Genomic DNA, 144179 nt, shown 5'->3' on the forward strand with positions numbered 1-144179 from the left:
GGTGTGCAGCAGTCTGGGGAGTGAAGCAGGGTGCTGGCTGGCTTCTGGTGAAGCAACCAGCTTTGGTAGAGGATGGTGGAGCAGCCTCAGAAGGATGCAGCATTTCAGGACTCGGTTGCAAACATGACACCTAAATCCCCAAGAAGGGGAAAGACTCTGGGCTGCCTGGGCCACGCTGCTCCCCATGCTGCTCTGCTTACTGAGACCTGCTTGCATTGAAGCCAGGAAACAGGAATGCAGTGAGTCAAAGGCACTTTTCCTGTTTGTTTGTTTTTCCAGCTCTCTGTTCTGGTAAAGTGTAGCTCAGAAGTGGATTTGTAGTTCTGCTGCAGCAGCAGTGGTGGTTGCCAAGTTTATTGGCACGCTGTAGCCTCGCAGGAGCAAGTTACAGAGTTCTTTGGTACATGCAGCAAAATACAACGTATGCTTTTGGGTCTCTCTTGTATTGAGTGGGATGGGCTGCTACCAGGGTGGCCTGGCCTCTGAGAAATGAATTTTAATTCTCAGATTTGATGTAGGGGCCTGGGTATCTGCCAGAGCTGTCAGGGTCACATCCAGACTGCCCGCAGGGCATCTGTATCTCTGGAAAAAGAAAGCTAACAACAATACTAAACATACAAATCCCTTGGTCAAATATGCCCGAGGGACAGCCTGGTGCACTGATATTTTTGCTTCCTGCTATGTTAGCTCACGTTGGTTATTCCTTCTTGCCCTGCCAGTGTGATAATTGCTGCTTCCCAAAGCCCTGACACTCAGCAGCTCCCCAAGGAGGCAGTGCCTGAAGTCACACCACTGAGAATAAAGCTGATGTGCATTTCAGTGCAAGCTTCATGGCTCCCAGGCCAGTGCTGAGCTCCTGTAGCCAAGGCTTGGCCACTGAGGGAGTCACAACCTACTTAGGCATTGGCCATTTGTTACACGCACCCCAGTTCTATCACCAGCAATAGCAGCAGTTTGGAGACAAAGATGCTTGAAACATGTCTTAGTTCCACGTTACCTCTGCTGTGCCCCTCCTAATACTAATAGTATATGTAGGGTGGAATTAGCAGGATTGATTTATGACAGTCAACAAGAAAAAAGCCTACTCATAAAGGAAATGTAATGGAATTCAAAAGTATTTAAAAGAACAACTGAAGTGGCTCTGTTTGTGTGTGTGCTTGGGTGCAGCCGTTGCTCTGAAAGCAAAGCCCTGCGTGGTGTTACTCAGTGCCAGAGGTTCTTTACTAGCAAGGAGCTTTGTTTTTGTTTTGACATTCAGGTGGGCCCCAGCCAAGTTCCGTCACCCCTTGCACCAAGCTGCTGCTAAGGACTGCAGGGGGTGGGCTGCTGGAAGAGCCTGGCCTGTGCCACAGCCATGCCTTCAGCAACAGGGAGTCAGTAACATTTCAGGACAATACAGACGGAACGGATACCTTCATTAGGGAGAAGATGAACCATTGCATTTTGCAGTCGAGGTGGCAGTGGAGCGTGCAGAGCTGGTGGCAGCAAGGGCACCAAGGCATGGGCAGCAGTGGCTGGCAGGGGTCACAGTAGGTCTCAGCAAGGCACTTGACACCTGGTACAGAGGGTAGGAGCACATAAAACACCTTGTACATGTAAAGAACCACCCACAGGGACCAGTAGAAAGTCTGAGGCTGATCCCCTTTGGGCTGTAAATCCCTTACTGCAAGCAGCTGCTTAAAGTTTCCCTTCAGCCAAAAGCTCACCCCTGAAACCTCACTTGAAAATATGACTTGCAGGTACTTACAGATTCCTGAACCCATAGTCAAAGAACTTCAGGTATTTCAGCCTTATGTCCAGTGGCTATAGAGTCTAATAAGAGCTGGGCATGTCCATAGGCATTAGCCTGCAAGAGTTTTTGAAGTGTTAATTTTAAGCAACTGAACCTCACCAGTATTGCTGTGGAGGCTTAGGGCCACGTGGACAAGTCTGTCTCCAGCAGCTCCGCTGGATGATGACTACTTTCCATTGATTCCAAGTTGGGGCATAATAAGCTTATAAAATATGGTGTATTTGGACCTTTTGTATGTCCCCTTTATTTCCCAGGATCTAGACTGACAGCCCAAAAATGCAGCAGCTTTGGCCACATTCGGAGACCCAATGACAAGCACTGCAAGCAGCCAGCCTGGCTGAAGACCCTCCTGCTGCCACTCCATCCCACCATGCAGCTGTGTCCCTCTTGCTGCCTCCCCACGCAGCTGCTTGGTCTCTGTCCTGGTGATGGACAATTTGGGTGGCACCATCCCCATCAATGGCTGCACATAAGGTTGGCTGGTCCCTGTGAAAGGGTCTCCCACCCTGGAGGCACTGCAGTTGTGGGTGGAAGCAGAGCCTGGGCTGGTCTGTTGGTTTTGCACTACAGCTGCTGGCTGCCTGCGAGCTGCAGCAACTTGGTTAGGGGAAAAATGCGAGTGGAGGAAGAAGATGGAACTTGCATTGAACACTGCTTATCCCGCTCGGTTAAACCTAGGCAAAGCCAACCTAAGCACTCACAGGCAGCCAAACATCTTCCCATGAAAAACTGTCATTAAAAAAAAAGGTTGTTTCCTCCTGTCCACACCCTTGCCCAGCCTGGGGGAAAAAAGAACAAAACAGCTGGCAGTGAGATAAAAATGGGCTAGTCCTGCTTTGGGGAAGAACTATATTAAAAAAGGAAAGAAGCATGCGTGTCTTTTGTTTCTGCAACTGCTCCTACACCCACACCCCACCAGAAGACTCACCTTTTCCTGCGGGAAATGTTGCTGCTTGTCTGTACCTCAGGGTATGACCCTGGCCAGGTCCCATGACATTGTGCTCTTCCCCAGGTGTGGATGGGCACATGCATGTGTGCGCTTCTCCTCTCACCACTCCATTTCCACAGCTGGTACCCAGGACTAGGACCAACACAGCACTGGCACCCTAGAACCAACAGAGTGCAGCTGTACGTGAGGCCAGATCCTGCACTGTTGTTCACCCCAGGCACAGCCCTGCCTTCTCTTAGGGCCTGGGGGGCCCACATGGACAGGTGTAATAGATGCCACTGAGAACAAGTTCCCCCACCCCCCTCATCCTCCTGGAGCACAGTGTGGTGTGCATGGGTCACCCATCTGTCCCCAGAGCACACTGTCTAGTAGATGCCATAGCCAGCCCAGCATTACTTGTATCTTGTTTTAAACACATGATGAAAGCTGGCAGCAAGTTTGTTTCCTTCTCATTTAGCAAAACTTCGTTATGAAAAAAATAGTAATTGTAAATAATATGTCCCAATCCCGGCCACCATCCAACCCTGCCAGAAATAAGTCCAACACACTACAAGAACTTGAAAAAGCAAAACAAGCAACTTGAAAAGCTGCCTGGCCACCCTTACCTTGTTTCTGGGGCCAGATAGAGCACCGGTGAGCTTCAGGGGAGTGGGGTTCAGCTTTGGTCCAGCTGGGCAGCAGCGGGCAGCGTGTGAGGCTGCAGCAGAAGAGCGCGGGTGCAAGCAACCGCAGTGCGTGCCACGGCAGGAGCGGGCAATGGAAGGGCCCCGTAGGCAACTGGAGCCAGGCTGGCGAGTGGACACGCTTGGCAAAGGAGCAAGGCAGCTAATGATCATTTCCAGGGGTGGTTTGGATAACGAGAATGGCAGTTCTAGTAGGTATTTCCTGAGGTTGAGCAGGGCAGGGCAGGGGGAATTAATATGAGCTCAGTTTAGCTTCTACCCCTCCTTTATTTGTAATGAGATTAACAGCAGAGATGGTAGCGGCACCATCAGTCTGCTGCCGCGATGGGGAGAGCCGATAAGCAGCTCCCGTGCTGCCTCCCATGGGAGCCCAATGGCTCCGGCACACGGGGAAAAACACTGAAAAAAACACCCCTTTTATCATACATGGCTTTTCTGCAATGGCCTTAGGGTGGCTTTGCTCCCAAGGTCGGGGGAAACACGTTTCATTGGACTGGCCCAGGGGCTCCTGGCAGTGCCGGCAGTGCGGCTGACCCCCCAGCACAGCCCAGCATCACCATCCCCTGCTTGCAGTGCTGCTGCACCCGATGTCGGCTGAAAGCACCGGGCTAAAGGCTGGCCCCAGCTTTGTCAGTGAGAAATGAGGCCACTGCTTGCCACTAATGTCCTTTGGGCAGTTCCAGTGCAAGAAATGAAACAGACTGATTTGACTGCAATGAGGCAGAAGCTGGGAAGAAGTGTGAATGCCCTGCAAGGCACCTCTCAGCTGCTCATGGTACTTTAACCAGACCAGAGCAAAGGTGGAGAAGAAACTCTTTTATGATCCCTCTCATGGAGAGGAGAATGTGGACCCCCTGGCAAATTTTGCAAAGAACTCTGTCATACCTGTGCCACTTCCGAGTGTTCGTAGCTCTAGTAGGGGAGGTTTGGCTGGAAAACCACTGAAACAAAACCCCTGTATTTTAAAAGCCTCACGTTAGTCACAGCAACCAAACAGGCACTGGCCAAGTCTGCCCATCCAGGGCAGGGGCCCCAGCTGCTGCAGGGCACCGTGGCACCAGGTTCATGCCCGCAGGGCTCTCTGCAGCAGCTGGGCACAGCCAAGGTGATGCCCAAGCCTGACATCCCCTTCACCACGTTGTTAGTCACTGGCCACATCACCCCACACCACGATGCCCACGAAAACCATCTGTGGTGATGTGCATGAAGCCTGACTCATGGAGCCCCATCAACATGTGCCCATGGCCCAGGGGTAGCCAAGTGCCAGGAGCACTGAGGGGGGCTGCTCCCACCAACACAGGAAAAAACCAACCCACCAGCATCTTAAAACCAGTTTGCTGCCCCCAGGCGCCTGGGGGTTGTTTGTTCACTGCCTTTCATTTCAACACCTTGTGTGAGAGGCTGGGAGCTGGCATTCACTGCTCCTGCGGTGCCAGCTCCAAGATTGTTTTATTTGATTTGCCGACCAAATTGGGGTGGATGGGTGGAGGCTGAATTTTCCCCTTTATTTTTCTTTTCAAAAAACCCTTCTGGCCCTGGGTGAGGCAGAAGGAGCTAAGTAGTTTCATGTCTATCTTCTCTGTGACAGTTCCTGCCTACAGGGACTGGGCCACAGCCTGGCTCCTCCAAGCAGAGGAGCTGGGTGTGGGAGGACCGGCTTGCTGGCCGGGTGGGGAGAGCCCTCAGTCACCTCACACAGCAGTTTTTTATCCCCCCTCCACCTCCTCAAGCACACTAGAAAAAGCTCAACTGTAAGCCCATCCTTCCTTGCTCTGTCCAGCAGGTCAAAGGGAAAATGAAGCCTTTAAGGGCAGCCTGTGGCACCTTAAATCGATGGGGCAGGCTGTGAGCTCCTCAGCAGCAGTGGGGTGATTGCTGAAAATTCCCATCTTGTAGCCTGGCCTTATTTCGCACAGCTATGGGGAAGGGGTTTGTCACTGAAGGTCCTCAGGGAAAGCCCTGAGCCATGTGCGGTTGACACTGACATGCTCTGAGCAAACACTTCCAGAATAACCATCCCCACATCAAAGCGTGGCCCTGACAGCGACTCTTAGGGATGGGACAAAGTATCTATGGACTTTCTCCTGAGCCTGGCTGTGCCCTGTGCTTTCCCAGGTGACTCACCCGGCCCTCACAGCACCTCTGCAGCCCAGGAGGGTTTTTCCCCTCTTACTCACGCCTGTGAAGAGGGTGTTCACATGCACCTTTCAAAAGCTTAGCCATGAGCAACCGATTGCCATGCTTCCTGCAGCCAGCAAACTGCCAGGTGCTGCCACCAGGCTTTCCTGGCAACTTGGGCTTGCCCACCTCTCTGGAACCACCCGAGAGGTTGTGGGGAAAGTAAACATACCTGCACCAAACCCAGGCACCGCAGGTAGTGGAAAGCCTGACAGATGAGCATACACCCTGCCCCGTGCAGCTGGCACCACGCATCCTCCTCCCTGTTTGCTTGAGCATCTTCGTGGGAGCTGTGGCACTGACCCAGCAACTATGACTGGCACCTTGCCGGTGTCCTGAAAGCAGCCTGACCATGGGGTCTGCTTGGCCGAGAGCTGCCGGCACGCCTGCCCACCCCTTGGCTGCTGGGACCAGTCGTGCTGGCTGGATCCGGATTGCTAGCACTGCTGCTTTGAGGGAATCAGGCCAAATCTACAAATTGCATTTGCTCTGGGAGCATAACGAATCTTTAGCAGTTCCCCTTGAGGTGGAAGAGGCTACATCCTTTCTCCCCTTTCAGACTAATTACACTGAAACAAAAGGTGAGATACACCATACCAGGAATGTTACCAAGCCTGCGAGTCCTCCACCCATCAGGATTAAGTGGGAGCTCCGGATGGCAGGAATACAGATGCCGGCAGCTGCCCGCCCGCTCTTCTTGCTTAACTGCTGGCGCCACCAGACAAAAGATAACAAATATCGCTCCCGCTCTCATGATGGGCCTAGCAGCAAAAGAAAATTTCCAGGTCAGAAGCTCCTGCTGGGCAGCCCATGCTCCAGGCTGTGCAGAAGAGCTGCCACCCCTCAGCACCAATTTGCCCCAGCTGTGAACACTGTGTAGTACTGGCACACAGGGGACACCCAAGGACTGCACGCCTCAGGCACTGCCTTGGGTTAGCCCCTGCTGCCTTCAAACTGCACTTTCAGCACTTCCACTCTTCCCAAAGGATAAACAGCTGCTGATAATTCCTCCTAAATACCTCTGAGTTTTCAAGAAACCCAACAGGCCTCTGCTTTCCCCTCCCTCGGCAGCTCTGGAAGTCATTAGTTGCCATGCTGCCAGGCCATGGTAGTCAGAAGGCAACTCTGCCTTGCAGACACACTGAGCATAAACAGGGATAAATTTCACCGGAGGGATCCTCTTGTTCTAACTTAGGAGGTGTAAGAGGCCAGAGTGCTGCCTGGAAACACAGGACAGCTCTGGGAGCATCACCCAGACCTTCTCCCTCCCTGTTATGCCTGGCCACCGGTCAGCATTGCTCTTCTCTCACTTGCAATGGGGATGCTCACAACCAGCTAAAGCAGCACGAATGGGAAGAAAATCAGACTTAGGAAATTTGTCTGTATTCGTATAGATGTCCATCTTGGGCACCCTTTTCTGCAGCCTCACTGGGTTTGATTTGGCTGACTCATATATTCCAGATGCCCTGGCCTAACCAGGCATGCAAGGGTTAACCAGCATGCTCCTTGGGCTCAGCATCACTTCAAATAGAGCAGAAGGAAGGCTCTTCTCATTCCTCTTGAAGATGCGAAAAACAGTCACGTGCTGAATTTTGTGTTCCATGTCTTCCCAGCCAGACTGTCTTGCTGGGCTTCACCTTTCATGCAGCGATGCAGGAACTCCGTGCTGCTTCCTGGTGGTGGGAGCACCACTACAAAAACAACAGAAAAAAACCCCAAGAATCACATTTCAGTGAGTTGCCTCTGCTCCTGAGACCTCCAGGCAGCAGCCAGCCACAGCCTGCGTGAGACACAGAGTGCCTTCGCCTTCACCTCCTCACCTGCCCATCTTCATCTAGCTGCTGGCATCCCTGGCAGGGCTTCCAGTCACGTCCAATTTCCTCACCTCCAAGGCAAGGCTGAAATAATCCAAGACAGCTGCTGCCCATGGACTGACTGTAACGTACTTGCCTTAATGGTTACTTGCTAATATTTTACCCTTGGGTGAAATGATAAGGTTCAGGGCCAGGTGGAACACGTTCAGCCATCTCTTCTTGGAGCAAGCTGAGTCACTGCTGTTAGCGTTGTGCAAATCGACCTTGTGTGTGGTTTTGGTGCATGTATTTTTACCGTGAGCCCTTAACCTTCAATGCACAGAACAAACCCGCCTGCTGATACCTCCTAAACACTGACATCCTTCTGTTGAAGTCACTAATTAAGCAGCAATAAAGGCTAGAATATAAACTATAATAGAAGTAACTGTCTTGCTACCCATCACACTTCAAGCTGGAAGAAAACTTTTTTTATAGGGAGGGCAAACCGAGATCTGCATCCTCCAGCTATCACTTTCAGCGGCAGGCACGCACCGTCACAGGCTGCTCCTCTAGAAAACAGGAGCCCTGCTCAGGACTTTCAAAGGACTTTGCTGGTTTGAGGCTCAGTCCAGAGCCTAAATGCCAGAAGGGAAGGGACGAGCTCACACGGGCTGATGCTCAGGGCTGGGTATTTTGGGTATTTGCTCAGCGTGCAGGAGCTCTGCATTAGCCTTCAGAGGGCCAAATACTGGCCTGGGGGAAGGGTGCTGGACACGGCTCTGGGGCCCAGCTTTGTACACAGAGGCATTGCAGCCCCTTCTAGGCACATCGTGCTGGAGTGTGACCTGTTGCCTCCACCTCCGTGAAAATACTTGTGTTCACCTTCAGGTTGGTAACTCTCTCCAGGTTGAATGTGGGCTACTTGACCATGTCCTTGGAATAAGAAATTGATGCATTCATCTCACATTTCACCATGGCGCGTGGAGAATTTGATGCAATTGTGTAGCCACCCACACCTTTAATTAATCACAGTTTTTCACACAGCACTGTGCAATATTTTGTTTCCTAACACCCCTGCTACAGAGTATTAGGATCTGTTGTAATATTTCTTACCCAATTCCAGCACCAAGGGCTACACAGCCAAGAAAAAGATGGATTGCATGTGTAGAAATCTTGAGCATTGTCTCCAGAGGCGATTTCCAAGGAATCAGAAGCTGAATCAATCAGACACTCACAGAGGGATTTTGGAAAACAAAACTAAACTAAAAAAGAACCAGCCAACAAACAAAAACAATCTCAGGAAGAAAACAGCAAGAAGTCAGCATGTTCACCAGGGTGCCATTTACGAAGCTCAGGAAAAACCGGAGGAAAATCAGAGGCTCTTCTAGAAAACTAGGAAACCTCTTGCCAGAATTCACTGTTCTAGAACAGAGCTGAAATTCCCTTCCTAGGGACCAAGGGGTCATCCCCACATCTTTCCCTCCAAAACTGCTCTTGCCCAGCTTCATGTTGCAGCTACTGATGGGGGAAAGCAAAGTGCAAGCAAAGACCGTAGATGGCCAGGTAGGGGAGCGCTTGGAAACACTTCAGCTGAATGCTAAGTACCTGAAAAGAAATGCCTGACAAACGCTTGTCCACACCTGAGAGCCGAGCACCCAGTGAACACCTCTGTGTGCTAAGAGTGCTTTGGGCACTCTCCCCTCTGGGCTCCCTGGAGACCATGGTGACCACAGCCAGGAAAGCTGGGCTGGGACCTGGAGGCCAGGGCAGGGGTGAGCAACCAGGGCACCTCGCTGTCAAGCAGCCCGTGTGGGCAGAGCACAGCCCTGGAGCCCAAATCTCATGCGAGCACTGCCCATGGCTGCCAGCGTGGCTCACCCCTCCCCACCTGCCAGCCAAGGTGGGTGCCATCCTCTCCAGCTTCTGCTTGGGAGCCGCAAACTGCCTCCGTGGCACAGCCCTGAACTGCAGTGGGTACCTGCCTGGTGCTGGGGGCTGCTCTCATGTTTGGCCTCCCCTGGGGCAGAACCACATGTGGGCCAAACGAGCAGGGCGAGCTTTTAAAAGCATGCACCAGCAAACTGAGCTGGAGCCAGCTCATGGCATTGGAGCCAACAGCCCACGGGGAGCCCCAGGGGAGACCCCCCCCCGCCGAATGCAGCGCCCAGCAGAGCTGCGCAGGTGCACAGCAGGGTGCTGGGTGCTGCAGGCGGGTCGGTCCTGGCAGGGTGCCGGGCTCCCCACCCAGACTGGCTGAGCTGGCTGCCCTCACGGCGTGGGAGCCCGGAGCCGGCCGCCGGTGCTCCAGCCAGGTGCTGCTGTGGGAGTTCCTGGCTGCGGTGTGTGCTCCCTGCAAAATACCTGGTGGTATTTTCTCAGCTGGAAGAAGAGATGCGTATCGCTTTGGCAGCGAGGACTTTCACAGCCAAGGCTCTGTGTGTGTGTGGAGGGAAGGTGGAGCACCTCTCATGCCCTTGGGCAGGGCACGCACGGTGCTGGCAGCCCGCGGTGCTGCTGCACGCCGGCTGTGGCTGCAGGGTGTTGCTGCACAGGGTAACCGTGCAGGGCTCCTTGCCTCCAATGCACCTCCAACCAGCCTCCTGGGGCAGGGAGGTTCTGGCTCTGGGGACATCTCTGGGCAAAAGTTCACCAAGTGAAGGCACGGCTTCAGGCTTTTTGCACCCAAGAGCTGCTTGGGGTGAGAGCAGTTGTCTTTCCTGGTTTGGCAGGTGACGGGTTTTGTTCTTCTTCTGAATTCCTCATTTGCACTGGTGTTGGTTGTCATGCGCATGGCACAGGATTCCCTGGGTGCACAGAGAGCAGCAGCTTTCCCAAGAGGCAGCTACAGCACAAGTTGCTCTAAAACACCAATAGGTCACTTGCTTATTCACCTCATGCAAAACAAACAAGAGCCGCTTGCCGCAGCTCTTGCATGCGGGATGCGAGGGGAACGGCGTTGAAAAAGGCAGTTTTATAAAACTCACGCGCACGCTGCGGGCACGGGAGCCGTTTGCGGGGCTGAGGGGGACGCAGGCTCAGCAATCCAGGTGGCGCCCACCTGTGCAGGCGGAGGGCTGGCCGGCACCGTGAGCCTTCACCCGCAGCCCCCCGGTCTGCAGCGAGCCCGGACCCCCCGCGCCAGGCCCCGCTAGAGGGCAGCGGCTGCCCGGGCAGCGCCGCACGGCTCCGGCCGCGCCGCTCCGCTGCGCTGGGCCGGGGGCGCCGCTGCACCGCGGGGTTTGCTCTTCTTTCTGTTTTACCGCGACAGCAATACAAATCCCCTTGACAGAGGAACCATCGCGCGTGGAGAAGATAAACTCGGAAGCGCCTTGGCTTTAGTGCAGCCAGACCTCCCGTTGCCTCAACTTCTAATTCTATTTTTTTTTTTAATGCCAGCTTGCATTTGTACATTCTTTCTTCCTCCCTTTCTTCTTTTTATGCTGCTGCTAGACACTCATTTTGAGAGTAATGGCCATTAAAACAGAAAAGGAAAAGCACCAGCTCTTCCCCAGATCTGCCGAATTTTTGTTTCCATTTTCCCCTTTTTCTCTGCAGACCCTGCATGAGTTTCTTTGCTGCACGCAGAGCTCTGCAGCTGGATTCACATGGCTGTGCCATGAGACTGTCTTTTACAGTGTGGCCACAAGCCTTAGGAACTCATCAAAGCTGATCGCATGGACAGGGCTGTCCTGCTTAATAGTAACAAACAAGCTTAGTCTTCCCTTGGCCTTGATGAAGGCAATAATGAGACCACATCTTCCAGGGCATGATTCAGAGTGGGAAGCTAATATGCTTTGAATGGCTCCCCAGGGACTTTCTTGCCACTGATGATGCAGAGAGCCTAATCTCCTACCCTAGGCAGTTGGGAGAGACAATGTAAGCATCTCCCTTGCATGCTGTAATGGTTGGTATCAGCCCAGCTGCCTGTGAGTAATTGCTGAGCATGCCAGAAGGCACCCACCTCCTGTTGGAGCACGTATCCCCATCGTCTAGAGAAGTGGCACAGCCAAAAAAGCCACCGGCTGCCATGCTCACATTATCACTGCATGCAAAGGCAGTGCACTGCAATGGCTGTGAGAAAAGCAGCTGAATGGTGCATGGAGACCCTCACTAAACACCCAATCTCAAAGCTATCGAGCTGAAATCCAGTTGCCCACAGGCCTGTGTCTGATGTTGCTGGGGGAGCAGAGCAAGATGTGGTACTGCTATGACTGCAGCCACCAAGGCAGAAACATGCTGGGTATAAGCAACATCCTCAGGTGCAGTTGGGACCTTTCAGCCCTTGGCTTCAATGCTCAAGGCATAGTCACTGCATGCTGTCCCCAAAGATGCCCCTTGGTGCTTGCCCGTGCTCTGGGGCTGCAGCCTCCTTGTCCCACCCCAAATCCTGTGTCTCCTGCTCCCCCAATCCCACATAGCCTTGCCTTTACTCACCGGTGGTCCCAGGCATCTGGCTTGCTTCATGAAGGTAGGGCTGATGATTCCTAAGAACAAAACATATGACATTGTAGGAGTGTTTACAAGGAAGCCAAAGCATTTAACAAAACCATCTGATCCTCCCACCTCACCAAAAAAGGACTTTGACCAGTTTAAGCCAAGGGAGCACACGGTCACACTCACCCAGCAGCAGGGCATGGCTGCAATGAGTAGCCCTGCAACAGACAGGCAGATGGAGTGGGCTGCAGAGGGGCTCTGACTCCTCCCTGACTGAAAGGCACCTACCAATAGTAATACACATACAAAACTACAAACACCTGGTTCCACAGCACTGGTGTTAAGACCTTGTGCTGAAGGGTTGGTATATACAGCTGGGAGAGGCTGGGCATATATAGAAAAGGGATCAGTCTGTGGGGCCCAGATCAGGAGAGCAAAGCTGTAGCAAAGGGCAGCTGCCATATACCTCTGAGTAAAATTTTGGCTCCTTCATCTTAGGGAAGCAAGCTGGCAGAAAGTTGCAGCCAGTCCTTGCCAACAGAGCATAAAGATTAGCTTCCTCCAAGTTTATTTGACCTCCATGGCCAGTGTATCCAAGAATCAACAATAAGGCTCCAAAACTCCAGCCTCCACCCTTTGCTATACGCCCAGGAAGACAATTCACTGCTGTCATGGGTTGCAGAGAGCCAGAACATCTCGGGACCCAGAAACCACCAGGCTGAGCCTGGCAGCCAGGTGAGGCTGTTTGCCAGACCTACCTGGTGAAGCCCACGCTCCACGTGTGGGTAGTGGCTGTGCACTGGTGCCCCACAGAGCAGACCACGCAGGGAGCTCTGCATGGCCTGGCATAGCTCCTCGCTAACCTTCACACAGCGGCTGATGTAAGCTACACATTTTATAGCTCAGTACATTAGGGTCAAACAGCCCTAGGTCCACTTGGTGCTAGGGCTGGGCTGCCCGCATGGTTTTCCCACTGAGAAACAACTTGCAAAGAGGCAGACGGGGAGGCCGGGTCCTGCAGTCCTCCCACCACAGTGCAGGCAGCCACTTTGCCATCAGGGAAGAAGGGGTTTCTGCTAAGCCATAAAGGACAGGAAGAACGTGATGAGCAGAACACCCTTCACAGGCTCCACTCGGATGTTTGCCAAGTTTTGTTGTGTCCGCATAAGTTTCATTCCAGGGAACTGCTAGGTTCAGCACACTTAAAACCAACAGCATGGAAGGGCATGCACGTCTTCAGAGGTCCACCCAGGCTTGCAAAGCCTGGAAGCTTGTGATGGATCCCTGCCCTGAAAACTTCATGCCTGCATATGAAGCATCCCAATATCCAAAGACAAAATTCCAATGGGTACGGGCGGAGGGCAAAAGGGAGCGTGCCAGTTTGGGATTCCTCAGCACTGAAACCCTTGCTGTAACATAAGCAATGAAGAAGTTCCCTGTGCCTGCAGTGGATCACAGCAGATAGCAACTGCAACCATCAGCAAACTTATTTCAAGCCTACCTACTTAATGGAAACTGAAATTCTATTTTACATGATCCAATTTGCTCGTCTAGAGGCAAAGAGTCCATAAGCTGAAAACAGCAAATTCTTGCAGCCATTGTAGTAGCATGTCTCTCTTTGAGGGCAACATGCTAGTTTTTAACACCACATTCAAGCAATCCCTGACTGCCAGAGTGCAACCAGGGGACTGATGCCTCTGGATATTGATATCCAGAGACAACTGCTTCTCTAATCCTTCAGCAAAAGGGAAGAGAAACAGCGACCAGAATCAAAGAAATCAGGCAGGCATTCCCTGCCCTAATGGCAAATGTGAAAGTTCACTTCTACAGAAAGTCATGGCCTTTTCTTCTTACGAGATCTTTGTGGGGTTTTTTTGGACACTCGCTCTTCCTGAGCATCCTCCCCCAAGCATAACCCAGGAAACCTGTAGGAGACAGGGACCCCACATAGAAGCAACTGATGAAGTTGGGCTATTAATGTGGTGGTCCATGGATAGACTGAAGCCCCCAGCTGATGGAAGCCACTCCGTCACTTTCGGAACAGCTACCCCACTGGCTCTGAGCTGCTCTTCTTTCAAATCCTTGGAAGAACTGAGATGCAAAAGAAAAGAAAAAAGGTTTTGGTAGGAGAGAGGGTGTATGAGGTGATGCAGAAAAATTTTGGTGCGAGTTAAATAAGAAGGACAACCCCCCCAAGCTCTGAGGTGAATGGCGGAGGTGGCCATGCAAGGCTATTTCACAAGTGTGGAGGTAGGAGAGGGCAGCACTGACCATGCACTTTGAGCAGGCAGATTCCCTCCCTCCAGCTAGTGCATATAGCAGTCACAGCCCTGTTGTGTTTGAGCAGGACACTGAACACGGGGCATGTCCCAGTGTCCTGCTCAGAGACAGAATAAAGAAGCCCAATGAAAGGCCAAAAAAAGAGCCATGCAAATGATGCAAAACCCAGAAGATCTCGCAGTTCAGCAAGAGGCTTACAGGAGCTAACCCATTTGATCTGGCAGAAAGAAGGCAGATGGGTGCATGATGGCACCTTATAACACATGGATGGCGTGGGGATGAGAAAACTGCACATGTGGGCAAAGGCGACACTAAGCCCCATCTGCTCAGAGGAGGAAGCAGTAGAAAAGACTCCTGCTCATTTCCAAGAAGGCGCACAGGCAAGAAAATTTGTTTGGGAATTCAGTGTCATTTTCAGTTTGGCTTTTATTTTCATTGACTTCAACAACAAGGTGTTCCAAAACACACACAGGTCTTGGTGCAGGCAACACTGTCATTGCTACAAGCATTGGCAGATTCTCAGCTCAATTAACCCACATGCTTTGATGTATCAAAACAAGACAAAACAAAACAAAACAAAAAATCACAGCTCTACAGGGGAGGGTAAAAGCTACAGCAGTTCAAACTCACTTGAAGATTCCAGTTATACAGAAGTGGGCTCCACAGTGGTATACAGTAGAAAGAAGGTTTTCACAGCATATATTTTAAATCATTAGTGATACAGCAGAAAAGCTCCATCTCACTGCTGAACTGAAAAGCAGATACTGAAGCTCTTGCACCCAGACTCTGGGCACAGCATTAACTGCATTAACCTTTATAGTCAGAAGCTTTCTAGTTCCTAAAATGACGGTATTTTTTGCATCAATATTTGTACAATACTGAAGCAGCTCAGAAGGATTACACAATGGAGATGCAAAACCTTGGAGGTGAGAAGGGAACAGCCTAATTCACCTCCAGGAATTTGCAAAGTACCTGCACTAACACTTTCCCCGCACTAACGCTGCCCCGCTGAATTAATTCTTGCATCGAGTCAAGAGCAGGATGACTCGCTTCTTTTGTAGCATATAGGAAAAAAAAAAGAAGAAGAAAAAAAAAAAAAAAAGACATGTAAGTTTTCACACTGAGCATGTTAAATACTTTGAAATCTAGGACACTGCTCTTTGAAGTGTTACAAAATAAAATGATAAAACAGGCTTTCAGTACCAGCCCCCTCCCCCCTCAACTGCAAAGTAACACCAGGATCTCAGTATGAAAAATACAAATATATTTGTCCAGTGGTGACTCATTTGTTACAAGGTATACTGTAAGCATTCTGCATAAAAATAATAATTAAAAAAAACCAGAAAAACAAACAACATTTTATTGTGGTTCTGTCAGACCCGGTAGCCCAAGAAGAAATAAAAATTGGCATGTTATGCTGTAGGAAACAAAAATTACACATACAAAAAAATATGTATATACATACACTTTACAGGGTAACCATCTTGCAGTACCATTTAGAGCTATCCAGAAGAGGCTTGCACAGTTAACGGAAGGCAGTCTTTGAATGCAACATAGACCTGGCGCAACAGACAGATGGAGGAAGATGCTAACAATATAGGACCCTAAATGAAATACGTGGCACACAGCAGGGCCCAGAAAACAGCCACTGCATTGAAACAAGATTATTTGGTTGTAGCAAGGTAGAACGACAAGTCATTTAAGCTGCTTTTTTTCATTTTTCTCCAGCCAAGGAAAAAAAAAAAAAAAAAAAGTCAGGCTTACTGTTAAAATGAGCAAGCCAACTTGAAAGCAGCTGTGCTGAGCCGAGCTCCTCAGTTTAGGTTTGTTTTGTATACGTTGAAGTCTCACTACCCTGGCCAAGATAAATGTGAAAACACACACTCTGTTCAGTTACTTGTCCACAGGATCACTGGCAGTCAGAGGAAATGCCTCAGAGCACAGCTGCTGTAGAACCAATAAAGAAAAAACAGAGAAAAATCAATTTCTCATGTAAACATGACTTATTACCAGGAACTGGTCCTTGTTCCAAGGCAATTGGAAATTTCTTTCTTTTTTTTACTCCCCACTTCTAGTTGCTCATCACTTAGTCTGTAGTCACCAGCAAGAAACTCCTACAGGCTCCAGCCTATTACAGGTATATCTAAAGACAGTTCTAGAAACCAGTCTAGCATGGTCTAAATAAAAGATTGTCTGGGTTTAGGATAACTGAATCCCTACAAATCAGTGTGCATCTCTCAGTCGGTCCTCTGTTCAACTGGAGGCTAGGCAGGCAAATCCTTGTGCTAAACTAACCAGGCTGCATATGTGGCAAAGCCTAATTCTCTAGCTTAAATGTCAGTAGTAGAACAGAACGGCTAAAGGTTGGGTGGGGGGCAGAATTCAGGAGTGACCAGTGGCTGTATTTATGTTTATATAATGAAACAAGCAAACCAGGACATACACATGAATGTAAATTCAGAACAAGAAGAGACAGCAGGCTTGGTTTTTCCCAGAGAAGGTGAGGGAGAAGGAAAAAAGTGGGTTGCAGGTGACCCTAAGCGCTGGCCTGCCCAGCAAAGTGCATGTGCTGTCTCCGCTGGAGAGTATTACACATGAACAGAGCACTCAGCTCCGTGGGAAGAGGCTGTTTTAAGTGCAACGTTCAGCAGACCGATTCCCATTTATTTTTCAGATGAACTGCCAGTTCAGGGTTTGGTAGCTTTGGGGGTTTTGCATATGGTTTTGGAGTTAGGGGTTTTTTTGGCTGGTTTTTTTTTTTTTCTTTTTAAACATTTATTTTAACCTTCCTGCTTTTCAAAGCAGAATCGCTAGATGAGAGAAACAAATTTACAGGTCAGGACACCCACAAGGTGTGTGAGGATTCAAAAGTCAAGAAAAGAAGCCCTCTCCCCAAAGGAAAATACGAAACAAGAATGCCTTCTTGAGAAGGTCAACGGCTTTCAAGGAAATACCACCCGCTTTCCCCCTTTGCTCAGCTCTTCCCCTTGCAAGAGCTGGGGTGGAGGTCGTGTGGTCCAGGAGTATGACCTAGACAGCATCAAGGGCAAAACCTAGCATGGGTGAGCAAGAAGGTTCCCTCTGCCCTTCGTCCAGGGGTGCAGTACCAAGCAGAAGGCAGGCAAATGAGGGGCTGAGCAGTTTGTGGCCGAGGCGGGGTGGAGCAAGGTCCGCAGGGCTCACTCCCCTTCCTCCTTGATGCGTTGCTGTTTGTTGCGCCGGGCATCCATGTCGAAGTTGAAGTCGTTCCACTCGTCACGGGGAGGGAAGGAAATGGTCTGCCGGAGTGTGAAGCGGACCGCGTCGATGACCCGCTCCCCCCGGGTTTCACTGGAGCCCACGCTGACGGTGGAAGCGCCGCTGGGGGTGCGCAGGAGGTGGGGAGGGGAGGAGAAGTCATGGAGCTGCCGGTGGTCCAGGATGCCCTTCCAGATGGCATGGCGGAACTGCTCCGGGATCTTGAGGCTCACCAGATCCTGCAAGGCAAGGTAGAGGGCTTAACAGGCAAGCCTCTGGGCAAGCTGGGCTCTAGGAGTAGAAGCAGCTTCTGGGTCACCCTGCCAATGCCTATTAACCAACAAAGCTGCCAAAATCCAGGTGGCCATGACGCACTGTAGAAGACAAGCTACTAATGCTGAACAAGCATGTGTAGCCATGAGGCAGCAAGGACTAATGACACAAGGGGTGTTTTGAAGTTACATAAAACACACATCTGTGCGTAAGATATGGTGACCTAAAGCTAGATGTTTAACTGGACTGCAAGACCTCCAAGACAACCTCAGGGAGATCTGATTGTCTGTGGTGGGGGATGCTGGGTGGCAGAAGTTCAACAGCTTTGAAAATTCCTGTGTTTATTTCAAAGCCTGCAAAAGGATTTTAGTATCCAAGTCTGAGCTCCAGTATTCAAAGGTCTGGGTTTGACTCTGTAGGAACTGCCTTAATTACTTGAACACAACCAAAATTTAAGAACAGACACATAACCTTAGAAAACTTGGACTTTGAGGCCCCATCATCTCTGGAACAGAATCTGAGGGTAGCATTACCTAAATTCTGGGAAATGCAATATCAGCTTCTGAAAAAATCAGCAACCAGCTTTGGTTAATTTGGGTCAGCTTTTCTAATCAGAGCAGCAGCAGAAGGAAGGCAGCCCACGCTAGGAAGCAAAGGCACCACAGCCTTGCAAAGTCTCGGGGCAAAAAAAATGGGACAGCCAGCTCAGAGGAGAGCAATGGTGCAGGAGAGGAAGCAGCAACCCTGCAGCAAAAGCCATGCAAAAGAAAAAAAACCACCCCAAATAGGGCTGAGATACCAATGGCAAGGGAAGATCATTAAGGTAAGGCCAGAAAACAGAAGCAGGGGGGGCGGGGGGGGGGGCGGGAAATGCAGACCACTTCTGGACAGCCTACTTGCCTGCAGGCGAGTAAGGTGTTTCAGAGCAGTGTAAACTGAAACTAAGCCTGCGGAATTAGCAGGCGTGCCACTTTGGGGGTTAAAACACCGTGGTGGTGAGGGGAAGACACTCTTGCTCTGTACCAGGCAAGGCAGTTACGATGCTGGCCCTGCATCTAGCCTCTCTTCACCTCACAACGAGTCTTCTTTGTGTGCAACAGCCTTAAATCAAACTAATCATACAAAAATAAAAATATATTGAGTCTGGGATTTCTGACCCATTCCTAAAGCAGGGCCAGGAGTGCAAACAAAGGAAATGGTGAGGAGTTACTTACATCCATGGAGTAATGCTCAATCTGATAGATGGTGGTCAGCCCCTGGGTCGTGAAATAATCCACACAGGATGAGCAGCCCAACCTCGCTAAGAAGCTGCAGAGGAGGAAGGAAGGAAGGAGAGAGAAAAAAGGATCACCCTGGCTGCAACAGCCCAAACCACAGAAAAACCAAACACTCAGCCAACCTACAGCAACAGGAAACAAAGCTTTCACCCTTGGCTTGACCTTCTCCAAGACATTCCAGGCCAGCAAGCCACATCACTGCCACATCAAACAAGTGAGGGAGTCCTTTAGCTCAGCACCTAGCAGACAACCCTTGTGGCAGCACCTTGCTTTAGTCAAAAGCTGGTGCTACACAGCCTGGATCTTGGGGCAGAAAGGCTCACATGGACCCTCCTGCCAGGTCACTTCACCCAGAAGGTGGCTGAGCTCATGGCAGCCTGCTGCATGGACAGAGGGCGTCAGCAAGGCAGTGGGTCTGGGGCTCAGAAATATGCACACAAAATACTTCAAATCAGCACATTCCTCCCTAAACGTAAAGGATTCTTCTTTTATGGGCAGCATCTTTCAACCTATTTGACCTCACGGAGGGCAGAAGGACTTCTGACCCCAGCCATGGGTTGTTGAGTGACCAAAGGGGAAAAAACCACAACAAACCAAAGAAAAAAAAAAAACAACCAACCAGAAAAAAAGAGACAAGAAATGTTTGCAAGAGTGCCTGGCACCCTCAGCTCCACCAGTCCAACAGATGCTGCATCCCCTGGCTTTCTTGCAGTCCTAATGTCCCTATTTCTCTCAGCTGCTCAGAGGTGGGGGTTTGAGGCTCAGTGCCCAGAGGGTGCCAGCCCTAGGACTGCCAAGACCCACTGGGATCCAGTGCTCCAGGAGAACGGGGCAAGGGACCTGGCAGGACCCTTCAGGCTCCCAGCATGAGGTCTCCACTCCCTGTGGGTGGGAAACGTGCGCCAGGCAGCCTGCTCCAGCTCACCTGACGATGCTGCAGTCTGTGGGGTACGGAGGAGGGGGGGTGCAGTGGGACGTTGAAGGCATGGAGAGGGGAGGAGGCAGCGCCTGCGTGGGGCTGAGGCCATTCATGTCACCCGTCATGGCCATATGGGTGCCCATCATGGGAACTGGAGGAGAGAAGAAGGAGGAGTACATTGTTACCCAGGCATCCCCAGACCCCCGCTTCGCCCCCAGCATGGCACCGAAGGACAGCACCCGCAGCTGAAGCAGCCTTCAACCCCCTGCAAAGCCCTGCATGGAGCAAGCTCACGGGGAATTTCAGGCAGGGCTGCAATGACTGCACAAGGACCAGATGACAGACAGTCCTCCAGGCGCTCTCCCCTTACTGGAGCAACTGTCGGCAGCGCCACCGCGTCACCTTCCTTTACAGACAGGCTCGGTAGAAACCTAAGCAAGCCTCGTCTCTGCTTTCCCTGCCACGGGAGAGCAGGAGGACAGAGCCAGCAGAGTAACCCAATACAGAAGCCAAACAGCTTTGTTTTCAGAGACACCGAGAACACCCGAAGGGGATCAGCAACAGGTGTGGGCAAAAGTCCAGTGCTTTTGAAATAAAAAAAAAAAAAAAAAAAACCCAAAAAAAGAAAACCAACAAAACTCAGCCCCAGAACCATGTCTGTCATCCTGGATTTACAGGGCTGCTGGGCACTCTTCAGGAAGCAGGTTACAGAGCTGTGAGGCGCAGATATTTCCTTTGAAACTAAGAAGTGTCTTAATTGAACGGAGGGAAAAAAAACTTTGCCAACATTTGCATCTCCTCTGCTGGGAAAGGAAGAAGAAACAAATCTTGAAAGACAGATGACAGTGCAGCCAGCCAGACCAGCAGCAAGAAGTAGCTCTGTTCACCCCTCTGAGCTCAGAGCAGGATGCTGAAGCCTTGCCCCATGGCACAGCAGTGAGCAATATTCAGTTCTGCAGCCAGCAAATGACTCCGGGCTCCTCAGCCTAACACTAGCCACTTGGTGATGCCAAGTCTCCTTGCCTAGACTAGCGGGGAGCACACATGGAAGAGGAGAAGAAGGAGCAAGGGTTTCTTACTGTTAGTTCCCATGCCGTCAGGGATGGTGGTTGGGGTCAGGGCATTGCGCTGCTGAGGGTTAATTAGCTGGCTGACCGAGGGCAGCTTGTTCATGCTGTTCATTTTGCTGAGAGGTGGAGAGTTGGAGCCGTAGGATGACTGTGACTGCATGGAGGTCCTGCAAACCAAAGAGATGTTAGGACAGTAATCATAGCAATTGGTTATTAAGAGTTAAGCATCCAAGGAACTATGTTTTCTGCTTGTGGTAGTGGTGAGCTACTGCTAGTGAAATCACTGATGCCATGGGAGCATCACAGATAAAAGTTCACTGGAGAGAGAGTCAACAGGAAGTAAGACGTTTCCCAGATATTCTGGGCATTTAAAAAAACAAATGGTGAAATACCAGTAAGAGGAAGCTTCACTTTTGGTTCAAATGCTTTATTTACGGAAAAGTTTCTATGTACGTTTTTCAGTTGAAAAGAACATACACAAAGCCAGCAAACAGCTGCCAAAACTCAAAAGGAGTATTTTTAAGTTAAGCTCTCCTTGTGGTCAAAGACTTTTTTCATAAGAACAAGAACTGAGGAAGCTCTCTCAAACCATCTTAACTACTTCTAAAACCTGACTGCAGAAACAATTTCCAGATCAGGTCATACTTACGACCTTGGTTTCTCAAAAATTCCTGGTTACTCATATAATCAGGTTATCATCAGGTGTATATATAATAGCCAGAGGCTCTTTGCTCCAGACAGACTCCGTACACCTTAGGGACCAGTACTACTGAGATGGACAGAGCTGCCTGCGACGCCGACATGCAGCTCTCGCTGGTGTTAAGAAGAACCTGGTATCCAAACCCCGCAGGCCACTTGCAAAGAGTATCAGATTCCTACTACCACTTGACAACAACACTAGCCTCCCTCAAGTCCAGACAGCCCCAAACTCCATCCAACATATCCATGAACTGGGCCAGAGAAGCTTGCTGGTGAGCTCCCCCCTGCCCAGCCCCAAGGGTCCCAGCTGCAACCCTGCCTCGTAAGCGATCCAGTGTGCGAAGACCAGACCGCTTCTGAACAGCAGCCCAGTTCCCAGATCGAGTTACGGCTGTGGCATCCCATCTGGAGTGGGGTCTTATTTGGGATATGCAGAAAATGATCATTAAAGTGGGTCCAACAGCACAATTGGCAGAGCACCGCCATGCCACGAGACAGCAGGTTTTTCTCTCTCTGACACCAGGAGGATTTGCAAGACTGGGCAAAGGCGCTGGGGAAGCGGGCATGCTTCCCGGACACAACGTACCCTTGCAAGCCATGCTCGGCCAGCAGAGTGAGCAGAGGTTGCCTGGCTTGCCATGGAGCCTGGCACTCGTTTGGCCATATCATGGTGACCCCACAGTGAATGTGTAAGGGCACATTCCCACCTTATTTCCCATTGGGAAACTTGTTAGTCTGGGTATAACTGGTCACACCAATTCCCGGGAACTGGCTTTCCTTCTATGCAAAGAGAATAGTTATTACTTCAAATAAGCAAAGTGTAAAAGGAAAGAAAAGGCTTATTCCTAGATAATTTATTAAAACCTTCAGCACTCAAGGTCAAGTTTCATACAATTACATTGTCTCCAGCTTCCTGCACTTTTAAGACTTGCAGTGCTGGGTGGAGAAAACATCTATGCTAACAGGCTAGAGTATCTAAGGCCCCGAAGAAATGTTACCTAATTACACAATTACAGGAGGTACAGAAGGGTGTGAACTGTCCTTTGGCAGTGAAGGTGCAGGACAAGATCCAGCAAACTTCATAGACTCAAGGAAGTGGAAAGCACAAGAAGCTTCACAAATTAATATTAACGATGGCAGCAACTCCCAAGGGGAAGTGAAACCGAGCCATGAAGCTCAGACCCAACTTTGCAGGGTGAAGGGAATGATTCAGACCTGAGGTTTCAATTCACCAATTATGAAAGTTGAGGTCAGCCATGAAATTCAAGTCAGGTTGACACCACCCTTAACTTAAAGAGGCTTCTGGGTTTAGGACCAAAATTAATGTTTCTACTTTACAGGTTTGGGCACCTATCTTAACTAAGCCTCAGCTGAAATTAATACACGTTATTAAGACTGAGTAGTCTTTTAGGGCAAAATCTGCACAATTTGCAAGTGAGTAGGCCACCACATACACAATGAAATTCCAAATGAAATCAGCAAAGACTTCCCCAAGAAGATTTAGTTGCATTGTTTAAGCCCACGACAGATTTTGTTAAAAACTCATGACTTTCAACTTATTTTTAAAAGGATGACCGTTGCTATGAAACAAGGGTCTCCGAGGAGGTCAGTAGTGGGCCTAACTTTGCCCTCTCCACCACCAACAGTGATCTCAGCAAAGGTAGTTAGGAGAATACAAAATACTTCAGGGATTAAAGAAAAAAAAAGCAGCAAGCAAACACAAGCCAACCCAAAGCAACCTACATTATAGAAAACAAATGCAAACTTTAACATATAGCTTAAGGACTCCATTCTTATCTCATTCATACAAGAATCAAGACTAAGACAATCAAGCTCAAGTGAATAAAACAGGAAACAAAAGTATTTTTCTTCATACCCATAGCTCTTTCAACTAAACTATTCCATCACATGAGTGGATTTATAAAAGGTCTAGAGAAAGTCATCTAGCCAAAGAAAAGTCCCAAGATAAACGAAGATGCAAAATTTTATTGAAAATTAATGTCACACATCAACATAGCCACAGCCTCAGAAACACAAGAAAATGGTTTTGGTATTAAACACACAGACTACATGGTTTTTGAGGATTCATTTAAAATATATTGCTTTTTTTCTCATTTTTTTTAAAAAACAGGTATAAGAGTGTCATGCACAGTGGTTTTCATTAAAATTATATTTACTATGTCTCAAGAAAGATTAGAAGTAGGAGCATTAACATTTCTTTGATATCAATGCCAATGAAATGCATTTTAATATCAAGGTATAAGGACTTCAATTAAGAGACTATTATACTTCTTGGAACAGTCTGATATGAAAGGCACTGAGTCACATTCTGCAACTGATTTTTCTCTCTTCAAGAGACTATGTAATTATTTAGCCAATAACATCTGTAGTTATGCAAGCTCAGATGAGGGCAATCACCTCTCATGCTTCAAGGCATATACTGATCATCTGAGGAGGTCAGGAAGGAACTTCCTTCCTCTCCCACATATGAAGCACAGTTCAGGTCACAGGTTACCTTGTATAAATTCCGTGCTTTCCCAGCTCGCTGGGTATCAGCCCTTCACCAGAGGTAGGAAACTGCTTGGATAGACCAATTACCTGATTCAGTAGACAAGTCCCAGAGTCCTCATTCACATTAGATGAGCACACCGTCATGTAAGCAGCCTTAATGCAAATGACATCAAAGGTTCATTAAGTGCAAGAATAGGGCAGCTCAGGCTCAGAGAGTTTTAGATTGCACCCAAGCCCTTTGCACCGACATTTTGCTATCCCTGAATACTCCCTAGAGCTAGTCACAATGCAGAGACCCGGTGGAATCAAAGCCATCCAGTTCCGGGCTGCCTTTCCTTACTGTAGCCACAGCAAGTGCAGCAAGGATACATCCCAAGTTCACACATGGTCAGCGTGCCCATTGGCAATGTTTTTTCAGTTAAGGTTGCCCACTGGGCTGCATAACACTGAGATGTCACTGATGTAGTCTAGTAATGGCACACAAATGACATAGATGATGCTCAGTTGCACTCATCCACTTTGAAGGCCCATGAAGTGGGACACTAAATAGCAGAGAGATACCCTTGCTCTCCATATCTCAAAGAGCTGCTATTCTATAGCAAGCAATAGTGCATCTTCTCAACCACAGAAATGGTATGTAGGCTTGGTAACTAACTGGGAGCAGGGAAAGGGGAAGCTCTGACAGGCATGAGGCAGACAGCAACTACAGCACGGGGATAAGGATGGCAATAACAACTCCCCTTAGATTTCAGGTATGGGAATTTCCCAAGGCACGCAGTGGATGCAATCTGCTCTCCAGGGAATGGAGCTATAATATGGCAAGTGGATATACATGAACTAGTTGACATAGATTGATATGACCTGACTGATAAGGCTCAATTAGTCCACCCGGTATTCCTTGAAAGGAAAAGGCTTACTTTGAAGCCCCAGAGATGACAAAGAAGCAATCAAAAGACAGCTGGAAAAAGGTTTTCTTCTTTTATCTGCAGAGGATAGGCTATGAAGCAGCTCCAATTGCTTCCAGCTCTAAGTTATTTGATAAAAAAATAAGAATATGCACCTTATAGCTGAAGAGCAAACCAAGTGACCATTAAAGACCAGTTTCACAATCATCATCCTCTTACAGGTAAGGAGGACAAACAGGAAAGCCTTTCCAGAGGACAGTTGGATCCAAATAATTTATATTCTTGTTTGGTGGAAGTCCCAGGTGCTGCATTGCCCATCACAGTACAAGAGATTTCTTAGAGGTTGGACCAGTTGACCAACTGTAGCATGGGCTGGAATCTCCCAGTGCAGGCTGCCGATGTCTTGTATTATCTGGTGGGCTGCCTCCTCAAACTTGCTCGTGAATAGGCCCTGAAGCAGAGCTCTAGACACAGATTAGTGTGTCCCAGTATTGCCATCCACAAGGAGACAAGACCAAGATCCAGGAATAAACCTTCACTGGAAGGACAGACTGACAGCGCAAAGTATAATCCTGTGCCTGGGCTGCCTTTGCAGTTTCAGATGCCCACCTCTCAGAGGGAAAGAAATAGCATTGCCTTTCTTCTCCCAAATAAGGTGGCACAGAGCAATAGTTGTCTGCTTTGTGATCTCCAAGTGCTTCCTGAAATTTCCAGGCAAAGTAAAGAGGCACTTGATTTGGTTAGCTTTACACAAGGAATGATGGTAGAGCTGCAACTGTATGAAATAGTTACTGCTAGCATTTAATTAGCTATTATTTATACTTAATCACAGTTTTGGGGGCTCTTTTCCATCAGTCCTCCCCCATACTGCTATGGTAGAACAAGTCTTGCTAAGACAATGAAGGAGATATCCAGCGATGGGATACGGCTCTTAAAGGAGATGTTAGTACAAGTCATCACCTGCTCGGATCGCAGCTCTGCTGCCTGGAAGCGGATGGTGTGATGTTCAGAGATAAGAGTCTTCTCCCACTGCATCAGGCTTTTATCCTTGGTGGGTGGCCAGGAGGCCCGCTCTGCATTTGGGAGGCAGCGTCTCTTCAGGCTGTGCCTAACCACAAGTGTGTCAGAGCTGGGTATGTACCTGCCCCAGATAAATCCAGCATGGACTGCACTGCAGGCACACAGGTCCCCATCAGTACTGATCCAACCCCCTGTGTCTCTTGGGGGCTGCTGATCACTGGCATTTGCCATCGAGCTCTGCTCCCCAACCATGGCTGATATGGGCAGACACCAGCCCTCAGGGAGCAGCATTCCTGACGGACCTTCAGTAATTCCTTCACATTTCTGTTTCTTGCAGCCATCGACATCAGAGGGTTCCTCGGGAGAGATGACACTGCCTGAGGGCATAGGTTGCAAGACACTTCTCTACCAGTATTAGGGGCTGTTCTTCATGTAAGGATGTTTGGGCACCTCTCAGTGGGAAGAGCCACAGCAGGCATCATGCCCACCCTCAACTGGCTCCTCCCTCATTACCAGTATCCACACCCAGTGCCATGCTCAGCAATGCCAGGTTAATTCCGCAGCATGTTACTTGCCTGTTCCTCCTCTGTGCTGGTCTGGGCTTGACACTTAGAGATGAACTTTCCAAACGATTCAAATCCTCCTTGTCAAGCCCCATACAAATGGCTTTCAGAGGTAGCGTTTGATAGAAGTAGTGTAAGGATTTACAAGTCCTTGCTAAGAAAATCTTCTGTGCAGGAATTGCTAAGCCAGGATGCGCTTCATGGACACAATAAGCAAAAGCCACTGGTCGCAGGATTAATGGACAAGGTGGGCATGGCCTGAGGCCACTTGGCCAAGTCAACTGCAACATATGCTGGCACTGCTGTCCTTTGAACTATGAGGTTTGGAGTGATGGGCTAAAACGTAGTAGGGCTGATGAAAACTCTAAGGCAACATCTAATAACTGCTAAACATCTGCAAGGAAAGGAGCAAGCTCTGACCCCTTTCCACAGGCTGGGCAATGAGCAGTTTTGTACACTCTGGCCTTTACAAGCTCAGCTGCAAAGGGATAGGGATACTGAGCACACACGGATGTCATTATACAGAAAGACTTCAACCTCACATTCAACTTGTGCAGCTCAGCCCACCATTTAGATCAAGCCCACAGTCAGGAAGGACCTTCGTAAGTTCAGCAAAACTGGATTAATGCCAGCGGTGCTGGTGCAAAGTCAGAGTCACCCCGTCTTTCCTACAATTTTAGATGTATTTTTAGATCAGACCCTTTAAGATTAAAAATGAGGGGAAACAATTCATGAAGCCAAATTAGTGGGCACTTCTACAGAAAAAAATAAAATCGACTTCTTACCAGTGCCAATTGATATAATTATTACCTCCCTCTGTCCAGCAGTACAAATACTTCAGCTACTTGCACTATTGCTGCATGACCAGCATTCAACAGGCCAAATTTACTATCACATACTCTTTAAACACCCCCTTTCATCCCTCCCAGCCCATGAACACGTTTTAATTTAAACAAGACAAGAAGCATTTTAAAATTGAGACCTGCTCAGAGAAACCCTGCTGATTTTCACACATACAGAAGAGGAAAGAGTATCAACATGTTACAAAAACAGGAAGAAAATGTTACACCAAAACGGACGACATCATGGTTCCCAACCTCCCAATGCTACGGGCTATGGTTAAGAGGTCTGTTGAAGTGTCTGTTGTTTTTGCAAAGTTTGAGTCCCTTCGGAAGATTACTCTCACTATTTACTCTGTCGCTATCAGGCTGTATATTTGCCCCACTGTTCCTAGTCCCGCCAGCTGGACAAAGTGACCCCACCAGCTCTGTTTATGGATATACTGATGGGTTTGGGGGGCTGGAATGTTTTAGGATGGCATCGGTCTGTTTGGGAGGGTCTCTCCTTGAGTCCGTGAGTTCACTCCTGAAGCAGGCCGAAAGGAGACTGTAGAGAAGGAACCAGAGAAAAGAAAAAGATGAATGTACAGGACCCTGTGCCAACCACCGAGAGAGAAACAGTCACTTTCCACCTTCATGATCACAGTATGGGCTTTGAAAGAGGGGAAAAGCAGATGTCTTAGCACCTACAGTGAGGTTATGTGACAGGAGATTTAGAAAGCTGGAAAGCTTGAGGAACAAGCAAGTGCTTGGCAAGGAAGAGAAAACAACTAGGTGGGAATAAAATCTGATTTCTATGTTCCAGTCTCATACTGCAAATGGTGCCCCAATACTGTTTCCAGTGGCAAATACAAGAGGAAATAAAATAAAGCACCCAGTTAAAAGGGGAAAAGGAGAGAAGCAGCTTCCACTGACCCCGCTTCAAACTTCAGTTATTTAAAACCCAGAAGCTGGTGTTAGGGAGAAGGGATGGTGCCTACTGTGAAAGGGCCATAATAGTTACATCTCAACTACTCCCCTTTTCATAGCCGGGGGACCCTCTGCACTAAAGCAGAGGGGTCCCTGGGGCTGCCAGCTGATGCAGAAGGCACTGCACCCTTGCAGCCAGCGAAGCCAATGCAGCACATCTTCACATACCTAATCCCACTTGTTTTCTCACTTACTTTCACGTCGGCCATTCTCTGGTGAGAACTCTATCCAAGTGCCTGGAGCTCACAACACATGCAAGCAAGCGCTACAGAGCCAAACCAAGCCATGCAATAATCTAGCTTCCACACCAAAAATGAGAAAAACTAGGTGGATGTATGAAGAATACCTTCCCCCCCAGCCCCCTACCCACGACAGCAAGCATAGGGATCCTTGCAATTCCCATCTCAGCTGGAGCACTCCAGGCACTGCATAGTTTGGCTCTGTCATACATCACTTACGGGGTTAATTCCTTCTCATTTGGATAAAGAGCTGTGCTGCTCACTAGTTTGAGAAAGGCAGCCAGTGGGCTGGTAGGCTGCAGCCCTGCTGATGTGAGAGGAACATTTGTTGAGATAAGATACTGCTCGAACACAAAAGTCCTCTTCTTGCTAGCCATTGAAAGACTTTGTGAAAATCCTTCAGTCATGGGAGTTGGACTCTATGATTCTTATGGGTCCTTTCCAACCTGAGATATTCTGTGATTCTATGCTACGTCCAATTGAAAAAAGACTGTTCTGAAAACAGTGCTCAGCAGGGTGAAACCCACCACAGGAAATTTTGCTGAACTTGAAAACCTGTTTTCTAGTGAAACCCTTAAAGACCGTGCAGATACTCCCTGGGAATGTTGATGGTAAAAGTATTGCACAGCAGAGTATCAAAGAAACCTTCCCTCCTAAACAAAGCACAGGCTACCTCTGGTATCCCTGGCAGCAGGGGTCTTCTGGCAAATCCATGTTCTAAATGGTGACAGACCACAAAAAGGAAGTATTCTTAATAAATTTGTGTTCTGCTGGTCAAATATAGACCCCAGGATCTGGCAGTGAAAAGGAAGAATAGAAAATGCAGCACCCCCACCCCACCCCCCCCCACTTCCCACCTGTGATCATGAAGGTATTTGGCATAACAGTAAATAAGAGAAAACCATGCACAAAGGAGCAAACAGAGAGGAGATGAGACAGAGAAAGATTGTGGTCTGGCACAACGTGAAGCATTGCAGTATTTTAGTCATCTTGTGGGACACATAGCTTTCTGATTGTCACCAGATTTGTCCTTTTTATTCCAGAACAGTAAGGCAGTTACCTCTGCTGGCCTACCAAATGCAATGCTGGTCTGTATGTGCACAAAGAGTAACTATACAGTTTTTTTCCAAAATGACAGATTTATATTTTTAAAACCACCTTTCACCATGCTAATCTCATCCTTGCTTTTCCTACTCTTCAAAAAAAAGCTGAAGCTTTCCATGTTGGAGGAATGAAAGGAAAACTTCTTCCCACACACCTAGATAGCTTTTCTATGTTAGCCATTGCTCAGGCAAGTAAACTGTAAAATCAAGCAATTCCTCTACCAAGGCTTGACTGTGGAGCACATATGGATGATGCAGCTCTACTTTGAGAAGAGAGAGCCAAAGGCAACTCACCAACACTCCAGCTCCACAGAGCCCTGCTGGGACCCTACAGCTTCCTGCACATTCGAACTTGGTCACTGCATATGCACTTTCCTAGCTCCCGGTTTTAACATATACTTTGAACAAAAGCAGAGACAGAGTTTTGAAAGTACATCCCTACCTTACAAAGTTAAAGGCATTTTCTTTTAAAGCCAGAACAGACTCGCAAAGGAGTCACAGTGCTGCTGAGTTTGGACAGCCTGACAAGGGAGCAGTGGCAGGACATCCCCCAGCAACCTACCCACCTGGCAAGGCTGCTTTTACCCAAACCAGCTCCTACAAATTCTCACATTGAGACCTGAAGCTCAAGACCATTGAGCTCCTTTACAATTTTTTGGGGTGCAATTGCATCTATGGTCTTTTCAGCCTAAATGCCCCTTTGCCCTGAACACATTCCTTCAGGAATTAAGTCATACCCTGGATTACTGAGGAAAAAGCACCAGAACCCAACTGCACCTAAGAAACTATTGCCTGACCACACGTTTCAGCACAGAGGACCCTGTGGATGGCAGGCTGTCGGCAGAGACAACTGCAGCAGCTCTGGACAAACACTGTAAGTTATTTTTCTCCCTGCTCCTGGTATCCTTGAAAGTTCCTAATCTTTCTCCTCAGTATCTGAGCACACTCAGCAGCTGAGAAAAATGAGTTTATAACTGGAAAAGCGCCATGAGACATGCCAAAAGAAGTTTCATTAAATTAAATGGCCGGACTTATACATGCTGGTCTTAAAGGTAACACAAATACCAACCTCAGTTGCCAGGAACCCATCCTATTGATATAGGAAGAATGAAAACAGTAATTATGGCAAAGCAACTGTCAGCACCAAGTGAAAGCTGTCATCTGCTGCCGTCCATTTCTGCTTACAAAACCATTTCTCAACTGAAATGGCTGTAGTTCAGGTGGAGCTTTGAAGACATGCAGCTGAATGCACAAAGACCGCAAAGCCTAGGAGCTAGTAAATACAAGCTATAGTATATACAAACAGTGTAGATGACTGATAAAAATAAATAGTAATAATAATGAGAATTTTAAGTGCCCTCCAAAAGAGTCCGGAGCCCCTGGATGCTCCAGCCATTTTGGCACAAGGCTTCTTTCACACCTCCACAAGACTCCAGCTGACACTAAAAACACACAAGTTGAAATGTGAACACATGCAGAGATCTGGCAAAAAGCCACGGTATTGCAGAAGTCCTGAGACAAGGCCAAGGCACCGAAATAAATCCCTACAGGCTCAAGTCGGACTTATGTGGTGCCTTGGCCTCGTGCTAACCTCTGCAGAGGAATGAGTTATACCAGCAGCCTCTTGATGCGTGAGCTTACCAGCAGGAACGCGTGAGATCCTAAGCACTACCGCTGGTGGCTACCTACAGCCCGGGGGGCTATTTTCTGTCACCCGATACAGCAGGTGAAGCAATGCATGCCCATGAATGACACCGCTTACACTCCGTCTGGGAAGTCAAGCTCTGACTCAGTCCCTGTTACTGCAAAGCTTTGGGAACAGAGGGGAAAATGGAAACCAGACACTTATTTGGCCCTTCTTCTCCTCGTCCTCCTGGCACTTACACCACCCAAAGCAATCCTGGCACAGCCCTGCCAGCTGAGTTCAGATAGGGACTATGCCTGCCCAGATGGAAAGTTTCTTGTGTGCAATGTGGAGAGTCAGTGACAAAGTACAGATTTTAAAAACACTTTAAAAGGGCAGGCATAGAGTCTGTCTTTGAAGCACCCACTGGTCACAAAGGAATTCTTACTTGTTTCATCTTCACTCATGACTTTCATCTTCACGTTTTAAAGCTGTGGAACCTATGGTATTTATATCCCACTGAAACACCAGCCTTCCAACAGCACCAGAGATGCGCAGTAGTAGAGTCTAAGCACTTGGTTGAGCTGGTGCTGACAGCCCCAGCTCCACAAGCTCTTGACAAGATGCTCAGATGGATACCCTGGAGAAGGCAGAAGGCATGGAGATGGCTCCACGCTTGCTGCCCTTCCCACAGAGCAGAGGGGAGCAGAGCGCACCCACCCTGTGGCCCCCAGGTCGGGCAAGCACATGCAGCAGGTTTCTGCCTGCAGGCTGTGCAATGGCACTGCCTGGCTGCGCTACGCCCTGGGCTCCGGCTGGAAGTCAGAAACAAGGGACCGAGCCTGTCCTCATTCATCCTCTGAGGCCAAAAGGTGAACTGTGTGAGATGAGGGGGACCTTGCAAGCAGTCAGGACGTGTGCTTGGCGAAGGACTGCTTTGTCCCATTGCACAGGTCATGAAATGTGGATCTCAAACTCAAGAGTCTTTCAAGTTCTGTACAGAAACTTGGCTGTGGCCAAACTCCTGACATCGTTTTCTGCCAGCTTTGACCATGGGGTCAAACAGGTGCGCTGTTGGAAAGGATTTTGCCAATGCAGTACTCTACAAGTGCTTGGCTCTTGGTTGAGCACCATATCCCTATGAACAACTGTGCAGAAGCCTTCTGTGTCTCTCTCCTCTCTCCCCTTCCCCATCATCCTCACTGCACAGGTCGCTGCAAGCATACTCATACTCACTGCTTCTGGAGCAAGTGCTGGTGCTGCTGCTGCTGCTGCTGCCGGTAGGTCTCAATTGTGTGCTGGGGAAGGTACTGCATCAGTTCCAGGGACTCTTTGATCTTTAGTAGCATTTCATACGTCTCCCGTCCCCTCACCTGGATCATGGGAAGAGGGGGAAAAGAAAAGCCTTAAAGAACTGCTTCTATGGTCCTTAGTGACGGCCACCTTAGCAACTTTTAGATAAAGTAAATGACCTGAGCAGCATGTAAATGCTCTGTTTATACACTGCATATGCAATAAAACCGCTAAGCCTTGTGCTAGAGGTACAGCAGATAATGTTAAAGAGCAATAATCTGACACTGCAGGCTAGTGAACATCTTGAGGTTGTCATCTGGCTCGATGTAAATCTCTGCCAGCCAAAAGCAATATTCTGATCCAATCTGTTAGACAGGCAATGGCATTATCTGCCTCTGATATAAGCAGATCTGGTGCTGAATCTTACATGCCTTGGGTGGAGGGTGGCGGGAGGGGCAAGGACTAAAAAGAGTACTTAAATTTGGGTGTTAGGTTTGGATCTCCCTTCTCCTCTAGAGCACACCATGGTTTGTGATTTATTCAACTAAGTGTGGCTCATGGGGAAGCAGCTAAATGGCCAGTTATGGATACTTCTTGCCCTTTCTAATCCAAACACTTAATACAGTGTATATCACTTCTATCACTACATTACACTGGTAATACATCTAAAAGCCACAGGAGCATCCACCTTTGTCAGTAAGGCAACACCCATTATCTCCAGAGAAAGCTAAAGTGCCACAGGCCCAGAAATGACAGACGAGGGAAACTCAGTCTCCAGGACAACATTTCCACCAGGACAGACAGATCCCTTGGGATATTCTCACGTGCCTTGCACAAGCCACTCTCAGTCAGCAGCTAATGGGATATTTCGTATTTTCCCTCTGCAATTTGTATTTAAAATAGGTAGCTCTGGGGATTAAAAAAATAAAAAAATAAAAAAATAAAAAAATAAAAAAATAAAAAAATAAAAAATAAAAAAATAAAAAAATAAAAAAATAAAAAAATAAAAAAATAAAAAAATAAAAAATCCCACATCCCATCCCCAGGTCTCTCTGAGGTCTAGGTGAGCAGCTGACTTGCCTCAAGTCATGGAAGAAGATACTAAACATAAGGTAAATGCAAAGATGGAGAAAACTCACCGGCAAGTATAAGAGCTCATCATCTGGGGAACGTCTTTTTTTGATAGATGTCATCTGTATGCCATGCGTTCCTTGTCGAAAAGCTAGAAGAGAAATCCCAAAAGCATCCCATTAAAAAATAAAAGGGGGGTGTGTGTGTGTGTGTGCGCGAGTGGAAGAAAGAAAAATAAGAAAAAAAGAGATACACACAGAGACATGAAGTGCATGGCCAGCTCAGCTCATATCTGCAGTGCTCTGAAAGGGTCTGTGCCTGAGCCCCTCCAGAACTGTGCTTGCAGCTCCTGGCTCCACAAGGCAGACATGACTCTGCAGATGTTGTGTGGCCATACTGCTTGGGGAAACACATCAGCCGAGGAGTGCTGGATATACGGCACAACCCCAACAAATTCTGTACCTAGAATCAGCACCGGCTTTTTGCAGGGAAGATTGAGAGCTTTAGTTTAACAGTGCTCACGAGCTATTGGTGGATCAGTGATCCAGGAAGGCAAGGCAAGAGGCAGGGAGCGTGCAGAATTCACTGCAAAAATGAAGCTCCGTTACAATCTGCCTCCTGTTGAAACCTGCTTCCCTGCTGCTCAGCCTTGTGCCATCACTGAGCGTACAGGGGAAACGAATGCTGGGTTTCCACATCTTGCATATCTGATGAGTACACTGCGCTCTTTAGAGCACAGAGAGAGGCTACCTGTCAGAGTACCTCCGATGCACAGCAGGATCTATGTGCACTCTTAATCTAGATTCCCCGTAGCTGGAAGACATATGCCACAGCCCAAGACACTGGCTATAAGGAGCAGAGAATGACAGCGCAGTCCTAACCAAGCAGTAAAGGTTCAAAAAGTGGTTACAGAGTCCCAGACATGTACCTTGAGGATGGCAAGTAAACACCCCCTCCAGCCAGGCAAGGCTAATCAACGCAGGCAGCACTGCAAGGGAGCCCACAAACCCAGCTTGTGAACACCAGCTCATTTTTGAGGCTCATTCACCCTGGGAGAACAAACGTCTAAGGCCCTTCTGCCTCCAAGCCCATGCACAGCACCGCTCGGTCCCCATGGCACAAGCGGTGGGGTCACACCTGCGCCCTGTGACAGCACAATTTGCAATCTGCCCAGCTCTGCCAGCTACTTACGGCGCTTCGTACCATCACCATTCTTTGTGCTGTCAGACACTTGCTGCTTGCGGATGCTGTCCTCATCTGCTTTGCGATCTCTGCCTGGGCAAGCACAAATGCGGGCTTCAAAACATCGGCGGCCCAAGACTTGCCCACTGGGAAGAGAGGTGAGAGGAAGTGTCAGCTGGCAGCTCAGATGTGGGTCAGCAGCATCCCTCAGCTTCACACCAGACCATGCACAGACAGACTCAAACCTCCCATTTCCCAGTCAAGATGTCCCAGATGTTGGGAAACTCCCAACTGCAACGATTTGAAAAACATTCTGTGGCCCCTTAGATCAAACTGTCCCTAAGGATATGCAATGCTGCCCTGAGCAGAAGAGGGGCCAGAAGGCCACCTCTCAAGCAAACGGCTACACTCATGATGCGCTACTTACTCTCTGGTTTCCAGTGTCACAATGATGAGGATTGGGCGACGGTTCATCCCTCCCACGCAGCTACTGTTACACATGAAGTTGTACAAGACTGTTGTGAACTCCGTACCAACCTGGATGAGACAAAGGGGATGAACAGAGGAGATGGTGGATGGAAAGCTCTGCTTTTTCCAGGCTCCCTTCTTGTACTTCTACAGCTGTGCTGCAATCAGTCTAGCACGACATAGGCCCCAGCACAAGGCTTCCTTAAAAGACATGAAGAACTCCTGCTCTCATGGGATAAAGAGGGTGTTTAAAAGCTCATTTCTGACAAAGAGGAAGAAAGGATTCATTGTGATGAGGATGGGGAAAGCACAAGACCCTGACTCCTTTGACTAGGGTTACACAATCCCAATCCCTTTGTGTGCTGGGATGCCACCACCCTGAGTTCACAACGTACCTGGGGTGGCTCGTAGGGGACCAGCACACTCTGCCTCCCAGTGATGGGGTCTTCTACATACTGAGCATGGCTGTTCCCTTCCACCCTGATCAGATGGCTGGGAGGCGCAATCTGCCCTGCGAGGAAAAAGAGGCAAAAAACAAGAGACACCATTCAGTGAAGCAAGGTCACACACAGGGCAGCAAGATCTTCCACCAAGGAAAATCCCTGCACCTAGCCCCAGAGGTCTATCAGAGCACACATGTGCCTCCCAGCCCTCAAAGCATCCCTTTTCCAAGGTCCCTGCTGCCAGACACCAAAGGCAACACAGACTTCCTTAAGCTCATGCTGGACACCTGTGAGTAAACTTGAACACGGGCTTCCCAAGATCCCAGACTAAATGAGCCCAAATGTGAGCTTAATCGCAGTTCACAGTAACTCTTCCAGCAGGTAACCCCACGCGGATTTTCACAGCAGCTGAAAGCCTTTCTTTTCCTCCCCCTAATGCATACACAAAGTGAATTCCTTGAGGTCTCAATTGCTACTCTTCCCTATCAGTTGCTAGTCCTCTTCTGTTCCCTCCCATCAATCTTGATCCTACAGAGCTAAAAAAGATTCAAGCAGCAAAAGAAATATGCATTTAATTAATGGTCAACTTGAAAAATCATGCTTGCTTGCCGCAGCAGCAGAACGGAACATATCTTCTTTGTTTCTAGGACCCTTCCCAATAATTAATAAAAAAAATAATAGTTTCCTTCCTGCAAATTTTCTTCAGCGTTTCTAGAACATACAACTAAGTTCTGAGAAAAGCAGCCTGTAATGGATTCATCTCAAGAGTTTGTTTTGTGTTTGAACTGTTAATTTCTTATGAATATGATATTCATATTCTTATGAATACACTCAAAGTATTGTGTACTTCTTATTCTGAAATAATTATTTTTCTAGAACTTACACTTTTAGGTTTTTGTTACTTAAAATGCCACTATTGAACCAGGTAACAACCCTAAAAAAAATCCAGTTCTGTCAGAAAAGCACCTTCTGATACAAAAAACTATTCTGAAGAACTGTCTCACTTCACTCCGAGTCCTTCCTTATTTTTGGGCTTGTCTAGCCGGGTACACTGCAACCAGCAAAGGGATCCAGCTCCTAAGACATCCTGATAACTGACACCAATCGGGTTTTTTTACAGTAGGAGATAAATAATGCACGTAGAATAAAACAGATGCTCATGTGAACTTATGTGAACTTAAGTGGCCAAGGCAAAATGGAGCCCAGCCCATGAGTTTGCAGAAAACTCCAGGACATTTCTAAAACAGCTGCCACTTCACTAACATGAGGAGAAGCAAGTAAAAGATTAAAACATTAATACTGAACTGATAGCATTAAATGTACAGGAAGGCTGCCTACAGCTGATGCTGGCACTTAGTGTTATCCTGCTAGAGATAAACAGCCTCTCCGTCTTTGAGGCACGGATTAAGGACTGGAGATGATATTGCATCCTGTTACTAGATCCCTGTCCCAGCGACGTGGAAGCTCATTCCTGAGCACAAGAACAGCTGCTTCGCATCACAGGAGCAAAAGTAGAGTGGGGAAATGCTGCCAGCAGGGCACTGCCTGCCATGGGGACACATATCCATCCAGCCTGGGCAGGCGTGAAGTTTATTTCAGTACTGTCTTCCCAAGGACGTGCTTGCACAGGGACAGTTAAAGTATAGTATGAAGCTTCCTGCTAAGCATGGGAAATAAAAAGCTGCACAAGATGTTGCAGGGAGGTCTGCTTCTAGCAGGTTTGCTGTGAAGCTGCCACCAAATCCCTGCACTGGCCACCCATCTGCCTGGCAGCTTCAGAGAGGGACTGCCAGCAAACCACTGCCCTCCTTACCCTCGTTGAACTCCCGGCTCAGCTCGTGGTTCGGGCAGCGCTTGACCACTTCGGTGACATGTTCAGCTTTCTTGTAGACTGGCATAGCCCTGATGACAGCTCCCTGAGGTGGTGGGGTCATCACTTTAATCTGGATGGGACATGTCTTGGCGATCTGGCAGTACAGCTTTTTCAGTTCAGTGGAATACTGGATGGGGAAAAAGAGCAAGAGAGAGTCAGGATGTTCAGCTAGAAATGGAGGCATGCCAGGAGGATAGAGATGGGTTTGCACATGTAACTGAATGCACCAGCTCCAGCATGCGCATTGCATTTGTTGACGCAGCAGCCACACTTCCACACAAGCAGCAAAACCCCTAGACCTTTACTGTTTTAAAATAGCAGAGTATAAATCTACATTTTAGCTTTCCCAAAGGCAAAAATCTTTAGATAAAGAGTACTGCTTTTACAAGAACAAATACAGCCTTTATTTCTCCTGGGCACACCCCCCCTCTTCCAAGGGGTGCATATTACCCACCTAACAAAACAGACACTATTCTTTTCAAAGCACTCTATAATCCTGGAAGCTACACACGTAAAGTGTTTCATCCTGTTTTGTAAGAAGCCCTCCTACCTTTGCAGAGGGATGAAATAAAAGCATGAGCTTCGGAATTGAGCAGTAATTGAAAGCAAGACCCTAACCTGTTTGGGAGTTGTACCAAATCTGACACTTCAGTTATCTTTTAAAAGCATCTCACACCTCTGCTGACCACCTCTGCAGCAATCTCCACACTTCTAAATGCAAAGGGTTACATCCATGATAGAGGTAAAAAATAGTATATATATAAAAAAAATAATCAAAGGTCAGAAGCACCGAACAGCCCAAAAAGCAGGTCCATGATGACACCTAGAGCACAACCCAGCAGCTGATTCTAAAAAGGGAGAGTGTGACTGTGCAATGAACACCTGGAGCAGAACAAGATGCTCTTATTCACTGTGCTAATTTGGAGCATATTAGATCTCCTCTTTTAAGATGTTCCCTACTAAAACAGTAACACTGGTGAAGCATTTTCCTGAAGAGCATTCCCATCTGGAAACCTTTCCTCAGCAAAACACCAAGGTGTCGGTTTCTGTTTAAAAATCCTCACTAAAATAAGGACATGTGCTTAGCAGGAGTGGTGCAAGGAAACTCTTACGTAGTTCAGTGCAGTATAACCTGAATCTATTTTTCTGGATGTCCCCCATGAAGGAGACTCTCCAGCCTCCTCTGCTGCACAAGGTTGTTCTAAAATACAGCAGTTTTTGTCAGCACCCCGCTCCGGAGGCATCCAGTTTTCTCCTGGTGCTCAGACATTCACAAGCGCAGAGCTCTCCCAGTAACTCTAACCACGCAACCCACAGGAATTACTGGCATTTCCCCACTTCCATCTCTTTGGTTCTTGCAGAGAAAGAAAAGTGAAAGCCCCAAGGTGGTTGTTTTCCTCAAAAAAAAAAGTCTCCAGCAGCCGTGGCTGATACCGCCCCAGTCCCAAGTGTTCAAACAAGGCACAGAGACAGGTCCATACTGGTCGAGAGCACAACATGGCCATCCACCCCGCTGGGATGGGAAGAGCTGGCACATGCATGGGTGGGTGGAGGGTGACGTGGCAGCATAAGGATTAGCCAGTGATATTTGGGGATTATTTGCATTTTGAAGCATACACATTGCTAACACAGGAAAAACCAAAGTTGGGAGAGACACTTGGGAGGAGAGAGGGATTAAAAATAAGCCAAGCCAGTCCCTTCCCTCCTCACTCAACGCCACCCTGCCACATGGCAGAGAAAATGCTACAGGTATTTAAGCTAAGGTGGGGGGGAAAAATCATCTTTAAAATGCAAAGGCCAAGTTGTGCAATGTATTTTATGTGCCTGCAGGCTAGAGATTAAACCCACAAAGGATTTACCCAGCCCGCGGAAACGGGGAACATGCCAAACAATTACAAAAAAAAAAAGTTGCGAAAGATCTAGATGGTGATTTATATCATACATCTCTTTAACCTGAAATTCCTTATTGTTTTTTAATTAAAAAGCAATTCCTTAGTGAAGGTAAGAGTGAGCTCACTATGTTGTCTTTTCATCTCAAGAGGCAGGAAAAGAATCACTTCTATGTGAAGAGGAAGAAAATTTAGAAAGCATTGTTTCCTTCAACACAACGGTTTGCTAATAGCATTGTGAAGGTTTCAAGGACAGAAAACCTTAAATATCTCAAAAAGCCAACTAATTGCTTGGATGCCTTAACATCATTGAAGCATAAAGAAATTGGGCACCCAAAGACGATGGGCTGAAATGAAAGCATAAATATGGAAGCGCAATGGCGCAGAGAGGGCACAGCACACGCCAGAAGCCAACGTGTCCGGTGTCTGCAGGCATTCGGAGAATTGAACAAATGGAAGGAGATATACGCCCCGTGGTCACGGATCAGAAGTGTTGGTGTTGACTGTAATTTTATGTGTAATAGCTTCAAAGACAGAAAGATGGGGTTACAAGAAGGAAAAAAATATTGAAAACATTAAAAAAATCACTGCTTTCAGAAGAACAGGAGAGGTGCCTGACACCAGCACGAATACCAAGGCTCCAGGTCAACCAGCATGGCCCTCCTGCCAGCAAAGGAAGGGATCGGCTCCTCACCCACCCTTCAGCACCCCAACTGCCAGAAGCCTTTGACTACAACCAGCAAGGCAGGCACTGGACCTGCAGCTGAAGTTCATAGAAAGCAAACAGCCACGGGCTAACGGGTTATGATGAACAAGCCTGTCCAACAAAGAAATACAAATATAACGTCCCCAAAACACAGGGCAGACTCAAGAGCTCCAGAGACTAGCCAACACCTTGAACCTGGCTTGTTGGAGAAGGAGGGTGATCAGGAGCCCACCTCTGCTTCAGGACACGGTCAGGGCACAGGCAGGCAAGCAGCAGCACTCAGCACAGAGGCAGATGAGACGGCAAAAGGGCTCTGCTGCCTTTTTGTTGTCAAGTTGCAAGAGGAGTTCAGTCCTCACAGGCAATACACAGGGCTCAGGGACATGGCACGCAGCCACGATTTCACATCTACCCCAGGCACAGCCGCCCGTGAGCGTGTAATCACTGAGCGGCTGGTCATTTAACACCGGTGTAAATCTGTCCACGGGGTACCTGCTGTCAGACAGCAAGGGGCTTGAGTTTCCCACCCTGCCAACTTTGCTGCAACCATGGGTAACCTGACGCCCGGCCATCTATTGGCATAAATAGATGCAAACAACTAGGTCATGGTGACTGGGTACTGGATCAGTGATAATAGCTATATCCACAGAGCAAGACAGGATATTGTATATAGATTTCAAAGCAAATAAGCCTCAGGAAAAAGTTCTGAGGAAGGAGCTGTCTGTGTTCAGAGAGTGCCTGCAAGCAAGGTGCCTCTCCCCAGCGGTCCCCAAATGACCCCACCTTGCAGGGGTCACAGTCCCCCTGCCCACCATTCTGCTATGGGAACTGACAGACGCCCACTGTATGAGGGGTCAGACCACAGGGTGAGCAATTCCTGGAAATGCAGAGCATGACTGTTAATCAGTGTGCTTCTGTTACCTGCTTGAGGAAGAAAACTAAATTAAGAGCAAAAAAAACCAAAAATGAGTTCGGCCCAGTCAACAAGCCTATCATTTAGCAAGACTACGAATCACCTAGCAGCAGGCACAGAAGTTGTGCCAACAGCCCGAGAAGCACAAACACTGCTTCTACCAGATGTATGGACCAGAAAGTTATTTAAAACAAGACAGTAGAGCTGGCAACGTGTTACCCATTCAAGAGGGTGAGGAAAGAGCTTTAGCTCTGACTTTTCTTCGGGGTTCAAGTGCTGCATGTAGCACTTCATAAGTAGACTTCAAGAGATTAAGTACAACAGTGAATTTAGCTTTTTGCTTAATAATACGTTTTAAAAGGAAAGAAGAAAACATTCCAGTGCCTGCAGCTCTGCCCTCCCCACCTGCCTGTGCAGACATACCGTATTACCCACTCTTGGCACCCTGGCTGGTAATTCAGTATCACAATACACACACGCCAGCTACCATCAGGCAACACCTGTCTGATTTCTTAGCAAGCCTCTTCTCCGGAAGGTGTGTCAACAAAGGGTTTAAAGGACAAAACAAAACACTTTTTAACCTCTCAAATGGAGAATTTTTGTTAGAGAGGACAGAAGTCTCCTGGAAATAAGTGTTCCATGCAATACAAGCTGCAATGGTTTTTCACTGAGAATTCAATTCCCCTGCAAAATACCGATACAGCAAAATCCCCCAAACACTACGTTGGAAATCTACCTCTAATATCTGTTTTACCATCTGATCTAGCTGAGGGATTATGGTCCCAAAGTCTTTAAAAGGAGCGGGGTTTGGTGAGCTCTACGAATGCTGATGGATGTCAATTTGAAGGTGATCCCAGAGGTTGGCTTATAGCATGACAGCTCCCTGAGCCCCTTCTGCTCAGATCAACAGGTCTTTCAAATCTTTCGCAAATTTCTTTCAAGTAGTCATGTTTTAGTCAACTCAGTTACATTACATTCATTTTCAAAAGCTGTTGGCCTGCTATGCTTTCTCCCCTACTTAAGTAACTCCAAGAAGGGGAAAAAAAGAACAGCTTAGCAGAGCAGGAAAGCAACATTTACTTGCACCAAAGTATTCACAGATGAGAACAAGCAGACTCACAAAGAAATAGAAAAATCACCTGCATAAGCTTTATTCATTTAAGAGGGGAAAAAAAAAAAAAAAAAAGCTAGTGGAAGGAAAGGAAGGTACCTACTAAAAATAAAAATCAAGATTTATGCATGTACCTTAAATGTCTCTGCTTTGATGAACAGTGATTTAAATTTTCATTCAAGAAAAATCCCACAACTGCTGGGGGCATGGGGGACACACACCAGATAAGAGTGTGTGTGCATATACGCACACACACACTTTCGGAACTAGTGTGTACCCAGAGGATGCTCACAGCAGGGAAGTGCAAGAAGAGCTCTTCCCAGAGCGCTGCAGACATGGATGTCTCCTGCTAGATTTAACTTTAATCAGCGTAACCTTAACCCCACTGCTCACTAGCTGACATGTTGCAGCTCCAGTTTGAGGTTCTCTGTCTCACCAGGCTCCAGAGAAAAGCAGAAATCTTGCTGCTAGCAGACGTAGCTGACGTTCAACCCGTGGGCACAACTGACAGGTCAGCGATAGATCAGGCCCTACAGATCCACCACAGGCGACGACAGCCCCCAGACTCGCAGCCCACTGCACCAGTGAGACACATCTGCGAGCATCACCCATCTGCAGGAGAAACCACTGTGCTACGGCCAGAGAGGACGGGAGCAGAGGGGATGCTGACACAGCCCTCACCAGTGCTTTGCAGACATCTACCAAACTTCTCCACCCCGGGGCAAAGGAAAAACCACATCGCCCTGTTTTTCCTCCTGAGGATGGGCAGCGATTCATGCAAGGGCGTCTGCCTTTGCAGGGACTTAAAGTTCACGTTCCCCTTGAGCCCCTCTGCCCCTCCCCGCGCCCCGCACGCAGGGTGCCGATGAGCCATTAAAACCCTTCCTCCCAGCGCTTCTCCCCGGGAGCCGCAGCCAAAGGCCGCCTGTTGCCACCTGTCAGTCGCAGGGATTAATTACCTGTGCCGGGCTGGGAGCGGCACATTCCTCCCCGGCCTCACCCTCCGAGATGTTGACATCAGGCAGGTGGGCCCCGCGTCCCCCGGCCGGCAGCGCGCAGGGGACGGCGCAGGGGCGTGGGGACGGGCAGCGCCGCCGCAACCGCAGGAGCGAGGGGAGAAGCGTGTCGGAGCGTGTGGGCGCAGCCCCGGGGCAGGCGGCACCCCCCCGCCCGCCGCTGGTGCCGGCCTCGGAAACCGTAGTGGGGGAAAAAAATTAATAAACGAATACCTATACGTGCGTTGAGCTGCTTAGGTAAACGGGGAAGAGGAGGGGTGGCAGGGAGGGGAAGGGAGAAACGTAGCCCGCGGGCAAGGATTCAGCGGGACGGTGCCTGGCGCGCCCGGTCCCCTCCGTGCGGGCCGTGGGGTGGGCTGCCCCCTGCCCGCCGCCCCCCGGCTCAGCCCAGGGGCAGGGACCCGGGGAAAGCAGCGCTGCCCACAAGCCGGTGGCAGGGGATGCTTGCGCTCGGCCGCGCTGTCGCACGATGCGCGGACAGAAGCCGCTTCCCCCCCCCCCCCCCCCCCGGGCAGATGCGGAGCTGCGTGCTCAGCCACCTACTCACCGCGGCACAGAGCGCCGGCTCCGTGCTCCCCCCCTCCACGTAGAACCCCCTGCGATTTCCTCCACGCTGCACCCCCGGCCAGCCCCCTACCACCGCCCTGCAAACACCCAGCCACGCACCCCATCTCGGAGGGCGGCGCTGAAGCAGGCCAAAAAGTCTGCACAGGGACAGGCACAAGTGGTCATGCTGTAGGACACCCCCCTGAAAATCCCCAAATCATTGCATCTGGAGCATCTGCTGGGTTCTCCCATCTTTAGGAAAATGAGATCATTCATTCATGTGACAATACTTCAGCACCTCCCTTGAGGCTCCCCAGAGATTTTAATTCAAAATTACCTTGATCAGGATGTACTATCTGCTTTAGGAATACTCCTACCTAACACTGCCAGCAAAGTCATAATGATAACAGAAATAACACTGATGTTTTCGCATATTACCTTTGCACTGTGAAACAGTTGTAAATTAGAAAACTTTACATTCAAGGGCTTTTACATTGCAGTTTCATATCTACAGAACTATTTCATCAACAAATGAAGACCTCGAGGTTTGGCTTGAAAACACTTTAAACGAACAACAAATAAAAAATTAATTGAAAAGTATCCTGTTTCAAGAGGAAAAAAACCCCAACCAACCCAAAACTGATGGAAAACTTCAGAGGCAAGCTGGGAAATATTTTACATATGTTTTCTGATACAAACTGACGGCTGTGAAGCAAGGCTTCACTATTTTATTTTGCTAGTTCTCTTCCTTTGCTGTTCTATTTTTTTAAAAATCTTTTTGAAATAACTTCTTTTAAAACTAAAATAGTAAGTCTCCTGCAGTCAAATGACCTTACCTTGCATACCCAGCTCACACTCTACTTGTGTATCATATCCAGTTTCTAAAGTGAAACTTCAGCAGTACCAAATAAGCTTCGGATGCTAAAAATGTCTAGTAATTTGCATTTCTGACAGACTACTTTGCACTAGAAATTTTGCAAGTGAGGTGGAGGTATGAAATAATAGAAAATGTGCTGAAAAGCCAAAGCTGAGCCAATGCTTAACAACACCTTCCCCCGTGGGTCGCAGTAAGCGCGCACTGATGGTGAGATCCCACGTTACAAAACATGGACATTTTCAGTGAATGGAGTAGCTTCCACAGGAAGCATTTTATTTTATGTTATTCCCCAAAGCCTGAGGTACACTCTCAGATACCTTCTTGCAAACACAATTTTATACAAATGCACAAAACACCTGAGAATTATCCTGCCTGCAGCACGGTTCCCTCTGATGCAACAGAACTGGCCAAAGCACACGGACTTTGAAACTGTACCGGGCTCCAGATGCTGTGCTGATTTCACTGATCGGATCAGTGTCTCCCGCATGTCCCTGTGATGCTATTTTCATAGGCTCTGCATTGCCAATTTACAGGTCACCAGTAAAACACTGTGTGGTATTTTCTTCCTCAAAGGACTTTTCTTTAGGATAATTTCACAAATAAATCTTCCCATGCATGGGGCCACATGCTGCATTGTTACGCTTAAAGCACTGGGGTCTGGGTGGTAGGGTTTTTTTTTGTTTTGGTGGGGGTTTTTTTGTGTGCTGGTTTTGGTTTGATTTTTGTCTGTAAGGGCTGGGCACAGGCTCTGTTTATACTGTTCAACTCTTAGCCTCTCAAACTGATACCTAATTCTCCCAGTGACTCCTGTATTACAAATGCACAACATAAGCAACCTGTTTAATTACCAAAGAAGATGCAACACTAAGAAACATACACTGCAAGAAGCCCACTCTCACATTACCCAATCTCACTTAAAGGCTATGAAGTGTTAAAATTTGGCAGAATAGTGAGGAGCAAAAAAAGTTAGGTTAAAAAATTAGTTAAAATTGGATTTGAAAAACATGCCCTTCAATTACTGAATGTTAATTGGTAAACCAATAAAACTTGACAGCAAGATTTCTTATCATTACAGTGAATGCAGAAGGTGGTCCATGAATGACTCCATTGCATTTCTTCCCTCCTCTCAGAGCTCCACTATCCTGAGACACCTGGCTGCTTCACACCCTCCTAGCAGGACGGGAACCCACTGCAAACAAAGTGCTACACTGAAGTTACAAGTATTTGCACCTATACAAGATACACACACCTGCTTGCAGGTAATCCAAGCGAGTGTACAGTATATATATGACCACGTGTTTGCTTACATGAAACTAAGTTGATTAGTATGACACCAAGTGTCACACCAGCTAGAAACTGTGACAGTGACATAACCAGCAATAGTCCTTCCAAGCAATTGTACTCATTACACCAGAATGTATACCCCAAAGCTGCAGGTAAAAAGCCTTGATTTAGCAAGAAAACTTCAGTACATGCTTAACTTCTGGCAGTGCTTTAACCACCTCCTGCCTAAGTCGGTATGCCTCTGCATAAGGGCATTTATGAAGCCAAACCTAGACCTAAGGTGGTCTGATTCAATTTGTATTTTAAAGCAAGTGAAGATTTTCTTGTAAAGGACTCCAAAAATGAACTGGAAAGAACATATTCAGGCTCCCGAGAGCAAACCCACCCCACCACCATACTGATTCTGACTCATGTGCCTCAGCCTCAGATACTGAGCACCAGAACCTGTTCTGTTCATGCACTGCTTTAAGTAAAGCCCAGGCTGGCCATTTCAAACCTCCTCCTAGCTTGGCGTGGGGGATTAAACCTTCTTACAATCATCTGTCTTGGGTTCAGCCAAAGAGGAAGGCTGTTGTTTGTTTCCTGTTAGCCTCCCAGATCTCACTTGTTTCAAGTCCGCATGTTCCAGCATGCTTCATCCTACCAGTCAAACTCCAAGAACTCTAACCAGCCAGAGGAAACATTGCCTGGAATAATCAGATGCCAGCTTTTAATGCATGTTCCAGTCACTTTTGTCCCCTGCTGGAAGTCAAAGGGTGATTAACTCGGCCATAAGGAGGGAAGAACCAAAGCAGCACATAAAGGTTGTCACTACTGATTGTTCCTGTGCATGCTCAATTATAAAAAGCAAACAGCCAAAAGCAAAACAAAATCCTAAAGCTCTCCAAAATAAGCCTGCTCCCACCGAATCTAACCTGGTTTCATCAACATGAGTCATTTGTAAGAGTCCCAGACAAGCAGGTCAAGCCTTGCAGCCCCCTACAGAGTAGACATAGGCTTTGGATCCTCAGCAATGCAGGATATAGTCACAGGTTCAGATAGCTCCACACCAGCTGAAGATCAACAGGATGAAGCACGGTACAAGGTAATGCCAAGTGTAAGACCTAACTCCAAAACTCTTTTTAGTTCCCTCATCTGCAAATCAGGGGTTTTCATAAATATCTCAGAGGGAAGTAAATGAGTCATTAGTATAGTATCTGCTACGGCAGAGGGGAAGCCATGGTGGACAAGAGAACACATTTAAAAACAGAAACAAACAAACAAAAAACACGCACAAAAAAATGAAACAAAAAAACCCAACCCAAAACAAAATGAAAAAAAACAAGCCACCATACAATGAAGTTGTTCTGGCAACATAGTCTTTTCAATCAGCAACATCCCAAGACTGTGATTTAGGGGCAGAATCATGCCCAGAGGTATCGGGCACTCTGCTACAGACTGCACCAGCTATTCAACACCCTAGAAAGCAGGACACTTTGCTAGATGGTGACATGGTTCCACTACAATTCTGGCTCATGTCAAAGGGCTGACCTACTTGTAAAATGCTACAGGGTCAGTATATTGCAAGGGTAAGAGTTTGAGTGTCAAATATGGGCACATCTTCCTAGCTGGGTCACTGACAGGTTCAGAGGAGATGCAAGCTGGTTGCCTTTACACACTCTTATACTGATAGGTGGCTAAAGGAGAGAAAACTCCAGCAATTCAAAGCTAAAACCAAGTTTAATGTCTTATTGTAGAGGAATGAAGGCAGTGGGTTGATTAGCATTGATAACGTGCAGCTGTGGCCTTGCCTCAGAGGCAGTGGGTTGATTGACATGGACGATGTGCAGCTGTAGCTCGTTCCCACTAAGTGGTTAAATAGCCCCGAGGATGGTGGGAGAGGGGGTTGGATGGGGGGGGAGCAGTGTGGTCTGACCTCTGGAGGAAGGAGATACAGCACAGACAGTAGAATCTGACCAACAGTAAAGCCTTGTTGCAGCCTGCTGGTTTGTTTGTGCTGCAACATCTTCTGACCTCTCATACGTAATTCCTTTGCCCAGACACATTTTCTTCCCTGTTCACTCTTTATTGACTTAGGGTTTAGAATCAATGGACTCTACTTAGAGGACAAATAACCCCTGATGAAATTCACGTAGGGATGATTTGTACTTTTTCCTTGCCTTCCTAAAGTGTTACTGAAGACATAGTTGGACTTCTGTTACCTGCTAAGCCTCGTGCAAATGACCCTAAGAGATTCCTCTTCCATTCCTCCCACAACCCACATGGAGGATCAGCTTCCCTACCCATTCCAGATGGCCCCACAACAGCCCTCCTGCTGGCAAGTGCGTTACTGACACAAGCTGCAGGACATCTCCACATAGTGTAGTTCAGTGCAAGCGAGGGATGCCAGATTTATTTCAGAGGGGGCAGTTTTCAGCAACATTCTTCCAGAGGGAAAGCTGGCAGGTCTGGATGAACACTCCTGCCTCCTCAGATAGTGCAACACACCTCCAAGATCCTGCATTTCTGCATGTGACAGCTCAGGGCTCTCCCACAGTAGCCCTCCGTAGCTCTTCATCCAAAGTTTCCATCCAAAGAGACAGGTCAGACACAGCCAGTGCAAGAGCTCTGTGACACCACAGCCCAGACAAGCACAGAAAACACAAAAACCTTTGAGACAAACCCCATGTTTCACAGGGGGTGATTACCTATACTGAAATCCACAGGCAAAACACATTAGGTCTTTCCTGAGCAGAGGGCAGGACACCTCTGCCTCTACAGCCGACTAAGCAGCTTGAGCAGGTTGATGACTGTGTGGGTGTTTTCTTGGCTGGGCAAGCCTACTTCAATGCCATGCTGTGACTAAGTGCAGGAATGGTCCCTGGCTGTCTCCCGAGCAGAGAACCAGCCACTGGACCCCACGGAGCAGGGCTGGTAGCTAACTGGGAGTCCAAGGATCTCAGCTCTGAACCAGAGTGCTGCAACAGAACCAGGGGCCACCAGCCAAGTCAGTCAGTGAGCACTCTTCCATATGTGTGCTCTCAACAAAGACTGAATGGCTCCAATGGAGAAAGGCAACCCCCTTTCTCTCCTACTTGCCTTCCTTCCCCCCTCTCCGTTTGTTCCACCTGAGGGGAAGTACAGATACCTCTCCACTTCATCCTTCTAATAAAGTAATAATCGCACCTATGGGAGGCGATGGAAGGAAAGACAGAAAGTATTAAATCTGACAGGCTCTCAAAGCGGCAGTGCCAGTGAAATGCATCATTAAGGTGAGTAATTTTCCTGTTTACTTCATAGGCTCTAAGCCCCCCCCCCCTCCTTCCTCTCCACCTAAGATGTGGGCAGGACCCATCAAGGCAAAGCTTTGGAAGCAAGCAGCAGCGTCCCCAATTTCTACATAAATGCTGCAGGCCAAAGAGCAAAGGCAAGTTCCAACTGAGCCCTTGACAGTAATCAAGCATTGCGGCGCCTCTGGTCTTGTCTTGTGCATACCTTGCAAGTAGCATCATGTCTTCCCGCTGAGATTTCACTGGCAGTGCACACAAGTGCCTTGTTCCTTGGCTTCTATCTCAGAAAAAGAAAGTCCTGAACACACACACACACACGCCCCTGCCTTTCTGCTCTGAGGGAGACCATTTCCCTCTAAATCTTCAGCATACTGTGAGCAGCCCTTTCAGAACAGATTTCTGAATCTGCAAAAAATCTCTTTTGTTCCTGTGCAGAAGGTGAGCACCAGTCCCTTGCCAAAAGGGCACTGAGTTTTCTCTATTAACATCCAGGAAACTTTCCTGAGTCAGATCTTATTACATTTGAAACAAAGTGCAGGTACCAGCAAGTCTCTTCCATGATAACAGCCAGGGCCTGTCCCATTTCCTGATCACATTACGCTCAATTTCCAGAATTACATCTATGCAAATATTGTTCCCCTGCTTGCAGAGCATTTCATTGATAATTAAAGTGAAAAGCCAGCAAAGCTCTTCTGGCCAGGATGCCAAGTGAGGCAACAAACTAACCCACGGGCAAATATTCTTCCTCTGTATGAAGACCACCTGATAAAGGCCCTCTCCTACTCCTAAAGGACCAAACCATTTCTATAAAAGTCCCTCTGTCTTCTGGATTTACTGACCTAACGAGGCCATTCTCTAGTTCTGAGTCACAGAGAGAACGTAAGGATTAGGAAAGACAAAAATCACACCTAACTGAGCAAGTAGTAGTTTTACTGAGGACATAAAGATGTAGTAACTCAGCGCTAAGCTAGATCAATAAAGCATGACAGCAGCTCCAGCATACTTAGGATGAATGGTGACTAAGTCAAACCTTTAAACCTTTTATTCATACAATTAAGCTTTGGGGATGAATAGCAAGAAAGTCAGACAAGAACATCATCACTAGCTATTACCAGCATTTGCAAGGTTCTTGGATCTGTATTTTACCCAGATCTTCCCCTTTCTCAGCGCTCTCCTTCCATCCTCAATGACTTAGCTAAGCACAGTCCTTGAGTCAACTCATGTGGTTTCTCCTGAGCCTACTTTCAAAGTCAAGACATGATTCAGCAAGGTGTTTAAGCAGATGCCTACCTTTAAGGATGGGAGCAGCCTTGCTGACTCCAACAGAACCAATAGATTTCACAGGGAATATTCACGTGCTAGAGGTTATGCACTCACTCAAGCGCCTTACTGAACAGAGACCTTGATTTTCCTACATACCGTGGGAAACAGCTTGTCAAGAACTACACTGAGGAATGCAGCAGCATTGCTGCTGCAGCCATCAGGCCACTGAGACATCCCCAAGTCCAGAACGCAGCACCTCACCCCCAGGCAGATAGCGAAGTCAATCCTGTGGCATCTTCTTTGCTAGGAAGTGCAACAAGCCCATCCCAGGCTAGGGGTATTCCTCCAGCTTTTCGTTATGCTCTCCAGCAGCCCCGAAGCTATGCAACTGCAGCAGCTAAGGGAAGACAGCCATTCTGCAGGGCAGGATTTAGAAAGGGCTTGCAATGGGGAATGTTAGCAGCAGTCCTTCCTATCCCTCTTAAAGAAATCAAAATCTTCAGTTTTGCATCTCCTGCCCTCCAAGAGAAGAATGAAAAACTACATCCCAGTTGGTATGCAGGCCAAAGGAAGATGTGCAGTAATACGTCACATGAGAAATGGAAGGCTTGAACACAGCATAGTTCACACCTGATTTAGCCAATATCTCGTTGCTTGATAATCTCAGCAAGAATGTGCAAGTGCATAAAGCAAGCTTGCATAGACCTGGATGCACTTTACACACAAATCTAGAAGCCTGCTAGGTAAACTCATCAGGAATAATTGTCCAAATGCTCTATGACATAGTTACAGATCTATAAATTATTGGAAACAGATTACAGCAAATCTCTCAATACCCAGCAATTTATTTCACTGTGTAAATGAAAGGTAATAATGTCATCTGCATGACCTAACTGGAAACTTAACAGGAACGAATGTGGATTTAGATGCAAATCCTCATGACCACAATTTGAAGATGGCTTTCCAAGAAAAACACCAAACAGCTCTTTGTCCCTGCAGACCTCCTACCTCTGTACTGCTCCATTTGCAAACTGCAACTTCTGAAGACCCCAAGCCATGGATGCTTTGTGAGAAGACCTACCCCATTCAAAGCAAGACTGCTTTCCCAAACAAAAAGCAGTCTTTGTTACTGAATAACAATGAGAACAGGAATAGTTCCCTGGGAAACATAATTTTAAAGTCAGATTTCCTAACTAACCACACCCAATTAGTAAGTAATGCCATGTTTCTGAGCAATTATGGAATCCCTGCAGATTTTTCACTAGTTGCAAGTTTGCGATTTCCTCCATCTTCCCAACAAAAAAGGCAAAGACAACACCCACCCACCCCCTCATATAGATAGGAGGTAATTAAAGGCAAGCTCCTTTCTCCCTAAAAAGAAATACAACAAAAAGGATCAAAACAAGACAGCGTTGCAACATCAGAAGTTATTGGCTCACACTGTCCGGCACTCCCGTTTTCCTTACAGCTCATACACGATGCATCAGAGAAAGGCGCAAAACCTCTATGGACAGAATGTGCTGTTACCCTGTGCGATGCTCTGCAGGTGAATTCCTGCCCTTGCAACAAGCAAGCTTCATCCCGAGACAGCTACCACGAGTCTCATAAGCTTGCACCACTGCAAGTGCTATCAAAGGTAAGACTTAAAACCAGCCCCTTAGCAGCTCTGAATCAAACGCTATCCAAAATGAGAAGACAGAGAGAGGGCTGGGACTAACGCTGGTAAGCCATTTGCAAGCGTAGCCTATTGAAGACAATCAGCTGGCACCAAAGAAAGCAAGGACTTCAAAACTGCAGAAGCTAACTACCCCTCCAGAATTTTATCAGCCACCACTATGCAGAGAAAGACACCATTAAACTATCAGTATAACCCCAAAAACCTCTTTCCATTGACCAGCATCACAACTGAATAACAGAAAAGGCCCCATAGGAAAACAAGTATTCATCTCTCCAGTTGCAGACAGCAAAGTGCCAGGATGCAACCCCCCCTCTAAATAGGATCAGAGATATGACAAAACACACTACAAGGATACAACCATGCTACTGCTATGATGGACAGCAAGATCATTATTATTTAAGGTGGCTCGCAAGGCTCCTTTGCACAAAACACCAGGTGAGAAGAAATAAACTGGGTTTTACAAAGCATGGAGGCAACAGATTGACACAACCCAGAGGGAGGCACTTTGGAAGAAGCAAACTGGTGAGGGAGAAGAAACCCTTGTCACAACACACCAGCTACCTGGTCCTGGAGGACAGCAAACGATAGAGGCCTAGCTAGACTGTAACTGTTGCCACATATTTCTTATTTAAATGCAATTTGTTTAATCTCAAGTTGGATTCAACCATCAAAGGCTCTCTTCTGTAGCACACTGACAGTTCACTCTAAATCTCTGCACCTTTAATCCTTTAATTAGCCAAGAAAAATGTGATCTCAACTCTTCCACCAACCTAAGCTAATTTTCTGCATGGAGCTTCCAACTCCTGTAGGTTACAGGTTTTAGCTGCTCATATAGCCAAGGGGAAAAAACAAAACAAAACACTGCCGCCCTCCCCCCCCCCCCCCCCCATTCCCACACAGGCTGATGTATGCTTCTCCATGTGCTGCCTCTCCAAAGAGCAAGGTCCTGAAAAGTCCTTGCAAGAGGGACCCATTTTCACATTGCAGTAGTGGGCTGAGAGGCTTAATTACATCACAAAATTCAGAGAAAGAGTGAGAAGAGGTTTAGATGTGTGGTACCAGAGTGGCTGGAGGGATTTGGGGACAAGGCAAAGTTTGTACAGGAGAGACATAAAACCTGAAAGTTAAGCCAGCACTTGAGGAAGAGAGTGTCATTCCCACCATGTGGCTCTGGCCACCTTCCTCAATGATTTTGGGATGGGAACTCTAAAACAAGGAAACAAACCCCTGAATAGCCAACCATTCTGGAAGCTCTCTCCAAAAAAAAAGATTTCTCCAGAGATGAGCTCTGCTATTGCTCAAGAACTTCACAGCAACCCAGCTCTGAAGGCAGAAAAGAAAGACTGCATGAGTCACCAGCGCATCGGGACAGACATCCATTCGGGTAGCTTGAATTACGCATCAGGCTTTTCATGCAGTCCAGCAGAGCAAACTCAAGGAAGGATGAGAGAGCCACCTAAAGCCCTCTTGACTGAAAGCCCTAAGCAGAGGGAGTGAGGTACAACCTGCACCTGAACACAGCTCTGACTACCTCTCTAGGTCAGGATGCCTCCTGCAGGGCAAGACAAAAGCAACCAGTGTTCTTGCTCAATGCCTGCTAAAGGCATGCCCATAGTGCAGCTGCGGGGACTGCTGGCTTGCCACATGCTAACTCAGTGTGTGACAGGCAGGAGGAGTTCAGCCATGGCCAAGTCATCTCGGCAGAGCCCCCAGAATGTCACACTCAAGTTGCAACGTGCCAGAGGTAATGAACCTGACCCATTTCTGCAGCACCACACAGACACAGCAGCTCTCTTTCTAGGCACAGCATGACGAGTCCATGCAGCATGGCATGGAGCCTAAGGCTATCCCTAGCATGGGTGTCTACCTGCTGAGAACGGACAAGCTGTAGGAGGCCTTCCTGGTAGCTGGCCAGGGAACACAGTCACTAGGGACTTGACAAATGCATAAAAACACAAGAGTAAGAAGAGTAACCTCACTCTGATGAGCAAGTGCGCAATGGAAGAGCCCTGTCTACATCAAAGGCAGAGGACAGGCATTTCTGCATCTTGCACTTCCATAATTCACTTGTGTGTTGGGGCCTTGAAGAATGTTAGCACATGACCAGGGCTGCCTCACTTCGGCAAGCACTTTTGGTAAAGTCACAGCAGAATCTGGTGCGTGGCAAAGGGAGAAAAAAAGAAAAAAACAAACCCAAGAAAAAAAAAATTATAGCCTGCTGATCTTAAGCACTGGCAAAATACTACCCAAGTAGTATTACAACTCCATCTATGTAGAACAAAGCACTTTGAATGCACGCCCCTTTCCTCTGGTAGGATTTTAGAGGCAGTGTGTTCACATTCTTCACCTTATTCAGCCCAAATTAGTTACCCCCAGCTTTCCAGAAAGGAATCTAGCCCACAAGACAAGGAAAACAAAGATCTGAGCAACAGTAGCTATACTCCACCGGTAATAGATTCTAGTCACACAGTTTGCACATTCAAAACTCACATTAATTTTATGTGCAAACCAGAAATATAGCTGCACGTGCATCTCGGGGGTCAGCTTAAAAAATAATAAATAAAACTGCAAATCTCAGTATGATAATGAGAACCCATCAGTGTGATGATATGAGAACCTCTATTACCAGCCTCACCACTTCAGCTGCTCCTGAGTCATATAACTGTTCTACACTGCCACAGGCCTAGAGAAAGAGGCATTTCAAGGTACAATTAAAGGCAGGCAAACGAGCTCTGCAAACTGCAGTTGGTAGATGTTCATTCCACATTCGGCTCTTACAGAACAAAGAGGATGGGAGTAGCTGGCAAGGAGCACTTGACTGGGAAGCTGTATTCTGGTGTCCAGGCAGTCAGCCTGGTAACTGGATCTCTGCACACTCTTTGATCGATGTATTAAAGAACATCCTTCCACCGACAGTCCTCAGGGTGGGTACACAAAGGTAGCGAACGCTTACCAGATTTGCTCCAGGCCAGAAAGCAAGCTCATTTTGCAGCACTAAGATGAGTAGTGTTTTTTCCTCTTTTCTTTTAAGAAAGAAAGAAAAAAAGGGGGGATTCTACAGTGCTCTGAAAACAGCTAATCAAATCATTAAAGTGCTTAAAAGTTTAATGAAGAAATCAAAGCTATTAAGCAAACATTCAGCTTGATGTCTCTTTCCCTTCTTACCCACCCTTCCTCAATGCATTCAAAACCTCTTTTTGCTGTGCTAAAACATGTTTGAACAGGTACTGAGATACAAACAAGTCTTGGCCCCATCTCATACAGAATGGATTGGTTGCAGATGTTCTCCTGCAAGCTACATCTTGTCTCCTGCAAGAGCATTCATCTCCAAAACACATCATTTCACCTACTTTGCCTGAAGCCAAAACTCAAAGGTTATTTAATTTTTAATATTTTTTTTTTATTAACTCTAACATACCTACAGCTGTGCAAGCAAAACCCCATCTGGTTTTTCAAGGCACAAAGAGGCAAGCGACTAAGTTTAGATAAATGTAACAAAGTTGGGGCAGTCATCTTTCTGTTCACCTCTGCAGCAGCCAACAGCAATGTCAGGGGTGCAATAAAACAAAAACCTGATATATTTCAGAGAAGCCTGACATATTTCACTATCTTCCTAGGACAAGTCAGACATGAGCTCATACAGTGGCAGGTGAGTCAGTGACGAGTCAGACAAGAGCCTCTTAATTAAGCTTTAGGGGTAGATGATCCCTGGAAGGTGTAATCAGATTGGTATGGCCAGTGGAAAAAGAAGAAAGAAAAAAAAAAGCAAAAAAAGCTGAGTGAACTGTTACACCCTTGCTGAGCCATGCCAGGCAGGCTGAAGGCAGCACGCTGCAGAGAGTTGGAGAGCCCCCAGCACACAGGAATACCTGACCATCCTGCACCACTCCCTGGCAGGCAGCGCCTGCTTGCGTGCTCAGCCCTGCTTCTCCTGGAGTAGAGAAATGCTGACTTCCCCAGTGAGCAGGTTATGCTGGGGTCATACTGTGGACTCTGCATGATCTGGGGGGTCCAGGGTAAGGTGCACCCCAGGAGTTCAAGTTTCAGAGGCAAGGGGACAGTTGGCAACAGCTCAGACCTGCGTGGTGGAGAGGGAAGTGATCATTCCCAATCCATAACCAACAGAGTCAATCTTGGCCATGTGCATTATCAACCTTTAGAATGCTACCAAGCCACCCCACTTAAGAGAAAGACCCTGCGAGTTCTGCGTTTAGGAAGCTTCCCTGAAATAAGCTGCAAAACATGCATCAGAATATCAGTGTACTGAAACAAAACAGCCCCATTAAACAGATTGCGATCAGCAGGGTGACTAACAGCGTCAGAGCGTTTTTGTGCTCATGAAGTCAGATGTGCAGCATGGAAACTGTTTTCTTGCAGCGTGTGTCCCTACAAATTCAACCTGGAACCTGGTTTGCCCACAGAGCTGCTCTTCCTGCCGGCCAGGGACCGTGCTGTGGTGCTCCCTCTGAACACCAGCCGCACCAGTGCAACCCAGTTCTCCCCATCTTTATCTTGCATGGATCAGTCTGCCAAAAAACAAACCCAGAAAGACTCCAACCTCTGTAGCTTTTTGGAGAGGCTTGACAAAGGCAGGCAAAAATGACTCATCAGAGAAGTCACACACAAAGGGGATGCCAAATAAAGGCCAAATTCATTAATTCTGTATAGAAACTGTATGGCAAAACAAGTGGTCCACATGCTTTGTCTTTGTTAAATCTTACAGAACTAAATTGGGACTCTTCTGAAGCTTTTCCTAGGGGTCTCTTGCTTTGTGACTGCCAGTACTGTATGAAATTTTAGTAGGATATCTAGAAATGCACAGACTGTTTTTTGTTGGAGTCCCCTTTCCGCATACGCCTACAAGAACACAACCAAGGATGGGTCAAATAAAAAAAAAAAAAAGTGACTAAGAATGAGTAATATGAGCGGTCTGCAGCCAAAGAGACAGGAGACAAGGAACTCATCAGAAAACCAGCCACCACCTCGCTGATTAATGAACAGGTGTCATTCAGTGCTCAGCCACCTGACAAACATCTCACAGGAAGACTTTCTCTCCCACCCATGGTGATGCTGACACTCAAATGCAAGCGGAGCAGGTGGGCTGCCTGCCCTGCAAACACCCTCCAGGCTGGGCACCGAGGCCAGCAGCACTGCTCCTGTCCCTTCCCTGTGGGCACCCCCTCCAGCCCCACATTTTAAACCGTGTCCAAGGAACTGTGGGTGCAGGTTTCATTGCAAACCTGGGCTCTCTCTGGTTCCATTGCAAGGTCAGGAGCAAGTCAGCTCCCAGCCATGGCTCACGTGGATGAACTAATAAGCCCTGACAAGTGGCAGGGTGAGTTTGCCAAGGCTCTGCACCACAGCTAACACAGCAGTGCTGCTATAGCATCATGCTCTGGCTACATAACAGGAAGAGGCTTTCCCTCGTGCTGTAGCCCTCAAATGGCCTCTGCAGCAGTAATTTTCACACCTGGCAGGCCTGATGCTGGTAAAGCTGGAGATCTCAAGCAGGGGAAGCAATAAGCCAACTAACACCCAGGTAGTTTCAAGCTTTAGCCTGGAGATATGCTTTGGTTCCTTCAATATTTAGTTTGTAAAAAGGCTGATGTCCTGTAAACAAGTCAAAATAAGAGGCTTGAAAGCTAAGTCTAGTGATACCAGACACACAGCAAGCAGCAGTCCCCCGCTGTCCCCCCCGGGCATTTCGCATCAGGGGTCTAAGCGCTTTACAACACAGCATCATGGTGACACAGTCCCAAAGTTGAGGATGGGTATGTGGAAAGGGGGAAGAGAAGGGAACAGAGGCAGAGGGATGACTTGCACAACATCACCCTGATTACATCTAAATCACAGAGCAGGAGCAGCTCTCAGGCTGGGCTCGAGCCAAATCTGCTGCTCGTCCATGCTGCTCCCTAAGCACGGCATCTGCGGGCGGCACGGCTTCTCTGCCCAGGAGGGGAGCGTGGGGCACCCCGGGGCACACAGCAGGCAGGGGGGAGAGCCCCAAGGCAGTACAGCCATCGTGGCCAATGGGGAAAACAGCAGAGCCACAAAGTTTAAACCCAAGTCCCACCTCATTTGTTCAGGAAATACAGGTCAGCCTCGAGTGCTGCTTTCCTGCAGTTTTCAGCTTTCTGTAAAGCTGAATTTAGATTAATTTCAGCAGGTAACATATATCAGCAGATAGTAAACCACTCCTTTTTATCAGACAAGTAATATTTTGCTCTCCTCAAAGAAAACGCTCTTCTAAAATACAGGGAGAAGTAGCACTCTCCTCCAGTGGCTCCACCGAGTTTTGCTCCGATGTTTAAGTGTTATCTTTAACAACTGGAAATGATAAAGTTTGTATCAATACTCGGTTATGTTTGCAAGAGGATCTAAGCTCTTATTTGGGTAACTATCCTACCGTGTTTACAATATCAAATCTGACACACCTGCACATAGTAAAACCTCATGAAAAGATTTCCATTGCATAATAAAGTTCATGCTCTGTCTATACAGAAGCCATCCCTACCCAGCACACTACTTTTTTAAACAAAGTAGGAATTTCTTCACAGCGTATGATCTGCCAAGCACTGGAGCTGAACCCTCAGCATACAGAGCACCACACACACAACACACACAATATTCTGCTTGCTTCAGCACGCTGCCAAACTGCTTCTTGTTCTGTATCAATTTGGCAGGGAAAGAGTATTTATGACAGTTGCCGTACTTCAGCCGACCTGGGGAAAAGGAATGATCAGCTCCAAGGTCAGTCTGTCTGCAAGGTGAGCAATATTTCTTGCACCAGCCTACCTGAAAACCTTTACCCAAAAGTAACTTAAACCAGTTATTGGTATATTTTCTGCACAAATTTTTGTACTATTGAAATATCTTTTAACAGTGCTCAGTTGATACAGTTTAAAGTTACGCGGCTTAATGGTATGGGGGAAACTGGCAACCTTTGTAGGAAACCCTCCTTGCCCCAGAGCAGGCTGCCTTCCTTCTGGCCCAGCTTGCCATGACCCTTGGAGAGGTAAGGAGGTGACTCCGCTGATGCCTCATTCAAGCTCTGCCGGGCGGCTTTGTATGCTTAGCACTTGTGAAACCCAGGAGAGCACAGCAGCTTTCACAAGGCAGCCTAGAGGCAGTCCCCATGCTGAACACTACAAAAAACCCAAAGCATCCAAAACCCCCCCCCCCCAACAAAAACCCAACCACCACGCAAAAAACCTCAGAAAGGCAAACACCTCACTCCAAAAAAAACTACTAGTTGGAAAACTCTGGCACTTCTGGTGCTTTGGTTTCCCTTCTCTAAAATGGCGACTACACTCCTGATTTGCCTAGCAAGCAAAGGTGTTTGCCGATGAGGAAAGTAATGTTTGTGCAGCACTTTGAAGATTTAAAGTACTACATTAATCCTACATGTTGTTCTTAGTAGAAGCCAATTTTTAACTAAGAGGAAAGGGGGGGAAGGGTAATTTAAATAGTGACCCTCCCCTACTTCAAGATGTTCACTCATCTCCCAACATCAGCTATTCTTATCTGTAAATGTTTTTTTAACCCTTCCTTCTCATAGTTCTCAGAAACCACAAGTCTCATTCAGCTTTTATTTGAAAAATGGCTTCTTTCCAGGCTGTGGCTGTTTCTTGTAAAGTTAATTCCTTTGGTAATATTGCTGGAGGCGCATTGGTATGTTTGGTGTGTGTATATACACATATATATTTTCCCCCTTTTCATACGGTGTTGTTTTTATATATGTGTAGTGAAAGATACCTAATCCAGGATTATGATTCTCTTTATTCCTTTCTCATGAAAGTAGGTGGGGCTTTTTTGTGCAAGTTGCGTTGATGAAAATTATGTTTAATTAACACTTTTTTCTCTCCACATAGACAAAAAAAAATTCTCATTAAAAACCAAAGAAAGTTTCTTGCACTTAATTCTCCTCTGAATTTTTCTTCAAAAATAACTAAAACCTTAAAGCACATTTTCTAAAGGGGGGGGGGGGGGGAAGTGTGATGCACATACAACTAGAAATTGCTTGTGTGAAACAGCTGAGGGATCTTCTGCCCCTGTGGAGGACACGACCCCTCCCAATGACTTTCCTCTCCATCCTCCTGTGTCTGATCCTAATGTCTCAGTGTTTTTCACTTACAGATCCTGGGGCACCTGTAGCAAGCTCTAACTGGTTTCCTGTTACACTGGGAGAGAATCAGCTGCTAACAGCAACCAAGAGGCTAAATCTTAGTTGAAAGAGAAGGACATCCATACCATCTGAAGCCTGCTGGGTGCCCAACACCAACTATGTGAAGAGCAAAGCACATGCCATTGCAAGGCAGGAGACCCAAGTTTTCCATTCCCAGTGCTGGCAGATAGCAATTCATACAATAAGTAAATAACTTCCCTTCTCATCCCTCCTGGGCATCGCTAGCTGCATGGGGTACAGGCTGCCCCCCACTGCGCGGTCTTACACCACAGCGCAGCTCTGTCATCATGGAAGGCACTGGTCTAATAGGGAGCATATGGCAAATACCCAGTTCATGTAGGGAGGCTATATTCCCTTGGTAGGATTTACAAAACAATACCGGATACAAAAAGGAAAATGAAAAAACGAACCAAGACAGCTCATATCGTAAGACATTTTCTGGAAACTATTATACAGATCTCTATGGCTGCTTGTAAAGAGTAACAGAAGAAGATAACTGCTCATAAAAACAGATATACATGACAATGATATTAAGGGGAAAAAGCACAATTACATTCTAATGGGAACCTAATGCACTCAGATCTCCTTTTACTCAAGCATAAAAACCCAAACAGAAGCCAGCAGGCCCCTCCTGGCTGGTTCTCACAGGTGAACTGGTTCTTCCCAGCTTCGCTAGCTTGAAAACACCTCCCTGCCGTGAGAAAGGAACCTCCTTCAAAGACAAGCCCGACTCCTCTGTTTCCAGGTAGATGACACCTAGGACAAGTTACATATGCCTCAGCAACCTTAGCGTTAGGCTTTGTAATGTCAGAGAGGGAAACACAATTCACAAGCTGTTCAAGCAGGGAAGCGTGATCACAACCTCCCTGTGCAGGAGAACAATGGTGGCAATCAACACCCTCCCTGCCTCCCTGGCTGCTCTGGGCCAGGAGGCAGCACACGATGATGGAAACAGCCTCTCCAGGCAGGCAGGCTGCAGGAAGCTTGAGGAAGCCAAACCTTAACCCTTCTCACCCGAGACAAATGCCCAAATACAGAAGCCTCCTGCTTTGCCACCAGCAGCCACCAGCCAGGCTCTGAGCTCACACCATTGCATCAGCTCCCCCAGCCCCCAGTGTGCACATCCACCGACTGCAACCCCATCTCCTCCTCCACTGCCTTCTCCTTCCAGATCGCTTCTCTCCCTTTGGATTACCCCTTTGGCTTTCCCTTCCTCACTCCTGCTGTAACAAGTGGTGTCATCACCAGCACAATCAGTTTTGCTGGGCAACGCTGGGCTGAAGAGAAAGCCTACGTTTAGAGGCATGAGAAGGTTAGCAGAGTGGCCGGCAGGCTCCCAATTTCAGTGCTCGGTGAAGACTCCAGACCCTCTGCACAAATGAGTTTCTTAGAAGGACCCTTCTCAGCTGCCCAGTGAATACCGCTAAAGCCTACATCATTGCTGACTGGGAGCCTCTGAGGGCAGGGAAATTCAAAATCCTGTAACAAGACCACTTCCACTCCCTTTCTCCTGACAGCTTTAAACATAACATTGAAGGGTGAAACTGGAAAGCTCTGATTGCACTGACCAACACATCACCATGGAGTAAGAAAGCAAAGATTTCACATGAACACTTAGCACAGCCCCACAAGCGTGTTCACTGGGAGAGTCACCAGCCTTCAAATAAAAAGTTCTCATGTATGATGCAGAAAGATAATCAACAGCCAGGACAATAGTGGACATTACCAGTTCTATTGAAGCAATGCACTGTTTGAACAGATTATTTAAGAGAACACTGAACACCTAATTAAGGGCTGTTGAGTCAAGGCGATGCGCACATCTAATTACCCTCTCACTACTTCACTATGCTTGTGCATGGTCCTCTAATTCATTTTATAGAGATTAGGAAAAAAATTCCCAATTTTACCAGGTGGTTCAGGACACAGAATATATATATATAAAATGGAATAAATCAATCTGAAATAAAAAGGCTGAGATAGCCCAGCCAAGGAATCTGTACTCTCAACCACAGAAACCTGTTATTGCTCGCGTGGACTAATTTAAGTGCATTCCTTTCACCTTCCTTAAAATGCAGCTTTTCCAAATAAACTAACCCCAGCCAGCACAATCCTTTACTTGCTTTCATGCATGTTGCACAGGCTGTTATCCAGCTTTGCTAGCAAAAAGAGTCCAAAATCTGAGCATTTTCTTATAGCTGTAGGTACAGTAGAGTTTATTGAGAACAAGGAGCCTGGCTGGAGCACAGGTTGCAGCTTTGCAGAGCTCTGTGTTTCATAACAAAGCCCTGAAAGGACCAACCCAGCTTAGCTTCAGCCTACTGCAGGGCATGAGAATAAACTGGAAAACTCTGGTATTGCCAACACCTGAATTATGCAAGTCTTGCAGGGCTGGGTGTCTGTCTTCAGCAGAATCAAAAATTTGCAAATAAATTTCAGTTTTCATTTAAAAACTTAAAGCAATTTCTACCTCCTTTTTCCTTAACCCTCGTGACTACCAAGAAAAGCTTGGAAAAGATTTAGTAGATGCACCCTAAAGGTTCAAAAACCTGGGGGAGAATAAGAAGAACCTGTTTGTCTTTTTAAAAGTCTCATGACTTATAAGGTGGTATCTTGCTTATGGGGATGGGTGGATCCGATTCATTTTTTGATAGCTTGCATTTGGCAGTACTGTTAACTTTTACTTACCTTGACATACAATTTTAATTTTTACTTTCCTACTGCAATCATGTTCTTCCCCATGTAACAGGTTCTGCTAGTGACAGGTGATTGCCAAATCTTTTTTTTGGGGGGGAAGCCAGTGCAGTTGTTTGTTTATTTATTTGTGCTCAGAGTGGGTGGGGAAGATTGGCACACAACTTACTTCCACAAAAAAAAAAAAAAAAAAAAAAATCTGAGGTGGCACACTTTTGAAATGCCTTGTTTTCTTCTGCTGCAGAAACAGGAGGAGATATTGCAGGCATGGGAATATGGGAATTCTTGCAGGGGAAATATCCCGCAATAAATGAGACACAGTTGTGCATAAGGTCTTACTGCACCCAATTCATAGGGCTTCTCGCTCATCCTCAACAACCTACTCTCTATCTCAGCATTACAAACGATAACTGCTTGTTCCTTTGTAGCATGGTTTTCAAGGTTTTATCATACTATGAGTATGCATGTGAGAAACTTTGTTCAATTTAGACTACTATGGCTTTTGTTTTTAAACACTTCAGTAGAATTTCCATTGTTAAAGATTTTCCTTCTGAAAAGACTGATTAACCTGCTTATATTCTTTCTTGTGTTCTCAGGTCATTAATTAAAAAAAATAATCAAGGATGCTTATAAAGTCCTCTGCAATCCAATCTCAATTTGTCATCATTAATTAGTTCAACATTGCATACAAATGAAGACCTAACCTGATTAGACAGCATGTTTTACTGGAATTCCTACTTAAGGTCATGAAAGACTTCAGAGAGAAAAATCTGTAATATTTTCAAAGTGAACTGCTCATACATATGAAATCGTCCTCTCACCTAGCAGCAGCTAGTGTTTCTCTCTGAAATTTTTGGGCATTTACTTTTCTCTCCCCACCCCCCCTTTAATCAGGAGCCCATTGTGAACCTAAGCAAAGAAGTAGTCCTGATGTTAGACTCATCTCCCTCCCAGCCTACCCTATACAAATCCTGATGATTTGGCACTGTCCTAGGACAATAAACCTGCCCCATAGAAGAGTCTGCAGAACTTGAAGGGAGGAGCAGAGATAGTTTTAGGAAAAAATATGATTCCAGGGCTGTTTTCAGAGACGTGGCATTTACGTACGCTGCGAGTACCCTCTCTCCTTTCCCCCACTTCCAACAGAAGTAACCTTTGGATTCACACATGGTTCCAGATTATTGCCTCCAAACCACTCAGATTGGGAGCTAAATGCACAAAGTGGCTGAGAAACCTGGAGGAGCATCTTCACAGGTCTCTCGTCCTCCCATGAAAGCAGCTCTAGCTTTTTAAAGAAATAACCCAGTCCTCTTACCAAGCCCACAGCCTTCACTCCCATGACCTAATCTGACATGACTCAACCCAGAAGCTCAGAGGAGCTCCAGTGAAATGCACTGTCAGCCAGGACAGCAGATCCCCTGCTGTCACCACCAAGCTTTCCCAGCAGGGCAAGGTGGGTCAGCCTGGCTCATCCTCCCCCAAACAGGGGAAAGTGCGATACAATGGATTTCTTTACTTAATACTGTTACCCTGGGGAACAGCAAGAGGGGAAAAAAAGAACTAAGAAACAAGGCTTTCAAGTTTTGGACTCTTAATAAGGGTGGGGCCACCAAGTAATTAAACTTTTAATAGGTCACTGCAGTGGAAGAAACTCTTCCAGTTGGGTAAGTTCCTAATCCATCATTAAAAAAAAAAGACGACAGGCATTAATCAAAGCACATGAAGTCACATGGGGGGGATGAGCAACTCCGAGAACTTGCTTTTGCTAAGAGGATGGGGCAATCACTCCTCCTTTCATCAACATTTCATGCATGTTTCCACATTTCTCAGGATGGCAGCGGGAAAGAGAGCCTTCACGTCCTTCCCCACCCACCCCACTGATAAAGCTGTCGAACGCATATTACCAACCACTCAAGAGCCCATGTGAAATGAGTTGGTGGATTAATTAGCAGAAGGGCAGAGCTCCGAAGATGGAAAGATGCTCTACTGTAAAAGGCGTATTGATTGAAGGTCCCCAGCCACCACCGCAAGACCGTCATCATCCACTGTGAACATACAGTACACTGCCAGCTCCTGCACAAGCAGCTAAAACTAGGTCACTTGGCTCAGCACAGGGACACCTGGACCACACTCAGTCTTCCCTGATCAGAGAGCTGTTTGGATGCCCATTCCTCTAGGAAAATATAAGGACTTACACCTAGACAGACTGCAACAGTTACGGGGAGCACACCTTCATCTGTTGATAGTGTGGTCCACAAAAGGGCAAAAGAAAAGGAGGGGAGGCTAAACATGCCTTCTCCCAGGCTGCACATGTTTGGTGACTGTAGTCACCAAGGAGTAATTTTATTTATCTTTTAAAGCCAGCATGTAATCTGACCTTTAACTGCTACCCAGATCCACTTCAAAACCCAGCTTCCACTTCTACCCTAGAAAGCCACTATCACTGCAGGGAAACATCTCAAGTGCTGGCTTAACTTTAAGCTCGTTAGTAGTTCGCTCGTCTTCAGCTCTGCCAACAGCCTACTCCACACATTCAAACCGCATTTCAAAAGACCGCTTTTAGTAGTGGAAAGGACAGCATCAAACACTTTGCTTCCCTCCAGCTGCACTAGATGATTCTTTGTACCATAGGTAACAAAACAGAATGTCTTTTCATAGCTCCTTCAAAGGACCCTCTCCAGAACAGCCTGCAAAAATCCAAGGGTAGAATTTGCTTGCTCTGAGAAACAGAAAGTAGAGCTAACCAATGGTTTCCTTACCTGAAGGGAAGTGAAAATAAATAGTGTGTGTAGTGTAAGAGGAGAAACCTGGACACGAACACAAGTGTAAACTACAGCAGGGCATCACTCCCAGTGCAGATAAGGAAAGGTGCGATTTCGACCTCACTTAAAAACCCTTCACTCTTTTATACATAAACAAATGAAAAGTGCAGTTTTGAGCAGAGATATCACATTTTAACTCCCTTTATCATAATACTCTGAACAAAGTTTTTCTTATGAGTTTTAGAGAAATTTTACTGGAAAAGGCTTTTAAAATATAAGTATGTGAAGTTACTGTGATTTATTGTTACATGGCATCTTTTTCTAGAGTGGAGCACACTGGCTCTACTGCTTTGCTGGCAGGAGTTTGTTAGTTGCAATTCCAGCTAGATTGTATTTAAATTTGAGATTGAAGTAGTTAATCAGATTAAAAAGGATTAAAAAGGAAAAAAACCCCACACTATTTTAATGGTCTTAGCTTTAGGTAAAAAATGTATCTGTTTTGCTTAAAAAAAAACCCAAAACATCCCAACGAAAATTGAGTCCCTGCTTCTATTCAGGTATCATGGAATAGGACATTATTCAGTGCACCTACTCCAAGTGCTTGAAGGAGAGGAAGGCAAATATAGAACAACTTTAAGACAGCAATATTCTCCACGGCAAACATCTCTGCTCCAGAGCCCTGAACCACAGCAGATGTACATCTCCAGCAGTTCTGTGTCCTGGGCTACAAAGATTCCAGAGCTTGAACAATCAAGCCAGCTCCACCAAAAATCAAGTTTGGTTTCAAGCTCCATCCATCAGGTTTGGATTTTGTTTGGGTTTGGAGTGTTTTGGGTTTGTTTGTTTGTTTTTGTTTTTTTCCTTTTATAAGAAGAAAGGTACTATTCTGACAGCAAGAATAAAAACGTTAAGTAAAAAAATTAAAATAATATACACACAAACAGGCCAAGTACTTCAGGGCTGACCTGAGCTGGTGACGCTGGGGTTCCCACATCAGCTCCAAGAAGGGAAGGACATAGACAAGAAGAAAGCCCTGCACTCCATGGGTCGGAGCAAGCAGAACCATCTCTGTGCTGCTGGCATGGCCCTGCATGCCAAACCTCACATGAACCCATGGATGCTGAAGCCAGCCCAGGGAAGTGCTGAAGACATACTTATGCCCACCCCATGCTTTACACCAGTGTACCTGCTCGACCCAAGTGGAGAGCCACTGTTTTATCACACGTGGTCTTTAGGCGACTGGTTTTTTTGCAAGGCATTTTATTCATTTGGGATTTAGTGATATTATTGAGGGTTAAATTCCCACCACACCCTCCCAGAGCAGCCAAGATAAATTTCTCCCTCTTGTGTGACATGTCATGCACTGAAGAGGACACAGGTCACACTGCTCTTGCACAAGCCTGGGTATGTATCATATGAATAATGTTACTACTGGCATTGGGACAGAAGCCAGAGGAGCAAAGCGATGCTGCGTCCTTACCGTCCACGTTGCTGACTTTGCTGTGCTGGACTGCTGAAATGATACATCAAAGCTGTGAGGTCCTGGGTAGTCTGTGTTGGAAGGGATGGCTGGGGAGGGCGAGAGGGCGTCAAAAGTTGAGCTGGGCTGGGCATAAGGCGAGGGGGCTGTGACGCTGTTCTGCGCGTGCTCCGTGTTGTAGGGGCTGGTGGAGGAAGAGCCATTCTGGATCTGCTGGTCCATGCTGTTCAGGAGCCCCAGGTTCGTGTACTGCGGCTAGAGGCAAAGAGATGCACAGGAATGTTACAGAAGCAACATTAGCACAGGCTGGCTAGCCACAGCATAGCCTTCATGATCGGGGATGCACAGCATGACCTCAGCACACGTGTCACACCAGAAGGAAAGAGATTTGTGAAGAATAGACCCCTTCACATTGGTGACTGAAACCGAAAGAAGCTTCTCAGTCATATAGTAGATCAACAGCCGAGCTGGGAAGAAGACCTTACACATAACAAGGATGTGATTCACAGGGTGGCAAGCTGTCTCGAAGAGACAGGCTGCCTATGTCTAGAACACCCAGACCTAGACCTTTTTAGAAGGGCTGCTATAACCCGATAAAAATCACCAGGTTCACGACAGTGCAACTGGCTCTAACTTGCCCAAGGCTGCATCGTCTCTGATGGTCTCCTGTTCTACACAAAGACTGCTCCTCTTTTTGTGGATCTGACCCTGCTATGCACAGTGCCATTTAGGACCTCTAACTCAAGTAGTAACTGCACTGAAGTGTGTGATTCACTGGAGAAAAGGTTCATAGCACTGAACAGGTTGCACCATGCACTCAATTCCCAGTGACCAGTCACAGGCAGTAACAGAGAGGAATTAAAGGTCTCCTCAAGTAGCATGGAAGGCTTCTCCACATACTTTAGAAAGCAGCAATTGCCACAGTGTGCAGCACTTAAATTAGCAGATGTCACTGTGCCCCAAAAGTAGCCTCCAGGTACAAACAATGTGAAAAAATTGAAGATATCAAAAATGAAGGCTAAGGAATGGAGCACAGAAAGGCTAGGATTAGGTTAGGGAGAGGTTAGCAGAAAAAACCATATGCCTAATGTCCTGAATTCTATGTGTAGCCCTGGTCCCCCGCCTCAAAGAGATGAGAGGGGAACAAAGTTCAGAGAAAGGTGACAAGAGTGAGCAAACCCTTTCAGTGTCTTCCTGTAATACAGCAGTAGCTGACTACTTTTCAGCCTGGACAAAAAGACAATGAGGAGAGAGATGGAACTCAGTATGACAGAAGTGGATAAATTCCTAAGTTACATGGAAAAAAAAAAAAAAGGAAACAGGACATTAATTTTCATGATCTCTTAATAGAGAAGCTGGGGAACAACAAAACATCTCGAGCAGAATTTTGGTTTAACACACACAGAGTGGTTCTTCACAAAGCCCACAAATAAACATGGATTTTTCTGCCACAAAATGCTGCGGATACTAAAAGTTTACATATGTTCCAAAAGGCATCAGACAAGTTCTGCCGGAGAAAAATCCATCAAGGCAAGCGTATCTGATTTTAAAATTCTGAACCACAAATAGTTGTAAGCTGGGAAAGTACTCTGGGGAAAGACAATTGCACAACTACCCCACTCTTTTAAACCTCCAAAGGACCCAGCACTGGCCACAGAGACAGGGCAGCAGGTGAGCGGTACACGGGGTTCAGCCAGGCACACGTAGCCTGATCCTTGTGTATGTCCAAAGGGCATTGTTTGTGCCCAGCTTAGGCAGAGCAGCATCCAACAGGTTTGTGGTACCCACCCCCAGCAGCTCTGGGAACAACAATGAACACGCAGCAATACGTGCACCTGGTTTTACTGTTATGGCAGAATGTGCTCAGGCTCTTCTCCTTGTCCAAGGGTCCGAGCACCTCACATCCCTGAACATCCTATAGCTTCAATCCCACCCAGAACCATCAAGCTCACATATCTCTCAGTATTTCAGCCAGTCTGCTCCCAGCTTCCCTCTTCTTTCCAACAGCTGCTCCCTTTTCCAGAGACAACTTGGTGTTATCGGCCAAACAGCAAAGATTCCCTGAGTCAGAGCACCAATGGCAAGACCCATAACAAAAAGCTTTCCCAATACTGGGAATCCCACCAGTCCTACTGAAGTTTGGAGCAGCACATTGTCACTCCTCAAAGGACCTGAAAGGGAATGGCACAAGCTATCTGCTGAGCTTCCCAGGGACTTTGGACAAGCCATTTAACACCCAGCTTTGCCAGTCATTTCAGCTATGGAGGAAAATGGCTGGTCCCTTTGCAAAGATAAAGTGCCCTCCCTATACCCAAACACTTTATGCTCTCAGCTGTCCTTCCAGGAGGGGAGGAAGTAGAGAGATTTAAACCATCAATTAGAGCTCTTCCTTAGGTTTCTGTTTCACTGGAAGAGGCCGATATTTTATGGGGGTTTAATTAAAAACTCCAGGTGAGGCTGGTGCTCTGGGGTCTTCAGTGACGCACATGGGACCTCCCAGAGATGGATCAGGTTGCTACTGCGAGCTGCGCTGGGAAGAAGAAGGTCCGGTGGAGAACAGCACAGGGACTTCATTGTGGGAGCTGGGATGGTCTGCAGGGAGAAGGGAGAGCTGTTTCCCTCCCTTGCACTGTCAGAAAGGTGCTGCATCCGTGGGCAAGCCACCTCGCATCCCCCTCCCAGCCTCAGCCTACTTCAGGCAGCAAGGTCTGCAGGGCAAGGATTGCCCTCACTGTAAAAAGCACTCTGCTTAATGGGCCGCTGTTTTGTCTGAGGCCTTCAGGCAGCAGAGTAATAAAAGCAATTACATATTGAGTCCTAATCCTGGGTGAACCAGTGACTCTCCTCATTGCCTCAGGTTAGGCATTTGCCCTCCCTGCCTCAGTTTCCCCATCTACAGCAGCAGGGAATGTTATAGATGCCCAGCACCCCTGTTAGATGGGCAAGCAAGTATCTGCAATTGGACTCAAAGCTCGCTAAATAGTTGACGCAGGAGAAAGCAATCCAGACTGGTTCTTCTTCTCCAAAAGGAGATTGCAGCTTTGGCAATACAGATGACAGTTATGTCTCATCTCCTGCAGGCTATTCAGCCAGTCAAGACCTATTTAACGGACTTTTGGTACATGTTTTCCCTTAAGGCTCATTCTGTATGGCAAGAGCCAGAATGCTGATGTACTGCACCCAGGGACAGTCTTTTTCCTGTTCAATACTTTTGTATTTAATCAAAGAACAAACCTCCCTGCCCTCCTGCCCCAAAACTAAGTCCTGAAGATGTCTCAAAAATGTAGGAGTATCATTCAGTTGTTTAATTTCTCATGGAGATTACCATCAGACACACTCCCTAACCAACAAATGATGAAAAGACGGCTGTGATGAAAACAGTCTCCTAAACCAGCTCAGACATACAGACAGCAAAACAATAGTGTTTCAGCTTTCACTTAAAAACTATTCCCTCTAATCCTGGGCTACTTAAAGATGACGGAGAAAGATGGCCAAGCAGTCAGTTGATGTTAACAAGACAGCACAGTCTGGAAGTGCTGAAGGTGCTGCCTGAGAGTCAACTGGGGGGGGGGCGGGGGGGGAAGAAAAAAAGAAAAATAATAAGTGCCCCATTAAAATTTAAGATATCCTTAAGAGAATCAAAGATCCTTTTCATTCCTTTCAGTCCAGGGACCATCTGTCTAAATGTTACTAGTGGAGCAGCCATTCCACCACATTTATACACTCACATGCCACAGCCGAATGCCATGTCCCCATTTGCTCTTTAAATAACTATTAATCTCCTTGCACTTACCCTCGTGCTGACACAAGCAGCTGTTGGACTCCCCTTCTCCCCCTCTGAGTCCCACCAGCCTTTCACCTTCCCTGGCCCCTTGCTCCCCTCCCCAGGCAGGTGCTCCATCCACAGGGACAAAGCCAGCGCAGGGTTTGCACACACACACACCCTGTGCTAAAGCTGGTCTCGCAGCTATGCCCCAAGGCAGGCGGAGAGCTGTTTGTGCTCAAGGGGTCAACATCTGAATTGCTTGCAAGGCTTTTGGAGGAATCAGATAAGGCTTTCCGAGGCACACGCCTTCTGACAACACAACAATTAGAGGGGCAGCAGGCCCGGGGAAGTCGGGCGCAGGAATTCACCCTCCACCGCAATAAAACCCCTTGGCCTCAGCCACGCTGTGGATGGAGAGAACAAAGGAAGCAAGGGGCTGTGGACACGTCTGCAAGGCATCGCCCTCCAGGAGGGGTCCGCAGGGTGTGTGCTTGCACACACAGAGCCTCCTTTCACCACTTACCAAGAGAAAAACAGCGTTTCACTCGGCAATGAGCTCTTGCCAGGGTGGTAGCCCAGAATGCAGCACATGCTTATGTTTTGCTGCGGCGCTGTTCTAAACAACTGCAGGATGTAGTCCCACCGCCAATTCCTGGCGGGAGAATGCTATTCGGTGGCAAGAAGAGAAATGCATGCAAAGCTGGGAGAAAGGATTATCTAATTTTCAGTGCCTTTGTTCTCTATTTTGTTCCCTCCACCAAGCTTCTGAAATTATTAATATCACTGAGGCATTGTAAAAACCTTCCAATGAGTTTAACTGCAAATAGAGTGCTACAATTAAATCTTAGGCTATGTATTTTGGCACATCGTTTCAATAATGTATTTTGAATGATCGGTTTCGCTTCCTACACCCCATCAGCTTCACTTTCAGGTTTTCATGCTAACTCACGCTTCCAGATTAGAAGAGCCATGATTTCACTGGAGAGGCTGCTGAATTAAAAACCTGCCTGAAAGCTGCAGAATTGTTTCATCACGGTTCTGCTGCCGGGAGGACAGATCTCCCCACCGAATCCTCCTGACCCCAGTGGCTCCGGGGCATGTGCCACAAGAGGGCAATGCAAATGCTCCAGAGCCGATTGCTAGGGCAGAGCCCCCAACCCACTCAAAGAGGGGCCCTTCTCACCCTACCCTGCAGCAAGAAACGCCCCCCCCCCCCCCCCCCCCCCCCATTCTGCTGCCACAGCCTGCTTCTAAGCTCATTGTGTTAATTGATAAGGTTATGAGACAGATCTGCAAAGAGACCCCCAGAATGAAAGTAGGAGGGAAGTAATGCAAATAAAGTTCTCAAGGGGACTTCCACACCAAAAATCCCCTAAAATACACGGATTGAGCTATTAACTCCCCAGTTATCGACCTTTCAGTGAAAGCTCTGAGAGTTTCTCCGCTTGGGAAAATGAAGGTAGAGTTACCATCTCCAGGTGTAGAACACACAGACGCCTTCCACCCCCATCAAAACCCTTCCCTGTATCTCCAAAAGAATATGCATGTGTCATGCACACATACCAACAAAATCTTAATTTTCATTGCTGAATCTATGCAGCTCAAGAGCATTGTCCAGCTACTCAGAAGGCCTTGCAAAACATCACCACCGGTGCTTATTCTCCCAAGATAAGAGATTATGAAACTAATACACTACCGTGGGTTGCCAGCAACAAGAAGATTTTGCAAGGCACTTTGCTAATTCTGTACTTTGTCCTTAACTGCACCACAGCTGATGCACTAGGGCTAAACAGTTGCAGGGCTGGTAGGAAGCACCTTACAGCAATACTTCAGCACTGGGCCAGGTAAAGACTCAGATTCCTGTTGGAAAACAGTTCTCAAGAGCAGCAGGATAAATGTTTTCCAGAGTGCTCAATGCCTATCCAAATCAGCAGACAGACACCTCAAATGTATCAGGAAAGATTTAAATCAGCCTAGTTTTTCACACCTTCCTAGCAAAGGATTTTGGTAGGTGGAAGTAAAGCACTTAAGCCCAACAGAAGTGCTCCTACCATAATTATTATCAAGTTATTGCTGACTGCAAGACTGTACAGCTTTGCCAGTTGCTCTGAAGGCAGCTGATACCCAATGCAGGCACACTGCCTGTGCCATTACAAAGAAGTGCCAAGAAATAAAAGGCTCCACCCACCCCTTCAGCTAAGATCAGGGCTGGAACTGAAAGAGATATCTAACTCACTCATCGCAATGATTTGGTTTGCATCTTTAGCCTCTTTTGTCATTAAATCAAAAAAAAAAAAAAAAAAAAAAAAAAAGACTGAAAAACTTACTTATGCATCAGACTTTCCACTCAGGTCACATACATCCTTCAGGAAGATGTTCCATCCTTTCAGGAGGAACAAGCTCAAGTTTGGACATTGCTCTGGTCCCCTCCAAGCCACGAGGGGAAGATGCATACAGTCTTTTCCACACCAGCTCAGACCCAAATCCCCACAGAATGCCAGGGTGCTAGCGGCAGGTCTCACAGACTCTGCACTCCCTCCAGCTCTATTTCTAAAATGGAAACAAACCCCATAAATCTAGTTTGAAGAGCTTTTCCCTCAGAGCTACTGTGCAGCTAAATACATCAAACACTCGAAAGCCCACAGACAGAATGATAATGTGCACCATATACTCAATGTGTAGAGCGAAGGACCAAATAGCTTTGGTTGAACCAAAGACATCAACAGTTACCAAGATAGGTTCCCAGGCACTATAGCTCTTAAGTCCTAATTACCATGTGTCATGGCTTTTAGCGCTGTAACAAATCTGTGTGAGTAATCTTACTGTTGGGTCATTGCTTTTTCCAGGAAAAGAGGAGACTATTTCACATCCCAGTAGCATTACAGGTTCCCAGTTTGATGGAGTGCATTGGACTAGAAGAGGTCCTGGAGTCAGTAACTCTTGTCCTGGCTACCAGACCTGCTACAGCATAACCAACGACTCCTCAACTCAATCCCACCTGTAAGCACACTATCTCCTGCACTATTTAGAAGGGGATCTATCTGAGATCCATAGGGCTGTGCAATAAGCACCACCACATTAATTTTAAGAAACTAAATGCAAGAACAATAAAGAAGAAAATATTCTTCTTCCAAAAGGGACGAGCCTCCTGTAAGAAAGGCAGAGAGACTGATTCTCTTCTCCACCCCATGCAAACGTCCTGCACAGTTATTTCATGTTAAGTAGGAAGATAACCCCAGCAGGTTGCCTGGGTAGCTTCCAACACCAACTAGACAGGTAATGCACAACCTAAAGAAAACAGAGTCCTTCATTTCACGGGGCAGGGGGCAAGAAAGAAACAAAAATCAACAACTCCCACTGCCAAAACCAAACAAAACCAAAAAACCCAACTAAACTGCAGCATGCCTTCCCTTCCAGAAACCACCAATCAGCCCCTCGGCCACAGCCAGCTTGGTAGCCAACACCCTACATACACTAAACAGGAGAAATTGGTGCACATCAATAATTTGCAAACACACACCATCACGCTTGAAAAATGCTATGTTCTGTTTGCTGGGGGAGGGAGGAAAGTCTGGGTGATTTTTGCTGGGATTAGCTATTCCACTCTGCATATCATGCCACATCTACATCCTTTAGGTTTACATAGACAGCACAATTTTAAGAGCCATACCCTGTAAGGCTGCAGCCTATTTGTTTCCACCTAGACACAGTTCTGTGGAACTCAGCAGAACTTCTTGTTCAAGTTAAAGTCCACATATGCAGGTATTCACAGGCTTGGAGAATAAGATAAATCCATGAAAAAGCAATGTGAGGGCAAGTTTCTACTCACCCATAAAGGCTGTAAGCTTTGGAGTTGTTTTACTCCCCCCAGCTGTAATTGTTTTCCTTTTTACCTAAACTTTGAGTTTTGCCCCTTGGTTAATTCATTTAACTCAGCAAGAAGTATTTTTCAGCCAGAAGCAGGGTGCCTTTTAAACAAGCACAGCCCAAAGCAGGAATGCCTGCAATTCCTGACTCCTACCACCTGCCACAGGTTCACCTAAAAGAGCTTGTCTAATTTGGTGATTATCAGAATGACAGCACATCCCACTTCACACAAATATTAAGTCTGGATATCCTACATTTTGTAAATATTTCTAAGTATTTTCCAATGCACATAAAAATAGTATCACTGACTTCCCTAGAGCTGTAATTTAGGTTTTAATCAAGAAAAAAAAAAAAGGAAAAAAGTTTCTGAATTGCACTCTTGAAAAAAAGTTCTTCTTACATAGAAAACAACTTCATTTCCAAAAGTCAGACCACTTTATGTAAGCTTTCATTAGAGTATCTAGGCTATGCTTAGTTATTTTGAAAATTCAGACAGTTTAAACCAGGAAAAAGTCCAAGATCCACCCCCCCTGCACACAGTCGTTTCTTTACTCTGAGCTTGTGCACAGCAATTTGACATGTAATAGGAAAATATATAAACAAAAAAAAGAGGTGGTGAAAAAAAAATCATACAATATTACCTCCATGACATGCAACAAATCATGAGACATCAGAACTCCATAATCTTAAATCAAATTGATTAATAACCCAAACACTCAGCTTCCTAGAATTAAAACAGAGACCAAGAGTTTCTTATGTTCTCCTATTACCAGCTGGACAACATAATGTCAACAAGGATCTGAAGAGCCATGAAGTATGGATGATTTACAAAGGCACCCTCTCACACTCCCAAGAGATGTAAACATAACTGAAGACAAAGACCTACATCAGGAAAACCAGAGAAAGACTGCAAGATTTCAGCAAGGCTTTTTTTTCGCCTGATTTCAGTGGCTGAGAAGAACTGTAGGATTTCTGGGCACCTGGCCGAGCTGTGATCCTATGTGCTGAGTTTGTACAGCAACGTTGAAAAGTTGGATAAAAAATAAGAATTTTTAAATATAAGAGGAACCAATTAAAATACAAAGGGGGAGGTGAAGCAGGGGCTGAAGAGGAAAACTCCAGTAGCTGATTAAAGCTGCTTTGTTTCTTGAGCTTTTTACTGGATGGTAACCATTGATGGTTATCAGTCATTTCAGACATGCAGCATTTTATTGTGTTGAGAGGGCAGCATTAGGCTGGACATGATATCTGTGTGTCATCCACAGTGAAAGGCTGCAGACACTGTAACCACCAAAGTATGGCCATAGGGCACAAGGACAATGAATAATCAGGTCAGAATAGCACCAGGGCCTGAGGTTAACTCCAAAATTCATCATTATGCTCAATAAGATCTGACTATGCCAGATTTCAGACACCAAGGTAAAATACTCCAGTTAGGTAACATTTTAGTCAGAACAAGAAATTCAGATCATCTGCAAGTTAAAATAAGCCAAGCAGTTAAACATCCACAAAAAAAGGAGAAAGAAAAAAAAAAAAGCAGCCACACATAAATCCCCCACACCCACTCTTTGAAGCGTGGTGCTACTACAGAATATAAGAATTCGTAAGAAGAGTTATAGGAGGGCAAAGGGCAAATTAAAACAAGTTAGAGCAAGCAAAGGAAAAAGGTTACACTGCAGCACGAGAGTCCCTATAGATTAAAAGGAAGATCTACTGGATTTTCTATTGTATTTGGCCATTTCATCCATCCAAATGAGATGAGAACACTCCCGGATGATGTTCTCAAAAGCCTGAGACACCAAACAGCAGACTGAGAGGCTTTCAAGGTTGAGCAGGGAGTCGAAAGGACTGGCTGCCAAATTCTGATTATGCCCCAACTACAGAGAACAAAAGGAGGCAGGGCTTTGCCTTCCAACACTTTATTTTGTATATTAAAGCAGCTCCTGACCTGCACCAAGCTGGCATTGCCTGCACCCAAGGTTGGGTCTGTTGGGGTTCAGTACAGCAGCACACACAAAGCTGGGGGACAACCCTAACCGCCCCTCCCTCTGCGGTACATGTCAGGAACACCGCCTCACATCACTGCTGCAACCTACTCCTAAGACACCAGCAGGAGCTTTACATGGTGTTTTCCAAAGATGCCAGCTGTGCATGCACCAGACCCACAAGCTGGTCTTTGCGGGGTGTGTGTGTTTAGGCAGACACAACATGCATGCCAACTCAGTGCTTCTTCCACAGTGACTTCACCCTATCGGCTTTACAACCATGAAGAATATTTTCCCCAATGATTTAAATCATGTTAACATGTATTCTGCACACCCAGGATTTCCACAGGGCTCTCTGGTATGTGCCCCCCAATGTCTAACAGCACAATCAAACCCACTTCTCAGTACTTCCCTCTCTGTCCAATCCTGCTGACTTCGGCAAACACCGAGACACCTGGTGCCAGGGTCACTTACACAAGTCATGGCTTCAGAGATCTACATTTGATGTGCTCACCTGGACAGACCTTTCACTGTCCAAACTGAGATGTTAATAGATTTATTCGGAATGGAATCGCTCACATTAACAGAAAGACAGGAACATTTTCTGCTTAGATTTTCCTAATTTTAGTGGCTGCTTGCAATAAGCAAGTTAGCTAAGCTAACTGCAAGGAATTTCTAGTTGCTTGCCCCCCAATGCATGTGATTTCAATAGCCAAAGACAGAGAGGGGGTCTTCCAGATCTCTTGAGAAACAATGTACCTACCAATTTCCATCCAATACCACATTAAACTCCTTACCCCTCCAACTGAAACATTCACAGTTGCTTTCAGACACACAGCACAGTGGACTGACAAAGGCTCATCTCTACAGCTTTCCCACCTCAGTATTCAAGTAGTAGTTCCCTGTTTGCAAAATATTAGAACACACCTAGCCAGTGTATGTTCTAGTTTCCTTTTTAAGAACTTGCACGCTTATCTGCTGCTGAAAGAGGGTGGAGGGAAATTCACTCATCTACTTAGCGCTGGTCAGTCACCACCAGCACTCCTGAGAGAGTAAATTCTTATGCTACAGATCAAATGCAGACTAAAACGGCAGCAGCGATAAATCACAGTAAAGGCTCGCAGAGGCTATTGAGGGTCTCTCAGAGACACAACATAAATCTGAAGAATCCAGATTTTACAGAGCAGTCAGGCAGAATTTTATTCTTTTCTTTGAGCAATCACACCCCAAAAAAGTATTTCATGATGCATAAAGATGTCATAACGTTACCTAAAAAAGACAAAAAACCAAACCCAAGCAAAATGACTAAATACTTGAAGTCATTTCCCATGCAGCAGAGAGATCCACTTTGCTGACTTGACACTTTTGCTGGCAGCATGCTTCAGTCCTCTGCAGCTGCAGGCTGAGAGGGCACATCCACCTATTCCTAGTGTTCTGTTCACCCCTGCTCCCCAGACGCCGCGCACCAGCCCCGCACACCAGCCCCCGTATGCCCCTAGACTGCGGCTCTGTGGCATGGGGATCTTTGCCTCAGCGCACAGCCAAAAAGCCCAGCACTGCTCCTCCTCCCCTCTCCCCGTTCCCAGAAGTCGGCAAGTTTCTTTGTATTTACTTCCTAGATCTGGATTAAAACTGGAAGATTCATATCTGCCCAGACACAATCTATCCCTTTCATTCCCAGACACTACCCCACCATAAAATATTTCCCCTTCCCTCCCTAAACTGGGCGTTTCCTCCCACTCTCTTGCCCTTGGTAAAAACATTCATCTTCTTGCCATCTTGAGGAAGTTGGATTCATCTCAAATTTCACCAGGTCCCCTTGTATACCACTTCCCAAAGTCCTTGGGGGGAAGTTTAATCCGGATCCAAACTCTGGAATCAATCCCAAGAGGCTGCTGGGATCCAATCAATGCATTAATTTTCAAGCATGCTCAGCCTTGCCGCTTGGGTCCACTTCCAACCAGAGCGGACGGCTGAGCCCAAGCCCTGAAATACATCACACCTCTAGCCATCTATTCTAGTTATTAACAGGCACATCCTGGTGAAAACACTGCTGCTTTAGTTGTACCATTAAGACTCCGGGTGAAACAGCAGTGGCAGGGGATTTGCAAAAATACAAGATATCATGGAGTCTTCCTGGATCAACTCCAAATCAGTCAAACATAGCACAAACTAAAAGAAAAACATACGAATAAAAACCCAACAACACCACTTCACCACCCCCTAAAAAACCCACCAACACCGCCCCCAAAACACCACCATGAACACATATTTAATGTCTTTGTTGCTTCCTTGTGCATGGAGCTTATAACAATAGTCAGTAATTTCAAACAAAATCATCAAGTTTAGATTCAAGTTCCCAAAGAGGATTCAAGTTTACTTTGCCAATGCCAAGGAACTAAAACTTCCACGCTTCTTTCTGAGACTTCCTGAACAGTCATTTCTTACTGATTTTACACCTTATATTAGAAATATTACAGAAATAAAAGCCCAGTCATCTTAAATCTCATCCTGCTCTATTTGTTCTTTGCTCAAGGTAATGGCAAGCAACTAAGCTAAACCTGGAAAGCCTCTCAGGCTTTTCATTAGAAGAGAGCTGGGACTCTCCGCAGGAGCCAGTCTGCTTATAGGAAATAGGTTCACCCCTGCATTTCACTGCTCTTCCTTCTCAGTAGCTTACAGTCAAATCACAACATGCAGACTCCTGTTTCTCCTGGGCTTGGCTGCTAAGGCTTTAGCCCATGGTTTGCCCCTACTGAAAAGCAGCTCCAAATCCCCACAATGGTTACAGCATCTTCTCCCAGCATATCAAACGTCTGGTGAGAAGCTCCATTTGGGAGACTACAGATTGGAAGATTCCTCAGAAATAATTTAATACTATAACTAAAGAAATAAAAAAAAAAAAAACCAGGAAGTTTTATTCACTTGGAAAGACCCACTCGCATGCCCAACCATGGCTGAGCTCATGTATCTCTCTAAAGATCACAGCCTTGGTTAGTTGTCACAGGATTGCAAAGTGGCTTTGCATGGCGCCGAGACAGCAGAGAATCTAGAAAACGTGTACAAGTGAAAAAAAAAGTTGAACCTCAACACCCTTGGAGAGAAATTATTTTCCTCTTAATTCCACTTGATACCAAAATTGACTTGACACTAATCCAGGCCAAGTGGCACAAAGAGCTTGAGCTCACTTCTCTGCTGGAGAGGATGGAGTGGAGTGTTTCTGTTGGTATATGAGAAGCTCCTCTCCTTTCTGATGATTTATGCAACCTCACTTTAAAAGAGTTGCATTCATTTTATTGCCTACTCTGCACATTCTCAAGAGGCGTTGGAGGCAGTGCCAGAAAAATAACAGGGTTTAACAGTGTCTAGCACAAATCCATGGGTGCAAGAGCTCCTTTCTGAAGCGTTTCCAGATATTTTTTTTTCCCCTCAGTGGGAACATTTTGTAAATAGAATTTAAAATTTGCCTTGAGCCAGGCAACACCCGCTTTTATTCAGCCCTTCACGATAATGGAATAAGTAGTTTCTCCACCGGTTATAGCCAACGTCTTCCAGAGGAAAGAAAGAGCAAAGCACATGGTTTACACCCTCTCACATCCCACATCCACAGCTTTCCTGTTGCAGATGCCATGTCTTCCTCATTGAACTAGTGAAGCTTCTGTCTCACAGAGAACAGCTGCAATTGGAAATAAACCCTTCTACTGGGCAGAACTTGGCAGATGCAGCCCGAAAGGTCACCACCAGATGGGTTGAAACACACAAGGCAGACAAAGCTTCCTTCTGTTGTTTCTGTATGCTCAGGGACAGGGAGAAAAGAAAAACGATTCCACTTGATTTAAAACCATTACTTCATTATTAGAAAAAGACAAAGTAAAAAGAAAAAACAACAGCTCCTGAGGGAGCTAGGCAGTAGCATAAGTGAGCCTGTGTTGGGGAAAAAAAAAAAAAAAAGTCAGAGAATTCAGGTGTTGGTGACATTGTGGAAGATTCAAATAATCAGACTGATATGAATAAACCAGTCAAAACAGCAGTTCATGTATTCCCCAAGAAATAATCCTGAACAGGAAGTATACAGATAGCCTCAGTTGAGACAGGATGAAATTAATTTACAGCAAACAAAAATGGATCATCAGTTACAACCAACAGCTCAAGATGTAAAATGCCCTCACTGCACTGCAATGGCAGCTCTTTTCCATCTCTCACAGTAAAAACCTTTTCACTGTAGAAAATATCTAGTATTAGTTTCTTGACAAAGGAAGCATGCTAAAAATTTGCCAACAACTAAGAAGATCCTCGTCCCTGATTTCATACTGCTTATTAAGACTAGTTTTGAGCACGGAAAATTGTAAAACAGATGTAATTTCCAATCTGATGTCCAGTGTAATTAAATTACTGTGCAAACCACAAAACATGTTACTGAGCAGTAATGACACTTTACACACAGAAGAACTATCCTGATTGCTGCAGAAGTATTGCACACACACAGAGAAGGTAAAGTAGTGCAGACGGACGGAATATCATCAGGTTTCATTTTTGTCTATTAAGGGATATATTCATTCTTTCCACCCACATGCAGGTTACAATCACTTATTTCTGGGCTACACCCACAGCCTCAGACTGCTGAGGTCCAGTCCCTCCATCTAAAGCAAGGAGAGCATTTCTCCAGGTAACATCCCCAATTCACTGCTCAACCTGGGGGTCACGTTACCTCTACTATCAAGACTGATATCACCAAAAATTTTTAGTACGCTATTATGAAACAACAGAAGGCCATCCACGGCACGACAAACCTGCTCCAGCAACTGGTTGGACCCTCATCAGAAACACACTCAACTCTTGCCCTTGTCTGCATTTCTCCCCCAGAGTAGTCCTCTCGTTTCAGGTGGGAGAGAGATGGGAGCACACGGCAAGAGGCAGGTCCCAGCTTACCGCTGCCCATCTCTCTAGACTACTTCAGTCTCTTCATTGGCACACACAAACAGGGCAGCAGCATCCGCTCAGTCTCTCCAAACAAAAGATTTGGGCATACCTAACCTTAGACTTTTCTATCTCAGGAAAAATTGCAGTCCAGTTGTAAAGGTTTAAAAACCCCTCAGAGAGCCTCTACATCCTCGCAGAAGACCTCTGTAGCCCAAGGATAAGACACATGCCTCACAAACCTGCACAGAAGATACATGACAAAAACTTTAGCCCCTTGAGTGCAATTACAGCAAAAATGAAGGATGAATACACAAAAAGCGTAGCTGGAATTGCAGCTGGACACCATCAAGGACTACAACCCCCAGTGCACCTCCCTATTTCTTGCTCTTAATGAGAGACTGTGTCCGAACCTGTAGGGCTTTGATACCATTTCAATAAACAGAGGCCACTGAAAGGCAAAGCCCTCGTACCTGAGTCCTGCACAGCTCAGGGAGAGATTTCCTCCCAGGGACTGAAAGTTGCCTGCCTACTCCGAGCCAGCGGAACTCTGAGACATCACCACAATTAATAGGAGGAAGGACCAGGACAGAGGTTCAGGTTTAGCCAAAACCTTCCTTGAGAAACTCGTTAGGTTTCACATAGTGTCTATCCAAGTGCTTTCATCTTGCAGTAGGACAAGCTGTGGGGTGCAGAGGGTACTGCACAGATGGGTCTTTCTCCCTCGCATCTCCAGACTGGAGGAAGGCAGCAGGTGAGCTGCTCTCCTGGGCAGCGACCAGGCAGTGTCCTTCAGAGACCGCTTCCTTCGCCCCAGGTTTGGCTGAGAGCCACAGAGAAGACGCAGCAGGAGGGAAAGACCCTTTGCCAAATGCAGTCAGGGTGACCTCTGCCACGTGGCGAAACCAGCCAAAGAAAGGAGCACCAGAGGGGCCATGGCTTTGTTCTCTTTGGTAGTTCACAGCCAAATCAAGGCTGACAGCAAGGATAATAAACCCCAGTCATGCTTTTACTGCACACCAATGAAGCTGATGCTCAAAAATGAATTGCAGCTCGGTTCCCTTAACCTTAAACTAATGTTAGCTGAACCAACATCCCAAGATAGGTGCAAGAAATGTTCCTTTCACTGAGGAGATCCATCTCCCTCAGGACATCCTTCCAGACCACCCCAGAGACCCACATGTCTGCTCCTGCAAAAAGGAAGGACTCGCATCTCGGGCACTAGAGGTCAAGCACATGCATCTGAACAGTTATTTTAAAAAGCTAAGAGGGAAAAGAAAAGTAAAACAAAAAAAGCACCCTTCTGAACAGGCTATCCTAACCCTCAAAGGTATTCACAGCAATCTGTATACAATTTTTCTTAATCTGCAGTGTGAAGGAATGCTGCCAAAAAGCCATAAAGCAGAGCATAAGACTTTTTAGCATAAAACCAGTTTTCCCCACTCCCCTCCCAAAACTATGATAAAAATCTTAACGGAAAGAGATTCTTTAATTTGTGTCTCTCCCACAAAGAGCAGGAAGGTGCTTGGGAAGGCTGAGGGATATAATAAAAATCACAGCACGCATTTCTTATCAGTGTTTGAACAAGAGGTGTTTATCCTTTTGGCAATGCCTTAATTTGATTTCAGCAAACACTCCAAATTCTGCATCATTGTCTCAGCCAAACGGCAGAAGAATCCAGAGTCTCCAAAGGGAATCTCTAGTGCTCTCATCCTCGCTTCCCAGTACTCAGGAAACTTGGACAAGAATGGACAAACTTGCAGATACACTCTTCACACCCAATTTTGGGCACGTTCCTCTGCAAACATTTGTGCACAACACCTAAAATTCCAGATGCAGAGACGCGGTAGGAAGACACAGTGAGATCCAAAAGGTTCCTGCACATCAGCACCTCATCATCCCATTATAACCGCCCCAACGTCTCTCTCCTCTTCACATCTCCTACTCATAAACACACAGAAACGGATCTCCAGGGTCATCAAGTCCGGTGCTCTGCCAACAAAGGGCTTAATTGTTCTTATAGTCAGCCCAGATCAAATGCTGGGTTAGATTAAGCTGCAAAAGTGGTTGGGGCAGGTTCCATCTCCAGCCTTTCAGGGCTGTGATTCACTTCAACACCCTTCTCCCCTCTTTCAGCTTTTCACAACCAGAATTTTCCTATTTGGGAAGAATTCCTCATCCCACCGCAGCATTCGGCACCACGCTTGCGGGCATGGGTGCTGTAGGGCTGTGGGCGATGGTGCAAGCTCACCGCCCTGGCCACGCAGCTTGCGCTGGGGCTTGTGCAAGGGCCAGTTCCCAGGCTGTGTGCTGGCACAGAGAGCAGAGCTCGGCATCTGCAAGCAGGCAGCGAGCATCCTGGGGCAGCTGGGCCAAGCACCCCAAGAAACGAGCTTTGGGGAGGAGGGGACTCCCTGCTTTCCATTTTAAAATTTGACATAAATTGGAGGGGAAAAAAAATTACTCCTCCCCTTCAAATGAATTCTTTTGTCTGTTTTTAAACCCAAACTATAGTCTACAGCAAGTTTTTAATGAGTTGGTATGGCCGCCTTCTGCACAATCCAGCAACAGCTCTAAAATCTAAACTCTAGCAAGCACCAATTGCAACAAATCATTACTTCTATTTCTACGCTGAGAACTATTATAATTTTTTTCTTTTTTAAGGAAACCATGCCAAAGCCTACACCTGGTTTTCAAGCTTAGGATGAGCAAGGTTCATCATCACCAATAGGTTTTAATTGAGCATTAACGAGTCTCCCTCTCTTTTGAGAGGAGTCATTGGAAAGGCTGCTCTTCCTCAGAAATACAGCCAAGTCAATGCTAATCAGGTTTGCCTTCCCCAGCGTGCAATGCTTCACTGGCTGAACAAAGTCAGTGCACCATGTTCAAATCCAAGAAGGGGAAAGGAGGAGGGGTGGGAGGGGTTGGTGATGGGGAGAGAAAAAAAAAAAAAATAAATCAGAGCTAAAGCCTTTTAAAAAACTTCCCCTGACAGCAACGGTGATTAGCAGCATTTAAGCGGAGCGAGAACGCTCCTGAGCGCATAGCTTCTGACAGATGAGCCCAGCAAGTCAACCATAGGGACTCCACAGCCCCACTGCTGCTATTCAGCGAAAGTTGATCAGATAGCAGCAGACAAATAATGCCAAGCAAACACTGTGAGAAGTGCTCTCTCCACATTTAAGAGTTTATAATTAACCTGGGGAGGGTGGAAAAGAGTCACCAATTCGGGTCTTCTGCCTGGCGGCAGCAGGTAAAACCCACATGCACACTGGGCGTCTGCACTCCCCGCAGGAGAGGGGATGGGGAAAGCACACCGGTTTCAATTTACCCCTTGCTCCCCCCGAGTCGCAAACCTGCCATCCCAGGTGTGCAAGCCTCAAGTCTACTTTTAACTGGTTTTTCCTCGCCAGCTATTGCATCTTCTAGCTGTGCTGCCGGCCTTGCAATTCCTATTTTGTTTTCTTTTCCAAGTGGCTGAGCTTCTGTCTGCTTCAAGTCTCGTACCCCATGCCCTCCACTTCAAGCATTTTCACCAGGAATACACACACACACATGTGCGCGCACACTCACACACACGCACAGAGGAGCTTTTGCTGCATTGCCATTCTGACGAGTGTCAACACAGCTGCTGTCTTTGCTGGAATGTAAACCAATATCGTCGCTAGATCTCCCTCAACCCCAGGTAACTTCCTCAAAGATTTCAACAGTGTGTGGCAATTCTCTCCACTACCACCTCACAAAACATTGGCCCAGTTGGTTAAAAGTGATTAAATACATTTTAAAAAATAATAATAATAATTAAAAAAAATAAAGCTTCGTCTGAAGTTTGCATTCCACTCACATCCACGCGGTAGAAAGGGCTGTAGAAAGCAAAATGCATCCATTGTACACACATTCATGCTCGTATGTTTAGACAAACACCTTGTATAAAATATCTTGCTGCTGCAAGTCATAAGGAAAGGTATTAACAGCACTGAGTAAAAGAGTTATTGGTGTGGACGCTAATGCAACACTTGCAGCAGAGAAGCTTTGTCTTTATATTATTTTACTTTAAAAGGTAACCTAAGAAGGCATTTATAATGCATTTCTAGTTATTTCCTAGATACTATCCTCTTCTAACAATGAGCAGCAATTTGGGCAATAAAAGACTAGTAAATGAGTTATAATGCAGTCAACACCGATACTGTTCGGACTGCTACAGGAACACAACCTATACACATTGCCTGCAGTAAGCGACTGCTTTGCCTTGCTTCTCCAATGGAAGGAAGCTATGTTTGACTGATCAAGGTTCCCCAAACAAATTCACGGTCCCAAATTCAAAGACTCAAAGTTCACTCTCCTTCAGGTATTTAGCCCAGCAAACTCCACTGCCCATTGTAAAGTGCAAAAGTTTCAGAAAAGAAGTGTATATTCTACACGTAATTTCAGGACTACAAGGGTGAAGAAATCGCATGCATTCACTAAAAATATACTGAAGATATTATAGCTCAAACCTAGAGTCCTTACCTCGCTATACTGGGACTGGGCATTGTTTTCCAGGTACAACATGTTAGCCGTCAAATTGATCAGTGCTGCTGTTCTTTCTTCTGGCTCCAGGATTTTGACAAACACCTCCCACCCCCTAGAAGACCCTAAAAATATGTGATGCTACTTGGAAGATAACAGGACTCGGAGTGTGCCTTTCTGCATAATTGAAGTTTCCCTTATATACCTAACTATAGGCAAGGAGGAGGAGGTGGGGCTCTCCTACCTTACCTGTCCAATCTGTCAAAGTGCCACCTGGAGTCCTCCACTCCAATGGAGAGAGGCCTCTCCCAGCTCATTAAGTAGTTAGAATTCCTTATCACCAATCTCTAAAAAGCAAGCGAAGGGAAGGGGGGGAAATGACACACCAGAAGAGAGAGAGGGAGGGAGAAAGAAAAGGAGAGAGAGCAGAAGAAAGAAGAAAGGAAATTATAACTTTCCCTTGTCACTTTCCTACAATTTTGGGAACTCAAAAGAGAGGCACAGAGTTGCTCCAAAGGAGCTGCTCCAAGAAACTTATCGTGTTTACTTGTTTTCTGAGAATACTCCAGGGTGTTTTTTCAGGCACAGGCTTTGCCTTTGCCAAAGCCCAAAATGTTCGGGAAGAGACTGAGATGCAGCACTCAAGACGGGTGGTGCAGTAACACAGCTGAGCTCTGGCTGCTGCAGCACGCAGGTCTGGGACAAAACCCACAGGGAGCTCTCCGAGAAGCAATCGCTGTTACATGCGCCGTGATCCAGCTACATTCTCAGTCATCTGTGTGCTCTCGCCCATGCTCACAGCCAACAGGTCCTGTGTTTGCAGGACATCACTCCAGCTACATTTTTTTCCCCTCCTTTGCAATTACTTCTAACTCACGCCACAGTAATAAATCTTAAAATAATCTCTCTTAAACCAGGAAATGTTAAAAAAAATAATAAAGTAGTAAAAAAGGTAACTCATCCAAAGGGACTTGCAATTTTGAATTAATATATGGGAGAAGTTGTTTGAGTACTGCTCAGGAAAAACCACCTGGACACCGTGCCCACAGCAAACTAAAGATTTTGGAAAGAAAGATGGGAAAAGCACTTAGCTGAGACAGCCTCTGGGAGAACAGAGCGAGCGGACAGGCAGATCAGAACAGCCCCAGTGATTTCACTCTGAACAAGCAGAGTCCCCCATCCTGTCCCAGTGTCCTGAGCGGAGATGCCCAAGCATGCCAGTGGTGCGAGGTCTGGGCTGTGCCAGGGGCAGCACCAGCTGCCCTCCCGGAGCGGGGTTGGCTTGTCCCTCTGGAAGGGGTCCAGGGGTCCGCTGCTGCCGTCCCACCGAGCCAGCGGGGTGCACAGTGAGAACAAAAGGCGGCTCGCTTTGCCTGCTCCCGAAGAGCAGGGTAAAGTGCCATCAAGAAAAGGGAAACAAAACACCTCTTTAAAGGAGTGGGGAGGGGGAAAGAGAGGAAACCAAACATCCAGATCAGAGCTTGGCCTGCCCTCCCAGCCTAATGACAGAGCTCTTATTTGAGGACCTGTTGTCAAGCAGACTGGTGCCTAATTGCCGAGTACCCGCACGAACAGCGCTGCATCGAACACCAAACCTCCCGCTGCGGGTGGTGAGCGACCCGCCCACGGGGGCTTTGCAGCGGGGAGAGGGGTCCCAGCAGGGCTGGAACCCACCCACGGACCCAGCGCCTCTGTGCAGCCTCTGCCTAGGAGCTGCTGCTCCCTGCCATGCCAGCTCCCTCACCTCCAGGCACTGTTTAACCCCAGCTTCTCTGGGCACACAGGGAGGGGAGTCCACATTCACAGGAGATGCGAGTAAGCCAGCTGTGCTGCTCAGGGTGCTAATGGCTCTCTACTCTGCCTTCCCCAGCGTACGGCAGCAGCAGGAGCCACCAGTTCCTGCCAATCTGCAAATTAAAGGTCACTGCAAGCTCGCGCCAGCCTCTTACCAGGCTAGAGATGGACAGCATGTTCATAAGACTGCTGCTGCTAATAAAATGGGCCAAAACCATCTTCAGGTAGGAACCAACATAAGAGCAAACACAGAGAACTGCAGTGCCTCCCCACTCTGCAAAAGCTCCTTGCCACGAGAAGCAGGGTAGGTACCTCCTTTAGCTCTAACCCTGTGAGCACAGCTCAGTGGAGGACTGCTGGGCCCAAAAGCAAAAGGTTTCGAGTACGTCCCGCACACCTTCCCAATTTCTCCTTCACCGAGGACTATGCAAGGAGGTGCTTTCAAGAATGGGCTGCAGAGAGGAGCACTGAGCACTCCCCAGCCAAGGGAGGTCCCTACCTACCACCACCAGCAACATCCCAGCTTCAGCTGGGGCCGCACGCACCTTCAGCGCTCCTGAACTGCCAACAAGAGCCTGCTGAGCACACGGCAGGTTTCCTACATCACAGGAATAACTCAACAGACCACTGCCACAGCCCCTTCCCCTCCTCTCCATCCACCCCAGCACCACCTGACACCAGGGGCTACAGCTTGTGCACTTTCCTGATCTCACCCGAGATGGGTACAAGCCAAAAAAGCCGCACAAGCACTAATCTGGAGATACAGGCAAGGTTTGCAGGGAGCAGCCACAGCACCATTTGCCAAACAGGTCACTTCATAGCACCACTGCAAAGCTTGCACAGAGCTGGACATCAAGGTAGAAGTCACCTGTGGATTTTCTTCTGTCTAATAGCAAGGAAAAGTTCTGCTCTGCTCAGAGGACCATTTTGACCCCTGAACGCTGTCAAGGTTTTGGTACCAGCCCATAAGTCCAAAAGATATTGAAGGGAAGGAAAGAGGAGCAGAAGGTACATACACAGATCTCCCAACCTCAGTGAGTCATTGCAAAAAACCTCTTTTACTAGCTGTGCTATGAAACCCAGAAGATCCTCCTTTTCCAAGTCATTAATGCAGCACTGTTGTGTTAGGTATCTGCTATCTTCTGTCCCACAGGTGGCTGGAGGTGGCTGTGGGTGAAGCAACACCCAGATGCACTACAGAGAGATATGTGGAAGTTTATCCAAAGAGATCTGCATGTCAAACATGAGGAGAAGGGTATATAGCATGAATAAATTGACATGTCAGCACAAATCCCTGCCCTCTGTACACACAGCCCCAACCTGGCTCAGGGTTTCAGAGGCATTAGCCTGTGCAGTCACCTTGAAGTGGATGCTGGACAAGTGTTTTTTTTGCAAATCAGTCATACACAAGCAACACAAAGGAGGCCACAACCACCGTGACAGGGGCAGCAGGAGGTAACAGAGCATGTACCAGACACTACGGCCACCAGCACTGCTGCAACCCAGGCACAAGTGCACCGCTCTCATCACCCCAGGGCTCCAAACCTTATTTCACTGGATTCAGACCTAAATGCACCCTCCTCATAAGATGCTTCCCCCAGCCCACAGGCTGCTGTCATGCCTTAACTATTCATACCAACACCAATGGCACAAGGGAAGAGTAAAGGCTTGATCACTTGCCTGTCTGCCTTATATTATGAGTAAAGGAAGCTCCTAGGGTCTCGTTTGATTCCCTCCTTTTGCAAATGCAAAGATTTCCCACAGATGAGTCTCCAACAACCTAAAAGCAGCAAGGCAGCATCTCTTCGAGGCTCTCAGAGGGAAACCTGACAGCCCAAAATAGCTTGTGCTCCAACGGCTGAGTCACAAAACCAAAGGGACACCTCCCACCTCCTCAGCCTGCACACTCACTTCCTAGCAATGGGACAGCGATAGTTATCATTTATCTGAGCCTTCTGGACAGACCTCCAAGGGAAACCAACATCAGTCCTTTTGCAACTGTGATGGTCGAAAAGCCATGGCAAGACAATCTTTGCAGGTAGCGATTATACCTTATGATACCGATTAGCCTAGTCAGAAAAAGCAAACAGATTTGGGTAAAGGCCCTCCTTTCACATGTTGAAAAGAATTACTTCATACTGAGGCCAGATGAACAAGGTTTAACTTTATTCTTCTTGTCCAACAAGCTCCCCCCTATGCCAAAGAGAAAAATAACAAACTAGAAAATAAAGAAATCAACCCAAAGCATCAGGAGTTGAATGCTTAGTTGGATTTAACTTAAAAAAACCAAACAAACAAAAAACCAAAAAAAAACCCCACAGAGCTGCTCATCCTTGGGAAAGGAAGTCTTTTTAAAACAATTTACCTCCAATACTATAGGAAACTAAAAGCAGTAATTGCTAGTTAGATTTGAAAGTTTCAGCTGTGTCCCTCCCAGGTGTGACTCAGATGTTTTAGAAAACTTCTGGAAATGCTTTGTGGCTACTGCAGGTATGTCGAAGAACAAAATAATATGCAAACAAGACCCCTAAGTTTCCAAAATGAGGCATCAGCCAAGTCAAACTGCTGATTCAAATGCTTTCTTTGAATGCACTTTCCCCATGCTGTTATATGGTTTGTCTCAGCCTCTCTCACTGGTACCACTCACAAGTTCTTAATAACCCTTCCTGGATGCAACATAAGTGCCCTAAATCACAATGACTAAAATAGCATTGCCACAACTGTAGCGTTAATTGGAGACTGAAATTTCTTGTACAAGGGGTGTGTGTGTGCACACCTGCCTGCATGTTAGGCGGTTCATGCAGAATTTCCTGCAGATCAAAGAAAAAAAAATAACCTGCTCAGTCCTCTCCACTCTTATAAAAATAGCATCTGGATCAACTGCATCACCACAGACTGTGACATTCGCTCAGCTCAGAAGTGTTTACAAATTAGGACTGAGATAACAGGAGGAGAGAATAAAATAGAATGTGGGATTTGGGTTTTTTTGCTGTTTGTTACATCTGAATAACTGCTGAATGCTCAAAAACCAAGGCTCTGCCACTTGGCTTTGGAAATCTTTCTGTGAAGACTTTACAGGGACAGATGTGATAGACTGCAATAGCAGGCAGCCAGAGCAAAAAGAAAATACATTTTTGAAAGTAAAAGTCACCCTCTGCCTTTGAAAACTCATGCAGAGCTTCATTGCTCAAACCACAAAGAGAAGAAAAAGAACCCAGCACATACTGAAACAGGGACTTCCCCCTTTTTTTTGTTTAAAAAAAAAAAGTAATCTATGGGAAGACAAAATAAATAAACCCAATAAAAATAAAAGAAAAATATGTTGCTGAAAGGCAGCATCCTGCCTGCTGTTGACTGGTTACAGCCTTGTGCACATTCCCGGCTGGCTGCTCCCAGCACTGCATGTGAGGTGCACCCATAGGCAGGAGAGGGATGAGCACCCCCAGCTCCTGTAGGTTTAACTGCTCTGCTGCACCCACAAGAAGATCTGATGCCCTCCTGGCTTCCCCATCACTGACCCAGGGACAGGTCTGATGCCCAGAACTTCCTTTAGAAAGCACTCAAGCGTACGAGCCTTCAAGCTAGAAATATGCCCTGGCTGCAAGTCCTTGGTGCTGAGAATCAATCCTTTCTTCCAAGAACTTCCAATTGCACTTTCCTCCATCACACCCTCCCCAGTTTTTAAAACTGCAAGGTAAAGAGATGGACTGGCTGTGGGCCGGAGGAAAGCCCAGCTCCTGGCTCTGCCCATGCACAGGTTGGCTTCTCCTTCCCCCAGGAGCGAGCCCTCCCCAAGGCAATTGCCTGTCACAACAGCCCTGCCCTCCGACCCTGGGTAAACATCTGCACGCTGCTATTTGAGCTCCTATAGCCTCGTTATCTCCCCCAGAACACCCCTAGGGCTAATTAGAGAGTTAATGGCATCATGTCAGGAGATAACGCTACATGGGGGGAAGCAGGGAGAGGGAAGGTGGAAAGGAGTTGTGAAACAAAACCAGTTCCCTTCACAACCGCTGTGCAATATTGGTTTAGGAAGGGTGCACGCAGCCCCCAGGGACTCTGCCCTCCAGCTGCTGAGCTCCACCTAATAAGAGCAAGACACTCCTTTGGAGAGATTCAGCCCTCCAGCCAAGATGATGCAAGGTCCCTACGCCTTCCCCACCGTCTGCACAGCCAAAAATCCCTCTAACCCCATCAAAGGCAGGTCATTCCCACCAAAGTGCCAGCAGGGACACGCTTCCCACAGTTGGTATACAATGCAGGGCACCAAGCATACAGATGATTTATCAAAAGGTGTGTTTATTCCTGGTTCTCCTTTAGTATCATTTTCCTACTTCTTTTTGTACCCTGGTAACTGTCTTCTTTAAAAAGATTTGCTTTCACTAAAAATGCTTAGAGATAAAAGGAAACAACCACCTGGACACAGAGATCTTTGCAAGGCAGCTGATAAGCCTGCAAAACCGCTGGCCAGCAGACACTTGAGCAGGCACTTTTGCACAGATGGGTGCAAAAACACGGGTCGGTGGACACTCACGGATGGAGACATGACAAGGGGACTTCGGGGGTTCAAGCCTCCGCTATCAGCAGACCTTTTGTCATATTAAAAATCAACATTCAAACTGCATTTTTGCCTGAGGAAGATCTTCAGATGCTCAGCACAGCATGATTGACAACCCTCCCCCCATATTTATAAAATATTTTGCAAAAGCAAGAGGGAGAAAGCGACACAAGAAAATTAATGAATATTGCTCCTGAGCAGCATGAACAGCCCCATCCCTCCAGCTGGAGGTGGGACTGGGTCATGGCACAAGCCCGCATCCCAGAGACAGAGTGCTCTGGCCAGGGAAAGGGAAAAAACAGGAGATAGCGACAGATTAGAGTCTTTGTTTTTAATTACCAGAGAGGAGCAACTGTTGACAGACCAGGGTTGTTGCACAAGCAGCTGAGGGGAAAGTGTTATTCTTCCCTTATCTTATATAAACTACAGATTGCTCTCGGGAAACACACCAGTGTTCATAAACACAGCCACAGCAGCTCTTTCCAGCTGCCCTCTGCTATGCTGCCAGCTCCTTCCTACCCAAGCCCTTGTACCATAACCCAGTATTAAAAAAAAAGTTATCGCTTCGCAATACTTCAAGAACAGTCTCCCAAATCTCTGGTTAAACCCTAACCCTGCAATCAATGGCCGTTCCTGCTTCTCATGTGAGCACATCACCACCCTGTATTGCCCTGGTGGGTTGGGCCACAACATACACCCAGGGGCAGCCAGGGAGCCCAGCTGTTCCTCATTTCCTATGCAGAAGTGTATTTTGCAGTGCTGGTCTTTGTCTGGGTGCCCTCTGTCTGCTCTCACGTGCCATGTCCACCACCACTATGGCAACCGCCATAGGGTGAACAGGTTCAGTTATCTGGGCAGAGACCTTCCCAAAAAGATTGATTGCTTTAGTTCCTGACTTTAATTTTAATCCAGTATGGACATCACCATCAGACCCACTGTACCCATCCATGCCCTCAAAGAGGAGTGCTTCAGGGTATCTTTTCCTTCTATTTAAGCAGGCTGAAGATAAAACCCCGTGCTTTTGGAGTGACATTTACACTCATTACTGAAAACTCCTTTGATTTTTCATTAATCTCTGCAAATTCAAATGCTGATTAGCAGAGTTCATTCAGTAGTGAACAAACTAACCCAGGCCACAAACCACTCCTTAATCTATGCTTCACAGAGATAGATTTAATTTTCTGTGACTGCTTGACAATTCACTCCCTCATTAATTTCAATGCTATCAAATCAGTGACAGTGAGGTAGAAAGTAGATGGTAGAGACATTCAGAATAAAGCATTACCTAGCCCAAAAGTCTCCTCGTGAAATGTTGGAGGAAAAAATAATAGTCATTAACAGGACTGTGGGCAGGATCTGCAGAACCACAAAGCAACATATGTAGTGAGACTTTGGACGCATAAGACTCTTCAAAGCAAGAATCCCAATTAATGCAAGAGAGGACTTTAAAAACAAAAGCTACACCCCACAGCTCACTGCAGCACAAACGCTTTGGCTGTGTTGGACAAGGAAGAGGAGTGGGACGCTCCCAGGGCTGCGCTCCAGGTTTGTCTTAGCGTGAAAGGACCACCTTGTGAGCCTGGCCACCCCTCCCAGGCACGGCCAGCACTGCAGCTTGCAACTGCACTGTGATGTCCTCTCCATCGCTCTCACCCTACAAAGGGGGTGCTACAAAGCTTGGCAAAGTTATCATTTGGCTGGATGTGGAAAGCTCAATTCATCACTCCGTCTCCAGCTAACAAGAAGAAAAAAACCTCATTTCCCTCCTTTCAGCAATTTGTTTAAAAAAAAACAAAAAACCAAACCACACAAAATCAAACAACAAAAAACCAAAACAAACAAAGTCCAGAGGAAGGTGAACTTTGGGGATGGCCGCTCCACTCCTGTTGGTGTTCAAGCTGCTCTCCGTAGCTTGCTGAAACTCCAGCTGCCCAAAGGTTTTACCAAGTATGGGCTCTAACCCAATCAAAGTGCTCCCAACAAATATGAGAATTATGTTTATAGTTTACAGAAAGAGAAGAAAAAAAAAGGGGGTGGGGTGGAAAATCCTATCAACTAGATAGAAACATACAGTGAAATTCACACCAAGACATCATAAATCTTAAACTTGCTTGGGAGGCAAAAGTGCCTACGATCTGTTGCTCCAAGATCAAGATGTGTTTTGATTAAGCTTGTGCAGACCTTTTAAAGACCTAAAAGAAGTTCCAACACATTATTGCTCCATATTTAAGCAAGCAGCATGTGCAGCACCATGGAAACCTTTGGAGGCAGGCCTAGCTGCTTGGGGATGGTGTTTTCTGAATTGACTGCTGCTTTTGTTCAGAGATATTTGCATGTAGGCAGATGACAGGACTTGCAACACTTCCACCTCAGGTGCTTGTAGGAGCTGGGGAGTTAAAGCCAGCCCTCCACAGAGGCCAGCCCAGAACCAATGCAAAACGCCCTGTCTCACAGACTGCTCTCTTCCAGCAGGTTTGCTCTTTTCAGCTTAGAATTAGTTTATTCCTTCCCAAGATGAATCTAAAGCAAGATACTGAAAGGGCAAAAGTGTTAAAGGAATTTTAAATACAGTACTAAAGTGATTTATAGCACAGCAGACGGATCACCCATTGGTTTTCTTCAATACCATTGAAAATTCAGGGAATTGGCATTAAAACACTTGATGTAACAACACTCATCAACCGCCTGCACTCCTACAAAAAGAAATGCAGCCAGCCCTGGTCTGCAGCCAGAACCAGGGCGAAAAAGCACAGGAAAAGGAGCTGGTGAAAAATTATTTTAAAGAAACATGAATATGTCTTTACTACAGGCAGAACGAGAGAAGTCTTCAGGCTTTGGCCAAACTGAATGTACAAATGCATTCTCTATGTGCATCCTTTATCTGAAAGGACTGACCAGTTCTGGATTCGGACCTACAGCCTTAAGTGTGATGATTAGATTGTTTGGAGGGACCTACGCTGCAGATGGTAATTCTGCTGAATGTTTAAAGCCAAGCCTAAACTAGGAGAGCTTATGAGTTCAACTGCAAACAAGAGGTGCTGGAGGGGAACTTCCAACAGAATAATGCATTTGCTCATTATGGAAATGCTTTTGCATAATTTCAACTTTCTTTGCACAGCTATGGAACGAACAAATACCCACAAAGAAGAGAAACTTGGCAAGCCTCAAACTCTCTCAAGCACAAACCAGACAGTAATAAAAGCTTTGATCACATCCCTGTGCTGTACAAAGACCTTCCTTCCTTTCCACGATCAATCTGGGAACACTTAGGCATGGAAACCGATGGCCACACAACCCACTTTGCTGCATCTCCTTATCAAATTGGCCTTATCCTCCAGGTGCAAAGCCATTTCCCAACAAAATGCAGGGCTGCAGCACCTGCCAGAGCCCTGGGAAGCATGCACCATGCGTTAGTCAGTCCCTGCACCAAGACACTCGCCCTGCACTACCCAACCACACTGCACCTGCCACACCAACTCCCTGCCTCGCTGTCAGTACACAGGGATGTCCTCCCTGTCCTGCAGTCCCACTACCCTTTAACCAGTTTTCATTTGCTTCCTCAGCCATTACCTTGCAACAAGAAAAGTTCTCTTCTCCTGACACAGAAAGACACTTTTAAAGCAAGCAATTAAAAGTTAAAGATCAGAGCCTGTGCTTTAATATTGAGTCATTGGATAGGATGCAACGGACATCCTTCTGGACAGTGGGTTGGGTTTTTTCATGTCTGTCCATCATATTGTTGCACACCTGATCCTGACCACAGTTCCCAGGTGAGGGGCTCCTGGGGGCCCAGGAATTCGTTGTATGGTCACCAGAAATGAATTATTGAACCGATTTACACTGTGCTAAGGCTGAGAGCATGCAGAAGAGAGCCAGCAGCCACCTGGGGCCAGAGTAGCTCTGCAGGGGCCTCAGCCTCACTCCTCTCCAGCTTGCTGGGCTGCTTCAGCACATGGAGGTGCATAAGGTGGCACCTCCATGAGCCTACAGCTGGTTAAGACTGGGAGAGGTTTCTTGTTTCCATTGGGAAGCATCAAATACCAACTCTGAGATTTGTCATTGGTGCAAGAGCTGAGGCCCTCAACACCTCTGTATGGGCCTCATCCAGTCTCCCCTACAACCTACTTTCATCTCCACCTCTGTGTATAAAGCAGAACAGCAAAGTTACAGAGCTGGAGCTTTCATTTTTAGAACTATAAAGTACATGATGCAACTTCAAAATTTCTGTAGCCACCAGACTTGGGACACCCACAGCCTGTGAAGCTGAGGACCCAAACCCAAAAGGACACAGCCCTGTCTGAAGCACCCACAGCAGCATCCCCAGGGCACAAACCCACCCCACAGAGTGCCTACAAGCCACATACAGCAAATCCCCACCATTATTTGCAGAAGATGAGGAAGGACAAATAAAACAAAGCAAAAAAAAAAAAAATGGCAAGGAATTCTCTCTCCCTTTTATGGGGAGGGACAGATCCAGGTTAAGAAAACTCTGACCACAGCGACTGTCTGGGGAAAAGGCATTCCACTGAACTGGTTAGGCAAGGGGCTGTGGGACGACGGCTTGCTCAGGGGCATGAAAGGAAAGTATGTACAGGGGGAGGGGGATGAGCTGCTCCATCACTGGGGACAGCACTCCTGCTCCTGCCAGAGAGGTCCCTGAAGCCCTGGACATGCTGCTGGGATGGTGGCAGAAAAATTTCAGACTCTGCAAGCCCTTAAAAAAACAATTTTACCTGGATATTGCCCACTGAAGTCCTTAGCCCAAACCAGCTTTGCTTGGGCCCAGACCAGCATCTCTTAGCATTGGCGAGCAGTTTAAAGGACTTCTGAGGGATGGTAAGAAAAGCAGTTTTACACCTGGTACGGCAGGCTGACAGCACACCAGGAGGGCTCCAAGGCAACGCAGGGGTTATTGCGCTGCCACACAAGTTCTTCGAGCGGTCTCCAGACCCCTCCTGCCTGTAGCTCCAGGGCATTTAGTCATCCAAGGGGAAAAAAAAATAAAAAATATTCCTATAAGTTTAGCTGGTTTCTAGCACTGGAGGATACAGCTTTTGAGACCAGTGTTCCTCTTGAATGCAGAGAGCTGGCCACCACCCCATCACAGACCCCACAGCTGGTAGCCGCATCCTTGCTCAGGGAAGGGGCTGGGGACCACCTTCATTGGCAGGCCTAACAAACGGTACGTAGCCCACAGGGACGCACAATCAACTTACCTTCCTGGCCATCTGCAGCTCCTTCCTGTGCCAGGGCCATGGCAGAGACTGAATGTTCTCCACACCCACAGGGACCACCAGCCCCTCACTCCAGTTATGCAAAAAGGCAGATCTCTGCTGGGATTTCCCAGCCTGCCTGTGGTTAAAGCCATGGGAGAGCAAGGGGCACAGCAGCAGCCTCACAGATGGGCCACCCAGGACATTGTGAAAGAGCCGGTCACAAGGCACACAGCCTGGAAAGGCGGCTGACTGTCTAATGTTACACCAGACCCACAAACCCTCTTCCTGTCCCCTCCAGCTCTTTTAATGCCAAGGTAGTGGTGATCACCAGTTTCTCTTGCCCCTTTCTTATATGGGACACAGGAAGAACATTCCTTCCTCAAAAACAAGAGTGCAAGAACTGAAAAGTCTTGGCTCAGCAAGAGACACAGCTGTAGCTCAGACAATAGAGATTTCTTTGTCACCCGACCTTCTTCTCCAGCTCTCTCCCCAAAAGCGTTCGTTGCTTTGAAATGCAGCCACTGATGGGTGTTCAGCAGGGCAGGACTCAGGCTCATTTTCCAGCCCACCTGTGGCCACTGCTCCACTGTAGCTCCTTCCCCCCTGCCAGCTCTGTTGTGAACAAGCAACTGTATCCCCCCCAAATTAAATAATAATAATAATTAAAAGAAAAAACCCCACAGCTCTTGCCAACACAACTCTTGGGATCAAGGCCAGACATCTTTTTAAGGCTGAAAGTTTCATTTTTCAGCCATAAGTTGCAAGAAGGTACAGAGCTTATTTTAGAGGCTGCCTGGGATTGCCTTAAAGTCCACATAAGGACAATTGCTTTAAATAAACCAGTCTTAATTGCTTTGCACTTATTTAAATCTCACGTGGTGGTACATTTTGGATAAAAGGTGGCCTCGCTCTTTTCCTAAGACAAATCTAATAATAAAAAGCACTCTGCCTTCATCTCACTGTTCATCTCCCAGGGCCCCTCTGTTTCTGCTGCATTCCTTTGTGTTTATCTGCCCTCTTCAACTCTTTGCTGCAATCAGCTGCGTGCAGCACCTCGTGTCTGGAAGTGACATGGCTGAGGTTACAGAAGAGACAGGTGCAAGGGGAGCTCTTGCCCCGAAGCTATCCAGAGGAAAAAAGAAGCTGGAGGGGAAGAGGGTTGTAAGGTATTTCAGATTAAAGCCGACAAACAGCAAACACCTTGCCCCAGGCTACACATTCTCCGCCAATGCAAGCTGCAGCGGCTACGAGCCCCAGAAACAGCAAAGCAAACACGGACTCCTCTGCAAGGGGGAGTTGTCACCTGTCAGGGACGTTTGCAAATTTATAGGGAGGTGGTGGTGGTGGTAAGGGGAGTAAAAAGAGCTTTCCTCATTTAAAAAGACGGGCTGTTTGCACAGGTTTGCGATGCATATTTTGCTTTGTAAAGTCTTTTGTCCGGCATTCAACTGAGAGAAGGTGCTGTCTTCCACTGAAGACAAACTGGAACATTTATTAATGTACATACATTAGTGTACTCTGAGCCGCTGCCTTACAGTAAGGGTGAGGATGGGATGGAATTTCCCCACTCCCCCTTTGGCTTGTCATGTCAGTGGAAAACACTTCTTAAAAGAAGTCACCGTGCAGCTCAGCCTCTCCAGAAATGCCTCCTGCAAGGCTGGGATCAAACCCATTATAAGCAAGAGGTAACTGCGTAGCAAAAGCTGCCTGCCCTCCTCTCCTGGCCCCAGCGCTCACCTGAGCAGTGCTCAGAGAGGACAAGAGGAGGGCATTTTCCATTCATATTTCACTGCACCACAGGCAGGAGAGGGACACTCAGAACAAGGGTTTCAAGTAAGCCTGCCAGCTACCACAGTGCTCTGCAGAGAGTTCACGGAGGATCTGGAGACGGGGAAGCTTTGCTAGCACTCAGTGCAGCGAGTTCAGTTTTGAGCATGGAAAAGACAAAGTTTCTGCTGATGACCTTTAAACTGTTGGGGATTGTTTTCTTTAAGAGGACATAGTTAGTTCAAACAGAACATTACCACTCACTTTGAAAACTAGGAGCCCCTCTAAACACAGATAATCTTTTGGGCTAGCTGTTGAAGAGACACCATTTTACTGGAGCTGTGCTATGGTGTTGGAAAAAGCCGAGATCCAGATGCTGACTGAAGGCTTGCACACCACGCCTCTGTGCCCAACCCAAATGCAGAATCAAAGAGATAACCAGACTTGATGTCAGTCACTTCTCTTTGTGTGCGTGGATTAACTTCACCACGTTAGCCAAGCGCATACCCAACTTCAAAGAGGCTTTTTTTACCTTTTGCAATCTTGCAAGGAAATAGAAGAGCACAGCAGTCTCCTCAGCAGTCACACCAGAGCAGCAGTAACAGGTCAAGCCTTCTGTCACTGGGGACTGCAATCAGTGTGACCTGGAAGCTCTGTCCTTGCAGATGCAATCCTTCAGGTTACAAACACTGCCAGGATGTAGACTGCTAACACACCATCATCGGGCACGTTAAAAATGGTGATTAATTAGCCAGGGAATTAATTGACACAGTTTCTCAGGATGAAAATACAGAGGAACAAGAAAATTTGCAGATACCAACACAGACTTAAAACTACGTGTGATTTTTACCCCTAGGTATATAAAACCCAGGAAGAACAGAAACAGGACACAAACAGCTCACACTCTTGCAGGCTGGAGCAGGAGGGATTTCAGGAGAGTGCAGTACCTGGCTTCTTCATCAGAACTGTTGTTAAGAGCTGGTCAGTTTGTGCCAAAGGCGATGAACCAGCAACCACCAGTGCCTCATCTGCATTCCAGTCTTGAGCCATACTGGTAAGACACTGATGGCCAAGACCTGTTACAAACACTCTCTAGCTTTGCCTGTCTGGAGACACAAGAGGCAAAAAACCCAACCACGGTTTGAAACCAAGCTTTCATTCACATCTGACCTTCAAGAGAAGAAAAACTGGTGAAGAACCCCTGCCCTTGGTCAGCAAAATTGCAGCTGTGCCTAGAATACCAACTATTTCAACCCTAAGGCTACACAAACTAGCTCTAAGCAGGGAGAGACCAGAGACAGCTGAGCAGCCAGGCAAGTGCAAAAGACTCCTCAGCTCTTCTGTCCGTTCAGATGCTTCATCCCTCTCCTGCCATTGCTGCTGCAGGAGAGGAGCAAGCAGCAGGTAAGGAGCCAGCCTGCTCACCCTTGCAGCCCCGGAGAAGCACAGAGGAGCGATGCCTCACTGCGGGTAACACACCATCCAGTTTAGCCACACGTACAGAACTGCTGTTCACCACCAGGGTCACTCAGCAGAGCCATGCTCCCAGCCAGCCTCTGTGGGTGGGCACAACAGGCCAAGGGAGGAGGAACTTCCTCAGTCACAGACAGCTGCCACAGCTCCTCCACCAAGAGGGGGAAGATGGCCCCAGGGCAATGCAGAAAGAAATCATAGAATCATTTAGGTTGGAAAAGACCTTTGAGATCATCACGTCCAACCATCAACCCAGAACTGCCAAATCCACCACTAAACCACGTCATTAAGCACCACATCTATGTGTTTCTTAAATGCCTTCCAGGGATGGTGATTCTGCCACCTCTGTGGGCAGCCTGTTTCAATGCTTGACCACCCTTTCAGTGAAGAAGTTTTCCTAATACCCAGTCTAAGCCTCCCCTTGTAATTTGAGGTCATTTCCTCTTGTCCTCTCACTAGTTATCTGGGAGAAGAGACCTAATGAACCCATCTGTCCCCAAAAGTGAAGGAAATTCTTCTCTATACTCACCCACATTGGGTCATTCAGCTCCGTGTCCTGCACCCGGACACAGTCCATGCTAATTTCAATTTTGTTTGTAGGGCCATTTTCAGATGGGCTGTCAATGAAGTTTAAATCGATCGGCTGAACCGAGCATATTGGCCTGAGAAGAACAGAGTAATACAGTTAAAATTGGCCAAAATCTGTTCTTTGCTCACCCCTCCACTCCCCAGCTAGGGTGTCATCCAGGACTTAGGCATGACCACAAACCAGTTGCAATAATTACTAATGAACAACTACCTCATTACCCGCTATGCTAACAGCCCCTGAACAGGACAGGGCCTGGAGGGGCGTTTCACTTGCTTGACCAGAAAAATGAGGTAAGAGTTAAATCACTGAAAGACAGAACTCTTGGAGGATTTATAGCAGTAACTGTCTCAACATCAGTCATGGCAAGTCAGGAATGGGAAGAGAGTCTTATTTCCTTCAATGGACCTGACAGGGTGAACTCTGCACTATCTCCACCTCCTCTCCTTCCCTGGCATCAGCAAAAGGGGAAAACGTGCAGCCTGGACACAGAGTAATGACCTCACTTTCTTAGAGGAAAATGACAGTCCTCCACCTTAAGTGACCACATGCTGGAAATCAGTCAGCTCAGCATCCAAAGATCTTGAGGAGAGTCAGTGTCACTGATGATCTCTGTATCTGTTCCCCATAGCCTGGATGCAGAACCTCTTGAGAGCTCAACAGCTGTCAGTCATCATAGACTCACACTCGCCTCTTCTAATCGAGATGTGCAGAAGGCTCCAATACCCCCAGCACCAGTCCCCTGAGCAGCCTAATTACAGAGGCCTCCTGCCCCAAAACACCTCCTTCCACAGGTTCCATGTAAAGGCTACTTACTGTTCCAGGAAGTCCCAGATATGTTGGAGCACCTCTGGGCTGAGGAATTCCCTGGGCTGTGAACTCTGGGACATGGCTGATCGGTAGTAACTCTCCTTCCAGGAGAAGTGGCTCGGAGTTTCTACAAACCTTAAAAAACAAACGCAAAAAAAAAAAAAAAAAAAAAAAAGAGACAGCAAGAAAAAAAAAACAAACAAAAAAAACAAACAAAAGAAAAACACAGAGAGATACGTTGAATGCATGAGGCCGAGTTGAAGAAAACCCAGAAATAGAAGCTATTGTGTGAAAAAGGAGACACGACACTGAATGCCTGGAACATTCACAGCTGTATAACAGACATTCCACACTGCTGCAGATGCTGTATTTAGACGGGAGAGAATTTGGCCACCCTTCCAATAAGTTAAATACCTCTCAGAGTCCACTGGGATGCTGCATCATAAGAATCCCAGAAGAAAGAAGATAACCACCTTCCATTTTACCCCCAAATAACCAACTTTCTGCATAAAGCGGGTAGTCTTTGCAGCAGGTGAAACACCTCAGCAGTGTGCTATTCCACTGCTCCCAGCTGGTTGCCTCTCTAGATTGCATCCCCTTGGATGATTTAGGTGACTTCTCCTATACCTAGCCACTGCAGCTGAGGTCTTAGACTGAAATAAGCATTTTGGAGAAAAAAAATACAATTGAACATTAACAATAATAAAAAAATCATTTTGCTTTATTTTCTTCAAAAGTAAGTTCCGTCACATCAGGTTATATCTACTTGTCTACTGCCTTCTCAACTCCAATAATTTCTGAGCCTGACTGGCTGATTTCCACCAGATTTGCTAATTACCTTGGCCATTTTTATCCCCTTAAGCTCTCACAAGCCTCACAGAAATAGGTGGGCCCAAGAGGAGCAGTGACGAAGCTGGAGCACTCGCGCCTTCCACAGCTGCACATTCTCATCCCACTGGCCAATTTCTAAATTCAAACGCAGCAGCTTTTACACCAGTGTCAAAATACTCAACGGCTGCAGGGATGTAAGGCGGGGGGTGGGGGTGCAGAAAAACTTTCTCAAGTATATTTAGTTGGCAAAAAGTCTCGGTTCAACTTTAATTAGAGTATGAGGCAGGTGACCGCCTTTCCTGCTACAAGGACAGGGCACCCTGCAAAATTCTCATATAGAAGAGCTGTTTCGGCACGACGCAAGTGAAAGGCTGTGCTCCCTGCCAGGGAAACGGCTGTGGCAGGAGCCAGAGCTATAAACGGATTCCAAAGAGAATTGGACTAACATTTAGCTTGGCACATTTTGGTGCTGTTTGACACAATGGTCTAAACAAATTGTACGGAAGACACCAATTTATTAAACTGTCAAAATTAAGAAAGTGTTTCTGAAGGAGGATCACACTACAGTTGTTCTTCTGCTCTACTTTTCCCTGAAGCATCTGACTGCTGCCAGAGAGGGATCTGGTTCTCTTTACTGAATTTGTATGGCCTCTTATGTTTTAAGGATGCAAAAGTCAGGACTTTCCTCAGCTCTGCTGCCCACAGAACTGCACACTCTTTGAGAAGAGCGGACAGTCTTCCTAAGATAACAGAAATTAAAGCAGTTTCAGCCCCCAGAACCATAGCTCAGCTTGCCTCAAAACAGGTGAAAGTATCACTTCTGTTGCTCATCCTTTTTGTGATGAACAAAAAAACCCCAACATCCTTTAAAAGTTCATGAATAGCCAGAGACAAAAATAAAATTCAGAAGTGTTGTAGCTAATAACTCTGCCTCAGATGTGAGCACATGCCCACGCTACATGTGAATAAATAATCACAAATCCTCAGAGAACAGCAGTTATCCCACAAAGTACCAGAAATTACTCCTTTCAAGCTTTCAGTCTGGTAAGGCACTTTCAGGAGTGCCATACCGAAACCCAGAAGAACAGATCTGGCCTCAAGCCTGCTATATAAGCTGCAAATCAACGAGCTTTGGAGGAGAGCAATGGGGCATGCACGGTCCCTAACCTGCACTGCTTCTAAACCTGCAGACCCCAGGCACTGCTTGATACCACACACCCGCTCCTGACCTCTAAGGAACATGCAGACAAACCCTACAACATGCTCTCCAAAGCCACTGAAGTGCTCACTTTTAACAATTACTTACCGCTTCTCACAACTGCCCTTGACTTGAACACTGAAAACCACTTTTTAGGAACTCATTACCAAGGCAGCAACAACAACCATTGACATGAACTCTTTACTACGGACACAGGGAACAACTTCACCAAAAAGAGCTGTTACAAAACAGACCTTTCTCAGGGACCTTCTTTCCTTCAGAAAGTCTCAGTGCAATGAGGTTCCTACATGCCATGACATGCCCAAGCTCTGGTTCACAGCTGAACAAAGTCCTAGGTCTCAAGGAGGCAAAGCAACCCAGCTGAGCCCTGCCTGCTCTGGCCCTTGTGGTCCCATTCAGGAGGAAAGTAGAAGTTGCTCATCATAAGCAAGCACTATTTACAATGTCCACAACCTGCAGCGCAGGAGAGGAAGGACACATGAGCTGCACAGACTGATAAAGCCAGGTTTGTTATTCTGCGCCTCTGAAGCTAACAGAGCTGTTGGAAAGAGTCAGATCAGTTTAAGGACACAGCTGGTGCATCTCTGTGCTAAACACAACTCCAAATTTCTCCAGCTCTCATCTTTACCTCTTGTACCCAACCAAGCTCCTGGCTTACTGTTTCAAAGAAAAGCATTATCGGATTTCACCTGGTGGCTAAAAAATGCACATATCCCTACACCAAGCAAAAGAAGCTCCCTTGTTAATGCTTTCACAGAAACTAAATTTGACAGACTCCTTCAACGCTCTCTGTAACACTTTTGCTGCCTGTAGAGCTCTATTTCCAAATGGTGGCGCAGGAATAAGTGGCCAGCCTTGGCACGGCACCTGTGAGAAGGCTACAGCATTACAGAGGGAGTGAGCGTGGCTTTTTATTACATTCGGTGCATTCTGCTCTCAGGTGGGAAAGAGCTGTCAAGCAGCAAGAAAACCAACTTCAGTTCAGCACAAAACTCCATGCAAGCTGAACTGCCTCCTTCCCTGTGTTCTTAGCAAGATCTAAGCCATTTTCCTTAACAAATGGCCTTCAACATAAAGGAGCAGCCTCAATCTACTAAACAGCATACGCAAGTGCCCAAATTTGCTCTTTCACAAGAAAAGAACAGCTAAAGCCTAAGCAAGATCTATGCATAAGTTTCACTACTTTAGTCAATTATGTTTTACCACATCAGCAAACACTTTAGTTTAAGTAAAATAACCCCCAAGTGCCTAAAGTTAATCACAAGGTAACAGGAGTTTGCATTGTTCAAATTACTCTTACCAGCTGCTTTTTTTATTAGCAGACATTTAAACAACATCCCTTTTACCCACAACCACTCATCCCAAAGTGCATCTAGGATATAACACTACCAAACACAGTCTGTTACACTAAGCTACTGACTATGACAGGACAAAGCATAGTAGAAAGTCTTGTCTAGCTTGCCCTCTGCTTTATGTCTACAAGCTAATTCCCTGCATTACCTGCTGAAATAGTTGGCAGGCAGCTTGCCACATGCAGAGAGTACTAACTGCACCACGCTGGAACTACAGAGGCATTTACAGCCCCCATCAAACTGCAAGCTGAATAAGACATTGCATCCACAAGCCCCTCCTTTAAAAACCACCAGGGGATTATTAATCAACAGAAATAACAGGTTTAAATCTCTAAGAAGCAGCACCTCACCAAGAGCACAGGGTTTCCTGGTACAGTGCTAGGACACTGCTCCTGAACCACTGAATCCCAGGACAAGTTCCAGCCAGCAATGCACTTGCACTGATATCTAGCTCAGCTCCATCCTATTTATTTTGCTGAAGCAAGAGTGGCTCAGACCCCAGGTGAAAGCACTTTTCCATATTCACTTAGTGGGCTGAAGTCCTGGGCACACTGGTTGTTTTGCTGCCTCCTGATCATTGCCCCAGAAGTGCTGTGTTACAGCCCACTGGAGTGGGACTGCATCCCAGCTGATTCAGTTTACCATCATGCTGATAAGTGAGATCTCTGCAAAACATGGCAATGAGAGCAACGTGCCCTTGTAGCTGTGCCCACACAGCACTCAATTTCAGAGTCTCCCAGAAGACTGGGAATGTTAAACTTAAAAAAAAAAAACCAAAAACAACAACACCAAAACCCAAAACAAAAAACAACAAACCAAACCCAAACCTCACCCCACCAAAACCCAGCAACCAAACAAAAAGAACCCCTGGCAAGCACAGCATTTGCCTTTCATAAGCCTTTAGCCCATCTGCACTGCTATTACCTTTCCATGGAGCCAATGATCCCAACACTGGCAGAAACAAAGCCCTGCCTGCTTGGCCCAGCACGACATAAACTGGTGGCAAACCAGAAAGAAAACAAGACATTTCTGCTCCCACCGGCTCACTCTAAGCACATGCTTCCACTCTTCACCACATTTCCCCCTTCCTACTTTCACATCAAAGACATTAAAGAAAAGCAACAGAAAACCCCAAAACAACCCAAGCCACTTTCCACACGAGAAAACAATGACAGCTATTAAAATCAACTGTTGCCACATGACAACACTTCTCACCCAAAAAGCCACCTTTCACTGCAGACAACCTTTCTTAGAAAGGTCTAAACCCAGTACACTAAGGCTTGACTTACTGCTAGGGAGAAGGCACAAGCTCCTGAGGAAAACAAGACCTAGGTTTGATACGGAGTATGCCCTGCCCCTCCTCTGTAGCTTTAACCTTAAAGGCAGATGCCACCTGCTTTCACTGCTATAGGGTTGGATCTGATGCAGGGTGCAGCTCAAGCACTGCTAGGGTACATGTTGTAAGGAGGGCTAGTAACCTCCTCCCAAAAATAAGACAGACTGTTTCAACCAAGAGACAGCACGGCTTTGTTTTTTTCATCCAAAAAGGTTTAGAGCTTCACTCTGAAATACCCCTGGGTTAATACTGAAGTTTATGGGGAAACCAGAAATTAATAACATATCTCAGTGAAGCTGTTGTGTTGGGTTTCAAGAGATCCAAGCACCTTCAGTTCTCCTTAGCTTCCCTCATAAGCTGGAGCTCTGGTATGGTATAGTATGCAAAGCCCTGGAAACTATTAGTGTGGTCTGTAGATTCTCAACTTTGTGGCTTGATAATGGTGTAAAGCCACAGTGTAAAATCTTGCGAGAAGAAATCTTTCACAGTAGGGATAAGCAAAATGATTTGGAGCTTTTTTCTGTTTGCTGCCAAAGTTACAGGATGATGCTTTCTGCTTTCCCCACTAAATGTCTATCAGTAGTGTATGATTTTCTGTTGCTGGGTCTGTAATCCTCAGCTGGTGGACAAGCAGATGGGCCAAAGAAGTCCTTCTTTGTAAGCTGCAGATTTTGCTGGTTTTTTTTTCCCACAAGATATGTTCCTCTAAAGGGCCTGCTAGAGAAGCAACCTTGATGCAAAGAGAAGAACATCTACTCTTCTAAAGAAAGCACTTCCACATTATACAAATGCACCCAAAGAATAATTAATAATGCCTAAATAATGATATCTAATATGGCTCATTTTATTCATAGCTCTCAAAGTACTCTACAAAGGAAGACAGTGTAATTACTCCCATTCTACCTGTGGGAAAACTAAGGCACCAGGAGGTCATAGGACTACTCATCATTACTCAGCAAGCCAGTTGTGCAGCCAGAAATACAACCTTGGTCACCTAAGTCCCAGTCTGGTGCTGCTCAAAAAGGAACTAGTGATCTTGGGTGTATAGATAGAGAAATTCAAAGAGGCCTTAATTTCTCCATGTAGAGTGTACACTGCACTTCCTAGAGCAAGAAACCCCCAAACTTCATTTATTTTCAGGCACCAAAATGCCGATGGCCCAGGAATGAAAATCAAGGCTACAGAAATGCTATGACCAGCTTTAAACCACATTTGGAGTTCAGGGTGGAAGTGGAATTCAAACTCAGATGCCCAGACTAAAAACTAATCTTTCTTCCTGAGTGCTTACAGTAGTTAACCACTTAACAGCCCTTAATTCATGCATAGATTAATATATATTAGCCCTCAACTATCACGGGATGTGGGCCAGATAGAGAAGTAAGTCACAGAGCAGAGAAGCTGGCAGCTCCAGCAACTCCAGCCCACATGCTGGTCCCTGCCTTCTCTGGTTACACCTTGAAGTGCATCAAAAGCAACGGTAAACAAATGATTTAAAGTTCACGAGCACTATGGTTAATTACCTGAATCTTGGTGTTAGTTGTATTTTTAGTTCTTGAGCGGGGAGGGGGCTCCTTTTCGGGCTGCACTGTTAAAAACTCTAGGAACTTGGCAGCCCTCATCCTGCTGGAATTCCCCCCACTCCGCATTTTAACACTGCAGTGATTTGTAGACCTCGCTACCTAATGAAGCTCACAGCTGTGCAAGAGGAGAAGGAAGCGGGGTCTGGCAGCACGGGACAAGCGTGTGCCTGGCAGGCAGTGTCAGCTGGAATTCCCCGAAGCACGGAGCACGCTTGTCCCCCACGGCCGCAACAGCCACCCTCCGTGGCAAAGCACAGCCTGGGAGCACCCGTTAGAGACCTCTGGTAGTCATAACAGGGTGGGGGCAAAGTGAAAGCCAAGCGGTAGGCAGGCTGGCTCTCAGCCCCCTCAGAGGAGACTGCTGCTGAACTTCAGGGACCTGTATTGCCCCTCTGCCTTTGCCACTTTCTGTGTCTGCTTCACCAACAAGCAGCCCCCCTTCCCACTACGAACCACACTGTACTGTGCAATTTCCTTTTCCTTTCTCTGCCTGATGCCGTATTCTGAGGGCTTGGCCCAAAAGAGACTGTCCCATCCCAGCAGGGGCAGGTCCTGCTGAACTGCACTCACAAGTACTTATTCTCCTTTAGACTTCCAGCCCAGCTTCCAGATTCAGCTTTATAAAATCTAAACTTCCAGCAACTTCTTTAAATCATTTACTTTCCTTCTGTTTAGCACTGCTCCTATGTGTTGGTCCTAGAAAATATCTCTGAAAGAAGAATGACAGATGTGTGAGTTTGGGAGGGTGAATGTAAGAAAGAACTAACACTGACACGCAGGATTTCTTTGAGACAGAATATAACTTTCATCTATGGTTTAAATGCCCATTCTTTTTTCCCAGATCCCACGTTTTTCAGCTATTTCCCATATCTGGTATCTCACTAAAAAACATGTGGCCAGCAGCATGGGTTATGGGGAGGGGCAGCTGAGAGAAAAGTGGTCCAGTGGCACAGAAGACATGCATTAGAAAATGAAAGCGGCTAACTGCCCAAAGGGTGAATCCTGATCTCAAAAGGAGCCGCCAACCAAGAATATATGGGGAAAGCAAGAAGGAACCAGGAGTGACAGTGGCAAGGGGCTCTGTGGCACTGCTGGTGTCCTACCACATCTGCTGAGGACAGCCTAAGGAGGACAGACTTAGCTTCTTCCTATTCTCTAGGCAAACAACACTTGTATTGTGCACGCCCTGTTTCAGCTGTGAGATACATGATATTTTAGAGGAATTAAAGCAATTCTGTCTCAGAGCAATGATGATTGCGCTGCTTATAAAAACTCCGTGGTCTGCTGGAGTCTGCTGTAACAGCACATCCTGATCTCTTTTGATTCCTCTTTTGGAAGCATATATGTGTGAGCTGAATGGAAAGGGGTAGGAAGGGATGGTTCAGCTTTCTGGCTGCTCTTTACTAGAGCCTTCAGTGCACGGGCAAGACTGACCTATATCAGAGAAAGCGAAACCGGCTGCACAGAACGATCTTCCTAATACACCATGCCGCAAAACACAAGGGGGATTTTTTTCCCATTCATCATCTTCTTTCAGTTAGAGTCATCTTGAGTAAGACTATGCCTGCAGCAGGTGCAGCATTTGCAGTGGCCCATCAAAACACATTGTACCACAGCAGCCTCGGGCCCACGCTGGCAGCAGAGCTCCTTCGGGAGAAAAAGGCTCCCTCTGTGTTCCCATTGCTACTGTGCTGAGGGGCTCCCAGCCTGGGCACTGCATAGCCTGCTCTCTGCAAACTGATGGGAATGGCTTCTGGAAGCAGAACGAGTTCAAAGTGCTATCAGTAACCCCTACAGCCCGGGAACCCACTGCATCTCCTATCTACATCTTGTCACATCTGCTATCTACATGTCATCGTTATCAGCCTGACAACAGTGACCATGTCTACATTACAGAGGCATTTCTCTGTCCTCAGGGTTTCAGGCAGCAAACCACTTCACCAGTGCTAAAGGAACCATCCCCTAATTGTTGGAGCAGGTAAGTTTTTTTCCTCTAAGGATTCCTTCAGCATCCTGTAAACTTTCACAGACCTCTCTTATCTCCCACCCTACCTTGGACACCCCCTTCTCCACCCTCCCTTTCTCACCCATCCTTGGAAATTACCTCCCCACCCAGGTGCGGACATCCCCTCCCCTCCTGCTCAGCCCTGGCACCCACTCCCGTTCTCAGCAGGGGGGTGAGACACTAGAGAGAGAGACGGAGCTCTGGCCAAGGTGAAAGCACTGCCACAGCAGCTCCTCCACCTGCCCACTGCAATTCTCTGGGGTGCAGAGCCCTCGAAACTTCCAGGAGCCTGAGGAACCCTGTTGGAAATCCCAGAGTTAGAGTGCAAGCCTGGAGCTCAGGACAACCAGCTCATCCCCTGGCCCCTGGGTGGCCTGTCCATCTGTGCCCTTCCATTCCTGAGGCACAGGAGTACCACAGACTTTGTAAAGCATACAGAGACCATCAGTACAGACATGTAGTCCCAAGACTTTCCAAATTTAAAGAATAAAAGAAAATTTAAATCTCCATCCATTTTTAAAAAGTGTTAACACCAAACCCAATTAAAAAGCAGATGCAATTGTATTATTTTGTAACTCACTTTTCAATCCCTTCCCCAAACCTATTTGCAGTGATGGTTAAGAGCAGTGCCCATCTGGAGAGGAAGGAGTCAGAGCTGCTGGGCAGAGGTGAGAGCTTTTACTGCAGAAAGTGAGAAAGTCTTCTCAAAAGCAACAGGAGCGGAAAATCCAGGCCCAGCCCTCAAAATTCTGAGGTATTTTTGAGCCGAGTCCAAAAATAAATATTGTAAGATAAACTTTACAGGCAAACCGTTCAGAAGCCACAAAACATTTTCAAGTCCATTTAAAAAAAATAAAAAAATCCCTTTGGTCTAAACAATAGACATCGTTTGCTCAGTTTTAGATACCCAGCTGAGAACATGCATTTGGGTCTGCCTTTCAAAGTTTACACAAGACTTCTCGCAGCCAGCCAGCCCCGATAGTTTTACAGCAGGACAAACAGTGATGCCTCCTCCCTTCGTGCAGGAGAGTGTGAGCGCAGATCTCTGCTGAGAAGTCTCCTGCTAGGTCAGTGCTGCCTCCAGCCCTGCTGACACATGCCAACCTCTGCTGCCCAGCTGCAGCTACAATTAAAGACAACAGAGACCATCTTTTGTGCCTCTGAGGGGTCTGCCTAACCCCAAATCAGCCCATGACCCACCCATCCACCATTAGTAGTGGTCTGCAGCAGGCGTCTGGGGGCACATCCGTGAGCTACCAGGGGAGAAGGAGACTCTGATATCGGCTGTTGGGTTCTGCTGCACAGTATGGGGAGACCCTTCATCTTTTCATCTTCAGGCGGGAAGCCGGTGTTAAATGTCCAAAGCAGCCTAAAACAGCTAACCATGTCCTGCATCAAGACCTCTGCAGCATCAAGAAATATTAAAAGAAAAGAAAGCAACAACCCCAGGAATAAAAGCATGCGAGGTCATTTTTGAGAGATGACAGCCATGACAAAATACAGCTATTACAGGCCTTCACTATTCTTCTGTAGTGACTTTAGGTACATAATAAGGAAAACTGAAAAGTTCTGAAAAACGATGGCCAGAAATCCAACCTTCCTGAGGCTTCCTGAATCAAATTCCCCCTTTTCAGCTTTGCTCATCAGTATTTTTCCTGTAAGCACAGCATTTACCCAGTAACAATATCAACGGCAGTTCATTATTATTATCTTTTACAAGGAGCTTGATTTTAGTATTTCCCACAGGAAACAGGGTGCTTTTAAGTATTGTCTGCTGAAATTTTGCAGCGTTGAATGCAGCCAGCATCTCTCAAGTTTCACTCTTCTACCTCCACCACACCAATACAGAGACCACAACACAGAACAGAGAAATTACTTTATTCATACAGATAGTAAAATAATTCAGCCAAGCGCATCAGAGCTTCAGAAAGGCCGTTGGGGTGTCAGGAACTGGCTCTCATTAGGTACTACAAGGCTCCAAAAGAGGCCAGAGATGAGGGTGGGGGGAACCAAAACCAACCAAACCCAACAGAGGAGTTCCACTTGCAGCTAGGGTACGGCAGTAAGGAAAGACCTCTGTTATATCCACACCACTGGTCTGGCCCGTGTTCATGGTCTGGTTTGCCTGTTATCCCTTGCCTACATGCAAGCATGTTTTTCAGATGTGGCCCTGGCCTGAGCTCTGGGCTGTCTGGAGAGGAAATGACTGTGAGCGCTGTTGAGCTCAGCCTCCCATTTTATGTAGCATGAACAAGTTAGGCATGGTCTAGACTGAGCTTCCTACAGTCCACTCCATCACCAAAAAGTCCTGAGCTCATCTTTTCCTAAGGATTGTGCTCCACCAGAGCAAGTGCCAATGGCAGCACATCACCAAGCAAACCTAAGAGAAACCCCCGGATCAAGGGTTTGCCATGAGCACGGCTGGTCCCCCAAACAAGGGACATGTACTGTGCTGGGCAGCTGCCAGGGAGATTTCCCTGGGTTCCTGACTGGCTTGCTTATTCACATAATTGCATTTTTATTATGTGATGCAAAGAGCAACTGTTACAGTCTTAAGGAGCAAGGCAAGAGCAGTATTTCTCCCAAAGAGCAACAAGGTTAAATCAGAAAAAAATCATCTCATGTTAATTTGTACCTCTTTTAAAAGATACGGTCAGAACCCAACATCATTGCATATGCAACACATGCCTGCAGAGATGAAATCAGGCTCAGTGCTTCTCCCAGGGAGTGCAAGGATGAAGCATCATCTGTGGAACTCTCACAATGCTGATTACATTTTCCAGACCATGGCATACATACAGGAAGCACCCAGCTAAGCAGATAATAGGTCATTTCAAACACAGTATTCTCTATATAGCGACAGATAAACACAGAAGTATAGTGTATGGGAACTGACGGAGTGACTCTACTATTAGATATGGTGCATTTATGTGGAATCCTTCCAAGGTGGCTCCATGAAAGCTGTGAAGAGTCGGCGCAGCATGCAGCCACTCCTGACCACAAGATGTGCGTGCCTTGTTCCGCCTGATGCTGCAAGGCGTAGTGGAAAAAGAGGAGAATTTCACAGCATGTCACCGTGGAATTCAGAAAACCAATAAGCCCAGCTCAAATTTCCAGGTGTCTGGTAAATTGAATGCTTGTCCTCACACTCCTGCACCAAACACCATTTCTGGGGTGTTTCCAGCCAGCAGGAGAGAAAGGAGCTTCTCCCTCTCTTCTGTGTTGTAAGGAAGCTTCAATCCCCTCTAAAACTTTCCCAAGCACTGATGCTATCAAAACCCTCCAAAGACAAACAAAATGAGATGCAGGATGCAGCTCCCTCCCTCCCTCTACCAGAACTGCATCCACTGAACCGAGTGCGCTTTTTGACCCCAGCCAACAGGAATACCCAGATCCTGTGGCACAGCAGAAGCACACATAGCATGGGCTTTTCTGGCTGTGCTTGCAGCCCCAGTTGCTCATGCTGGGTTTGCAGCCCTGCAACGTGCTGTGAGCTCTGTTTAAAGCCTGGCCTAGGTTTCCTGCTGGCAGCCTCTTTCCCGCTTGTGCCATTTCACTATCAGTAGCATTAAGGGCACGCACTCTTGCCAAGAATAGTTTCTTTTAAACTTGCAGAGATTTGAACCTTTTTGGTGTGTGGAGGAATCAGACGCTTTCTCTGCCAGGGTCACCCCAACAGCTCCTGAGGTTTGTTTGCCCAAGTGCTTGGTGAGCTGTAGCTGCAACCCTGAGGGAAGGTGCTGGGCACCCCTGTACACCAAGCTGCAGGCACAGAGTTGCTGGCTGTCCCTGTTCATACAGGACAGGCGTTCCCCAAATTTGGCCATCATGAGGAGGTGATGAGGTGAAGCTGGTGAGGGGACATGCCACGTGGGTCTCAACATGGCCCTCCACCGGGAAGAAGCAAAGCAAGAGAAATCATGCAGCCCACACCGATTTTCAGCCCTGGGATATTATGCGTAGCAGGGCATGTAGTCATATAAATACAGCCAGAGAGGAGAGGGACAGAGACCTCGAAATACGTGATTCTTTTTTAGGACATAAAGGTCTGAGACTGTCTACTGCATGACATTTTGAGTTGAGCCAGGTAAGACTCTTGGCTCCCCTAAGGCACCTACTCTTACGAAAGCTGCTTCAGTCTTCAGTTACACAAATTCTTTTCTCTGTGAAGGGCTCAGGAGATCTAAAGTCCCTCTCAAACTCTTTCAAGTAGGTAGAATTTCACAAAAATATAAAATAAATCATCATGATAATACAGAAAGTCCCCAGAACTCTTTAGAAGCATGAAACTGTAAACACCAGCATCCTGTGTTTCAGTAAATAATTAACATGCAAAACAGAAATGCCAGCAAAGCAGATGTTAGGTGCAGATTCCCGTCATATGAATTTGGTTAAAGTTACAGCCAACCTGCTAAATCGGATGTATTTGGGATGACAAGCAATAACTTCTGTTCTCCACCCCAGTGATACTCATATAGGAAAATAAAGTCTCCTGCTAAATACTGTGCTGGCAGCATTTTACAGCACAACTCTGTGGCAGGCCAGCTATTGCTAAGCCTAAGGGCAGAGAAGAATTCTCTCAAAAGTAAGAGCACTTGCAAAAATCTTTCTCTGTCACAAAATAGCTGGAAGAAAAGGCAGATGAAGGACAAAGACTTAAGAGCAGTTACTAATCCTGGAAGACAGGAACAAATGAACTGTTTATCAGAAGCACTGCTGGTGTGTAAGGGAACGTTACCTGGAGTGCTCACAGGATCTTCGCTTTTGCAACTATGCCTGGTGCTAAGAAATTACAGGGTTGCCCCCCCTATAATTTCATCAATACATTGCCGCATCTAATGTGATTTATGATTTTTGCTTGTGATTATCTTAAAGCAGTAGCTCCTAGAGTGCTATGAATACATCAGTCTCCTGTTCTGTCAAAACCAGGAATGTTGTTTCCAAGCCTGTATATTCTAAGAGGAAAATTCACAAATATGAACAACAGAACTTGGAAGACAGTGAAAAGGAATTTTGTTGTTCAACATTAAGATTTTTCATTCTGCAATATTTGACTACCTAATGCTCATGTTTAACTCTCAGAGCCGGCTGAACTACAGTTTCACACCTCACAGACCCCATTGACAACAAGCACATCAATCCCACCGTTTTGCCTCACCAGCTCTGGCTCCTACTTCTGTGTGCAGAGGCAGATGCTGCTGGCAACACGCAGCTGAGCAGCTGCTGCTCGCAGTGCCCGGCTCACCAGCACACTACAAGCTTCTTTCCCACATGCATTGGCTTAGGTGTATATCAGCATTACTGAACTAGATGGGTGTGGAACCTCCCAGGGCAAGGTTTTGTAAGTGGACTTATTTTTATGTTGTAAAGAGCCTAACGAACCCCTGAACGCTTAGTGCAGGGTTTCCCCCTTCTCACTCTTGGAGGTGGTTGTTCTCTTTATACCTCCATACACTAACCAAATTCCCCTTGCTTATGTGCATCAGTATTTATCACATCAGGCCACCTGCAGTATTCAAACACCTGATTAGAGATGACTCAGCAGCAAATCCTGCTGGGAAATGCTCTGCTACACAGTAGGAAGTGATTACACACAGGCACCAAAACCTCCCAAGCAAGCCCAGGAACACATACAGATGTTTTCATGAAAGTAAACAGATGGAAGGATATTATCTATCTATTACCAGCAGACCTAGTCAAACAGACCTCAGAAATCTATCATAGCAAAACATTTTCCTTCTGATTATTTCAGTTTTGATCATGGGTTGCAGCATTTTAAATAGAAGTCAAAATTTGTACAGCAGTATAACCATTGGCTTGCACCACAATCCCCATGTTCCCATCAAGGTTTTCACATAAGTGCAAAACTAGCATAAACCCAGGAACCAAATTAAAAGCTAAGTTTCCTTGATTTCTTCTTCAACCAAGACTTCTCCTTCCTCCCCCATGCTTTGAGACACCTATAGACCTTTTTTTTTTTCTTTTTTTTTTTAAGGGTTCAGTACTCCTTTGGCTACTTGTTAGATGTCTGAAGGTTTTATTTTTCCAAAAATTGAAGTTGAGCCCTTCTGATCTGTATCAGGCTAGAAACCCTTGTGATTGTTGAGGGGAGCCACTGTAAATTAGCTTGGAGCACAAGGTACCACACAAATCAGCTGGGGATTATAATTTGCAACATGTACCATAAACACCCTAAACATCTCTATTATGATCAATAGATGAGCTATTGAGAACGTTTCTTTTATTTCTTCCATATTTTTTGAAGTTGAACAAGAATTAGGTATTGTCTCCTCATAGTAAGAAGGGCCACATGAAAGACTTCTCATATCCCCCTTACAGTCCTTTGAGATCTGGGAAAAAAACAGAAAACAGTCAATTTGGTTCCACTTTAACCCTTTAAGCAGCACTAGAAGGACCTCTAAGCAGACTAATATTTTCCTGTGACACTTGAGGGGCCTATACAGTTTTGAAGAGAGAAAAAGTGCTGTCTTTGGGAATGACTGTGAAGGGGTTGCAACATCCTCAGCACAACGATGCCTCTCTTGACACAGAGCAAAAAGCAGGGACAAAACAGAGGGTGGCAGCAGGAACGAGCAGACTGCAAGGACTTTACCAGGAAGAAAGAACTGGAGAGGATTTGACACGCTCTTGAGCAGTATTTTGCAAAGATCCTATCTTCTAATCCCATCTTCTGATGAGACTGCAGTGTAAGAACAGGAGAGCTACTAAAGAACAGACCTCAGAGAGGAGAGAAATACTCTCCCTTCTGCACCACCACCACTGCATGGCCTTAGCAAGGTGCTGGGGGGCAGCTGAGAGGTCCCACACTAGCAGTATGTCCTCCCTGCACAGCTGCTCTGCAAAGCCCTCTTGCCCATGAGGCCACCCTGCTACAGTGGGGTTTGGCACACTGCATGCTGTCCCCTTGCGTGCATCTGGCTCCAGCTGGGGACCCTCCCCTCTGGGATTTCTACCAGGGGTGACAGCACAGCCATAAAGGTGGTCACCACCTTACAGGAGAGCTCACTGAGGGGGAAAAAAAAAAAAAAAAAAAAAAGCGCGAACCTCTCTGGCTGCTCTCCACCTTTCCTTGCTGCATGGAGCCAATTCTGCTCCTCCAGAAGTCACCAGCTCTTCTCAACTGCACCACACCACAAGCTTCTCAGAACAGTTTCTGGCCCCTCTCTGAGTCTTTGGAAAGTACCTGCTGTATCACTGGCTGTTTCTGCAAATAGATCTATACCAAGTCATGTGGCTTTCCTTACTCGGCTTCAGGTCTTTCTGCCAACATGGCAGATTTGGGCTCCCATCTCAAAGGCGAAGGCAGACAAGATTTGTTCACCCTGTCCTAGCAGTTCAGTTATTCTTCAGCAAAGGGTAGTATGAGGAAAGAGAAAAAGCATGCAGTTGCCCAAATGCAGGGATTCTGCAGAGCCTGCACGTGGGATAAAACACTCCTGTAAGACATTACCCTGTAACAGCTTAAGCAAAGCTCTGTCACAATGTCACCCAGCTAATACCCAAGCAGAAGGAGAATTGCTTACGCCAGCACCAACCCATGACCACGAAGGGGCACAACACACTGCTGCCTGTGATGAGGAGGGGTAGCCAGCACGTTTTGCTTGAATGTGCCCCCTCCCAACCCAAAGGGAGGAAACCTGCCATTTCATTACTGCCTATTAGTGATGATGAGCACTGGGTACAGCGAGTTTTTCACCTTTGTGCTGCACTGCAAGCATCATCATTGGCGAGACTCCTATCTGATAATCGCAATCTGTTTAGCAGCCCTGTTTGATATGTGTGGGAATCAATGAAAAAAGGTGAAGGGGCACATGCAATGCTCCTGACAAAAGATCCCTTTGAACCCAGGACCTCTGGCTGGCTGGAAGCAGACGCTGCTCACTAAAATCTACCCAGATATAGTACCCAATAGATACTACCATGCCCCATGCCCTCCCCTCCCTTCCATGCCCCGACTCATTTCTGACAGTTTCCCCTCATCCTCTTCCAAAACCAGAATTTTTCCTACATAATTCGTTGGGAGTTTTTTGTTTGATGACTTTTTTTTTTTTTAGCAACCCCCCTCAGAAACCAGGTTTCCAGCACAGATGCTACAGAGACCAGAGGATTTCAGGGTTGTTCCTCAAGCCTCTGTTATTAGTGAGATTTGGAAGGCTGTGCCGTATCACGTTGTCCTGAGAATACAAAGCCAGAAATGAAAGAGGAAAGAGCAGCCTGTGTGAGAGGCCTTTCATCCAAAAGGGAGGAGTGGGCCACAGTGAACGCCTCCAACACATCAACGATGCGAAATCCTGAGGCCACCAATTAGCCTGGGCATGGGGAGAGGGGCGAGCAGGCAGGACTGTATTCCAGTGCACCAGCAGGTGCATTCCCAACAGCCCTAGAAGAAGAGAGCTTCTGGGTGAAACAGCCTAATGACCATTATTTCCAAGAACACAAGTAACTTATCTGTAAACATCACTCCCCCAACCAGGCATTAACTGGGGAAAAGGAAAAAAAAAAAAAAAAGAAAGAAAAGAAAAGAAAAGGGGCTTTGGGGAGAGAGACTAATTACATAGCTCCCAACAGCTGGACTTTGATCATAATTACAGTGCCTTCTTCATCTCACATTAGTGGCTTTCAACTGCAGCTAGGTGGGCACTTCTTGTAAGGTGGAAATCCTGTCCATTTCAGAACGTTAGCTCATTTTATGACTCAGAGCTAGCTTGGGTTTTCTGCAGCACAGGACGAGGTCCCACAGTACCACTCAAATAAGTAACTCAGGGAGTCAGTGACCTGGCACTTCATTGCAGATGCCTCTATCCTTCCAACCTTCCCAGGCCCGGGAGCCAGAGCATTGAGCCTGCTCTATCACTGATTTCAAGCGTTTCATGCAAATCCCTTTATAAGGGAAGCAGAAGTAGAAAAACTTTGTTTTTTGCTCAAGTCTGTTATTGCAGAATTTTAACATCTCTTAGATCTTTCTGTTTAAGAAGGAGAAAACAGCTACACTCGGGACATACCTTTCCAACCTCAACTTAGACATTCACATTCTACATTTGCATCCCTCACTTACGTACAGGGATGTATGTCCCTGTCCGTGCCCAGTGCCCCTCACGGCTGGGCTGCAACTCCAGCACTGAACTCCAGTGCCCACAGCAATAAGTGGGGTTGTGAAGGAGGCAGCTGCCTATCCTGTACCCCAGTTGAGTCATCTGCACTTTTGCATGATGCAGAGGGTGTTTTTCTTTGATACCCACATTTACAAAGAAATAAATAGCCTAAACGAGAGAGCTGGGCTGTTTGAGACAGAGGCTGGAGTGGCGTGAACAATAACACACAGCACTAAGAGTCTGGTCACCCAGTTATATTTCCTCATCTGTGGCGCTGAATTACTGCACTGTTTGGATATACCACAGCAGCAGCAGATAGTTTCACTGCTGTGAGATGACAGGCAGTGAGTACACAAGCATTATAACGGCACATTAGTTAATGCTCCTAAGCGTGATCTGTGTTCACCTTGACAGAGGAAGTGTTTTAGCTGGCTCCCACATTGTCTGCCTGCTGGGCACCCACAAAGTGAAAAGACTAACAGATGAAGCACCGGCAGAGGGTAAATCCAAGCTACAAATCTTAGAGCTAACTGGGATTTATAACTGCTTTCCCCCTCTACAGTGACCTACAGGGAAATCTGTGTGGTACCCATCCCCCACCTCTCCATTTTAACAGGTTTTCAAACACTTTTCACTCATTATTTTGTCAGCATGCCTCAGCTGAACATTATTAGTTTGCTATTTAGATTCCTACTAGATGTAATTTTAAAGTTTCAAAGAAGCACACTGATATTAGCTAAATAAAGTACTCTGACCACATCAAAGCAAAAGTGTTTCAAACTGTGTAAAATAAATGCAATTCTGAAACTATTCAATTTTGTTAAATCAGTCAGATGAATGTCACCCAGCACATCATGACTATCTAACCAACGGAGCTTAAAGCTGGAGACCATCTATATTCTCAGACTTAGAAAAATACCTCTGGGGCAAGCTTTCAGCTGATTTTGACCTGTGGCAGAACACAGCCACTAATGACCAGACAAATCACAGAATCATAGAACAGTTCGGGTTAGAAGGGACCTTAAAGATCATCTGGTTCCAACCACCCTGACATGGGCAGGGACACCTTCCACTAGACCAAATGCCACTCTCAGCTCATGTAAACAGACACACACAACAGCTGAGACACATTATTACTCTAAGCTACATCTCGATCAGGTTTTATGACTGAGGACTGTCACAATTCTGTCTCAAGCTTCCCACACCGCAATGGTCACTTAAAAACTCATCACGATGCTAAGGCATGTGGCAAGGAGCAGCACTGCTAGTAACTTGCTGGAGGATGCAGATTTGAAGGGGAGAAAGGCCCATTTCAAAACTTACAGAATATAGCCAAGGACTTTTTATCCTCCCCTCCCCGCCCCCCCCCCCCCCCCCCCCCCCCCCCCAATTCCTGCTCCATCAGGGTTTTTTTTGCCTGAGCCACAGCATGCCTTTTATGAACCTGTTCTTTGACACAGGGTGGGATGCGACTGGTGGGATTTCACTGGGGCTGGGAAGCTGTCTCAGAGCTTAGGTACGCTTCCCAGTGCATCTTTACACTTTCCAATATTTTTAGTTTTGTTTTGTTTTTTTTTTTAATTTTCTGTTTGGGAATTTGATTCACCTACTAAAGACCTCCCTGCTGCCAGCCTGACCCTGCCTTCCTGCGCAGGCACCACTCTCGTACTGCTCTCCTGGACACACACATCCCTGCTGGGGTCAGCGGGACTGGGTGGATTTGCAGGAGATAAGAGCATGGCTGCATGTGCCTGGCCAGCCCTGGGGCTCGTGTTGTGGAGGGTCTCGCCAGGGAAACCAATACCCCTGGCTTCATTCCATGTTCCTCTGCCACAGCAGCACGGCCAAGGACTGCACGCTATTTCCCAGCTCCCCTCCTCGCCCTCCCCCTCCGCTGGCCCCAAATGCAGCCCCTCCTCGCTGCCAGGTCTCCATACAGCAGTGGCACCCAGCACCCAGCGGATTAAGGAGGGATAAACCCCCCCCCCCCAAAACATTGCAACAAATTAGGATTGGGGGGCAAGAAGAGATCACAAGACTGCCTGTAATGCTGTGGGCTGGGTGACAGTGGCCAAGCCCTTTCTTCAACAGAGAGCTATGCCACACAAGCAGCCTTCCCCAGCACCCTGCAGAGGATGCAGTTAATAGTTAACCCTTCTAGGGATCCAATGCCTTTGGGAGACACCAGCCAGAGCTTTTTCAAACCCCAGCCAGAAACAAGCCTTAAAGTAGCTCGACAAGCGACTATGCTCAGAGGATTTCACCTCTCCGAACTTTATGACTGGAAAAATACCACCTACATTCATTTACATGCTTAAATATAGTATCTTCTATTGGGAGAAACAAACAAACTGACAATGTGATACTGTGATACCTCATGCGGACATGCTCTTTTATCTGCTGGGAAGTTACAAAACTCAGCGTAACAACAAAGCTAAAATAAGAGTGGTTGTCAGGCTCTGAGGCTGGCTGTTAGACAGAGCGAAAAAATATTCTTGAAGAAGTACTGTCTCTCAGAAGGCAGGTTTTTCTTCTCTGAATCTTTTCAATGATTAAATGCTATCCTTTAAATTCTAAAATCTCAGAACTTAATAGTTAAGCTCATATTTTTTTCCAGGAGCTTTTTCATTTAAAGGAACAAATAAACACACTATAGAAAGCTGCACTACCCAAAGCACAGAGTAACCTTCTGCTCCAAAACACAGGGAAAAGATACTATCAGCTTTCATGTTATTTATCACATTTTTTTTCCCCTCTAATGCCAAAGAGGAAAAGGGAGATATCTTAAACGGATGCCTATAATTAAACAGTACCTGTTAGAAAGCCAAAAACAATAATAAGCTCCACCGAGCATGAAGAGAGCGGCACATTTTTTCCACGTGCAGCCCAGCTGCCACTGGACGATAGCAGAAAAGTTAACAATTACACAAGTCGCTCAGATCAAACCTGCGATAGGAGAGAGTTACGTCACACGCCAAGACTCACCGCTGGATGCAGGGATCAGGGTAGTACTGCAAGGTGGTGAAAGGTGCTGGTTCAAAATTCATTTCCTTCGAGCCCCTCTTTGGGCGCCAACCAAAATCAAATAAATAAATAGATATAAAGCCAGCAGGCTAAAAGCAATAAGGTCAAGTGTTACATGAGGTACAACTTTAGAGATTTATTTTACACTTGCAAATGGGTGGGATCTCCCAGGGGCTTGGCCAATGGGATTCATCAAGTGACCTGAGCATCACCACCAGTCCCTCCTCGCCAGCTGGGCATCTTCTGCATGGATATTTTCCCCTCCTCTCAACATCCTTAATAAACGTTGGTGTACACCGGCCACACTTGTTGTTGGGAGCTCATCTGGGGCATCTCTGAACTTCTGATCTCGCCTGTCATTGGTTGCCTTCCTGCCTGACTTCACAGTTTAATTTTGGCAGCTCTTGCAATTTTGCAAACTGCTGTGGCTGCTGGTCATCTTCGTCTCCAGATGGCCGGAGTTTCCTCTGCTGGGTGCAGCTCCCGTGCTGAATTTCATCGTACTTTAAAAGCTTTCCTTGTCAGCTCTGTGGCTAGTACCTGTGTAAAGCTGCCTGGGGAAATTTTCAGTCTTTCTCATGCCACAGTTCAAACAGTCTGTTGTGGTCACAGTTTCAAAAGCTGAATGACAAAACATGGGGAAATTCCTCAATTAAAATTAACTCTGAACTTTTGCTCCTTTTCTTCCCCTTCCTGCCCTCCTCCCCCCAAGAAAAATATCATACGCAATTGTTAAAGTTTCCCTCTATATCTTTTGACCTTTTTTTCAAAAGGAATTGAGATGATATAGAAATCTTTCACTGTTTTGGTGTTCTGTAAATAATATACCTTTTCCACATGAAAAACAACAATATTTCCAGACATCTTGAGGAGAAATGAAGGGTAAGAAAAGAAGAAAACAGAAATGATATCTTTTTTAGGCCACTATAGCCTAAAGGAACAAAAGCAAAGTAAAGTTCACCAAAACAAACTACCAAAGATGAAAAGCAGATTGAATTTTCCTGAAGGAAAATAAAAGCCAGGAACAAAGGATTCAATTCCCACCCCCTTGGGGTTTTTTTTCCTTTTTTTTTTTTTTCCTCATTTTTTAAATTTTTTTAATTTTTTTTTGTTTGACATACAGACAATCATTCAGGAAAGCAACCTGTTTGGTCCCCTGTTTTTCCCCCTCCATGGCTCATCCAAATAGTACAGGCTGTAAACCTATCCTGGTTTTGTGGTTTTAGAGAATGAATGAAATATGAATCAGGAGCTAAATTAAAATGGATTCCAGCAGGAAAAAATAGCATCCATGTATCTATGCACCAGTGGGATTGCATCTTCAAGTAGATGTATATGTTTGTGTGTAGGAAGAGAGGGGAAGGGGCTGCCCTATAGCTCACCTACAGTGCATCTTTTGTGCTGATGTCAGCACAACACCTACCTCCCCAGCAAAAGCCAGGAGCCCTCTGAGATGGCAGTGATTGCCTCTTATTTTTCCCCTCTGTGTTTTCCTTGTAGGAAATTTTGGTTCTAAGAATGTCATGTGGAAACATTTTCTTTGCTGCCTGTGCCAGGGTGGCAGGGGAGCTATTTCAGACTTGACATTCTCCACCCACACTCAGCCTGATAGTTCCTAACATCTGTGAATTGTGAATCCTGTAAACTCGCAGGGCTGATCCCTGGCCAAGTTCAAGCAGCTTTCGCTACGATAAGTGGCATTTGCCAAGGAAGAGAGGCTGGAAGCAAAGGATGTATTTATTAACTGCACTTAAGGGCTCCCTCACTGCTGGACACTGCTTCCCCTGCCTGGCCTGTGGAGGAGTAGGAATACAGAACAACTTTCTTCTCTTAGTGTAAGCCATGGAGAAACACCAAAACTTGTGTTTTTGCCTGCATCATTGGGAAAGAAGCATGGAAATATCCAAAACAGGCTTTGCTGGGGAGGGAAGAGGGGAAAATCGCACCAGGGCATGTGTACCCATGATGCAGCCATGGCTGCAGAGCGGTTGCATCCCTTCCTGCTGCTGAGATCAGGGCTGTGCTTACCCCTGTGTAGCCTCCTCTCCTGATGTGGCAGATACCTCCAGGGAATGGGCAACGGGGTCCAGCAGCCAGCTCAAACTTGCGGCCCACACTGCTGGCCAGGCTCTGAACATCCACCTTTAACCAAAGACATGGCAGGCAAGTCCTCTCCCTGCAGAAACCGTTCGAGCAAGAGCTTAGGTTCACGCTCTTCAGCCTGCACCTGTAGGCGTGTGTACGGATAACCAGCCTGGCTGGGGAGGTGTCGCAGGCACCAGGCGGAGCTGCGGCTACGCTGCTGAGACCTTGTGCTTGCTCCTCGAGACACTCCAGAAGCTTGTTGGATTTCTCCTGCCCAGCCCGCGGGGTGGGACTAGCTGTTCCCTCTGCAGGTCTGGCTTCACAGAAGAGTGGTCATGCATTGTGTGCTCTCCCAACAGCCTGGAAGAGTTTGTCTTTCCTGATAGATTTCAACCTAAAAGGCATGAACCTCATGCAAAAGAAAGACCTTGTGAAAATGGCTGTTCCTGTGAAATCTTGCTGCTCCCTAGGAGCCGGAGAAGAGTCTTTCCCAGCACAGCCTAGGTGCCAGGGCCAACACATTGGGAACAAGGGAAGGCTGAACAATTCTCACCCGGAGACTCAGACCTGCTCTCCTGGTTTTGGCCAGTCTCCTCACCTGGCACGCACCCAGATACTGCTGCGTGGCCAGATCACACATCCCAAGGGCTTTGGTGAAATACTACAGGCAGCTCTTGGAACTGATGCTGTCGGGCTGGTCTCTGCTTCTAAGGGTGAACCTGACCTCTGGCTACTTAACCTTAACTCTGCACAGCCGAGTACCCCGTGGTACCTCAGGCACATGAAATACAAGTCTGTTACGGCCCAAACTACCAGTCCTGTGATTCTTGCTTTTAGTGCTGAACACATCTAGCAGCATTACAGTCAAGAAGAGGGAGACAGTCTCTAGTTTGCAGTTCACACCAAAAGAATAACTTCTGAAAAAACATATTAATTTAAAAAAGAAGCACCACCACATAATTGTAATGTGAAGTACTTGCTTGGAACAGGGCTCTCTTCTCACTCACAAGGCACTGATGGGTGTCTAGCAAGGACATTTCCATAAAAACTTCAAAAGGGGCCACCAACTGCCCAAGGTCCTTACCATCCCTCATGCCTGGAGCTGGGCAAATGCAAATCACTCACATTTTGGCTCGTTTTGGCAGCACACACAGCACGTGGTGCTTTTCCCAGAGAGCTGGACATTTTCAGCCTTCCACAGAGATCTGGACGTGTGCTGAAGTAACTCTGAAGGTCTATCTTTCACTTTTTCCAGCTGGAGAACAAAGCCATGGAAACCCACTGGTGACAGTGCACAGAAAACACCCGCAAAAGCCAGCAAGTCTCCCGGATTTCTCTCTCCCGACCTCAGCTTCCTTCCTCCTCCCCTACTCACAGCCAGCATTTAGCTGTGGGTTCATACACCGTGGAGTTAGGCAGAGATATCTACCATTGCAGCTAACCAGTGTCGAACTCCTCCTGGGTGTAAGGCGCTCATAGCACAGCCTGCAGTGGAAACACAAGCCACGGGGTGTGCGCGCCTGTGAAGTGCCAGTACCCCATGCATAGCTGGGGGGCTCCCAAGGCTTAATGGTATTTGGGCAGCCTTATCTGCACTGCCTTGAAGAAAAGCTGGGAGATGGAGCCCAAGACACTCAAGAGCTGAAGATTTCAGAAGGGGCCTGAGCGGGTAACATGAGGACTAGCAAACTTCACCATGGCAGCCTGGGAGTGCAGACAAGGGGGACTTCTTGCAGCAGCAGACCTCAAAGGGAGTCAACTCAAAAGGAAAAGGGGCTTGTGATATCCTCAGTGTTCACTGCCCTTCCTAGGAGGGTGTGTTGCTGGTAGTGAGGGTGATGCCAATCTCACAACAGCAGGCACGTGTCCTGCAGAAGCAGGGTGGAAGCCAGGGTGTCAGGGATCTGTCTGGCTAGCGGATTTACAGCCGAGCCTCTAGTGCTTGCGGTAAGCAGACAGCACGGGGATATGCGGAGGAAGCATGTGTGTAGGTGGGCAAGAATGCAGGGCATCGCTCCGCCACTGCTGCTTTCATGTCTGGGAGAGAAAAACAGCCAGAGAAACAGCTGTGGACTACTCTCCCATTACCCCTCCGCGTACCCTCTCTACAGCTTCAATTTAAGCTGCCGTTGAAATGACCACGAGATTATGTTTTAGCAGAGGAAAACATTTATATCCTCAGGAGGAGACTGCTGGGGATTTACAATGGTTTCTCCACCGCCACCCAAACTCGGTGCCAGGATGCCGGCATGGCAGCTCCCGTCCTAAACAAGGGTGAAAGGGAGAGATGGTTTCCTGACATCTCTGTGGCTCCAGTCCTGATCTAGGTCGGAGGACCTCTGAATGGCTGTGAGCTCAGGTAGGGAAGGGGAGAAGCCAGCTTTGCTCTGAGCCACCTTTGCAACTGCTGGCTTCAGGATTTGCTTGGAATCAGCTCCACCCTTTACGCCAGGGGATGAAACGTTTCATTCACAGCTTGGGGTTTCTAGGGGAGTGGTTGTGGTCGTTTTGTTTGGGGTTTTTGGTGGTGGGTGGGTTTTTTTTGGTTATTGTTTTTTATTTTGTTTGGCTGTTTTTAGTTTGGGTTTTTTTTAAGTTAAAATTAATTTCTTTTAAGAGCAAGGAGTCTGTGGGATATTTGGGGATTTTTTGTTAGAAAAAGTTGAAGAGGGAAATAATTCCCCCCACCAACAATAAAACATCTTTAGCTTGGCTGTCCAAGGGAACAGAAATACACAATGGCAGTGTCCCTTGCGAGCATATTTTCCAACTTCAGCTAAATATTGCAGATGTTTAAAGGTCACAAAGACTTTCAGGTTTTAGGAGTTTCATGAACAAAAGCAAGCAGAGGAAAGATAACTTTTCAGCAACTCCTGTGAAAGGAAAGAGGCAACAGGACTATAACCCTCACAGGCTTTGGAGGGTCTACTTGAACACGACAATGATGGGAAAAGCTTCCATAACAATTCACATTTTGCCTCCAGCCCACCTCTTCATCCCACTGCTCCCGAAGTGTCAGATTTCTGGCTTGTGGCTCACACAACCCTTTTCCCCCACCCTCATTACTGTGAGACAAGGGACAGGGAAAACAGCAAACTTCAATAAATAAATTAATAATAAAAATACTACAATTCAACATACAATCTTCCCTGTTCCCCCAGCACCTTTTGTGCCTAGTGCAAGCATAAACCAGTAAAAATGGGTACTCATACCCCAGCCCCTCCATGCTGGCACTGCCCTGCGCGGGGAACCCAGTGTTGCTAGTAGGGGCATGAAGGGCTGAGCCCGAGCAGCAGCTCTGAGACAGTGCTGTGCAGCTGCAACATCTGTGGTCCGGGACATGTTTGGTCACCCATAGTCAAGTCTGAGCTTGGGACTGGTGACAACTCAGTGAGCGAGCAGTCCAACACAACCCTAGGCACACCTAAAAAGAAACTGAGAAAGGTGTCACGTACGGCTCCCACATCATCATCCTCCTCCAGCTAAATCTGAACGTATCGGTGCTAACAACCGTGAGCTTTAAAATGCACACCAGATTCAAACTGCTGTTTGTATGTGATACCACGCACCCAGAGCTCTGCACTAGCCTCATGTTGGCATCAACTCTTGCACAGAGCTAGAAAGAAACAAATGAGATAGGACTGTTCCAGCCCTCCTCCCCAGGACAATATGAACTACTTTTAGAGCTGACTGGTTGCCTTCGGTGTCTCCTCTGTCACATCCGTAGTATCAGAGCACCATCCACTTGCAGTAAAGGACAGTATAGTTTAGTGTTTCCTTTTGCAGGGATAACTAGTGGTTTCATGAGGCACAAACTACTTCTTGAGCGTTTGTCCCCAGGATCTTATATCAGCAGGGACTCAAATGACAGGGACTACGAGACTGACTACCCCACAGTAGAAAAGTTGAAGTCTTCCATGTTCTACCCCCTACCCATCACCTATTTCATAGTCTTTGTCTGGTAGGACGTGCCACAGTCCTCTGCTCGAGCAACCCTGAAACTATTAATACTTCCAAGTCACCCAGAACAACTACAACAGCAGTTTCCCACTGCTACCCTTTCTACTCTGACCCCACAGCTTCCAGCAAAGCACTTTTTACTCTTCTCCAGTTGTCCTACACATTTACGGAGACTTCCAGCTCCCACGGGACAGTTAGTGGCTTCCCTCGTTCCCTTCAGGCTTTCCTGTCTCCCAGGTCCCATGGCAGAGGCTGGTGCTAGGAACAAGCCCAAAGCACCCATCTCAGCAGGCTAGTTGGGACTGTGCTCTGGGCCTCCCACAAGTGCAAGCTCTGCATGTTTCCTTGGGCTCACTCTGAGCCAAAGAGCCTGCCCTGAGGCTTCGCTTCTAATGCACCAGCCTTCCTATTTCAGTGACCCCCCACCAAGATCCCCAGAGATGTAGTTTCCTACATCACAGTCTGATGGCAAAACCTCAGTACAGCTATGGATGTCCCCTCTCTGGAGACAATCCCACCACTGAGGGCCACAGGCCACATTAGGGGTTTTTTGGGGTTTGGGTTTTTTTTTTTTTTCTTTCTCCTTCTTTTCTCCAGAAGTGAGGGCAGTGGGAATTTTGCCCTTTGTTTTCACACAGCCAGAAGGAGATGGTGTGAAAACAGGCTTGAAGCTGAACATGCATTTTGGAAGCTGTAGTTTCAATTTTTTCAATATTGAGGAGTCTAACAAAATTAACCGTAAGGGCAATAACATCAGTGTAGAGCAGATAAGGACACCAGAGGCATTCCTTTTAGTTGTTACTAAGCACCAGGGCTCTTCTCTCTATGAAGAGGGAGCAAAAGGAACCAGGTCCAAGACCAACACCAGGACACTAACACTCCAAACTGGAATTTTGCTCCATCGCCCTGGCATGCCACTGAAAAGAAAAAGGTATTTGTGCAGATGTGAAGAAAATAAGAGCCAGAGAGCCGCGACTATAGTGATAAAGCAGAACGAAGGCCAAAAGGAGGTCCCCTCCCACGGCCAGCTCCCCAGCAGGGCTCTGGTCCCAGCAGGGCCTGGAGACCTGGCAGGACACCATGGGACTCCCACGGGAAACTCCGGCCACCCGAGGCGGGAGGGAGCGACAGACCGGCTGGGCAGAGGGAATTTCCCTCCCTGACGTCAGTGCAGCTGTGCCACCATCTCCAGGCGCTGGAGACACAGCGGGGCCACAGCCTGGGCTAAAGCTGGGCTGGAGGCCGGAGCGCCCCGGGACAGGTGGCAACACCCTGCCGTGGGGTTGGGATTGCATATCAAAGGGGTGGCAGGAGCTGTGTAGGTGGAAGGCTTGGCCTCCCCGTACAGCTGGCACGCGACATGTCTGGCATTCTGGCGAGAACTGTGCCGCAAATACACACTGTGTCATTGCGCCCTGCAGGGTCAAGCCCGGGTTGGGGGCAGAAGCCCCTGGGACCACATCCTTATGGGTGAAGGTCTGCCCGGCCCTGCTGTGCACTGGGGAGGGCAGAACCAGGAGCTCCTTGCAGTTTCCCTTCATTTTGCTCGCACAGGCTCACACTCATCCTCTCACCACAGACCCACCCCAGAATTTTCTCACACTCTGCTGCCATCTCCCAGGCTTTCACAGAGGGTTGTGCATGGGTGTTGAGGAGATCAGCTTTGGAAGAGCTCACGATAGCCAGAAGCACGTGAAACAAGAGGCTTGTTCTACGTGAAACAAGGCAAAAGCTTTCAGCTAGTTGCCTGCATGGAGAGGTTCACTCAGAGAAAGTCACTAGCAAGGATGCCATTTATTGTCAGCCTTGACAGGCCATAGAAATGCACTAGACTGACTATTGCTGCATCACTCATCTTTCAATCTGACTTTTCCTTGTGAGTCAGAGCTGAGCTGAATTGTAGCAATGTCTTGTTGCTGCTATCATCCCCTGCTGTTTTGCATCACCTGCATACCCCACACAAGCAGAAACGTCTCTGTTCTTTTGGCAGCTTCAGAAAATAAATCCTCCATGCAAAAGCATTGGTCTCAAAAGAATTTCTCATTTCCAAACAGGATACAACAAAAACTCACTGCTTGGCTGGCAGAGCTGTAGTTCCCAGCATTAAGGCTATGCCTCTCTTGCAGTCTGAGGTGCTGAGGTGCAAGCACAGCTCCTGCAGGCATACCCAAACTAATAGGATTAAAGCCAGTTTGAGAACCAGTAACAATTAAAACAAAAATCCCCAAAGCATAAACCACTAGCAATGGAAGCCCTGGTTGCAAACCTGCACATCCTCTGCTGAAGCCTGCACTTCCACACCTCCCCAGCCAGCAGTACACAGCTCACCCAAATTACCATTAACATGGGTGTGTTCACACAAGTAATAATTGCCCTTCTGACTGCTCTGGTCTGTAGGTACAGCCTGAGAACACCTGCATTTAGGGGCATCGGTGTCCTTTTCAAGGCTTGCAGTTTGAAAAACAGTAAGGACAGGACATGCTCAGCTCTGCTGGTCAGGCTATCATCCTCAGGATAGACTGCAAAATCCACTTAATCAGTGACAGTAAAGTACGTGGGCATAAAGTAAGAGTTTGGTGCCATTGAAGTAACATGTGAAAATTAATAAAACCTTTTTTCCCCTTTCAGAGCAAAGCTCAGGAAAGCCAAAGAACCACTGTTTCATGTCTTTATGGAGAAGGTAAGGGCTTAAGAAGAGTCTCTTGCATTACTCCCATCCTTGCACTTTGACATTAATAGCCCATATATGCATTCGGGGGGGGGGAGGGGAGGACACCCACTCCCCCCCCCCCCCCCAAAAAAAATATCAAAAGAACAAAACCCACAAAGAAAACCCCTAGAAAACCAAAACTTTGTATGTAATATTGATCAAAACTTCATACTTAACTTTTTCCAAAGTGAAACAATTTCTGCTGTGACTTAGCCTAAGCATGTCATACCTTGCACCCTTGTAGCAGACAAAAGATTAACCCTCTATCCCAAGCTCTCAACTCAGCCTTCAGCTTCTCAAACCATGGTAATTCCCCCCTTGCCATGGGACGGCAGAAGCCAGCACTGCTTTTCACTGGGAAGCGGACCTGCCAGAAGGGATGCTCCAAGCTGGGCAGTGCCAGCTGAACAAGAGGTACCCAACACACAAGCGATGGATCCTACAGCGCTGGAAACCCTCTGGGGGCTCGAGCCTCCCCTGAGCAGCAGCACCAGTACAAGCTGCAGCACGCAGCGGGCAGATTGATAACCGACAGTTGATTTCCAAGAATCAGCCTCCTCAAACGCTCAGCAGGTTCCGGGGCAGCGGGCATATGCCGTGCGGGAGGCCAGGGCACTAACAGTGCCACCCAGTAAGCCCCGCCACCGCGTTGGGCGGCCACCCAGACCACCCGGCACTGGGGGACTGGCACCCCGGTGTTCAACAGGAACTTCGGGGCAAAGTCTCGCTGCTGTCGTCTCATGGAGCAGCGGGTCAGAAATGCTCGATCTGGGAGGAGGGATAAGGGTGAGGCATTGCTTTTTCCCCCTACCAGCTTTCCTGAAAAGTCCTGCAAGCATGAGTTTTAGCAAAACTGATCTGGGTCCCTCCATTCTCCATCCTATCGCCATCCATCAAAAGGCTGAATGAGCCAAATCTTGCCTTCCACAGTGTCTCTGCAACCCCCTGACTCTCCATACCGTTCTCCCAGGGACTGTTCCACATAAGGACCATAGTCTCTGTGGGTGTGAAAGCAGAGGTCAGCTCTGTCTTGCAGGGTTGCACTACCCCGTGAGAACAAGGGTATTTTAGCCCTTAGAACCACATGTGAGACAAATGCAGAGCTGGAAAGCATTCCTATTTTTTTTTTGGTTGGTTTGTTTGGGGTTTTTTTGGTTTTGTTTTGTGTTTTTTTTTGTCACCCTACTTATGGATTAGGGCTCCAAGACACGGTACAAGTTGCTTAAGCTCAAACAGCATCAGTTCAGAAACCTTAATGCTGCCTGCCTCCTGCTCAAGGATTCCCAGGCAGCATCCACAGTCTGCATTAACTCTGCTAAAAGTAGCAGCTTTTGCAAGTCCTGTGCAGCCCACCTACCATACACACGACTCCTGTGCCCAGATCTGCTGCAGCTTAAGAAAACACCAGAGGGACAACGAAAATTCGTGGGATGCTGTCACACATTAGCCACTGAGAGCAGTTGCAGGCTGCCTGTGTGCCTATAATCCACAATAAACATGAGTTAATTGGTGTTCCCTTCACACTCACTACGCAAGAGGTGCCACCCAAGTCCTTCTGGGACAGGTCCTGGAACAGCAGGAGCCACCCAAGGCTGATCTCAGCTTTGAGAAAAACCTGCCACTTAACACAGCTCTTTCCAGCCTGCTGGAAAGGAAGGAAGGGACACCTCTGAAACCTCCCAGGCAGCTGTAGCTCTGGCAAGCGCATTGCTAATCTACTAATAGATGTCCCAATATCCCAAGTAGATAGAGCTGAATCTTTTCAGTAAGTGATCTGAGAAGATAGGGAAGTGGAATGCCCATAATAACATTTTCTCTTGTGTTTTCTCAGTGTCCAGGAATGGTCCAGGACTATGCTTGTTCTCCTCCTGGGAGAGCTAACATCAAATACCTTTAGCAGATTGATTGCAAACCTCTCTCTGCTCTAAATACGAGTAGAGGAAAACACCCTGAAACATAAAAACCCCCATTTCTGCAGCCTGCCAAACTCACAGTAACACCTCTCCATGTTTTTTTGCTGATGCTAACTCCTAGCCACGTCTCCTGTCTCCCAGACATGAGAAGTTTATTCAATTGCTTCCAGTTCTGATCTCGTGAGGTCTCTAATAATCTGTATTTCAAAGTGTTGTTAAATATGAATAAATTACTGATAACCCAATTTAGAACAGCTTTTATAAAGTGTGTTCCTATCTAAGAGCACCTAATTGACGCCTTTTTCCAAATAACTTATCCTAAAGCATTAGCAATCAATTACTAGGCAGACAGGCTTTAAAAAAAGTGTAAGTATCTTCTAAAACAGATTGCAACATGCAGATTCTGTGTTGTTAAAACAATTCACATGCCTTTTTCACACATGATTTCAAGTTACTAAGGTAAGCAAGACCACACAATATAACTTAATACATAGCAATCAAAAATTTCCACACAATGCTTTAATATAGAGCCATGTCCCTACGTAATAAGGGGTGCAACAGACTTTCCCTGAAGTCCCAATTCTTGCAATAGAAGCTTAAGCCCAAAGAAAGAATTAAAATTCTTTGGTTGCCTCTGAATCACTGGCTGCATTGGGTTATTTTACTGTGCATTAGGCTTTAATTATAACTAAGCTCTAACCATCTGTTCTACTTGCTAATTATAGATGCAACAAATATTTCACAATTCCAACCGTTAAAGAAATTTAAGAGAGCTCAGTCTATAGTGTGCAAGGCTAGCTCCATTGGGACCCTTTGCACTCTTGCTTAAAGCACTAGGGAAGACGAAAGAATACTCTGTACATGAAGCCCACTGTTCTTATTAGTCCCAAAAGGCCTTTGTTGCATCAGCTTTCACACCTCTTGGAAGGACTACAAACTTCCATCTACCAGGGCACAGAGGGTAACACTAGTGCTACCTGCTGGTGGCCTCTAACCCAGATTTGCTGGTACCGTAAGAGCTGGAGAGAGGGATGAGCAATTCAGATCACCTGCTAAAGGCTAATACCCTGAAGCATCACTAGTTACAGCATTTGCTGTGGAGGCTAAAGAGATGCTTCCGTGCATAGCTGCCCACCTGTCTCCTCTTGCTGGGGCTGCTGTCCCACCATACACATCCTACTAGGACGTGTCCCTGAAAGTGCTTCAGCTGTACCACTTCATGGACCCAGCATCTCATCAATGTGAAGGAAGGTGGGACTCTTTAGATGTCATATTGTGAAAAACACCAGGTAAAGACAAAGCCCCCATCCTGTCTTCTTCATGCCTGCTGCAGCAATAATCACCTCAGCACGATGGCCAGGCAGGGAAGAAGGGCTGGACGAAGATGCAATAGCACCCTAACCAGCCAGAGCTACCATGCGGCATGATGTGCTCACTGTGAGCAGTTACCAACTCTCCCCGCAAAGCTGTGGCTGGCTGCCCTTGCCCATAGGCTGGTGAGCTTGCTGAGGATTCTGGAGGTTCTCTGTCACCTTCCCAATAGCTCTACACACTGTCACGGGACACAGCCGTAGCTGCCTGACTCTGCCGCCGCCACCACCTCCATCCCCTGTCCACAGCACTGCCCAGTCCAGACCTCCAAGCACACTTATAGCTATAGGGTGTGCTTGCGTCTACACAAACCACCTGGACAACCGCCCAGTGTTTTGCAATTATGCACACCACCACTGACCCAGGCAATCCCTGGACCAGTTAACAGTAAGATGCCCAGTGAGCTCCAGAGCAGTTATTCATCGCAAAAAGATTTTGATTCACAGCAGGCATCTGCAACTGCATTTGTGTCCAGGTGTGGAGAGGAAGGTACCCCCTTTTCAGATGTATGCCATGGGCACATGTGTGTGTAGGAAGTGGATGGGGAAAAAAAAAGTTGCATTCACAGAGCTGAAGTTTGAATGTTTATATTTTTGTAGTGTACCAGGAAAAATAGAGCTTTGTAGACAAAAGAAGCTAAGGATAGAGTAACCCAGAAGCACATACAGTTTTCATGGTGGGATTTCACACAGTTATAGTTTAAATTATCTCGTCTCTTACATCCACAGTAAGTTTTCACATGAAACGCAGTGGTTTCTTACCACAATCATATGCAAGACCCTCTTTACATCTCAGTTCATTTAGGTATATGCCCAGACTTTCACTCTGAAGTAATGTTAAAATGAATTTAAAAAAAAAAAGAAGTAATCAACCAACACTCCTCTTCTGTGCTTTGACAAGGACCCAAACCCACCACGTTTCTTGTGGTTTTCTTCTAAAATCATTATGACAGAGTTGAGTGGAATCACGAGGCTTATTTGCTGAGTGGTTTCGTTCTAAGAATATAATAGAGTCCAGAGTCAAGGAGTTTATCTCTGGCATCAGGGCAAGGGATCACAGTGTTTCTGTGGGTACTCACAACCATGTGCTTGCATGTCCTAGCCTCTGGGTGATTATATATCACACAAGGTGATAACACGCACACTGAGAATAACTCTGCAAGAGACACCATGCATGGAAAGAAGCGACTTTCCATGATTTCCTTGAAGTTAGTCCCAGAGCTAAAGCCAGAAAGCCCTGCTCTGTCATTCTAGTTCAATTTTAACCCATAAGGAAAGCAACAGAAGAATAGTATCAGTTGCTTCCACATCAAGGAAGAAGCAGATCAAAGTCTAACACTTTCCAAAGACCTCCTACAGCTTTCCAGAACCATATGTAGAGTTCACTTTGTCCTCAGGCAAGCCACAGTCTTTCTTATCTCTGCGAAGGTCCTGGTAACTGGTGGCTTCCCTTTCTGCCACAGATGCATGTTTGGTTTAGACTTTGATGTCACATTCAGTAGTCATCTGAGAAGTGACCAGAGCCAGCTCCCACAAGGGCAACCCATGGATGAGAGTGCAGCCTGAAGTTCAAATCCCACATATAAGCAGAGGTTCACATGGCACAAAAAGCAATGTTAACAGGACACATGGGATCCAGATCTGGGCTTAAACTATCCTTACTCCACTCACAACAGAATTCTTGCGGACTTAAGTAAGGTTTTTGCCACTGGGATATTACTTTCAGTTTAATTAACAGGCTACAGCTGTATCTTTCCCCTTTCGGTACTTTTCCACTTTCCATGCCCTGCGGAGTGCTCAGCAAGCAAGCAGCCTGGGGAACAGGTACACAGAAATCCATCTTAGCACAGGAGTCAGCATTGTGAGCAACTTTCCCTGTGCTAAAAGGCTGACACAGATACTGTGAGCAAATGCCTGCGAGGAAGCTAGACTAGGGGATCTGCTTAAGGAGATTAAATAATTCACTGTGGCATTTTTCAAGAGCTCATTTAAAAGGGAAACAATCTCTTCATTTAAATGATCCCTCCTCTTACATAAAAGGATAAAAAATTTTTCTTCTCTTTCCACCAATGATCCGTTTTATTCAATATGATTTTTGTTTCTGATGTCCCTTTTCTTCACCCAGTCAGTTTCTGCATCCCCCCAGATCAACACTGTAAGCACAGAGAAAGGAGGAAAGCAGCACAGTGAAAGACTGCAGTCCAAATGGGAGCCATTTGCTTTGAGTCAGCACATCAGATGTGTGCTTTTACTCACAGATGTAGTAAAAATCTGAATCAAAAGCCAGGATTTTCCCCACCCACCACTCTATAGTCACTGAACATGGCCAAGCAATAAATTCAACACGTCGCACTGGGAGATTAAGTTATGCTCCCTGCATAGCAAGGACAGCTGCAGTGCAGCAAGGAGACACTAACAATGTAGAATTTTATTCATTTTGGCTGATCTCAATGCTGTTGACCTCAAGACGTGTGTTGCTAGATGAAGATTAATGGTGAGGAATCTGGATGGGATTGACTACTTGTTTCTGTAGACACATTTGGCACGTCTGTGGGATAAGTACGTTGAGTTGTTCTGCCTTACTCTTCTGAGCAGGCACATAGCAAGCTCTACCCTGACCAGATAAGATTCAGATCAGGACCAAGAGCCATGCAGTTATGTGAGCCTGGCTGAAAGCTCAGGCCAATATACCCAGCACCAACATAGCCACGGCTGCAGGTCTCAGACCAGCACTGGCTTTTGTCCAGACCAGACAGGGGCTCACATCTGTCAGCAAACACTGCAATGCCATCCTCTCCATGCAGCAAGGTCTGACCTTGCAAGGCTCTGTGCTCAGGCTGTGCCTCACCCCTCATGATGCACCCAGCGTCATCTCAGGTCAGACCATCCATAAACTGCAAGAGAACCTCTTGCATTTCATAGTAGCCAAGAACTGCAAAATCAGGCTGGGAAAGGCATTCAGCAGATTCAGGCTGTCCTTAGATGATGCAGCTGACCCAAAAAGCAAGTGATTTGCAGGTGATTGGGTAGTAGTAAATAAGTCATCCTGCCTGCAGGGGCAGAAAGCATCACAAATATGCAAGTTACAGTAAACTTTCCAGAAAAAGAGAGGGAAGAATAAGTGGAGACCTGCTCTGAGATGAGTAACTGGATGGAGTCATCTGCCCTAACCACGGTGCACCTGCTCTTAGGCTCCCTTGCTTCAGCCCTCAGCACCCTCACCTCACCTTCCCTGCGCTGCCACATCAAGGGGAGCATGAAGCACCTCTCCATGCCTGAGGCAGCTCAAGAATTCCCAGAAGTGCAGGAACATGAGCAGGGAGACAGGCAGAGCTAGGATAGGGAGCTGGGAAGGGTAAGAGAAAGGGTGAAGAGCCCTGCAGTCACTGCTTCTGATGCCAAATGGAAAGGATCTCAAAGAGAGCAACAGCCCCTTTATGAAAATATACCCTGCCCAGCAAGAGCCATATGGGCCAAGGTTTCCCCGCAGCAGGCACACAACTGGGGTGGCCACCAGCATGGCTTTCCAGGGCTCCAGTCACAATGAAACTGAGAACAAATCTTGCCAGGACTGCCTTGTCATTTTGGCAGCCAGCTGACATAGGCAAGTGCCTACGGTTAGAGGACCCTAGAGGTAAGGACACCAGCAAGCCTCTTGCTAGGAGTTTCTGAAGAAAATCAGAGAGGTTTGGACCATCTGAAAGGTGTAGAAAGAGGTGTGCAAGAGTAGGAAAAAATTAATGACTCTGTCAGGGAATAGGAAAGCAGCCCTGAAGCAATGAAAGATAGGAAAGCATGTTTATAGCAGAGATTACATCCAGCATAGACAGACCCCAGCAGAGAGGATAGGCTGGAGTTAAGAGTTAAGGCTGTAGGGACTCTGAAGACATGTTTCAGCACAGGTCTCCTCCAAAGTTGAATATGTAGATACCGGGGCTGGCAGAAAGCGATCAACGGTGCATTCCCTGTTTGCGCAACAGGTCTGAAACATGCACCATTCTGCAATAGCCCTCTGAAAATGGCTTTTACTGTCATCATAGAAAGACATCAGAGCATGAGAATGGATCTCCAAAGATATGGATGGGAAGAAAAGCAAAGAAAAAAAAAAAAAAAATCAATCTAGGGATGGGGCAGGGAAGTATCCTGACAGGGACACACTACTATTGCCCTGGCTTTTATCCATTTTCAGTATAAACTATTTTTTTTCCAATAAGGTTGGGTCACACAAGAAGTTATAGTTTTCATTGGTTTTGGATTAATGGGCCAAGTGCTGCTGTGTTGTAAGTTTTAGTACATGTGCTATATCAGTGACAAACTGGTCATACAACCATGCTTTCATAGCAACCCATGACCTTCAAAGAATGAGCTTTTGCAACAGGCTTCACCACAGAAAGCACATGGAAGTCTTGTAGGTGTCACATGGTTTCCTTACAGACTCATACAGATGCACCCACAGGTATAAATGCATGTACATAAGAAAGCGGTGGGGGAACACAGAGAACACATGAAATATGCAAAGTAAGAAGGTCCTGAGAAAAATCATGGAGAAAGATCTTCTTAGCTGTGCGCTAACTCAGATGCCAGGCACCATGAAGCTCTCCGAATTGAACTTTGCAAATGAAAAAGATTCATCTAGAACATCCTAAAGAAATGCTGGGCTCAAACACCAAGTTTGCTTTCTAATGGAAATGACCTGCTGCATATTGAACATTGTGGGTTAATTGCTGGTGCCAATGAGGAACAAGTCGCACAAGACAACTCCAGAAACATCACAACTCAAAATATTAATTCATGGCTCGCAAACGAATGTCACTTCAATTAATGAGATGCTGAGTTGTGTTTGCAAATGTTGGAGCCCCAGAGGCCTTTATGGGAGTGAGGAACAAAACAGCCAAGCTGTTCTGATCCAGCACAGCACAGTGGTGCACACCGGCCCACTACAAACAAAGAACAGACAAAATCTCCTCCTGCCAGAGACAGCCAGCTAAACATTGTGGTGACACCGTAGTGCTCTGGCAGAGCAAGCTGAGGATAAGCCACATGAAAGCTAGCTTGTCTACACTGGAAAACCAACTGAAGTTGGTATTGTGAAATGCTGTCACCTACCACTTCAGTGGCTCCCACTCAGTCACTCTGTTCCTGCACAGAAGTAGCTTTAGCTCCGAGCAGCTCAGAGACAACTTATTATCCCTGGGCAGCTCATCTTCTGTCTTGTCCCAGTGAACACATTGCAGCACGATTCTGGTCTGACTGGTGTCCTCTGGTAGACAAAGCCCTGGTACTTGGACAAAGTCTACCGTTCTAAAGTAAGATAATTATACCCAACACATCATTAGCAACAAAACAATTAATTCCTAATTCCAAAGTGCTTATACAAATAAGATGGAGATAAGAAAGAGAACTCGCCCTTTGCAAAGGCAGCAGAACATTGGGTGTCTGTGTATGCCTCAATTACCTATTCAAAATGAACAAAGCATCTTTCATACTGTGACTCCAAAAATTAATTAGTCTCAGTTCTCATTAAATAATGATCCAGTTCAGCTCTAATTAAATTAGGCTGCCTTTGACAATCAGCTGCAGCCTAGCTATTGACAGTAACTAGCTACTTTTCCCTGTGCTTCTCCCAAGTGTCACAGAGGCAGGGATGCTGGCAGCATCCTGCAGCCCCAGCCCTGCCACAGAGCATGGCCAGGATGCCCACAGGCCCTGGGAGCACCTGGCATGCGTGAAACCTCCTGAACTTCAGGTCTTCTGTCACAAGAAGTAATGCCTCAGGGAGAACTAACTTCTTTGCAGCGAGACTACATGCATTCAGCATTGTATTTCAGCATGATCTGGGTTTTGTCACTATATTCAACCCCAAGTAATCCACATCCCCCTGTAAACTCCCTTTCTCTGGCTGCAGAGGAGACTCAACCTGACTCAGCATTCGTCCTTTTCAAGGTTTCTCAAGGGCAAGCCAAAGACCCCCTGCTCTGGGCTTCAGCTAGAGTATGAAGGACATTGAGGTTCTGCCCAGTCAGCTACAGCTTCCTTAAAAATAAAAGGGGGTGGGGGGAGGCGGGGGCTGGCCCAAAAAATCTGCCCTATGAGGCCTCAACCTAGCCTTCAACATGGGTTCCCTTTGCATGGCCACCGAAGGATGGCGGGATCTCAGTCACGCAGTATCTTTCGTATTGAGCTGGTGCCTTGGAAAGCCCATTATCCTGTAGATGAAACAGAACAATTCACCTCCCGTGTTTTCTGCTCTTCTGTCTGACCCCAAACAGAAGCTTAAGGAAGAGGGACCAAGCACATCCTTGGGTTAAAGGAGCGGGTTGCAGCACACGAGGCTCACCAGATCCCTGCCTGCAGCACTTCACCAAGCTTCAATATTTTTCAGCTCTGGGAGACCCCTAAGCCAGAGATGTTCATGTTGCATTTAGTAGCCCAGTCACCTATCTTTCATTAGTTATCTGATTTTAAACTGGAAGAAGCTTTTTGTATCCACAGCTTCTGCTTGTAGTAAGCTACACAATGTAACTGCTCAGTGTGCCAGGGGGAACACCTCAAACAGGAGGAAAGAACATGCCCACCTGCAAGTTTCAGACAGTCTCCTTTGAGCTGCTCTGTGCTTGGCAGCCACCAGTCTGCTTTTATACTCCAGCTCCTGAGAGTAAGTGAGCATGAAGGATCTAGATAACCTTCACCGTGCCACTCACTAGTTTCTTGACTGCTAACATACTTCCCCTCTCCCTCACTTTTTTGGGGGCTGGAACTCTCTACCTGCACAGTGATTTCTTTTATGGGAACTGCTTCACATCATTGCTCATCCATCAATTGTTTTGAAGTTTGAATGGATTACCAGAGACTCAAACACTTCCCCTAAAATTATCACTAGGAAATAGAACATGCAAGGAACCCAGGATGAGGAACCACCACACCAAAACAGCTTTTTCTCCTGTAACATTTTACACCTTCCAAGAGAAGGAAAAGATATAAAGGCAGGGAGATCATAACTGTTTATAGATCAGCAGTGTCAAACCACAGATAAGCATTTCGGAAAGTTTGCATAATAATCTGTGTGTCAATGTGCCACCAATAAAAACATGACTGAATAGTAACCTTGTAAAATGAAGTCTAACTGTCCAGCAAATACCTACACCAGCTTTCACAGACAGCATCAATAGTCAGTCCAATTTGAAATGTCACCTTTGCAGATGAGTACATGTCCATCTTCCTGGCACATTTGCACCTTTATTTCTCCAAGCCAGCTGTTAGGTTCCAGCCAATGCCTTTATAATTTAGTAAATGCCTGCTCTAGAAGAAAGGCAAACAGACCTGTTACCTCCCCAGGCGAGTACCGCAGCTCCAAACCCCACCAAACCTCCATGCTCAGATCTGTGGAAACTTGCAGTGTTCCAACAAGTTAAAATTACCCTGAACTCCCTGCAATCCGAGAGCTCCCGAAGTGCCCCCACATTAAGGAGATTACATAAAAATGTGAAATGCTCAAGTCATTTGAAATTGCCATGTGATCAGCACAGAGTAAAGGGACATTACTGGACTACTTTGGATGGTTCTGTAAAGCCTTGTAGCTCGGGATTCAAGCAGCGCTAGGAGATGTACACACTTCCTTAAGAAGTATCAGACAGAGATGGAAAGAGGCAAAGAATAGGTGTAGTAGGGAGAGACTCCTTGGCTCAGGTAAGGTCTGTATGCCAGCTGCATGCAGATGCTGTGGCTCTTCTTACTTGGTAAGACTTCCTCAGAATCAGTAAATGGAAACCATTCTGTATGAGATCTATATGTGGTGGTGCTAGTTAGGAGTGAGAGAACAGGACAGGAAGCATAACCCACTAAAGAGAGTCAGACCTGCAATAACTGAGCCATTTTCTCAAGCATAAGTGAAAAGAAGTATGTGTTCCCACTCACACACTTCCCTATAGCACACGTACCAAAACCTCCAGAGAGCTGTTTAGATGCTTTTCTTTAGGGTCTGGTTCACTGTAACAGCACCCGAATGCTGCGTTCCCATCTCTCCTTACAGCGGTTCCAGTAGAAGGTGGTACTGGCTTTGCAAGAAAGCTTTTAAGAAGACTTTGATGGCATGCTTTTCCTCCTCTCCCTCTACAACATCCACACACTCTTGGTTTTTGGAACTCACCGGTTCCCACCGCTGCTGACAGACGCCCAGAAAAATACTCAATTCCTACAGGTTTTATGCCACCTGGTGGCCAGGTAGATAGAAAACACAGATGCCCTGTGCTCTTTGAAGGGTAGGCTGCAAGAAGTGGTCCAGCTTTTACCAGATTTAAGAGAATCTTAATAAGAGCATTTATAAAACTAAAAGGTAGGAGAGGTACCAATGGGGGAGACTATTTTATTAGACAGCAGGGAATCCTTTACCCCCATCAGGGGATCTCTCTGTTGAGCATTTGTCATGCTTATTGTTGCATCGCAGCCTCAATATAATGCAGTAGGGGAAAAAATTCTGGCAAAACGAAACAACAAACAACCCAAACCTGCATTAACTACCAGACAAAGCCCTAGGAAATCCGACTTCACTGTCTGCCAATCACAGAACCCATTTGTCTGTTAAAACTGAAAAAGCTCACAGTCTGTCCCAATAGGGAAGGAAGAGACCCTGGGAATGCACTCATTTTACAAGCTTTTCTTCCTGTTTGCATGAGAGGGAAACAATTATTTGTCTACAGAAGGAAGCAACTCTGGGTTCATACCCCAAAGCCCATGCTGCAAGGACAGAGCTGGCTGGGTGGCACGCAGAGCAGATGAGTTTTGCAGGGCTTTCCCTGCGTATGCACAAGTGACACAAGGTGGTTTATAGCTGCTCTGCAGCTCCAGTTGCAGCCCTTTGCTCATCACTGCCTGCCAGAGCTGGGCTTTTGGAGGGACACACATCTGAACAGGAGCTGAACATCGCACTGTGCTCCAGGGAATGGTCACAAAGATGTACACCATGGCCCCAGGGACACCCACCCTGTCACGGAAGAGAGTCATCAGTGGGCAGGCTGTAGGATTAGTTGCTTTAAAGATGTAAATTTGGATGACCTACGGTATGGATGTGGTTTTTTGG

At 46.8% G+C, this 144179-nt stretch overlaps 1 protein-coding gene across 5 annotated transcripts; it reads right to left on the bottom strand.

Annotated features, from left to right (window-relative positions):
• Positions 1 to 14517: 14517 nt before the first annotated feature.
• On the bottom strand, positions 14518 to 101865 carry TP63 (tumor protein p63). Of its 5 annotated transcripts, none has more exons than XM_055817440.1 (12): positions 101739 to 101865; positions 67358 to 67612; positions 37628 to 37814; positions 35767 to 35882; positions 35331 to 35440; positions 34913 to 35049; positions 33790 to 33872; positions 32594 to 32730; positions 20895 to 21052; positions 19822 to 19966; positions 18834 to 18927; positions 14518 to 17585 (listed from the first exon to the last, which is right to left on the bottom strand). In XM_055817440.1, exons 1-12 carry the CDS (start codon positions 101784 to 101786, stop codon positions 17289 to 17291), a joined length of 1767 nt encoding a protein of 588 aa, XP_055673415.1. In that variant the 5' UTR covers positions 101787 to 101865; the 3' UTR covers positions 14518 to 17288. The 5 variants fall into 5 exon arrangements, with proteins under 5 accessions (XP_055673415.1, XP_055673416.1, XP_027643134.1 ...); XM_055817441.1 differs by having other exon boundaries at positions 34925 to 35049; positions 101739 to 101864; XM_027787333.2 differs by lacking the exon at positions 101739 to 101865 and adding an exon at positions 97970 to 98277.
• Between the last annotated feature and the right edge of the window lie 42314 nt (positions 101866 to 144179).

Source organism: Falco peregrinus, chromosome 12 (genome assembly GCF_023634155.1).
Source record: "Falco peregrinus isolate bFalPer1 chromosome 12, bFalPer1.pri, whole genome shotgun sequence".
Classification (NCBI taxonomy): Eukaryota; Metazoa; Chordata; class Aves; order Falconiformes; family Falconidae; genus Falco; species Falco peregrinus.

Bases quoted from the DNA above. Each gene is read 5' to 3' on its own strand.
- TP63 (XM_055817440.1), bottom strand. From the start codon at position 101,786: ATGGACTGTGTCCGGGTGCAGGACACGGAGCTGAATGACCCAATGTGG. The intron at 35,883-37,627 runs GTAAGGAGGGCA...TTTTCCTCGCAG, and splicing joins GAGCCGGGAGTTCAACGAGG to GGCAGATTGCGCCTCCCAGC. The intron at 19,967-20,894 runs GTAAGAAACCCT...TCTCTCCTCCAG, and splicing joins TGACGGCATGGGAACTAACA to TTCCCATGATGGGCACCCAT.